The sequence below is a fragment of the Papio anubis genome, chromosome 6, assembly GCF_008728515.1.
Source record: "Papio anubis isolate 15944 chromosome 6, Panubis1.0, whole genome shotgun sequence".
In the NCBI taxonomy this organism is placed as follows: Eukaryota; Metazoa; Chordata; class Mammalia; order Primates; family Cercopithecidae; genus Papio; species Papio anubis.
In genome coordinates, this window is record NC_044981.1 from 122939755 (window position 1) to 123083933 (window position 144179).

Consider the following 144179-nt stretch of genomic DNA (forward strand, 5'->3'; position numbering starts at 1 on the left):
TGTCTCCCATTTTACCAAAGAGGAAACTGGGCTCCAGAGACATGAATGACTCACCAATGTCCATAAATCAGGAGCAGTACACTAATGTTGTTTTTCCACTACATTCCTTTTATTGTACAAATATAGTATCTGCTCCTTCGAAGAGTAGTTCTGCCTGATACGAAATTGCATATAAAAATAAAAATTTTGATTCTTTACAGAAATTCTAAGCCCAAACTTGTTTATAAAAGGACATGGGTGCCATCTCTGTTTTTATACTGTACATAATTTTTAAGTTGATGTTTCTTTTTTCTGTGTATGATTATTCACAGTGATTAATTCCATTTGGTGATTTCAGATTAAAATCTTAAGGATCGTATGGTGAAAAAAAAAATTGAAAGGAAGTGTAAGATTATCTTTCACTCAGGCTCGTGACCCACTCATTTCAAAGTGATCTATCTCTAGGCTTCAAAGCCAATCTTGGCCGGTTTTTATTTTTGCTATTGAACCAGGTCATCTGAAGTATTCCACACCAGGGATCAAAGAAAGTCACACTTCTTTTGTCAAGATGAGCTTTATGGAGCAAACCGGCCATTGAACTGCTTTTACGATCAAGAAATTATTTGTCTGCCAGGCAGTGTGATTTGTTGAGTTGAACCATATGATTTCCAGTAATTTTTTTTTCAAGATTTTCTTTTAGTCCTGAAACGTCTTGTAAATATCAACACAGGTAGCAATATACACAGCAATATAGCACTATGTTTAATCCTCACAATTAGCGTGGGACTGTTAACCCTTCCTAACAGATAAGGAAGATGAGGTTCCAAAGGCTTTTGATGTCACCAAAGTTATTCAGTTAAAATCTGGGAGAACTGGGATTCTAATAAATATACTGTGAAATCAGTCTATTCAAGTCAACTTTCATATTGTGCTCCTAACACCCTACCAGTGTACCCTCCTGGGAGAAGTGGTGATAGTTATTTATACCTGTTCCTTTGCAAAGGAAAAAAAAAACTGGAGTCATTGGCCTACACATTGAGTGAGACACAACACAAAGGACTTTGGGAGAGTTCAGTTAGCTTTCAGAATGAGATGAATGGAGTCAAATTAGAAGGGTTTTGTTGTTGTTGTTGTTGTTGTAGTATTTTGATTTTTCTGAGTTTATTCTGTCATGTGTTGAGCCTTCTCAAGTTCTTCACATGGAATCATTTGAGAATCAGTGGGGCTTACCAAGCCGGGTTACATTGTTAGAACTGGAGAACTGGAAGAATTAATTTGCATTAGGAAAGCTTTCAGGGTACACCAAAGATGTAGCTTTATCTTGGCATAATCTTATAGTGGCCTTTCCACATGCATGAATGTATTATAAGCAAACACAAAAACACTCCTCTCCTTATATTGTATTGATTCAGAGATGACGGAGGGAACTGCAAATTGCCCACCAAAATATATACTCTCCTTCGTCCATAAAATAAGCCCATGGCTACATTGCTACACTGTTCTGTGGCCTCCCATGCAGTTAGATATGGCCATGAGGTCCATTTCCCACAAATGGATGTCAGAGGAAGTGATGCCTGCCATTTTCTAGATCTGAATTTTAAAAATATGTTGTGACTTCTCTACCCTGTCTTCCTCCTACCTGCTGGCTGGTACTCAGGATGTGATGACACCTTTATTTGATCATGCAAGCATGGAAAATGCCCAGATGATTGCAAATCTGCCTCTATAGCTTAAACTGGTCACATTTTACTGGAAAGCAAAAGAGACTTCTATCTTCTTTAGAACACTGAGTTTGGGGCCATTCTGTTATAGCAATGTGACCTTTACCCTAATTAAAACAGAGGCTGACTAAAAAGTTCATGAGCCAATGACTGATATCTCCATAAAGGAAAATATAATAGCTTACATAAAGGCCAAGATTCAGAGCAGCAGTAGTATTTCCAACTTACTATCAGAATTCAAACAGAACTCAGTCCTCAAAGCTAATACAGTATATATAAAGAGGCACCCTGATTCTTTGCAGGTTTTGCATTTCTTTTCTTCCCCTAGAACTGCATCCACTTTGAAACATACAGCTCATGGTTTGTAGAATCCTCCATTCCTGGGTATGTCTTGGTCATCTGTTCTAAGACTATATGCTATACTTCGCCAGATGCTAGAAACAGCACAGTGACCCAGTCTTCAATGGAGACATTAACTAAATTGAAGGCGATGGCATAGAACATCATTTTATAATGAGGTTTCTTTTTTTTTTTTTTTTTTTTTTTTTGAGACGGAGTCTCGCTCTGTCGCCCAGGCTGGAGTGCAGTGGCTAGATCTCTGCTCACTGCAAGCTCCGCCTCCCGGGTTTACGCCATTCTCCTGCCTCAGCCTCCCGAGTAGCTGGGACTACAGGCGCCCACCACCTCGCCCGGCTAGTTTTTTGTATATTTTAGTAGAGACGGGGTTTCACCATGTTAGCCAGGATGGTCTCGATCCCCTGACCTCGTGATCCGCCCGTCTCGGCCTCCCAAAGTGCTGGGATTACAGGCTTGAGCCACCGCGCCCGGCCTATAATGAGGTTTCTTTAAATGAGTATGTGCCAGGTATTTTTTAGCGGAAGCAGAGAAATGTCCTAGAGTTATAAAAGTACTGAAGTTCTGTTACTTACGTGTAAAACCCAACAAAATCACTTCTTGTGCTCTAAGTTGCATGAGGCAAGTTAATTCAACAGTTTTCAGTCATCCACTCAGTGTTGGGCACTGTCCTGGGTGTTATAGGGGTACATGGATGAATAAAACACTGACTCTGTCTTGAAGAATTTATATATACATATTACAACTTAGCCAGAGAAGAGCCACATGTCAACCACCACATCCCAACTCTGACATCAAAACCTCATCCCTGTTGCCCTACTCTACTTTTTTGTTCTCCATAGCACTTTTTATCTTTTGACATATTATGTAATTTACTTATCATATTTATTGTTTTCTCTTCTCGCCACCACCACTAGAATTTAACCTCCAGAAGGGAACACCTCTTGTTTTGTTCACTGAGTTATCTCAAGGAGCTAAAACAGTGTCAGACAGGCAGTAGCCCCCCAATAACTATTTGTGAAATAAATGTCACCCAAAAGGGTGACGGATTCAAGCACCAGTGTCACATGACACAGACATAGGACGGATTGGGAGGAAAATTACAAACACAGAAGTCATAGAGTACAAGCAGTCATATGAACTCTCTAATTCTGCAGCTTAGATCTGAGCCATCAATAGTCTGTATGTTTCACAGCTGACATTCCAGTAGAGAGGGTTTCTCACTCCGCAATGCATTTATGTAGCAATGGAAGCTTCCTGGTTGAAGAATAAACCATGTTAGAAGGGGGTACCTGTTGAGCCTGTGACTGATGTCCTGTTTTTTGGTAAATCTAACACAAACCTGCTGAGTTACCAAAAATGAGGAGGATATGAGCCTTCAGAGCGATTCTAATCTTCTTCTCATTAATGAATTTACAAACAAACAATAAATCAAGAATGATTTTAGTTTCCATAATCTACTAATACTTGAGCAATAGTTTTTAGGCTACTATAGGACTTGTTTGAGGGAAACAGAGAACGAGTTAAGAAACATTAACTACATCCTGTTTCCTGACCCCATACTGAAAGCTACCATTTCTACCATCATGGACTATCTGGCTATTTTTTATGGAAAAAGACCCACTTCACTGTCAGGATACTGAGTGCCCCAAATTTAATGTTTGTATGAGAGAACTAGCAAAATGCTGATAGTGATGCTTTCTTTTTTATTTCATTCTAGAAACTTCAGTGATCTGCCAATATAACAAGAAAGGTAGGAGGGACTGTACTTGAAGATGTTACAATATCAGATCAAAGAAAAATGGTGACCTGTGTAAAAATAACATCAAAAGGAATGAATTTCATTTTGATTTCCAGAAATCAAGAAATAAAATATACACTGAAGTTGATTAATGATTTTCAGTGAGTTTAGCACCAGTGTTGGGTATACAGATAAAAAATAGTTTTCATCCTTTTTGCTAATACCAAACCTTAATTTTATCTTTGCTTCCTTTTTCTTGGTTTCCTATTTCAATCTCCACCATTACATTTTCCACTGTGACCATAGCAAGGAGGGCAAAGTGGCTTTATTACAAAAAATTCTGGAGGTAGATATTTCCCTTACAGGGGTAGAAGGGTATAATTTGTATGAGTAAGGAAGTTCTTGGGTTGTTTGGTGGGTTTTTTTGACTCAAAAAACAACTGAATCAACCTATTTGGGTGCAAAAAATAAGCCCCCTCCCAAGGATATGATCTGGAAGCAGATTGTAAAATAACAAGATAATCAGGTTGGACATTTAAGATCCTGTTGTCAGCACAGGAGAGAAAATAAGGGAGACATGCACAATAAGAAGATGTGAGAAGATTCTGGAAAGAGATGAGGACCACCAGTATAATGAAAGTGATAGCCAATAAGAAATATGACCACTGAGAGTGTCCTCATGATGGGAGATGCTCAATGCATTGCTACAACACTAATTTTTGACATCGAATTTGAAATTAATGTATGCTTTATTGATTAAATAAACTCACTGATGTGGTTTGGCTGTGTCCCCACTCAAACCTCACCTTGAATTGTAGTTCCCACAATGCTCACGTGGGAGGGACCCGGTGGGAGATAATTTCATCATGGGGGCAGTTACCCCCATGCTGCTGTTCTCGCGATATTGCTGAGTTCTTACAAGATCTGATGGCTTTATAAGGGGCTTTTCCCCCTTTTTCCCGGCACTTCTCCTTGCTGTCTCCATGTGCAGAAAGACCTGTTTGCTTCCCCCTCCACCATGATTGTAAGTTTCCAGAGGCCTCCCCAGCTATGCTGAACTGTGAGTCAATTAAATTTTGTTTCTTTATCAATTACCCAGTCTTGGGTATGCCTTTATTAGCAGTGTGAGAATGGACTAATATACTCACTAACTATAAATGTTTAGTAAAACAAATGCTTTACACCAATAACCTTGCGTCAGTGTTGAAATTATTTTTTTCTCTGTGTTATAGTAACACTCACTCTCTTCAAACTTTCAGAAAAGACTCTTCTAAATCCTACATCTTGAGTTTGTCGTATGTAGCAGTCATGAAAGAAGAGGAGGGGTGAGTGAAAACAGCTGCTGAGAGGGATTAGCAATGTATGAAGCAGACTATGGGATGGTCTGACCGGAAGAATATAGAAATTAGTCAGATTTCCCAGAGAGATATGATCCATCTTGGTTATGAAAGTAAGGGGTAACCCCCAAAGATTAGAGAACATATGGGTTTTCTGAGTTACAGCTGGGCGTCTCATCTGGAATTGCTATGAGCACTGGTGCATACTCACCAATGTTCTGAACCAGTCAATACCTAAGCTCTGAGCCAGAAGTATATCCTTACCATGGGGTCAAAACAGTCGCTGAATGCGCCATGGAGTTCTGTCACACAGCAATTTGGGGATGGTGGCAGCAACTCCCTTACCAGATCAGTATTGGGATACAGTTTCAGGAATTCTTCCTTGTATCTTAACTTGTATCTTGTAATTCCAGTCTTGCCCATGATTCCATGAACAATATTTCTTGTATAATCAGGTAGAGTGAATTTTGCCCTTTCCAGTTAGGAATCTTAAAAAATATCTTAACCCTGAACTTTTTGCATGAGATAAATCTCTTTTTGGTCATTAGGCATGATGGAGGCAGAAGCCCAGGTCATTGCATTTCCATTATAGGCAGAAACTGTGGAAACTGAGATTCACATATAAAATGTTTTAAACTATGCACCAGGCCGAGACAGGGAGATCACGGGGAGGCCAGGAGTTGAGATCAGCCTGGTCAACATGGCAAAGCCCTGTCTTTACCAAAAATACAAAAAATTAGCTGGGTGTGGTGGCAAGTGCCTCTAATCGCAGCTACTCGGGAGGCTGAAGAGTGAGAATAATTTGAACCTGGGAGGTGAAGGTGCAGTGAGCCAAGATCATACCACTGCACTCCACCCTGGATGACAGAGCAAGACTCTGGCAAAAAAAAAAAAAAAAATCTCTGCACCAGAGAGAAGCCTTCCCAACATGCTAATATGAGAAGAAGTCCTGTCCCAGGCTTATTTTCCACCACCAAGTTCACCATGTTTACACAGCCCACTTTAAAAAACATTATAAAATATGACCTCCTCTAAGCCATTTCAACTATGTATGCTACTTCCTACATTTTCTCACCTTTCTGCTTTTATTATAACATTTCTACAATTTCATGGTGTAAAATTGTCATATTTGGTTCCATAAGCACAATTCCCACAGTTGCTGAGCATTAATTTAATGTTTAAAGGGATTCGCTCCTCACCATGACTCCATTTATCTTCACTTCTAAATTCCTATTTTGATTGGCTGAAGTCTGTCCTCTGGTAGTTTTTACAAGAATGTTTATGGAAACGATATTTCTTGATTTCTTGTATGTTTGAAAATATTTTTCCTTGTTTTTTATTACCACACAGTGGTACAGCTGCACATAAAATATGATGATGTTCCTTTCTATTAAAACTTTGTAGACATTGCTCCACCGTCGCTAGCACTGGATGCGGTTCTAGAGAAGTCTGAATCCAAACTTCCTGTTTCTCTGCCGTAAACATCAGGTTCTTTTTTTCTTTTCTTGCCTGACAGTTCACAGGAGTGATCCAATATGATTATGTCCAATAACTTTGCTCAGGAAAGACCTGAGGTTGATCAATTAGTGTCAGTTTTTTCTCTGACATGTTCTGCTCTCAATTGTTAGAATATCTTTCATTGTTCCAAGAAAGATTTCTTTGAATTTACTGGTGGAAATTTTATCTTTTTACTGTGCATTATTTTTACACCTGCTGAGGCTTTATAGTTTTTCACATTTTCCCACTAATTCTTTGAAACTTTCTCTTTTTCCTACTTAATTCTGCTCATTTTCGTCAAACGTCTGCTGTCCTAATTGTGTTCTCAGCTGCTTCCAAAAATACTATTTTTAAGGTGATTTTATTTTTCTCTTCAATTTTTGTTTTGTTGGTGCTGAAATTGGATATGATTTTTATATTTACTGAATAAATAATACATGAATAATGTTCAAAATTTAGGCAGCAAAAGGTCTACACTCCTGAGCCCCAATTCTAGTGCCCTTCCCTCTAAATAACAAATGCTCTTCTATATCTTCCTCCATGTACAAGCAACAAAAATATTATTTTTCTTTTTTACAGAAATGGTGGCACACCCTATATATACTGTTCTGCATTTTGATTTTGTTTTATTTTAAAATATATCTTGGAGCTCTTTCCATATTAATATATAAAGAGATTATTTTCTTCTTCTTTCTTTGTTAGTTCTTTCTTTTTTCACACTTGTTGATATTCTTCTGTATTATAACTTATTCAACCTATTAGAGACAAATATTCAAGTTATTTTTATTCTTTTGTTATTATAAACTATATTGTACTAAATAACTTTGCAGGTATGTTATTTCACACATCTGCACATGTTTATTAGATAAATTCTTAAAGGTGTAATTGCTGAACTAAAAGGTATTTGCATTAGTAATTAGCATAAATATTGCCAAGTTATGATCAGTAAGAACTGTTCTAATTCACACTCCCACCAGTAGCATACCAGTTTTCTCACGCCCATGCTAAGACTATGTATTATGAAACTTTTACTCTTTGCCAATCAGATAGCTAAAAGGTATTACTTATTGTTGTGTGTATTTGCATTTCCCATATTATGTGTGAGTCAGGCACATAGTTGCACATTTAAGATTTGTATTTTCTTTTCCTTTCATTCTTATTTCTATTCCTAACCCATTTTCATTGAGTTATTGGTCTTTCACTTTCTGTATATATTATGGAAATTATACATAACAAATTTTTTTGAAAGTTTATTGCTCATCTTTTAATGTGGTTAATGATAATATTTTAAGTAGATTTTTATCCTGAATAATCTATCTTTTTATGATTATTGCGATTGATATCTTAAAATTCTTGTCACTCTAATATTATTATTTATTTCCATGTGACTGTGTTTTTTCCAATGCAATCTGTTCAGTAATGCATCTTTTCTCCAAAGATTTGAGATGCTACTCAAGTGCACTGAACTGTTTCTGGACTTTTATTTCTGTTCCATTGAGTTATCCATCCATTTGTTTGCCATTACCACACTGGTTTGATTTACAACACTGTATGATATATAATTCTTCTTATTCAGAATTTTCTCTGCTTGTTTATTTTTTATATGAAATCAAAATTCAAGTTGTTAAGATTGCTCAAAATCATCTTAGTATCTCATTGTTATTATGCAATAGCAATTAAAGTTAACACATTAATAGAATTGTTATTTCTCTTATATTGAATCTTTCAATCCAAAAATATTATGAAGTTCTCTTTGTTCAATATTATGAAGTCACTCAGGAGTGACTTAAGTTTTCCTTTATAGAGATATAGAGATACATATTATTTCTCAAATATATTCTTAGGTATAGAAATCTCTGTCCAATCATTAGAAGACCACTAAGGTAACCCAACATAGACTTTAGTAGCCACAGTCAACACAGAATACAGACTTTATAGAATTAGTTCATGAAAGTCATTCAGGAAACAAACAGCACCAACAACAAACACTGAAGAGTGAGCAGAATCTAATTTTCATAATTAAACATAATATTATTTTAAATGTCCAGTTTTTAACAAAAATTTTAGTACACAGAGACATTGGCAAGTATGGTTTATAAACAGGAGAAGAAAAATATAACCAATAGAAACTATTCCTAAAGAAATGCAGATATTATATTTACTAGATTAAGACTTAAATTCAAGTATTTTAAATAAATTTGAAGAACTAAAATAAACCAGGTTTAAAGAACTAAAGAAAAATATCAGAAGAAGTATGTCTCATCAAATAAAGAATATTCATAAAGTGATAGGAATTTTTTTTAATAAACAAATAGAAAATCTGGACCTCAAAAGTACAGCAAATAAAATAAAAGTTTACTAGAGGGCCACAACAGTGGATTTGAGCTGGTAGAAGAAAGAATGAGCAAACTTGAAGATAGCTCAGTTGAAATTACCTTACCTGAGAAACAGAAAAAGAATAAAGAAAAATGCATGGAGCCACAGAGACCTGTGGGGCACCATCCAGCATACTAATATGATTGGAGTCTCAGAATGAGCCAAGATGAAGAAAGAGATAGAAAGAATATTTAAAGAAATAATGGCAAAAAGATTCCCAAATTTAATAAAAAAGTAATTTTCACATCAGATACATTCTTCATGAACTCAAGATAGGATAAATTCTATTGAATTTACACCTGAACACACCATAATCAAACTATTGAAAGGCAAAGGTAGTGAATCTCAAAAGCAATAACAGAGAAATAACTCATCGCCTATAAAGGATTTCCAATAAGATACTAGCTGATTTCCCATGTGAAACTATGGAGACCAGTAGGCTGTAGGATGACATATTCAAAGTGCTGAAAGAAAAAGACTGCCCACAAAGAATTCTACATCTGACAAAGGTATAATTTTAAAAACAAAGAGAAATTAAAATATTCTCAGATAAAAAAAATTGTTGCTAACAAAACTTCCCTGTATCTTACTAGACAGTAAATTATATCTACATAAAGAAACGAGGGCTTAATCAAAATGTAGTAAAATTATGAATTAATAACAATACATTTCAGGAAATTTACAAATGTGGAAATTTAATAACACACTCCTCCTAAATAGCCAATGGCTCAAGGAAAAAAATCAAAGAGAAATTATAAATACTTTGAGGTTATAAAATTATAAAATACTTTGAGATGAATGAAAATAAAGACGTAACAAACCAAAATGTATGGGATATAGTTAAACTAATTTTTAGAGGCATATTTGTAAAACAAACTAAATTCAAATAAAGCAAAAGAAAAAATAAATATCAGAGGAGAATTAAATTAAATAGAGAATTTTAAAAATGAGAATGAAAATTGACTAAAGAAGTTCGTTCTTTGAAAAGATCAATGACAAAAAATTGAAAACTTTTAGATAATTATACCTACCAATTACAAAGATCAGGAATGAAAGAGGGGATATTACTACTGACTTTACCAAATTAACAAACATTATAAAGTAATAATGTGAACAATTGCATACAAAAACTTTAGATAACAGATGAAATAGACAAATTCTTAGAAAGATACAGACTACTGAAATTGAATCGAGTATAAATTAAAAATCTGAAAAGAACTATAACAAGTACAGAGATTGAATTGAATCAGTAATCAGAAACTCACACATGCACACAAAAACTCCTAGGACCAGATGGCTCCACCGGTGAATTTTACCAAATGTTTAAGGAAGAATTAACACTAATTCTTCACACATACAAAAGAATCCCTTCCAAAAAATACAAGAGAAGGGAACATTTCCCAGCTCATTTTATGAAACCAATATTATCCTGATACCAAAACCAGACAAATACACTGCAAAAAAAGTTAAAGACCAACATATCTTATTAATATAGACACAAAATTCTCAAAAAATACTAACACGGTGAATCCAAGAACATATAAAAGGATTATACATCATGGTCAAATATAATTTAACTCAAGAATGCAAGATTGTTTCAAAATACAAAAATTAGTCAATGTAATACACCATACTGACAGAAAAAGACAAAAACACATGATTGATAAGATGGCAATAATGCCCAATAGTAATTCAACACAATCAAAATTCCAGCTGCCTTTTCCATGGAAGTGGATAAGCTCATTTAAAATATATATGGAAATGCTGAATAGCCAAAACAATCTTGAGAGAAGAACTATGTTAGAGAATTCACATTTTCTGATTTCAAAACTCAGTACAATGAAACAGTAATCAAGACAGTGTGGCACTGGCATATGAGACCATGGAATAGAATTGAGAGTCAATAAACACACACACATGTACACATATACACATGCATGTGCCCCTTTACATTGATGGTCAATTGATTTTTAACAAGGGTGCTGAAATAATTGAATGGGGAAAACAATTTTCTTTTCAACAAATAATGCTGAAAATAATGCATTTCTACGGGCAAAATAATAAAGTTGGACCCCTACCCCACACCATACACAGATATTAACTCCAAATTGGTCAACAAGTTTAATGTGTATAACTAAAACTATGTAGCTAGAAGTATACAGCTCTTAGAAAAAAAGTAAGCATAAATCTTTCTGATCTTGGATCAGGCAATGGTTACTTAGATATGACACCAAAGCACAAGCAACAAAAGAAAAATTTGATAAATTGCACTTCATGAACGTTACAAACTTTTGTACCTTAGAAGGTACAACCAAGAAAGTAAAAAGACAACCCACAGAACAGGAGAAAATATCTAGTAACTGAATACTATCTAAGATGTATGAAGAACTTGCACCCAACAATAAAACGACTACACAGTTTTTTCAAATGGGCAAATTTGAATAGACATTTCTCCAAAGAATAATATACAAATGGCCAATAAACAAATGAAAAGAAGGGAAAACAAATCAAAACTACAATATTATATTGGAGGGGGGATGTAAAATAGCATTCCTGCTTTGGGAAACAGTTTTTCAGTTCCTCAAAAAGTTAAACATAGAATTACGATGAGACTCAGAAATTCTGCTCCTAGGTTTATACACAACGTATACATGTGAGAATTAAAAATATGTGCATGTAGAAACTTGTACTCAAATGGTCATAACAGCATTATTCTTAGTAGCAAAATTGTAGAAATAACCTAAATGTCTACCGACTGATGAATGGGTAAACAAATGATGACATACCCATACACCAGAAGATCATTGATTATAAAAACAAATGAAGTTCTGATACTTGCTACAACATGGATGAACTCTGAAAATATGCCAAGTGAAATAATCTAGACACAAAAAGTCACATATTCTATAATTTTAGTTATATAGAATGTTCAGAATGGGTAAATCCATGGAGATAGAAAGTAAATTAATGACTGGGGGGAATGGGGAGTGACTGCTAATGGGTATGTGTTTCTTTTAGGTGACACAAATATTCTAGAATTAAATAGTGGTACTGGTAGTATAAATCTCTGAATATACTAAAAGTCCCTGAATTGCACACTTTTAAAATGTGAGTTTTATGGTATACATATCATATCACAACAAGGAAAAAAAAACTAGTGTGCTATCCAGTAGAATTTGTATCCTGTGTATTCTGTCATCTATGCCAAAAAGTCTTCAGCAGCAGTCATCTTGTTGATAGCAGTCTTGGCCCAACTGGAGCGGCCACTGGGAAGACACCAGCTGCAACAGGAGAGGGTGGCTAGGGCTACATGCTCCATGGAGCTCACAGGAGCCAGGAACAGGTGGGAGCCTTGCTCCCTTCCAAGTTGGCGGGGCGGGAGCCCTGCCGTCCCGGGCACAGCTACAGTCACCCAGCTGTGGCAGCTGACCTGGGCATTCCTGTACTCTTGAGGACCCAGGAAAGCCCCCCCACAGGCTTGGGAGTGCCTGCTCCCACTGCCTGGCCTCTCCCTACTCCCAGCACCCACTCCAATTTCAGAGCAAAATTGGAGGCTGAGCTCCAGCACTGTCACAACCCACCCAGGTGTGCATGCTCTGAGGGTGGCACTGACATATCATCCCCTGCCACTTTGGCCACCTCCAGACTTTGGGCACTGATGAGCACAGAAGGGAGTCTGATAGGGGGCTGAGGATGGCTTGGTACAGGCCTGCAGTGCCCCTTGTCACGAACAGCTTGGATGCCATAGACAACATGTTGATGGTGGCAGGAGGAAGGCTCCTGGGTGGAAAGGGGAGGGTCTCCAGTTAAGCCCCACCTTCAAGCCTGGGAAGGCCTGAAGCATGGGAGCCTGGCTGTCAGTTCAGCGGAGTCCGTGCGAGAGTGAGAACTTAACAGTGCTTTTTCCAGGCCTGCCCATGGATGCCCATGGACCAATCAGCATGCACTTCCATCCTTCTGAAGCCCATAGAAACTCCAGACTCAGCCAGACTCAGGATGATCTGCCTGTGAATAGAAGATACTCACTCCAGGTCTCCTCTCTGCTGGGGGATGCACAGTCATCAGGATGACCTGCCTGCAGATAGGAGCTACCCACTCTGGGTCTTTGCTCCCCTGAGAGCTGCACTCGATGAGATGACCTGCCTGTGGAAAGGAGCTACCCACTTTGGGTTTCCTGAAAACTGTGCTCTTGCTCAATAAAGCACCTCTTTGCCTTGCTCACCCTCCAGTTGTCCACATACCTCATTCTTCCTGGACACAGGACAAGAACTCAGGACCTGCCAAATGGTGGAGCTGAAAAAGCTATAACACAAACAGTGCTGAAACATGCCCCTCCTTGCTCACCAAGTTGCAGGTGATGAGAAAGAGAGAAGAGCTGTGGCCCTTCTGGGAGCCCAGACAAAGAGGTTCCCCAAGCCAGGGCTGTGACACCCTCTTTGGGGCTCTGCAGTTTCTGGTGTCTCCAAGTTTCTGGGCACTACCACATTCTCCTCATCCAGATGCAGTTGCCAGCAATGGAAGCTGCTTGCAGTGCTCTGATCTAGCCACAGGATCTTATAGAGCCAGCACCTGGAGCTGCCCACCCAGCTGCAGCAGCTGGCATACCTGGGTGTGCACAGTGGCTGGATCCTGCACTCATTAGTTCATGCATCCTTTGCCACTCCATGTCTGGCTTGCCCTTGGCAGGCATGGGATCTGGGCCAGTAGCGTGAGCTGAGTGCAGCCCGCCAGGCCAAGTGGGTGGAACAAGCCCAGTGGGCTCCAGCAAAACTCGGGCAAAGGCGCCACCAGCCATAGAGGTTTCCAGCTGGAAAACTGACACCTGAAGAATCCTGCAACACTGTGACATAGTTTTCTCTTAGTCTGCATTTTATTACACTTAGCTGTCCCTCCTCATACGTTTTAGTTGAGAATTTTAGGTACGCCATAATCTTGTCGAATCTAGAACTTCCATTTTTGTTTCTCACTCTTTTTGTCATTTTCCAATTGGTTTTTGAGAAAAAGTGGAAAACAATTGATTTTTTTCCTCATATCCTAACAAATGGCTAGACTTTGTTTTTCAAACATTCTAGAGCAGAAGTTCTCAAATATTTCTATCTCAGGACCTTTGTGCTCTTAAAAATTATTGAGGACCCCAATGTGTGTTATAATATATGCTATGTCCATCATAGTGGAAATTAAAAATGAGAATGTAAAAAAACATTTGTATTACTGGCCGGGCTTGGTGGCTCATGCCTGTAATCCCAGCATTTTGAGAGGCCTAAGTGGGAGGATCACCTGAGGTCAGGAGTTTGAGACCAGACTGACCAACTTGGTAAAATCCCTCTCTACTAAAAAAAATACAAAAAAAAATTAGCCAGGCTTGGTGGTTCACACTTGTAATCCTAGCTACTCGGGAGGCTGAGGCACAAGAATCGTTTGAACCCAGGAGGTGGAGGTTGCACTGGGCCAAGATCGTGCCACTGTACTCCAGCCTGGGTGACAGAGCGAGACTCCATCTCAAAAAAAGAAAATGTGTATATATGAAAAGTGGCATTGTTTTACATTTCTACAAATATCATAAATGTCTTGTATCATAAAAGATAGCTGGATTATCATATCTGCTTCTGCATTTAGTCTGTTGTGATATCAAACATCTTGTCAAGCCACTGGAAAATTCTACCAATCATTTTTGAGAAAATGAGTGAAAGGGTAAAAAACATCCTACTATTATTATGAAAATAGTTCATGAACCTCCAAAATGGTCTCAAGGGTCCTCAGGAGTCCCAAGACCATGCTTTGGGAACTGCTGCTGTAAGCTACATTTGTTACATAATACACTTCTTTTCAAGCCCATAAAATTCCATTCTCAAAATTCAAGAAGTCTGTGTCTCCTTCTGATTCTCCATCTTATGTTTTTCCTGTCTCTAAGGATACATCATAAAAGCAGGATAAATAATCTACCAAGAGGAAAATGCTCATTGCATAATCAATTCTGCTAGCAGAAGACATTTTGTCACCTGTGCAACTGCTATGTCAGAAACAATCCTGGCATAACAAGGACTTGAGTTATCTTGAGGAATCTCCTAAAAGAAAGAGGCATTCTTTCACATTGCTTGGCTCAAGCATTCCCCACTCATCAGCTTCTGAGACAATATGCCAGACTGTCTGACATGCCTCCCTTACACAACCTCCACAAAATGTTTGGAAATGAAGAACTCTAAAAGAAAATAACATCACCGTCACTTGATCTGAAGTCTGTACGTGGCTATTAAGTATCTTACACTGTTCTGGTCTCTTTCCACCTCACCATGAATATGACCACTACCTCATCATAGCTGCTGGAAAAAAGAGAATAATTTCCCTCTTTTTGAATCATAGCTCCTCATCTGTTCCACCTTGCACTTCACTCCCAGACCTTCTTTGCCTTCAAATCCTGCCTCGGCTCTTGACTAAAGTTTCTCCTCCTACATAGCATCTATTTCAAATAATCAGCATCTACAGCTTTTCTCAAATACATCTCCTGTTTGTATGTTTTGAGTCTACCCCGCCACTATTTGCAGCTCCCTATCCTGAAACTTCCACTCTGCCCAGGTATACAGAGAAGAAAATTTTTGAAAAAGCTTTTTCCAAACATTTCTTCCCTCCAGGTTCATTTTTCTTTTTTTCATTGCTTCTCCTGCCGGGCAAAATACATTCGATCCAAAATATTTTAGATTTTCATATCTTGAAGACATCCTCTCAGAAAGCTTTTATGGTGGGGGAAGAGAGACTAGCATGAGCTGCTACCCTGCTATTATCACTAGCTGTGAGAATACAGGCTCATGGCTGGTGGTGCTATGTCTCAGCACCTAGGACAGCATCTTGCATATGGAAGGTCCTCCGCTGTATGTTTGTTGGATGGTTAAGTGAATGACTGATTGCCTTCCAGCACCAAAATTAGCCTTCCAATAAAATAATACAGCTTTCTGGCTTTTCTCTCTACCTTCCCCTACATTAGTCCTATGTGTTCTGTTTTGTTTGCTAGTTATCACTAAAAGCAATCTGATAATGATCAATATAGAATGTAGATTTCTGTGGAGGAAATATGGTAATTTTATAGTTTCATGGAGATAAAAATTTCACTTTATGAAAACAAAGTCTAATGATGAGGAAGCAGTCGCTGCAAATGGCAAAGGTAATTCTGGACAGGGAAGTTATTTCTTGTACCTCATAAATCATCGTGGAGAAAAAATACCTCATCCACCTCTAGATAAAACTGTCACAGCTTAATCTTGTGCCTGAGGAAATCTGATAGTTTACTTTTCAGTTCCATTTTCTCCTAACTCTTTTGTGGCATTCAGGTCAAAGGTTCTTCTGTGACATTTCTCTTTAAACAATATCTCTCCCCATTTTAATTTTCTTATCAGAACATCCAGGCCAGACCAAGAGCCAGGTGCTGATATTTACGATGCTAAGCTCAGTGCACATTAATAATGTATTTTTATAATTCAGAGATTTTTTTATCTTGTCATGGAATATTTTAGGTGTTGTACAGCTCAAAGTCTACCAGATTCTCTTTTGGTCTGTTTATTTACAAGAGGGAAATAAATAATGACAACTTAAATTTATATCTAGCACACATGGGCACACACAGGCTTGATTTTGATAACTGTTATGTTTACACTTGGAAGTAATGAAATGTAGTAGAAATAGTAAGGGGACCTTGAGTCAGAGACCTGAGCTTCATCTTGGGTCTATGTTAACAGCTCTGTAAACTTAGGCAATTTATTCAGCACCCCAATACTCAATCTCCTCGTTTGTAATATGAATGTAATAATAGTAATACTATCTCACAGTAATAACGAGAGGATTGAAGGAGATTTTAAAAATATGAATATGCCTTGTAAGCCCTGAAACTCCTTGTGAGTGTGTGCCACAGCACATTCGTTCTCGGCTTTGTTTCTGCTGTACCCTGAGAGGGAGGAGCTTTGTATACATAAGGAACTCCCATGTTCAGGTTTCAGGATTAGGCAGAACTACATCAGAATCCTTGCTAAGGTTTCATTTCCTCTAAAGGCTGCAGAAAATAATAACACTTAATTCATGTGTTTTAATGAAATAATGCATATAAACCATAGGGATTGTCACATAATAATAACCAATAGATATTTTGTTATGGATTTTTTCCAAGCACACTACCTACAACTGAACCCATTCTCTCCTACTCACACACAAAAAATCACCGGAAGAAATGTATGAATAATAATTCTTTGATATACCACTGAATCTATCCTGATTTATTCTTTAATCAGGTCAGTCCAAAACTTGGCAATTTATTCTTTAAAAAGTATTACTTCCAGTACATCTATTGATCAACCGTTATACAACAGAGTGTCTGCCTGTGAGCAGTCAGTGGTCCCTACACTGTATGTCATCAACTGATTAAAAAGTTGTAGGATTATTATATACCCCAAGTTTTACCTGTAGACTAAATAAAAGGAAAGCTCTGATTAAGTGGGATTTTACCACGTTTTAATATTTAAAATGGTTTAACATTAAAATATGAAAAGGCTGGGTTGCAATACCTTTAGAAAATTTTCCAAATGACTGAAACCATACCAATTAATTTATGTCATCAAAATCCTAACACAGCTGTAGGCAGGGGGAATATTTAATCAGTATGGCTTGATGATGGTTTGATGGAACAATGTGAGGTGAGAACAAAAATAGGAATATGAAAATTAGAGGAGATGAAATCTGACCTAGATATCTTTTCTGGTACACATTATGCTTCTCTAAAATTTTGAATTCTTGATTGAAACAGCCTCCACCTAAAGTCCTCCTGGTTAGAATTGTGATTATGTAGTCAAGGTGATTCCAGTGGATCAGTGGGCGGATGCTTAGCTGAATACTCATTTCCGTGATAGGACATTACGATACACACGAGAGAATCAGAAGCCAATCTCAAGATAACATAGAACATTTTAAACAGGTAATTACATCTACGCAAACATGTGTGCAGTGAAAAGTAAAAGGAGGAAAATCAAAGAACGTGTTATAAGAGAATTTTTCTACGTGCCAAATAACTGTTCTGTCTAAATTATTTTCTTTCTTTTTCCAATCAATTGTCTGTGTATCAATGAGTGGGAGTCAAAACAAATTCTCTCTCCTCTCTCTCTTTCTTTCCGTATACACATGTATACAGATGAATGTATATGTATATATACATACATATGTGTGTATGTGTGTGTACGTGCATGTGTGTGTCTTTATGAGAGGCACATTGGGGATCTGAAATTTGCTGGAGTTTATGGGACTAGACAATTGATAAGATCATCCCAAGAGAAGTTAGAGAACAGTGAGTGGGAAACAAAAAGAACAGAGGGGCAGAGCTGAGTCAAAAACTTGACTAAGTTATATAAACTAACTCTTAGTTACAGTGAATTTCTGATGCTTTACTCAGCTGTTATTTTCAAAAGTCAAAAATTTTGAATGGAGGCCAGAATTGGATCCTATTCTGAATCAACAAAACCAAACTCTTTCCATCTCCATCAAAAAATTTCCATTTTGCCAAATAAGAACATATTGAAAATGTCACCAAAATGTAACGTTCTCCTTCCATCAGCCCACTTGACACAGGGATTATCTCACTTATGGCTCACAACAACTTTTAAAGTAGGGATTAATATTATCTCCATCTTAGACACAAAGAAGCCAAAGAAAAAAGTGCCTACAGTCACACATCTCATAAGCTTTGGAGCTGAGATTTGAACCTAGACAAGTTTGTGAACACACTTGTGCTCTTAATCACTGTATCTATACCTCTTCCAAGAAGAAAGAGCTGAACAATAGGCTCCTTGGGAGTATATATACATATCCATATCAGTACTATAGCCTAAGAAAGCCTTGAAATTCATTGAAAAATTTTATTGATAGTATTATACCAACAATACATCTAAATATATACACATATATACATATATAATCACATTACTTTCTTATTACAAAGAAATAAAAGTTCCCTTTTCTTCTACTTTCTTTCCTCTCTTTTTCAGGTTGATCTATTTACCTTGATAACAAATAAAGAGCCTAATTAAAAAGGTAAGAGTGAAAAGCAACATAGGATAAAAGGAAAAGTGAGGTTAACTCAAGGATAGAAGCTGGGAGATCAGAGCTTGGCCTCTGGTCTACTGTACATGCTGTCAGGTAGCAGCACAAATGTGACTGGTTGAGTATAACGACTGGGAATATATGGAAAATCATACCAAATCAATGACTAATATTCTAAATCATCATGTGATTGTCGATTTCAGTAGCAAAAAAAAAAAAAAAAAAAAATTGGCCCAAATCTTAGAGAAAAATCAATACAATCCTGTGCCACCTAATAATGTTTCAGTCAATGATGCACCCCATATATGACAGTAGTTTCACAAGATTATAATACCGTATTTTTACTGTATATTTTCTATGTTTACATATACAAATACCTATTATTGTGTCACAATTACCTAAAGTAATCAGTACAGTAACATGTTGTATGAGTTTGTAGCTTAGGAGCAATAGGTTATACCATATAGCCTAGGTGTATAGGAGGCTATACCATTAGGTTTGTGTAAATATATGCTAGATGTTTGCACAATGATAAAATCACCTAGTGATTTATCTCTCAGAATGTATATCTGATATTAAGTGAAGCATGACTGTTTAAGAATATTTCCATAATAAGTGGAAATTAAACTAAAATTTACAGTAATGGGAGAGATTAAGAGAAACAGAGAGAAATGGGTATTGGAACTCAAAGTAGTAAGGATACTATGAGAAAAGCTATGGAACCAAATTAGTATGATATGTTCACAAGACAGAGAAACCATGCACTATAATATTGTGAGAATTGCGTTGGCTATGAGTGGAAGAGCAGTTATGAAAAGTTGGTTAGAGTTAGATCATTAATGTCAAATATTTCGATATAAATATTTTGCACTTTCTTTTGTGAGCATATGGAGGCAATGACTGATATTTAATGCAAATTGAATTGGTGTAGGGAGAAATTAGAGTGGGACTCCAGTTACAAAATAGTTGCATAATAAAGATATGAGACAGGAAAGGTCTTGAATACAGTCGTGGCAATGGATATTGGGATGGCAAGGCAGATGTAAAATTTTAAAAGCATTTGCAGGACTTCTTAACGGATTACATATGGACAAGGAAGAAATGTAAGGATTCAAAAATAACTTCAAAGCTAAAAGCCCGAGTATGAGGTGAAATATAATAGTGCCATTGGCAGAAACTATAAAGAAGAAAAGAGAATTGGATTGTGTCATAGTCCATTTTTGTAGCTATAAAAAATACCTAAATCTGGGTTATTTATAAAGAAAAGAGATTTATTTGACTGACAGTTCTGCAGGCCATACAAGAAGCATAACATCAGTATCTGTTTTGGTGAGAACCTTAGGAAGCTTGCAACCATGACAGAAGGTGAAAAGGGAGCAAGCATATCACATGGTAAGAGAGGGAGGAAGAGCCAGGAGAGGGATGCCATGCTCTTTTAAACCACCTGCATTCTTGGCATGGTGCGGTGGCTCACACCTGTAATCCCAGCACTTTGAAAGTCCAAGGCAGGCGGATCACATGAGGTCAAGAGTTCAAGACCAGCCTGGCAAACATGGGAAAACCCTGTCTCTACTAAAAATACAAAATATAAGCAAGCATGATGGTGGGCTCCTATAATACCAGCTACTTGAGAAGCTGAGGCAAGAGAATCACTTGAACCCAGGAGGCAGAGGTTGCAGTGAACTCAGATCACACCACTGCACTCCAGCCTGGATGACAGAGTGAGGTTCCATCTCAAAAAAAAAAAAAAAAAAAAGCTCTCTCATGAACTAATTGAGTTAAAACCCACTCATTGCCATGGGGACAGCACAAAGCCATTAATGAAGGATCCATTTCCATGACCCAAACACCTTCCACTAGGCCCCATCTTCAACAATGTGGATCAAATTTCAACATGAGATTTGGAGGGAACAAATGTCCAAACTATATTTAGTTAAGAAGCAGATCAAGTACTATCAACATTATAGAAGCCAATCAAGAAATATCAACATTGACATGAAAGAAAGAAATTTATCTGGAATGGCAATATGCCTAATTTAGAGGTCACAGATTGAGATTCATCTTTGAGAAACAGCTTCATAAATGTAAATATTATATTTGTATGACTTGATGAGTCATTCAAAGATAGTTATGAATTGTTTGTGACCATGATGGATTCATAGGGACCAGATTTATCCTTCTATCTTCAATAAGCAAAAATTTTGAAATATTCCAGCCCACATATCAAGACTATAATCACTCAGGAAAAGAAACAAGTTAAGTGAATTTTACATTTTACATCACTACCTACAGTTCAAAGAAGCCAAAATCATTGAAATTTATTGGGAAGAATATCAGAGAGGAGGGACAAAGATAAAGTGTCCCAAAGACCTGCAGAAGATCCCTTCAGAGAACTGTAAAGTGATATGATAGTCAACTAGGGAATGAATCAAGTCTGAGTGCTGATCTGCATATAAATGAGCAGAAACTACCCAAATCTGAAGAAAAAAACTATGGGAAAAGAGCAACATTTAGGGCTCCCACAAAACTGGGCATATTTTATATTTCCGCCATCCAAAGTAGAAAGTCACAAAGCACTGGGTAGAGTTCTTGGAAGGAGATTATCTTAGTAGCGGGACCATATTTACTTTAGAGTAATGGCTATTCAAGATCACACTTCACTTTTTCAAGAAACTTAAAAGGACGACTAAAAGCTAGTTGACCCCAAGCAAATGTTCACCAGGACAAGTTCAAAACAAACAAAAAAATCATGCAACATCCATCAACATAATATTCACAAGGTTTGATAATCAATCAAAAATTACCACACCTGAAAAAAAGGTAGGAAAATGTAACCCAGAATCAGGAGGCAAAAAGTGAAAAAAAAAAATCAACAGAAATATACATAGATGTGACACAGATAATAAAATTAATAGATCAGGAAGGACAGGAAGTTAAAATAAAACACACACACACACATATATGTATATCCACATATCCATACATATATACACACACACACATATATATGTCTATCCATCCATGTATGTTATTCCATATATTAAAGAAAGAGGAGCAAAGCATGAAAGTGATGAGGTGCAAAATGGAGATTTTTAAAAATAAAACTAAAGCTTCCAGAGGTGAAAAAATACATTTCAAATTGTTAAGACACAAAATAGGATTAACCATAAATACTGTAAAAGAAATTATTAGTAAGTTGAAAGATGTAGCAATAGAAAGTATTAAAATAAATCAAAAAATTAAAAAGCCATTAAAAAGAACTTTAATAATATGATCTTACATTGGGAAAAGCCTAAGGATTCCATCTAAAAACTATTAGAACTGATACATTTAACAAAGTTGCAGGATACAAAATCAACATAAAAAATCATTAGCATTTCTATATGCCAACAGTGAACAATGAGCAATCTGAAAAAGGTATCAAGAAAGTAATCCCATATATAATAGTTACAAATAAAATTAAATGCCTAGGAATTAACCAAAGAAATTAAGGATCTCTATAATGGAAACCATAAAACATTGACAAAAGAAATTGAAGATTATACCAAAAAAATGGAAAAATGTTCTATGTTCATAGATTGGAAGAATCAATATTGTTAAAATGTCCACACTGCCCAAAGGAATATATATATTCAATGCAATCTCTATAAAAATACCAAGGACATTCTTCACAGAAAAAAGAAAAAAACAATTCTAAAATGTTCATGGACCCAGAAAAGACCCAGAATAGCCAGTTATCCTTAGCAAAATTCACAAAACTGGAGGAATCACATTACCTGACTTCAAATTGTACTACAGAGCTATAGTAACCAAAACAGCATGGTACTAGCATAAAAAAAGACACAGACCAATGGAACAGAATGGAGGAGCCAGAAACAAATCAATTTTCCTATAGGGTACTCATTTTTGACAAAGGTGCCAAAAGCATACACTGGGGAAAAGATAGTCTCCTCAATAAATAGTGCTGGGAAAACTGGATATGCATATGCAGAAAAATGAAACTAGACCCCCATCTCTTACCATATACAGCAATAAAATCAAAATGAATAAATACTTAAGTCTAAGACCTCAAACTATGAAACTACTACAAGAAAACATTGGGGGGAAATCTCCAGGACATTGGTCTGGGCAAAAATTTCTTGAGTAATATCCCACAAGCAAAGACAACCAAAGCAAAATGGGATCACATCAAGTTAAAAAGCTTCTATACAGCAAAGGGAACAATCAACAAAGTGAAGAGACAACCCATGGGATGGTAGAAAATATCTGCAAACAACTAATATGACAGGGTATTAATAACCAGAATATACAAGAGGCTCAAACAACTATATATAGATTTCTATTTATAGAAAATTAAATCTAATAATCCAATCAAAAAATGGGCAAAAGATTTAAATGGACATTTCTCCAAAGAAGACATACAAATGGCAAACAGGCATATATGCAAAGGTCCTCAACATCATTGATCATCAGAGAAATGCAAATCAAAACTACAATGAGATGTCATCTCATCCCAGTTAAAATGGCTTATAGCCAAAGACGGGCAATAACAAATGCTGCAGAGGATGTGGAGAAAGGGAAATGGTTTGGCTGTGTCCCCACCCAAATCTCATCTTGAATTTCCATTGTGGGAGGGACCCCATGGGAGGTAACTGAATTATGGGGGGAGGTCTTCCCCTTGCTTTTCTTGTGAGAGTGAATAAGTTTCATGAGATCTGATGGTTTTATAAGACGGAGTTTTCCTACACAAGCTCTCTCATTGCCTGCTGCCATCCACGTAAGATGGGACTTGCTCCTCCTTGCCTTCCATCATGACTGTAAGGCCTTCTCAGCCATGTGGAACTATAAGTCCATTAAACCTCTTTCTTTTGTAAATTGCCCAGTCTCGGGTGTGTCTTTACCAGCAGCATGAAAACAGATTAATACAGTAAATTTGTACTGACAGTGGGGTGCTACTGAGAAGATACCAAAAATTGGAAGTGACTTTGGAACTGGGTAACAGGCAGAGGTTGAAACAGTTTGAAGGACTCAGAAGAAGACAGGAAAATGTGGGAAAGTTTTAAACTCCCTAGAGATTTGTTGAATGGCTTTGACAAAAATGCTGTTAATGATGTGGACAATGAAATCAAGGTTGAGGTAGTCTCAGATGGAGACGAACTTGTTGTGAATGGGAACAAAGGTGACTCGTTATGTTTTAGCAAAGAAACTGGTGGCATTCTGCCCCTGACCTAGAGATTTGTGGAACTTTGAACTTGAGAGAGATGAATTACGGTATCTGGTGGAAGAAATTTATAAGCAGCAAAGCATTCAAGAGGTGATGTGGGTGATGTTAAAAGTATTCCGTTTTATAAGGAAAGCAGAGCATAAAAGTTTGGAAAATTTGCAGACTGATGTGATAGAAAAGAAAATCCTTTTTTTCTGAGGAGAAATTCAAGTGGGCTGCAGAAATTTGCATAAGTAACAAGGAGCCCAATGATAATTCCCAAGACAATGGTAAAATATCTCCAGGACATTTCAGAGGTCTTCACAGCAGCCCCTCCCATCACAGGCCTAGAGGCCTAGGAGGAAAAAGTAGTTTTGCGGGCTGGGCCTGGGGTCCCCATACTGTGTGCAGCCTACAGACATGGTGCCTTGCATCCCAGCAGCTCCAGTTGTGGCTGAAAGGAGCCAATGTAGAGCTCAGGCTGTTATTTCAGAGGGTGCAAACCCCAAGCTTTGGCAGCTTCCACATGGTGTTGAGCCTTCAAGTTCACAGAAGTCAAGAACTGGGGTTTGGGATCCTTTGCCTAGATTTCAGAGGATGTGTGGAAACACCTGGATGTCCAGGCAGAAGTTTGCTCCAGGGGTGGGGCTCTCATGGACAACCTCTGCTAGGGCAGGGCAAAGGGAAATTTGGGGTCAGAGCTCCCACACAGAGTCCCTACTGGTGCACCAACCAGTGGAACTGTGAGAAGAGGGCCACCATCCTCCAAACCCCAGAATGGTAGATCCACCTAGAGCTTGCACTGTGCACCTGGAAAAGCCACAGACACTCAACACCAGCCCATGAAAGCAGCTGGGAGGGAGGCTTTACACTGTAAAGCCACAGGGGCAGAGCTGCTCAAAACCATGGGAACCCACCTCTTGCATCAGTGTGACCTGGATGTGAGACATGCAGTTAAAGGAGATCATTTTGGAGCTTTAAGATTTGACTGCCCTGTTGGATTTTGGACTTTCATGGGGTCTGTAACCCCTTTGTTTCGGCCAATTTCACCCATTTGAAATGACTATATTTACCCAATGCCTGTACCCCCATTGCATCTAGGAAACAACTGACTTGCATTTGATTTTACAGGCTCATAGGCAGAAAGGACTTGCCTTGTCTCAGATGAGACTCTGGAATATAGACTTTTGAGTTAATGTTGAAATGAGTTAAGACTTTGAGAGCCTGTTGGGAAGGCATGATTGGTTTTGAAATGTGAGGACAAGAGATTTGGAGGGGTCAGGGGTGGAATGATATGGTTTGGCTGTGTCCCCACCCAAATCTCATCTTGAATTCCCATATGTTGTGGGAGGCACCCAGTGGGAGGTAAGTGAATCATGGGGGCAGGTCTTTCCTGTGCTGTTTTGTGTAGTGAATAAGTCTCACAGGACCTGATGGTTTTATAAAAAGGAGTTTCCCTGCACAAGCTTTCTGCCTGCCACCATCTACATAAGACGAGATTTGCTCTTCCTTGCCTTCCGCCATAATTTTGAGGCCTCCCCAGCCATATGGAACTGTAAGCCCATTAAACTTCTTGTTTTGTAAGTTGCCCAGTCTCAGGTATGTCTTTATCAGCAGCGTGAAAATGGACTAATACAGGAACCCTCATACACTGTTGATGGGTATGTAAATTTCTACAACCACTATGGAAAACATTTTGGAGGTTCCTCAGAAAACTAAAAGTTGAGCTATTATATCATCCAGCAATTCCACTGCTAGATATATACCCAAAAGAAAATAAATCAATATATCAAAGAGATATCTGCACTCCCATGTTTGTTGCAGCACTGTTCACAATAGCCAAGATTTGGAAGCAACCTAAGTGTCCATCGATAGATGAATGGATAAAGAAAATATGGTACATATACAGGAGCACTGTTCAGCCATAAAAATCAATAAGATTTAATTATTTGCAACAACGTGGATGGAACTGGAGATCACTATGTTAAGTGAAATAAGCCAGGCACAGAAAGACAAATATTGTATGTTCTCATTTATTTGTGAGATCTAAAAATCAGAAACAATTGGACATAGAGAGTAGATGGATGGTTACCAGAGGCTGGGAAAGGTTGGGTTAGGGGCTGTGTGGGGAGGTGGGGATAGCTAACGGGTACCAAAAAAAAAAAAAAAATAGAAAGAATGAATAAAACTCACTCTTCAATAACACAACAGAGTGACTATAGTCAATAATAATTTAATTGTACATTTAAAAGCAAAAGAGTATAATTGGATTGTTTGTAACACAAAGCATAAATGCTTGAAGGGATTCTCCATGATTTGCTTATTAGGCATTGCATACCTACATCAAAACATCTTATGGACCCCATAAATATATATATCTACAATGTATCCAAAAAAAATAAAAATATTTTTTAAAGTGCTGTAGTAACTTAGGGACAATGTCAAGCAGATGAACGTACATATAAATAGTGTACTAGAAACAGAGGTGGAATCTTTGAAAGCTATTTTAAGAACTAATGACCAAAATTTTTTCAAAGTTGATAACTATACAAATCCAAGAATCAACGAACACCAAGAAGAAATATGAAAATGACTATACCAAAGAAATTTATAATCAAATTGCCAAAAAAAAAACCAAAAAAAAGTGATTAAGAGAAAATCCTAAGAGCAGCCAGAGAAGAAGAGACACATTACATACAGAGGAACAAATGTAATAATGACAACAGACTTCTCACAAAAACAACACTGCCAAGGGCACAATGGAGTGATAATATTAAAATATTCAAAGGGGAAAAATAAGCTGTCAATATAGAATCCCATATCTAGCAAGTACATTATCCAAAATTAACAACAAAATAAAAGCTTTTTGGCCAGGCACAGTGGCTCACGTGTGTAATTCCAGCATTTTGGGAGTCCAAGGCAGGCTGATCACTTGAGGTCAGGAATTCGAGACCAGCCTGACCAACATGGTAAAACCCCATAATCCCAGCATTTTGGGAGGCCTAGGCAGGTGGATCACCTGAGGGCACGAGTTTGAGACCAACCTGACCAACATGACGAAACCCCATCTCTACTAAAAATACGAAAATTACCCAGGCCTGGTGGCACACACCTGTAATCCCAGCTACTGTGAAGGCTGAGGCAAGAGAATCGCTTGAACCCAAAAGGCAGAGGTTGCAGTGAGCCGAAATCACGCCACTGTACTCTACTCCAGCCTGGGTGACAGAGCGAGACTCTGTCTCAAAAAAATGAAAAGGCATTTTTTCCACACAAGCAAAAGGACATAATTAATTTCCAGAAGTATAGTAAAGATATATGTTTTAGTTATTCAGGCAGAAATATATCTAATGAGCCAAATCTGGATATTTACAAAATTCATGAAAATAATCAATCCAATAGAAGAGAGCAAAAGTAGAAAAAGGGACAAACAGTAAAATGGATTAAGTCCAATTATCTTGATAAACACATGAAATAATATGGTCCAAATATGCCAATTGAAAGGCAAATGTGTCAGATAGGATTTAAAGAGCAAGACTCAACCATATGCTGTTTATAAAAGCCTACTTTAGTATACACATGTAAGTTAAAATTAAAAGCGGGGAAAAGGTATACTACACAATACAAACACTAATCAAAAGAAAATTGAATGGCTAAATTAGTACCAAACAAAAATTTCAGAACAAAGGAATCAACTAGGAATAAAGAGAAATAATTTATAATAATGAAGGGAACATGATAATCTTAAATTTTGAACAGAGTTTCTAAATACAAAAAAGAACCAAATTTAAAGAAAAATAGGCAAATTCACAAGTATCATTGTGAGATCAATATTTTGTTCCCAATAATCAATAGAAGAAGTAAACAAAAACTCAGTAATAATTGAAGAGACTAGAAAAGCATTATAGAACTACTTAGCTTACAGGATATTTATACACATGCCACCAAATAGGAGAACACATATTCTTTTCATGTGCAAATGGAAAATTCACAATATATGTTTGGGTCCATAAGGCAATTATCGATATATTTAACATATTTGAAGTTATGCCAATTAAATTCTCTGACCACAATGGAATTACAAAAGTCAATAATAGAAATATAACTGGAAGAAACCTGCAAACATATGGTAATATAAAAATAAATGCTTCTAAATACCTCATGAGCCAATACAAATATCATAAGAGAAATGTGAATATATCTTGATCTCAGTGCAAATTAAAAATACATGCAACATTTTGTGGGATGTAGATAAAGCAACAGCATTCATTCTCAGCAGAGAGAAATTTATAGCATTAGAAGCTTATATTAGAAGAGATGAGATTTCTCAAATCAGAGAGTTTAGCTTCTATTGTAAGAAACCAGAAAAAGAAAAATAAATTTATACAAAAGAAAGCAGAAGAAAGGAAATGATTAAAAATAAAAGAAAAAAAAATAAAATATAGGAAAATGATAGAAAAAGTAAACAAAACCAAAGAAATAAAAAACTGGTTCTTTGAAAATATCAATAAAATTAATAGCCCTCGAGCAATGCAAATCAGGGGAAAAAATGACACAAACTACCCTTATCATAAAAGAAGAAAAAGATATTACTACAGATCCAACAAACATGGAAATGGAATTAAAAGAATAATATGAACAATATCAAACCAATCAATTTGCAAAAGTTCTTAAAAGACACAAACTACCAAAGCACAGTTGAGAAAATAATCAGTAACTGTGTAGCCTTATTATCTTTTAAAGAAATTGAACTGTTAGTTCATAACATTTCAGAAAATAAAACACTGGACCCAGGTGATTTAACTGTGGAATTGTGCAAAACATTTAGAGAAGAATTAATACCAATTCTGTGCAAACTTCCAGAAAACAAAAGAGGAAAGTTTCATTTTGTGAGGCCAGTATTATTCTGTCACCAATATAGTAACATGTTCAAATAAAGAAAACATCAGACTACCCTCCCTAGTGAACACAGATGAAAAATCTTTAACAATATTTTATTAAATGTAATCCAAGGGCATATATAGAAAATAAAACTATATAATCATCTCAATAGACGCAGAAAAAGCATTTGATAAAATTCAACATCCATTTATGATTTACAAGCTATCTGTAAATTACTACTCAAGTTAATAAATGGCATCTATGAAAAACCTTCACTTAAATCATACTCAATAGCAAAAAGATGAATGGTTTTTTCCTATTACCAGGAACAGGTCAAAGGTATTTGTCCTCACCACATCTGTTCAACATTCACTATTGGAAGTCTTAACCAATGAGACAAAGTCAGAAAATGAAATAAACAGTCTACAAATTGGAAAGAAAGACACAAGATTACCTTTATTCACAAATGACCGAATTGTTTCTGCAGAAAACCTTCAATATTTTATTTTTAAAAATCCCCTAGAACAAATAGCTAATTTATTAAGGCTGTGTGGCATAAAATCAACACACAAAAATCACTTGTATTCCTATGTACTGACAACCAGCAATTACAAAATGAAATTTTAAAAATTACTATTTACTACTATAGTGCCCATCATCATGAATATTTAGAAAATTTATTTACCAAAATACATGGAAACATATGTATGCTGAAACTTGTAATTGCTAAAGGAAAATTTTCAAGGCCTAAATAAATGCAGAGATATAATATACTCATGGATTGGAAAACTTGAGATTGTTTAGATGTCAGTTCTCTTCAAACTGTTCAGTAGAATCAATGCAGAATATTTTGTAGAAAATGGTAAGCCAATTCCAAAATTTATATAAGAGAATGAAATTGGAGACTCACACTACCTAACTTCAAGTCTTACTATAAGGCTACAGGAAGTAAGAGACTGTGGTGTTGACTAATGCTAGACATATAGACCAGTGAGACTAAATTAAAGTCTGGAAGTAGATCTATAGGGTCAATTGGTTTTTCACAAAAGTGCCAAGGTAACTCAATGTGAGAAAGAAGAATCTTTATGATAGTTGTCTATCCATACAAGAACAGACATAAACACAATCACAACAATTTCAATATTTAACCCATATCATTAAAAAATCAACTCAAAAGGGATAATAAGCCTAAATGTAAGAGCTAAAATGATAAAACTCCTAGAAAATATATAAGAAAATATTTGTGACCTTGTGGTAGACAAAAATTTCATATAAGATACAAAAAGCATGAAGCATAAAAAGAAAACAAATTGATAAATAGGGATTCATCAACATAAAATATTTATTCCTTCAAAGATACCACTAAGGTACACACCAAGGGGATTTCAGCCAACATGGCCATCAAGACACAGCCAGGAGAAATATCTACCACCAAGAGACCAGGACATTAGGATGACTGGAACGCTCCAAGCAGATCTTCAAAAGGAAGGCATTGAGAGTAGACAGAGGGAGGATGCAGATGCTAGACTGAAAAGGAAGGAAGCTGGGAACTCTGCACAGGGCTACCAAGCACCAGGACTCATTCTCAACCCCCGCACAGTGACTCCTGGGAAGGGGTGAATTGAACAGGTGAGATGTGTCCTGCTTTCACTGCGGACATCCAGAATCCTGGAAGCAGGAGACTCCATGGACACTTGAGCTGGCAGAGTGAGATGCTGAAAGCGGAAGTAGGGGCAGGACTCCAGCCTGTGCAGAGCACAGAGTTATCGACGCAGGAATGTCTGCAGTGGAGCACAATCAAGGATGCCCATCTCCCAAGGTTCACCATGCTCTTCTAGGAGACTTGAGCCTTGTCTTTACTGCTGGACTTGGGCAGAGCAAGGTGGTCTTGCCTGTGAGATGAGGGCAGCCTCTAATCCGAGCACATCCCTCTCTGTTGGCCTCTTCTAGGGTCCCAGCATGGCCATGCCAACTTGCAGTACAGCCTCAGATGCTGAAACAGGGTGCTTTCCCAGGAGCCCTCATCACAGCTCCTTCACCAGTAGACCATGCCTGACCATTGGAGAGCTACAGCAGAGTGGCCCCTGCCACGTACACCAACCTACTTGCACCCTCTCCCAAATGCAGCCTCCCCTGCACCATTTTGCTGGTGCACACTCACCCATGGCAAATTCCCAGTGCTTTCCCAGTGTGTGTGTACAGGGGGATTTTACCTACCCTCTCCTGCTGGTATACATGTGCACACATACCCCACAGTGCCACTGTTGCCAGCATAAGCACACCCCACCATCCCCATCCACTGACATGAGGGCACCCAGCTGAGTCATCACTGCCAGTGTAAATGTGTGCATATATACCAGCAACGCTGCTCCCCCATGCCATTACGGCCACCACTGCAAACATACTCATGGATGCCAGCAACTTTGCCTGCCCCATGCTGACACCACCACTGCTGCCATCATGCACATGAACACCATCAGCCCTGCCACCACTGCTGATGTGAACACATGCACAGAAACCAGCAACCTCATATCTGCCAGTGCCCCACCCTACCTTTCTACCACCACCACCAGCATGAGTACATGCAGGAATGCCACAACCTCACTCCCACCGACACTCCACCTGAGCAGGTGCAGGTGCATTCTGCTGTGCTGCCACATGAAAACAATTATGGATCCCATTCCCACTGCCCTGATGAAGCACTTTGGTTGGCACCACCCATCAAAGTGTTGTGGCAAGCAGAGAGTGAACACATTGGCCCCTCCAGCACAGCAGTTTCCTAGTCTTGAGGGACCAGAGAACAAAGCTGAAAGTACTAGCCCCCAACCCCAGAGTTAGAATATGCAGCCCAGGAGTGTTGACCTGAGCCTTGGCCCCCTAAAATCTTCCAGAAACAAACCCAGTTGACTGAACTCACCTTATAACACAATCAGACTCCCAAAGGCATTAAAGAAGATAAAAGAAAAAAAAAAAACATAGAAAGTACAGAAACCTCAAAGATTGAAGGAAAAATAGCCCACACAGATGAGAAAGAATCAGCAGAAGAACTCTGGCAACTCAAAAAGTCAGCGTGTATTTTCACCTCCAAATGACCACACTAGTTCTCCTGCAATGGTTCTTAACTAGCCTGAAATGGCTGAAATGGTAGACATAGAATTCAGAATACAGACAGAAACAAAGATCATTGAGATTCAGAAGAAAGTCAAAACCCAATCAAAGAAATCTAAGAAATATAATGAAATGGTACAGAAGATGGAAGATGAAATGGCCACTTTAAGAAAAATCCAAACTGATCTTATAGAGCTGAAAAACTCACTTCAAGAATTTCAGAATACAATTACAAGTATTAACAGCTAACTTGACCAAGCTAAGGAAAGAATTTCAGAGTTTGAATACTGGTTCTCTGAAATAAGTCAGACAAAAATTTTAAAAAAAGAATAAAGAAGAATGAGCAAGGCCTTCAAGAAATATGAGATTCTACCAAATCTACAACTCACTAGTGTCCTTAAAAGACAGGACAAGAAAGAAAGCAACTTGGAAAACATATTTGAGGATGTTGTCCATGAAAATTTCCCCTCCCTCACTAGAGGGGTCAACATTTAAATTCAGGAAAAGCAGAGAACCCCTGCAAGATACTATACAAGATGACCATCCTCAAGATATATAGTTGTCAGGTTCTCCAAGGTCAGAATGAAAGAAAAACTGTCAAAGGCAGCTAGAGAGAAGGAGCAGGTCACCTATAAAGAGATTCATATCAGGCTAATAGCAGAACTTTCAGCAGAAACCCTACAAGCCAGAAGAGATTGGGGGGCTGTACTTGGCATTCTTAAAGAAAAAACTGACAATCAAGATTTCCATTTCCCACCAAACTAAGCTTCATAAGTGAAGGAGAAATAACCTCCTTTTCAGACAAGCAAATGCTCAGGGAATTTGTCACCACCAGACCTGCCTTACAAGAGGTACTTAAGGCAGTGATAAATATGGAAAGAAAAAGTTGTTACTGGTCACAAAAACACACTTAAGTACATAGACCACTGACACTACAAAGAAACCACACAATCGAGTCTGCATAATAATCAGGTAACAACACGACGACAGCACCAAATCTGTACATATCAATATTAACCTTGAATGTAAATGGTCTCCATGCCTCAATTAAAAGGCAGAGTGGCAAGTTGAATAAAGAAACAAAACCAATTGTATGCTGTCTTCAAGGAACCCATTTCACTTGCAATGACACCCACAGGCTGAAAGTAAAGGGATGAAAAAAAAAAAAATCTACCAAGCAAACAGAAGACAGAGAAAAGCAGGGGTTGCTATTCTAACTTCAAGAAAAATGGACTTTAAACCAACAATGATCAAATAGAACAAAGAAGGACACTACATAATGGTAAAGGATTCAATTCAACAAGAAGACCTAACTATGCTAAATATATATGCACCCAAGACAGGAGCACCCACATTCATAAAACGAATTCTTAGAGATCTACAAAGAGTCTTAGATAATCACACAATAATAGTATGAGACTGCAACACCCCACTGACAGTATTAAACACATCAATGAGGCAGAAAACTAACAAAGATATTCAGGATCTGAACTCAACACTTGATCAAATGAACCTGATAGACATCTACAGAATTCTCCACCCCAAAACAAAAGAATATACATTCTTCTTATCTGCACATGGTGCATACTATAAAATCAGCCACACAACTGGCCATAAAACAATCCTCAGCAAATTCAAAAACCTGGATTTATATCAACTATTAATACATTCCTGGACCCTAGTACAATAAAAATAGAAATCAGTTTCTCAGTGAAAATCACAAACCATACAATTCAATGAAAATTTAAAAACTTGCTCGTTAGCTTGAAAGAATTTGTTGATTTCTTCCTTAATTTAGTGTATGACCTTTTGGGTAAACAACAAAAACAAAAATTAACAAGTTAATATCACACCTGGAGGACCTAAAAAAACAAGAACAAACCTAACCAAAAGCTAGCAGAAGAAAAGAAATAACTAAAAACAGACCTGAACTAAAAGAAATTAAGATACAAAAAATAATAATAATAAATACAATAGGTGGCCAAGATGGCCCACTAGAAGCAGCTAGTGTGCACAGCTCTCACAGAGAGGAATGGAAGGGCAAATAAATATAGCACCTTCAACTGAAACATGCACTGGGACTAATCAAAGAAACAACTTGACCCTGGAAGAACAAAGAAAAGCAAGGTAGGACAACGGTCCACCCTGGAGCAACACAGAGCCAGGGGAACCTCCGCTGCCCAGGGAAGTGGTTAGTGAATGTGCAACACCAGGAACCCATGCTTCTCCCACAGATCGTTGCAACCCTTGGGTCAGGAGATCCCCTCATAACCTCACTCCACAAGGGCCTTCAGTCTAACACACAGAGCTATGTGAAACCTTGGTAGAGCTGCCACTCAGGTACATGTGGACACCTGAGAGCCTTGGATACCCAGGCTTCCTAGCAAAAGTAGCTGCAACTCTGGCAAAGCAGAAGGTTAGACTTCCATATCCCTAGGAAAGGGACTGAATCCAGGGGGCTGAGCAGCGATGTTCTATAGGCCCCACTTCCATGACACTTCACAGTTTGGGTGGCTTACCTTTCTAGTCTTCGGGCTTTGGAAAGTCCAAGCCAACTGGTGGTAGAAGTGCTCCTCCAGCACAGCATAGCCGCTCTACAAAAACATGGCCAGACTGCTTTTTAAAGCGGGTTCCCCATCCCATTCCTCCTCACTGGGTGGGACCTCCCAACCAGGCCCTCTAGGCACTCCCACATGTGTTCTCTGGCTGACAGAGATTTGAAATCTCTCTGGGATGTAGCTTTCAGAGCAAGGGGCAGGCCTCCATTTTTCCTGTTGGCCCAACTTAGCTGTCCCAGCCTTCAGGCTTTGGAAAACTCAAGCCAACCAGGGATGGAAGCATTCCCCCAGCAAAGCACAGCTGCTCTACAAAAACATGGCCAGACTTCTTTTTAAAGTGGGTGCTTGACCTTGTTTCTCCTCACTGGACAGTACTTCCCAACCAAGGTCTATAGTCACCGCCACTGGCACTTTCTGGCTAACAGAGATTTGAAACTTCTCTGAGACAGAGCTTTCAGAGAAAGGGGTGGGCCACCATTTTTGCTGTGAGGGTAACTTAGCTGTTCCAGCCTTTGGCATTTGGAGAGTACAACCCAACCAAGAGTGGAAGCAGTTCCCCCAGCACAGCATAACTGTTCTATGAATACAAGGCCAGTCTACTTTTTTAAGCAGGTTCCTGATCCTGTTCCTCCTCGCTGGGTGGGACCTCAGAACCGGGGTCTCCAGCCACTTCCTACAGGTGCATTCAGGCCAGCAACAAGTCTGTACCTCCCTGGGATGGAGTTCTAAGAGGGAGGCGCAGGCCAACATCTTGGTTATCTTGCAGCCTTCACTGTTGATACCTCCAAGTACTGGAAAATCCGAGGTGACTAGAGACTGAAGTGGGCTTCCAGCATACTGCAGGAATCGCTGTCGAAAAATGGCCAGGCTGTTCCCATAACTGTTCCCATATCTCCTCACCAACCAGGTCCTCCAGGACTGAGCCTACATCCACCCCCTGGCAGAGCTATGGAGCCAGTAGAAGCTCTGAAACTCGAGGTTGCAGTGAGCTGAGATCGTGCAGAAGAAGCTCTGCAACTCGGTGGACAGAGCCCACAAGGGCAACTAAAACCCACTCTGCCACTGCCTCTGTAGTAGAACTGCTGGCTACCCTTGGACTAACAATGGAGCAAAGACCCTAAGTGCCTTACACATCTAAAACAAACTGTAGTCGACCCAAAGAGAGAAGGCCAGTCCATCTCCTATGGGTCCCACCCTGCTCATTACCAGACAGGGAAACCCTGGCTTGGGCCCACAGTATAGACCATCTATCCTGGGCAGATTGTACTGAGCGATTACTCACCTGCATTCTCTGGGGTGGAGCCCCCAGGAGACAAGCAAAAGACCTCTGCTGCCTTCAAGTTGAGGAAGAAACATAAACACTTGAGATCACCTCAGAGCTGCAGTGGACAGCTCAGGAGTGCAAAGCTGCGATCTACAGCCAGCACTCAAGTGGAAGAAGAACCCACACTTTCAGAGCATTGAGGGGGCATATGACTGCAACTGTGAAGAAACATAGGGGAGTCACACAACTGAGCAAGTCTCCCAGCTTCAACACCAAAAATACCTCCCTAACATATCTACCTCTGAAACCATAGAAAATAAGTCAGCTTCAAGTAAAGACCCTGCACAAAGCCTCGGCCCTGTGAAAACATCCCAAAAATGTATTCAATCAACACTGCAGTTAAAGGAACACCCACAGAAAGAGATGAGAAAGAACCAATGGAAGAACTCTGGTAATTCAAATGGCTGGAGTGTTGTATGTCCTCCAAATAACTGCACCAGTTCTCTTTATTAACCAGGTTGAGCTGGCTCGGATGACAGAAATAGAATTCAGAATATGGATAGGGACAAAGACCATTGAGATTCCAGACAATGGCAAAACCCAATCCAAGAAGACTAAAAAGCATAATAAAATGAAACAGGATCTGAAGGATGAAATAGTTGGTATGGAAAAGAACCTAATGGGTTGGACAGGGCCAAATAACACAATACAAGAATTTCACAATGCAGTCACAACTATTAACAGCAAAAATGGCCAGGCATGGTGGCTCACACTTTAATCCCAGCACTTTGGGGGGCCAAGGTGGGTGGATCACCTGAGGTCAGGGGTTCAAGACCAGCCTGGCCAACATGGTGAAACCCTGTCTCTGCTAAAAATACAAAAAATCAGCCGGGCATGGTGGCAGACACCTATAACCCCAGCTACTTGGGAGGCTGGCTCAGGACAATCACTTGAACCCAGGAGGCGGAGGTTGCAGTGAGCTGAGACTGCACTACTGCACTCCAGTCTGGGCAACAAGGAAAGACTCACTCTCAAAACACACACACACACACGCACACACACACAGAGAGAGAGAGAGAGAGCAAAATTAACTGAGCTGAAGATGAAGAAAGACGAATCTCAGAATTTGAAGACTGGCTCTCTGAAATAAGACAGTCTGTCAAAAGTAAAGAAAAAAAAAGAAATGAACAAAACATCTGAGTAGTATATAGTATGGGATTATGTAAATAGACCAAACCTATGAATCATTGTCATCTTTGAAAGGGATGGAGAGAAAACAAACAACATGAAAAACATATTTCAGGATATCACCCATGAAAACTTCTCCAACCTTGCAGGAGAGGCCAGCAGTCAAATTCAGGAAATACAGAGAACTGCTACAAGATTCTACACAAGAAGATCATCCCTAAGACACATAATCATCAGATTTTCCAAGGTAGAAAGGAAGGAAAGAATGTTAAAAGCAACTAGAGACAAAGGGCAGGTCACCTACAAAGGGAACACCATCAGGCTAAGAGTGGACATCTTGGCTGAAATTGTGCAAGCCAGAAGAGATTGGGGGTATATATTCAACATTTTTAAAGAAAAATAGTCTTCAACCAAGAATTTAATATCCAACCAAACTAAGCTTCCTAAGCAAAAGAGAAATAAGACCCATTTTGGGATCAGCAAATATTGAGGGAGTTCGTTACCACCAGACCTGCCTTACAAGAGATCTTGAAAAGAGCACTAAAAATAGAAAGGAAAACCTGTTACCAGCCAATGCAAAAACACACTTAAGTATGCAGAAAAGTAACGCTGTAAAGCAACCATACAAACAAGCCAGCATGCTAACCAGCTAACAATACAATGACAGCATCAAATTCACACATATTAATACTAACCTTGAATTTAAATGGGCTAAATGCCCCTTCCCTGCAGAATGTACAAAAATCTACTCAAGATAGAGTAAAGACTTAAATGTATAACCCAAAACAATAAAAACCCTGGAAGACAACCTAGGCAATACCATGCTGGACATAGGAACAGGCAAAGATTTCATGACAATGACGCCAAAAGTCATCTCAACAAAAGTAAAAATTGAGGTCTAATGTCCAGCATCTATAAGTAACATAAAACAAATTTACAAGAGAAAAGCAAACAGCCCCATTAAAAGGTAGGCAGAGGACATGAAAAAGAGGCAGAGGACATTGTTAGCTGGTTAGCATGCTGGCTTGTTTGTAAGGTTGCTTTATAGCGTTACTTTTCTGCATACTTAAGTGTGTTTTTGTATTGGCTGGTAAAAGTTTTTCCTTTCTATTTCAAAGGAAGACATACATGTGGCCAACAAGCATATGAAAAAAGTCTAGTATCACTAATCATTAGAGAAATGTAAAGCACACAATGAAGTACCATCTTAACATCAGTCAGAGTGTCTCTTAGTACAAAGTCAAAAAATAACAGATGCTGGTGTGGTTGCAGAGGAAAGAGTACACTTATACACTATTGGTGGGAGTGTAAATTAGTTCAACCATTGTAGAAAGTAATATAGTGATTATTTAAAAAGCTAAAAGCAGAACTAACAATCCCATTACTGGCTATATATCCAGAGGAATATAAATCATTGTACCATAAAGACGCATGCATGTGAATGTTAATTGCACCACTATTCACAATGACAAAGACATAGACTCGATCTAAATGCCCATCAATGACAGATTGGATTTAAAAAATGTGGTACATATACTACATACACACCACGGAATACTATGAAGTCATAAAAAAGAGCAAGAGCATGTCCCTTGCAGGAATATGGATGGCCCTGGAGGCTATCATCCTTAGCTCACTAATGCAGGAAGAGAAAACCAAATACTGCATGTTCTCACGTATAAGTGGGAACCAAATGATGAGCAATTATGAATGCAAAGAAGGGGACAACAGACACTAGAGTCCACTTTAGGGTGGAGGGAGACAGGAGGGAGAGGAGCATCACCTGGGTGATTAAATAATCTGTACAAGTAATCCCCATGATATGAGTTCACCTGTGTAACAAACCTTTATGTGTACCCCCAAAACCTAAAATAAAAGTTTAAAAAAAAAACCCATACAATAGATCAACAAATTTAGAAGCTAGATTTTTGAAAGAATAAACAAGAATAATAGACCACTAACTAGACTAATAAAGAAAAATAGAGAGGCAATCCAAATAAACACACACAGAAGTGACAAAGGGAACATTACCACTGACCCCACAGAAATACATAAAACCATCAGAAGCTGCTATGAACACATCTATGCACACAAACTAGGAAGCCTAGAAGAAATGGATAAATTCCTGGAAACATACAACCTCCCAAGATTGAACAAGGAGGAAACTGAATCCCTGAAGAAACCAATAATGACTTCAAAATTGAATCATTAATAAAAAGCTTACCAACTAAAAAAAAAAATCCAGGACGCAGATGCATTCACAGCCAAATCCTACAAGATGTATAAAGAAGAGTTGGTACCATTCCTACTGAAACTATTTAAAAATTAAAGAGGAGGGACTTCTCCCTAATTCATCTTATGAGGCCCATCATCATACCAAAACCTGGCAGAAACACAATTAAAAAAAAGAAAACTTCAGGCCAAGATCCTGGATGAGTATAGATGCAAAAACCTCAGCAAAATATTAGCAAACCAAATCCAGCAGAAGACCAAAAAACTAATCCACCATAATCAAGTAGGTTTCATCCCTGGGATGCAAGGTTGGTTCAACATATGCAAATCAGTAAATGTGATTCACTGCATAAGCAGAACTATAAACAAAAACCACATGATTATCTCAATACATGCAGAAAAGGCTTTTGATAAAATTCATCATCTCTTCATGTTAAAAACCCTCAACAATAGGCATTGAAAAAACATACCTACAAATAAGAAGAGACATTCATCTATGACAGACTCACACCCACCATCCTACTGAATTGTCAAAGGTTAGAAGCATTCCCTTTGAGAACCAGCACAAAACAAGAATGCTCACTCTCAGCACTCCCATTCACCATAATACTGAAAGTCCTAGCTGGAGCAATCGGGCAAGAAAAAGAAATAAAAGGCATCCAAACACGAAGAGTGGAAGTCCAAATATCTCTGTTTGCAGACAATATGATCCTATACCTAAAACACCCCATAGTCTCTGCCTAAGAGCTCTGAGATCTGATAAAGAACCTCAGCGAAGTTTTAGAACACAAAATCGATGTACAAAAACCAGTAGCAATGCTGTACACCAAGAATACCCAAGCTGAGAGCCAAATCAAGAATGCAATGTCTTCACAATAGCCACAAAAAGAATAAAATACCGAGGAATCCAGCTAACCAGGGAAGTGAAACATCTCTACAACATAACTCAGACTATTACAAAGCACTGTTCAAAGAAATCATAGATGACACAAACAAATGAAAAAACATTCCTTGTCCATGGATAGGAAGAATCAGTACCATTAAAATGCCCATATTGCCCCAAGCAATCGACAGATTCAATGCTATTTTTACCAAACTACCAATGACATTATTCAGAGAACTAGAAAAAAAACTATTTTAAAATTAATATGGAACAAAAACAACAAAAAAGACCCAAATAGCCAAGGCAAACTTAAGCAAAAGGAACAAAGCTGGAGGCATAACATTACCCAACTTCAAACTACACTACAGGGCTACAATAACCAAAACAGCATGCTGCCGTCCAAAAACAGGCACTTAGACCAGTGAAACAGAATAGAGAGCCCAGAAATAAGGACACATATCTATGTCCATCTCATCTCTGACAAAGTTGACAAAAATAAGCAATGGGGAAAAACTCCCTATTCAATAAATGGTGCTGAGATAACTACCTAGCCAGTTGCAGAAGACTGAAACTGGACCCCTTTCTTATGCTATATACAAAAATCAACTCAAGATGGATTAATAACTTAAATGTAAAACCTAAAACTATAAAAATTCTGGAAGATAACCTAGGGGATCTATTCCGTACTTAGGCCTAGGCAAAGATTTTGTGACAAAAACGCCAAAAGCAATTGCAACAAAAACAAAAATTGACAAAAGAGACCTAATTAAACTTAACAGCTTCTGCAAAACAAAAGGAACTATTGCCAGAGTAAACAGACAATCTACAGAATGGGAGAAAATATTTGAAAACTATGCATTCCACAAAGACCTAATGTCCAGCATCTATAAGGAACTAAAACAAATTTACAAGCAAAAAAAAAAAACCTCAAAAACTCCATTAAAAACTGAGCAAAGGACATGAACATATACTTTTCAAAAGAAGACATACGTATGGTCAACAAGGATATGACAAAATGCTCAACATCACTAATAATCAGAGAACTGAAAATCAAAACCACGATGAGATTTCATCTCACACCAGTTGGAATGGCTCTTACTAAAAAATAAAAAAGTAATAGATTTTGGCAAGGTTGCAGAGAAAAAGGATGACTTATATACTACTAATGCGAATTGTAAATTAGTTCAGTCATTGTGGAAAGCAATTTGTTGATTTTTCAAAGAACTTAAAAGAGAATTGTCATTCAACCCAGCAATCTCATTATTAGGTATATCAAAGAGATATAAATAATTCTGTCATAAAAACATGTACATGCATATGTCCATCACAGCACTATTCACAGTAGCAAAGACATAGAGTCAACCTAGATGCCCGTCAGTAGTAGACTGGATAAAGAAAATGTGGTACAAATGCACCATTGAAGACTACACAGCCATGAAAAAGAATAATATTATGTCCTTTGCAGCAACATAGATTGGAGGCCATTATCCTGGGCAAACTAACACAGGAACAGAAAACCAAATATTACATGTTCTCACTTATAAGTGGGAGCTAAACCTTGCATACACATGTACACAAAAAAGGAACAACAGACAGTGGAACCTACTGGAGCGTAGAGGGTGGGAGGAGGGTGAAGATAAAAAAATTACCTATCAGGTATTATGCTGATTAACTGGGTGACAAAATTGTACACCAAACCCCCGTGATATGCAATTTACCTGTAAAACAAACCTGCTCATGTACCCCAGAACCTAAGTTAAAAATAAAAATAAAAAAAGATATCATTAAAAATAGAAATGGACAAGCCACCATCTGGGAGAAAATATTTTCAAAACATGTACTTCAGAAATGACATATCAAGTATATATTTAAAAATTATGCAACTAAATAATAAAATGAACAATCTACTTAGAAAATAGACAAAAATTTGAACAGACACATCCCAAAAAATTATATAAATTGAAAATATGCATATGAACTGATGCTCAACATCAGTAGCCATTAGAAAAATGCAGATTAATGCTATCATGAAATACCACTAAGAACCCACAAGAATGACTAAAATAGACCAACAAGGTGGTAAGGATGTAGAGTAACTAAAGCTCAGAAATTGCTGGTGTGAATGCAAAATGGTACATACACTTTGTAAAATATTTAGTCATTTCTTATGATATAAAATATATGCTTATTATATACACCAACAATACCTCTCTCCCGGGTACTGTCACCCAAAAGAAATGAAAATATATTTCTTACTTGTTTATAATATCTTTATTTGTTGTAGGCCAAACTACAAATACTCCAGTGCCCATTAGCAAGTGAACGCATTAACAAATTTGGTACATCACACAACGGAATACTATTCATAAACAAATTACCACTCAGAAACATATTACTGCTATATTCATGATGTGCATAAATATCTAAAACATTACGCTAAATTTAAAAAGCTAAACCTAAAACACTAAATGCTGTATGATTCCACTTACATGAAATTCTAGAACAAGTCAAACTCTAGACACAGATAAATGATAAGTGTCTATAAGGGGTTAGATTTGTGGGAAGGAGATTGAGTGGAAAGAGGCAGAGGAAACCAAAGCGTTGGGAGTACTCTACATCGTAACTCTGGTTGGTGAGGGTTAAATGGCTGCATGCATTGAAGTACATGTTGTACACTTAAAAATGGTAAATTGTAGGCTGGGCGCGGTGGCTCACTCTTGTAATTCCAGCACTTTGGGAGGCCAAGGTGGGTGGATCACGAGGTCAGGAGATCGAGACCATCCTGCTAACACGGTGAAACCCTGTCTCTATTTAAAATAGAAAAAATTAGCCGGGCATGGTGGCAGGCACCTGTAGGCTCAGCTACTTGGGAGGCTGAGGCAGGAGAATAGCGTGAACCCGGGAGGTGGCGCCTGCAGTGAGCCGAGATGGCACCACTGCATTCCAGCCTGGGCAACAGAGCTAGACTCCATTTCAAAAAAAAAAAAAATTATCTATCTTTTCTTCTTCTCTTCCCTCTCTCCTTCCTTTCTTTCTCTTTTTTGGGTGACAAAATTGTGCACCAAACCCTCATGATATACAAGTTACCTGTAAAACAAACCTGCTCATGTACCTCAGAACCTAAGTTAAAAATTAAAAATAAAATTTTAAAAAAAAGATATCATTAAGAATAGAAATGGACAAGCCACCATCTGGGAGAAAATATTTTCAAAACATGTACCTCACAAATGACGTATCAAGTATATATTAAAAAATTATACAACTAAACAATAAGAAAATAAACAATCTACTTAGAAAAAAAGGTAAACTGTATTGTATATACATCATGCAACAATGAAACTGAAAGATAAAGGGAGTAATAGATGTCTAAGGAGCATGACTTGAAGAAGGTCTACAATTAAAATTACCTAGAAGAAAGGGGACAAGAACTCACCAAAGGAAAAAGATGGATCAGAAATGCAGGAATGAAGACAGGAATGCCACTTGGGCTAAAGTTGAGCTAATACAGAATAGCAGTTTTCAAGAGGTACTTCACCACCACCCACTAAGAGGTATTTTAGAAATTTTTGGTTGACAGCAATACTGGAAGACGTTTTTACATTTCGTGTTGGGGAAGTAGGAAAGGATGCTAGACATCTTGCAGTATATCAGACAGTCCCACATGTAGAAGAATTGTTTTGCAGCAAAACAAACTTTTGAATGACTCATGGACATTCACTCACGTAAAAAGATCTGTTTAAAATGACTTTAGTCTAGGACCTAACTTATTCATAAACATCCAAATATTTTTACATGTTATTAAATATACCAAATTTTCCAGAAATGCAACTATTATGTCGTTCTTTAGTTTGCTTGGTTTGAATCTTTACCAAACTTGTTTAAAAGTCAAAAAATTGACATTTCTTATAATAGTGCTGTTCATGGTATTTGAATCACGTTTGTATCAATCTGCATTTGTATCATATTAATGATGATTCTATGCATTGATGCATATTATTTTATCATAAATTACTTTAATCCATTTGTATATAGTTAAAGCATTATGCTGAGTTATTAAAACTGTGTGAGTAGGACAATTATATCACCAATGCATTTATTTCAACATGATAGGGCAGCATTCTAAGAATTAGTTTTAAAGTGGGGTGAGGGTTTGGTAGGATCAAGAATAATTATTCTAGAAGACAGGATTGTTAAAAGAGTTAAATTTTTAAGACATAGAGAAGAATAAGGACTTAGTAGATTTCCCCAAGTTTTGCTGATTTGAAGTTAGTCAAACTTTTAAGGAATGAGCAGGCATTGAGAGATGGAGAAATAGGGTATTTAAAATATGCACTTCAAAGTGTGGACAGTAAAAGAGGAAATAAACAGAATTGTTAGAATACGCATCAGAATCAGATGAAGGATTATCAAGTTTTGTGAACTTGTGCATTGTTGAAGTGAAGGCAAAGGGAGGTATTCATGTAGAGTGGAGAACTAGAGATTTTTTTAAAAGCCAGAGAAAGTGCCAGATAAAAATGAGAAGACATCTTTCTTGAGCTAAAAGGAATGGAAAAAGCTCTTCAGGTTGAAGATTTATCCCTGTGGTGATCATCGGGGCAGGCTGTCCATGTACATGTTGACAGAAGAGGTGACCTACTCTGTGAGATCATGTGCTTTGAGTACCATTGCCCCCAAATATCTTAGTCATTTATAGTGGTGCCTGATGCCCCGCAATCATAAATGTGTCCTTTGGCAGGTGGATTTGTTCTCCTATTAAACAAATATTAAAAGCTCTTAAACTGAGAAAAATACTGAGTCTTTTTAAAGATTTTTACAATCCTGTGTTTATCAGGTCTTCTCTGAGTTCAGATTTTGAATAAGGATTGTAGCAGTGGTACACAGACCTAGAGCTTCAGAAATAGAGTGGGGAAATCTTGAGGGCAAAAAAGGACACAAACTCCAAAGTCAATCGTCAGTGATCCCACCAATTAGTGTGAAAAAGCTGGAGAGGGGCAGCTCTTCTGGCAAAGTCTAAAGTATTGCCCTGCCTCTTATTAACTGTGTGACTCTGGGCAAGTTATTCACCTCTCTGGGCAGGGTACTGAGGGAGTGCCGAGATGGGAGCTGGAAGTTGTTATTAAGGTGAAGATGAGGTATCACATGTCAGATGTTCTTATTAAGATATGAGATCATTTACCAGTTGCATTGAGGGCTTGAAAACAGAGAATGCCTGGAATGGCTCCTGGAAGTCTCAGAAAGAAATGACTAGCACAGTCAGCAAGCAGATGTGACCACTCAGGTGTAATTGGAGTCCTTGATGGTGTAGATGGCCAGGGCTACATGGCTCTCCATCTTCCTTGAAGTTTTCTCCATGAAGCAAAAAGAAAAGCAGATAGTAGAGGTGTGATAGGTGCAGAAAACACAGTAAAAATTTGGTAGATCTTAGGAATCAATGGTGAAGGCCCACATGAAGGCGAGAAAGGCAGTGGGAACTGTCAGAAAGACACTGGACTGGGCCTCAAAGACAAATTGTAGACTCATATCTACAGCCTCTTGCCAAGAGAGCTGCAGATGTAGTTTAAGTCGTATTATAGTTGGGGGCTGTGCTTGGTGGTTCACGCCTGTAATCCCAGCACTTTGGGAGGTTGAGGGGGGCAGATTGCTTGAGCTCAGGAATTCAAGATCAACCTGGGCAATATGTGGAGACCCCACCCCTACAAAAAATACAAAAATTAGCCTAAAGTGGTGGTGCATACCTCTAGTTCCAGCTACTTTGGGGAGCTAAGGCAGGAGATTCACCTGAGCCCAGGAGGTTGAGGCCACCATAAGCCAATACCATGCCACTGCACTCCAGCTTGGATGACAGAGTGAAACCCTCTCTCTCAAAAAACAAACAAGCAAACAAAAATAAAAACAAAACAAAACAAAACAGCAATAGGTTGTAAGTTTAAATTCCTGCTCTGTCTCTTATTAACTGCATGACTCTGGGAAAGTTACTTACCTCTCTGGGCTTCAGTTTCTTTACCTATTAAATTGAAATGATACAAATATAAATACACTATGCTCCATGATGCAGGGCATGTAAGATTCCAAAAAGTACTGAGTACTGCAAACACTCTCTATTCGATTTTTTTTTTTAAGTTTCAGCTAAAAGTTTCACTTCTTCTGATTTCTACAGCACTTTTCATCTTCCCACATTTAACAAAATGCCCCACAGCCTTTTTTCCGAAAGGGTGTGTATATGGTTATGTCTATCTGTCTGTCTATCTTATCTCTTTAAGAAGTCTGCCAGATTTTGGAGAGTAGAAGAATATATATTAGATTCCTTGTATATCCCTTTCAGCTTCTAGAATGCACTTACCATAGCACTCGACAAATATATATTAGATAAATGTGGTTTACAGTCCCGATACAAAACTTCCCTATGCTCTGTATCAATTACACAGCTTAGGAAGATGCAGGTGTGGAATAATTTATCTAGGGTTTGGGTGTTTTTGTTTGTTTCCAGTTGGTCTGTGACTATACATAGATTCAATCATAATGAAGCTGACAAAGGAGAGATGACATTTTGGAAACAGAAAAGGAATTTTGGATATTACAGCTCAACATTTGTCACCTCCCTGGCTGATAGCAGCGCACGTTCTTTCCCTTTGGCTAAATTTGGATCCAACGCCGGCTAAGTGCACTAAGCAAGCCAGAACTGCATTGTACCTCTATTTTGTGACATATGAGCTCCCTGCTTTAATCTCCCCTCTACTGTATAAAAGAGGATCTGAGGCTGTTAGACTTCAATCCGGTGATTCATGCAGCTGGCACACAATAGATTCCACCTCTCTTCTCACTGCTGCACAATATCAAGCTAAACAAAATGTCTTAGAAAGCTTTGGTACATGTAGTTAGCCTGTCACAGATCCCTCCTCCCACCCCCAATGCCCCCCCCCCCCACCCCCCACACACTCCTTTTTTCCTTCTACTAAGCAAAAGAGTCCGAATGCCCAGCACCTGCCTTTTTACTGACATTTCCACAAAGGTAAAGGAATGAACCTTTTGTCAATTCCAACCAAACGATCTGTTTTGAAACAATGAGATGAAAAGCCTGGGCCCCTCTCCTTGCTACTGGATTACAGTGCAGAGGATTAAAATAAAGGACACTTGATTTTATTGATTTAATGAGGGATGGAGGCTTTTGCCGGAGCATCCCTCGTGGCAAAGGAACAAGTCTTGTTGGCAGGTACCTCCACTGAGGCACTTCTTCTCCATTTGTTTGGTTTTTCAGTGGTGCTTGTTTATGGGTTTGGCTGTTAGAATGACCCACAGTGTTCCTTGCCATGCTGCATGAAGCAGTCAAATGCCTGCAGTGATTTCAGTGTGTGTCTCTAGACAGGGAGAAAGCGGAAAGCAGGAGAGATGCGGATGGGAGGGTACACAGTTCTGCAGGATAAAGAGCTGCTGGAAGAGGTGACAGGGAAAGCATAGCTTTGAAAAAAGAAGGAGAGTCAAAGGAAGCAGACTGGAAAAGAAATAGCACTTCTACCTGCGAAAGAGATCATCTGCAGAGCCTATTATTTCTCAGCAGCATCTACTTCAGCTAGTTTCTAAACCCCCCTTCTGTCCACACCATTCTGTTCCCATCCCCATCCTTCCCCCCTCCCCTTCCATTACCCAAGTTTGAATAGTGAGGAAACTAAGGGGGTTCAGACACCATGTTTGCTGTGGATGGGGCTGGGCACAGCCAGATAATCTTTTTGCTTTTGTTCTCTTCTTTGGGGTTTCTTGTGACATTATTATTAACATTTTCATATGGTAATTTTTGCATTATGTTTCTTCTTTTATATTTGCCCTATTTTTTTCCATACAGCCTGACTTCATTGTCTACTGAGCCGTGTGAAAGGGACATTGCCAGTCACCTGCTGACCAAATCTAAGCAGTGATCTACTTTTAATACCGAAATGTACTGCATGTTTCTTAATAGACATGTGTACAGTCAGGATTCCTGTTAATATGAGCATATGTCCCTATACACTGTGTACATTTATTGAAATGTATTTATGTCCACCCATGTCCACCCATAGATTAAACACCCCCAGTTCCCTCTGGTGATACTGTCTCTCTGACTGCTAGCTTAAAGAGAAATAGTTCCTAAGAGCATATGGTTTCCAAAACACAGCCCTTCCCCCTCCCTTTCAGCGTACACAAAATGAACGGCCACCCCTCCCCCACAGCGTCTCTGCTCTCTGCTGCAAGAGCCTGAAACCAGGGGCAAAATCATTAGTTCCCAATTACCTTAAGCCATGCAAGCTAACCTCTCTCAAGGGCTGTTGGTAAAATATTCACACAGTTCCACTGTCTAGACAGTTATGAAATATAGGTGTAGGGCTCGGCCACTGCAGAACACCAATGCATCTCAAATGAAGCGCTTTTATTAAAGAAGTATAATCACCAGGATAACTAATTACATCAATGCCACATAGTTAATTAAACCCATTATAGTTACTATTCCCATGGAGAGGAGGTCAAATGAAGCGACCATCTTTTTGATTCTACTATGCTCACAAAAGAAGAAATTAAGTAAAACACAACACAGACCTCTTCATTTTGTGTCTGTTTTTTAACATTTAATAACTACCTAGTGTGTCGTCCAAGATCTTCAAGTATAATCCATAGCCAAAGACTGCTGGGCTATTCAAAAGACCACCTTGTAACTTACCTGAACTTCCATTAAATGATTACCAACTGTTTGTTTATCTTAGAAACATGATGGAAGGTAGCGCTTATGTTTCAGTGTACTCTGGCTTCATGGCTAATAAGGGGGAGGTAGCCACGTGTACCCCTCTAGGCCCTACCAGAGACTATGAGAGTGACCCACTAAGGTTAGGTATTAAAGCTCATTAACCAGCCGGAGACACACAGATTGCGTATCCTGAAGTTTTAGCAACAACAAAATCTTGCTCTGACACCCAAATATAAAGGATAATTCAGATATAAACATGGAGAAGGAGAGAATTCAAGAACTCTATTGCATAATGACATTGTCTTCCAGAGGAAGAATGTGGACAGACACACACACACACACACATCTCTCAAATACTAATCTTTAGAAAATAAACCAAGATATTTTGATTTTTCTTGTCTGAAAATTCACCAGGTCATTATATCACTGTCACACCTTCTTCTCAAAGCAGTTCATTGTACAGAGAGAGGATTTGCATTCACTTCTCCTGATTAACAAAGAAAACTTTGTATAAAAGGGCTATGCACTGAGACGTGCAAATGTGGCCAGTCTGACCCCCTGCAGGAGAAGGCAGACAAGCAGTAGGGAGAAGAGGTAGATGAGGAACGAGAAAGAATGCTTTGATCCCAGTACAGCACACACAATATAGCAGGCGGCACACTCCCAGCAAGCTCTGACCCTAAGCAGGCTGAAGTTTGGCATGGAGTCAAAGAGTGGAAAGCAATATAATGAGTATAGTTTCGTGCAATCATGAACAACAGAAGGCTGCACAATCGCTGTTCTTGGTGGGCTTGTTGTGACGGTGGTTGTTGTGATTGTTGCTCATGTTATTATCGTTATTGTCATTATTTTCCAACTCAGGAAATTATAATATTGCTTCAACTGCAAGATAAGCCTAATTATTTTAATATAGACTGTAAGCAAAAGGCAGCACAAAAAAAAAAAAAAAATCACACAGGCCCCATGAAAAATAAAGGGTCAGGTGTTAAATCCTTTATTTGTCCAGTGGTTTAAGCTGATATATGAAGCATTTAGTTTAGATGTAAAGCGATCTTTTCTTTACCATCCATAACCCTCACCTCCACCTCGAAAGCTGCTTCTCAGACTTTTTTGTTCTTCTCATGGAGCCACCATGCTACCAGTCACCCAGAGAGAAACACCAGGCGGAGGTGTCATTTTTTTTAACTTTGTCTCCTTTTTCCCTTTTGTCAAATCAGTGGCCAAGTCCAGGAAATTCCTCGCCATCATCCACTTCCCTACAAACCCTTTTCCATTACCATCTGCCTCAGATCTTCTTTCTCTGTCCTTCCTGCTTCCCCTTACCCTCCCCTTTCAATCCCTGTTGCTCAACCCACCCAACAGATCTTTCTTCTAAAGTATTGTCCCCATCTGGTTGCTCTTTGCCTCAAAAATAGGCATTGATTCCCCAGAATTGCCCTATTGAGTAATTTGTAAATTCCTCACTTTGGCGTTCAGGTTGTCTCCACTCTGCCTCTGCTGTGTGTCCAGGTTTACCTCGCAGGGCTTCCCTAGTGGGGACCTGAGCTCCCTTCTGATCATGTCGCACACTCCAGTGACTCCAGACCTCTGCTTCTTACATGCACCTCACTGACAGTTCTTCCCTCCCTCATCCGGTCCTTCTTGAACTCCTGCACATCTTTTAATGTTCACCATATATATATATATTTTGAGAGACAAGATCTTGCTCTGTCACCTAGGCTGAAGTGCAGTGACATGATCATAGCTCACTGCAACCTTGAACTCCTGGCCTCAAGCAATCCTCACACCTCAGCCTCCCAAGATGCTGGGACTACAGCCATGAGCCACAGTGCCCTGCTCAGTGTCATCTTAATACCTTCTACCAGGAAGCCTTTTCTGATGTGCCTAAGCTACAGATACCTTTATCACTTTGATTTCCCAGAACATGTTTTTTTACATGTACTTTATGACCAGTATCATAATATGCCTATAATAATCAAAAGTATTGATCATATCATTTCTTCAGATTTTAAATTATAAAAATTCAAAAATTATATCGTACTGATCTTTGTATGAGGTTAATTAAATATCCATCTACTGGGATCAAATTAAAAGGTCATTTTACAAAATTATGGCATCTTAAATACAGGGTAATTATCCATCTACTTGGAAAAGTTTTGTACTATCATAGTTCAAGTGAGTGAAAGAAATGAACATTCTCAGACACTTCTGTCTCCATTGTTGTGTGATCTAAAGAAAGTGAGCTTCATTCTTATAGTTGATTTATGAGAGAAGCAGGTTGGACAAACCAACCCTATAAATTATCCAAAATGTATTCTGACCCAATAAAACATGTTATAATTTGAAAGTATTTGTTGATAAGTTATGTTATTATAAATTTTGTGATTTGTACCTTGATGTCCCAGCAGGTACAAATACCTACCTTGTAACTATAGAATGGTTAATGCTACTCCCCTGCCCTGATCTGTGCCTTTGCAATGTTCATCGTGGACTAGATTTGACAACCTAAAATTATTTTACTGAACTTTCACACACCAAGGTAATTGACTGGGTATACAGTAATCCCCTCAACCTTTATGTGCATTTTGCTTTTCGTGGTTTTCAGTTACCTAAAGTACAAAAAGATATTTTGAGAGAGAGAGAGATACCACATTCACACAACTTTCATTACAATATATTGTTATAACTGTTCTATTTTATTATTACTTATTGTTGCTAATCTCTTACTGTGCCTAATTTGTAAATTATCATCATAAGTATATATGTATAAGAAAAAGCATGCCTGGCACCGTGGCTCACGCCTGTAATTCCAACACTTTGGGAGACCGAGTGGGGGTGGATCACCTGAGGTCAGGAGTTCAAGACCAGCCTGGCCAACATGGTGAAACCCCCATCTCTACAAAAAATACAAAAAAATTAGCCAGGTGTGGTGGTGTGTGCCTGTAATCCCAGCTGCTCAGGAGGCTGAGTCAAGAGAATTGCTTGAACCCAAAAGGCAGAGACTGCAGTTAGCTCAGATCGTGCCACTGTACTGTAGCCTGGGCAACAGAGCAAAGCCCTGTCTCAAAAAAAAAGGGTGGGGGGGGGGAGAAAGAAAGAAAGAGAGAGAGAGAGAGAGAGAGAAAGAGAGAAAGAGAGAAAGGAAGGAAGGAAGGAAGGAAGGAAGGAAGGAAGGGAGGGAGGGAGGGAGGGAAGGAGGGAGGGAGAGACAAAGCAAAAACAGAGTGTATACTCTCCAAATACTCAGGTATACACTTAGGGTCCTGGGAAGTATCTCACAGGATAAGGATGGGACTAATGTATTAATTATGTGAAGTGCTGAATAGCAGAGGAAAGATAGAAAAAGATAGGACTCGAAAGATCTGAGTTCTAGTCCTGGTTCTGCATACTCACAGGTTGGATGAATTACTTAACGTCTAAATTAGTATCTAAGAGACTTCACCCATGAACACACACACACACGCACACACGCACAAAGCCATACTGCTGTACTTTCTGAGTTTTAAAGAGAAAATAGAAGAATAGCCTTAAATGTATTAAAGCAACCAAATTGAAACTATGATTTAAATATGATTATTCACAACTATAAACTGTATAAAATTGTAATTATTTGGGGGAAGAATAAAATTTTCTACTCATTTGATGTTATAATGCAGTATGATTAAATCAAATAAAGTAGACACAATAAAATTAGAAAGAAAGAACCACAATACAAACTTGGAATAATACAAAACAAAACAAAACAAAACAAAACACACAATATAAAATGTAATAAAACTTAGAACAATAACCAAGTCACCACTACCACTTGTATAAAACTACAGAGGCACATGGAGTAATGACAAAATAAACCAGGGTTAACATTCTGGATGATACATAATTATAGTAATGCAAATGCAAGCAATTCTGAGCCAACATGAAAAATCATTGTTTTTCAACATTTTTGTGCCTGCGGAAAGATTTTGTTTTACTGCTTATGAAAGGCAGTTTTGGGGCTGAAGTTTATGTTAATTTATTTTATTCTTTAAAAATGGACTTTAATTCCCATTGAATAAACAGTGTATAAACTACTAAAATGCCATAAACTCCAAGTCAAGAAGCTTAGAGCTTTGACTCTGTCTCAGGTTTAAATGAGCCCTGGCTAGTTCATGGTTTACCAGTAAACTCTTCTCCATGGGTATAGAATATGAACTGCTATAATACCATCTTCATCCAAAAAGACTAACCAGAAAGAAACAAAAATATAGAATTTATGCTCTGTGTTGAAGAAAGAAGAAAAAAAAGGAAAAGAAAGTAGAAGAAAGGGAAGGAGAGGGAGAAGGAAGGAGGGAGGGGAGAGAAAAAGAGAAAGGAAGGAAGGAGAGAGGGAAGAGAAGAAAAGATAGACAAAATTTTTTTTTTTTTTTTTGAAATGGAGTCTTGCTCTGTTGCCCAGGTTGGAGTGCAGTGGTGCAATCTCTGCTCGCTACAAGCTCTGCCTCCCGGGTTCACACCATTCTCCTGCCTCAGCCTCCCAAGTAGCTGGGACTACAGGCGCCCGCGACCACGCCCGGCTAACTTTTTGTATTTTTAGTAAAGACAGGGTTTCACCGTGTTAGCCAGGATGGTCTCGATCTCCTGACCTTGTGATCTACTTGGCCTCCCAAAGTGCTGAGATTACAGGCATGAGCCACTGTACCCAGCTGACAAAAAAAAATGTTTGGAAGATGAGCAGTTAACAAGCCTGGAGAACACAAGTGATTTCCCTAATTTCTTTCAGGATCTTGACAACCCATTTCTCTTCTGTACCTGGGTTCTTGGCATCTTACTTTTATTATAGTTTCACTAGGGACAACCTTTGTCTCTTCTGTACCTGGATTCTTGGCATCTTACTTTTATTATAGTTTCACTAGGGACATGATTCATGATCATGAATAAAAAGAAGTTGGAACCCTAAGCCCAATAGTAATGAAAGGTTTCCTGTAAATGTCCAAACAAATGTATCAGGACTGTGCAGGAATACACCAATGATGTTTCAATATACTTAAGGCATCAATACTACAGACACATACCCGTTTTCCTGCCTAAGATCTTCCACTGGTTTTCCATTTTTTACAAGATACATGATCCATAAGGCTGTCCAAAAACCATGTAACTCTACAAAATCTTCTGCAACAGCACACACAATATTCTACGAAATACCAAAGGACTTACAGTTTCCTGTGTGTGTTCACCAGAGAACAGAGGACAAAAGTAAAGGATGCACTCTTGCCTGAGAGGTGTCACAGGGTGTGACCTATCCTCTGCTAAGCCTCCCCTGACCTCCTGGAAGAGTGAACACTCTCCTCACCAGAAAACCTCTGACCCATAGCTTTCTTATCTTTCAGCGCTTATCTAACAATCTTAGATCTCTCGTTTATGTAGGTGCCTTCTCTGCTAAACTGGAATCATTTCTGAAATAAGAAACTCTAACAATGTGTCTGATACATGTTCATAATAATAATAATGAATACATGCATCAAGAATTCAGAAGAATTGTGTTATTGCGAAGATTGTATTGAGCTACAAAAATAATTCCTTCCATTTGTAAAACATCCATTGCTTAAGCGGTACGTTCACAAATCTTATACTTTACCATTAGGTCTGTCAAGATACTTTTAACTTCAACTTCAGGTTAAGAAAAGTGTTAATAGACTAGATTAACTAATGTGATTAACTAATTAGAATAACTAGTTGAGAGTTTCAGAAGTTAATTAACTTCTCTAGGCTTCAGTTTTTCTACTTATATAAACAAAAATATTTCATGTAAGTCTCTTTGAAGTCCCTCTAGCTCTATAGCAAGCAGCCAAATGGAAAAGTATAAGCAGCCAAAATTGCATTGTTGTATTAGTAAATGAAATAAGGATCAGATAAACTTACAGAATGAGAACTGTCATCATCTGTAGGAGTTGTTGGTTTTTTCTGCAAATCCTACGGATGACAAGAAAGAAAAACAGAGAGTTTAGAGAGGAAAGAGGAACCACGAAGAAAGACCAAGTAGTTGCAAATAATACCAAAAATAAAAACTAAATTTAAAAAATTGAGAATGAATAAGCTTAATTTATACTACCTAGGAATCTCTCTCTTTTTTTTTTTCTGGAGACATAGTTTCACCCTGTCACCCAGGCTGGAGTGCAGTGGCGCAATCTCGGCTCACTGCAACCTCTGCCTCCTGGGTTCAAGCGATTCTCCTGCCTCAGCCTCCCAAGTAGCTGGGATTAGAGGCATGCGCCACCACGCCCAGCTAATTTTTGTATTTTTAGTAGAGACAGGGTTTTGCTGTGTTGGCCAGGCTGGTTTTGAACTCCTGACATCAAGTGATCCGTCCACCTCTGCCTCCCAAAGTGCTGGGATTACAGGCGTGAGCCACTGCACCCGGCCTAGGAATCTTTTTTCACAACAAACATATAGGACACTTTTTTATTCAAGCACATGGAATTAAAAAAAAATAATAATCTATCATGCAACAAGCCACAAAAAAGCTTCAATACTCCCCCTAAAATCAGTATAATATAGACTTATAGCTCTGATCACAACACAATAAGATCAGAAATCAAAACTAAGATTTAGAAATTCCATGATCTATGTTGCTGGAAACAATAAAACATATTATTTAAAAATGAGGGGGTTTTTTGGTTAAAGAGAAAGACATAAGAAAAATTGTGAAATATTTACAGTTTAATAACAATAAAAGCTTAAAGGTCAAATTTTGGAAGTAAATTAGTACTAATGAAATTTTTTATTTTAGAGACATTTATCAGAAACTGAGATTTACATAAATAAGTTAAGTGATTGATTACTCAAAGCAACAATAAAACAGTAACCAAGTAAACCAAAGAAACAAGAACCAAATAATAAAAGATAATAGAGGGATTTCCAGTTAAAAATGGGGGATTAGATGTGTGCCTTTGAATTTACCCCCCACAGAAACCCCATAAAACAATGGTAAAAGGATATTTCAAAGCATAAACTTATAAGGACAAAGAGAACAGAGAATGGGAGAATAGCAATAAAACTTCAGAAGATGATAAAAAAGAATGAGTATTAAATGACTTCGTGAACTAAGAAAGTGAATCCGAAACTGGCAGCAGAAATCTGGGAAATTATTCTAATGCTTTGGCAAAATCTTCCCAAGGTCCAGATAGTTTTAGCACCATATGGCTCTGAAAGTGGGGATAAGGTGAAACCAAACAAAACCAAAGAGGACTGGTTAAAACTGTTTATGAAATCTATCTTCAGATTCCCTCCTCCAGTCTGTGTGACTTCTACTCCATGCAACAATAGAACTGGAAGCTTATTCTCCAGACATAGGAAAACAGAGATTCTCTGACCTGGGGGACATCAAGCCTAGTGGAAAAAAGAAATGGCATACTCAGGATAGGGGGATTAAGTGCAAGTTTGCATACTGAACTTTGAGATCCCTCAGTTACCAGAGTGCTAATAGCTAGCCTCATGCTATCTAGGTTGGAGATCAGAAGATCATTATCTGGAAATACTGATAAACCAGAGAGGGAAGCCCTGAAGATAATGGCATTACAGGCTCTGAGCAGCCTAGCCAGCATAGGCTATAGGGAAGCCCACAGTTGGCAAGTCCCAACCATGAGCACAGAGCTTCTAATTCACTTTTCAAACCTCCACTCTAAACTATGACTAGGTACTGGGAATGGAAAATATAAGAAGCAAGTTGGAGGAAAAGAGATGAAACTATGATTAATATTTTTAGAAAGATGAAAGAAAATATTACATCCATGAATCAAGAATAAGATGCCGTTACAAAGGAACAATCAGAAAACATGATAAAGACCTTAGATATTAAACTTACAATGGTTAATATTAAAAACACAATGGAAGATCTTAAATATACTGTTAAGAAAATGGAAAAGACAAAGAGCAAACAGACAAAGGGATGGAGAATAGGAGAGACAGTATTCTGAAATTAGAAGATTAATCACCAAATATCAGCTAAATTTATTTCAACAACTGCAAAGACCCATATATATCTAAAACGATATTGGCAGGGAAAGGAAAATCATTGTACCTCGTGATAACTAGGCAGCAGCCGATGCTACTGGAAAAGCATACAGAACCCAGGAACAGTGCCATGTTTGTAGGAACTAGCTATTTGATATAGGTGGACCACTAACTTAGTCAGAAAAGGAAATATACAAATATTGTATATTTTTCAATTTTTGAATATTATAATTAATAAGAAATGGGAAATGGGAAGACATGTTAATTTGAATCATATGAAATTGTGGATATTTGACTGTTTTGACCAACATAATGTCTGTTTCATGAACTTCAAATTAATGCATGAAATGATTAATGTTTGCCTATGAAAAAAGGAGAACAGATGCAGAAATGGATTAAGGTATATGGCTAAACAAAAGAAAAGTCTTGTGGATGTACAATAAGCTCTGAACTGGGAAGAAGAATAATTCAGTTCTATGCACCAATAGGTGACGATGATGCAAGGTTTGTAGACCGGCTTACAAAGTCATAACAGATGGAAAAATTACCACGATGGAGCTCAAAGTAGTTATGTTAAGAAACTCAGCAAAAATCTGAAAGAAAGAAGACAGGCGAGATAAGATATGAGAAAGCTGTCTTGGAAGAGAAAGAAATATTTAAAAGATGAATACTTATAGCTATGAGAAAGTGTAAAATTAGGTTCAGAGAACAAAAATAATCAAAGCATAAGACTTTGAGGACAAAATGAAAGTTAAAACAATTTTTAATAATTCTTTGGGATGTTCCCAAAACAGAAGAAAAAGACTGACTGCCATCCTTTCCTCAAAGAGATAGTGCTAACAGTGAAAATAAGGCACATGTCCAACACTTTTTTACACCTCCTACCACCACTGCCATTATACTCATCATCGTGTCAGACACATACTAAGTTCACAAAATGTGGTTAATAGAACCTAGTGGGAGGGGTGATCTTAAATGATTTAATTTTTCCCCTTAAAAGGGATTTTCCTTTGGATTGCACAGTTTCTTAAACTCCAGATTTAGAAAAAGACATAGATTTCATCTATTTTTCTGGATAAGGGTCATTATTCCTGCCCTCTTCAACAGACACTTGCAACAGTGAGAATAAAGCCCATAAATTACATATATTAGACTTGACCATGATGTGATATATCTTCTACTTATAATTTAGGTGATCTTATATAATGTGCTAGACAGTTATGTTATCATTATTTACAGAACCTTGAATGCAGCAGTAATCATCAATCTAAATGCTTATGCATTATTTTTAAGGGAGAAGCACAGTGATCTATTAATATTTCAGGTTAATGTACATTGAGTGGGATGAAGGGTTTAAACCAGGAGATAGAAATAGAGATTTCTCTGCAGCTTCAACAACTATCTCCTGAGCACTTTTCTACTCCCCACCCTTCCTTGGGCCACTCTTTCTCTACTTCGGTGATCCAGTAAGTTAACTTCCTCAAATATCCATTCACAGTTAATCCTTTGAAATTTTCATGAATGAAGTAAAAGGTGTAGTAAATTACTGAAGACATTAATTAGGCAAGCAGCATGAAATGTTTGCACATCATCTCTCAAATAAAGACTAAATAGTTGTTCTTGACATGATCCACACCTAAACTCAACTTCATTTTCTGTTTCAATAGGTTTTAATATTTAACTTGCTCAAATTGTGATTTGTCGATATAAATAAGAAACTTGTTTACTCTCCCTAACTGAAAGAGGAAACCCAAATACTCAATTATGTTCTATAGTAAGAATCTATGAATCATTGCATAATAATTGAGGCAGGTGTCTTCGATCAATCTCAGAGTTGCTGACCATTTGTAGCACGAGACCAAAATGAAAAACTAGGTCTCTAGCAGCTCTCTGAGTCATCTTAGTGGGTAAACAGGGTTATCTTGATTGAACTCACAGAGTATCTGACCTACCCGAATGTCAACATGTGTTGAAAACCACTCCTCAGCCATGACAGAAAATGCAGGTGCTTCATAAAACCTGTTGACTGAATCAAATGAGTCTACCAATTGATATTATTTACACCATTTTTGCTCTCCTTAACCGCACAGACTCTTCCACGCCCTTCCTAATCTTTCAGATAAATAATGATGCCCCAAAATAATGTTAATTCTCTGAATATCTGCCATAAACATATTACCTAAAATACAAATGAATTTATGGTTTCTTATTACTTGAGGATTTTCCTGTGCCATTTCTTCTTACATTTGTACAGATTTTCTTTTCTGTGTACAAATGAAATAATTAGGTTCTAGATCTACATCTTTGCAAATTACAAAATGGTTTTCTAGCTGCTTTCAGAGCCAGAAAAACAAGTTAGGGAACAAGACTTTAATAAGTAGAAAAAAAATTAAATATATTTTTAAAGGTTTTCAATTAAGCTGTCATTAATGAATGAGTATTTAAGATACGATTTATGGGGTGAATACACACACACACGCACATACACAAACGCAGGATTTGCTAATTACTAGCTGTATGATCCTTATCCTTGGCAGTATACTGAATCTCTCTAAACCTTAGTTTCCTGGTTTATAAAATAAAGATAATAACAATTATTTTATGAGGTTGTAGTGAAGTTTAAACAAAAGAATGGACATAAAGGTATTTTTTCATATTAAAGTCCTATATAAATGAAATTAGTGTTTGTATGCACTACCTACTCTGAGTCAAAGGCAAATCTTTGAGTTTGGAAAGAATATAAGAGGAATGTAAGGTATATTCTCTTTACACAACAAACTTAATATTCATTTGGGGAAGAGGAAATAATTAGAAAAAGAATTGAGATTGCAGAAAACTAAGTTGTGTGACCCAGGTTATGTGTGCAGTAACAATTCTAAGAAGGAAGGGTTTAAAATGGGCTGGAAATTATGACCATTTTCTTTCCAAATGGAACAGGCTAAGCTTTGCCTGAACAAAGCAGCAAAGATATCTAACAGCTGCTTGCCACTCTCTGTTGCTTAAAATATCAGAGGAGTATGAGGTTTAGGCAGCTCTGAGTCATCTTCCTCCTAACTTGGTATTTATTCAGGACATAGCTCTAACCCTGATGACAACAGCATTCCTGACCTATGAGCTGCTCAAAATGCTAAGATGGTCCTGAAGGTGAAATGGACACCTCCTCCCCGTGCAGTCAGCTGCCATTCCCACTTGTGCTTCTGCAGCCTCCTCATTTTGTCACAGTGTTTGTTCTAAATGAAAAAGCTCTGGACAGCTGAAGAAGAGGAACTGAAGCCAAATGAGAAATATCCTAGATTCTCTTCTTATGACAATGCTCAAGACTCACAGCTGAGGCAACTGTAGAAAGAACTGGAGCTTGGGCTTAGACCATGTGACTTTGGTAGCTTGTATACCATGAATGAAGCCCAATCAATTCAATTCAATTGTTCAAACTCTATGCAGGTCTGTTTTGATCAAAGTCCTGTAACTGTTAGATATACAAAACTTATTAAGGGAGAATAATGAAAGATATGGAGTGATAAGACAATTTTACATATATTTTACGTGTTCTCATCTCATCCAGTGGTATCTGTAAATGGGCTATGTAATCAACATTTTTGCAGATGAGGAGGATAAGGCCCAGATGGGTTGGATAACTTGTCCAAGGTCACACAATTTATAAACTGCAGAGGGAAAATCCAGTCCTAGAAAATCCTGGCTCTAAAGCCTGTGCTCTTTACACTTACATTGTCAGAGGGAGAAATCTGAACACACACAGAAGTATTTTTTTAAGAGGAGGGCTCTGGATACAGAATATTTTCACAATTCTAGACGATGGGGTATTTTCACAATAGGTGAATTGTGGAGGAGTAGGCTGGAAGGAGGTTGAGGCCATATGTTGGAGAACTATGCGAAAGATCACCACTTTGCACTCAATTATGTAAACACTGAGGAGTCACCAGGGGCTGACCAAGTATGAGGGAGTTCTGGGTATGGACAATGAGGGGTTACCCTGTCTATAAAAAATTTTAAAGCTCTAATAAAATCCAGTCATTCTGATTCTAATCATCACTTCCTGCCGACATTTCTAAACAATGAAGTGATAAAATACTCCTCCTCAAAAAAAAAAAAAAAAAAAATCATTTCTGGTCTTAGTTTTAAACAATTGCTGCCATTAGCATCGAGTTTTAATAATACATTGCATGGTTTGAATTAGCACATTTTTATTTTTTGTCCTTTATTAAACATTGTGTTCAACATAGAAGTTAATTCAGCAAATTCCCAGTTAAACAATTGTTCCCCAAGCGTACCCCACTCAGCTACAATCATTTAGGATAAATGGGGAAACGTTGGCAATTGCCTTGGACAGACATAGCTGTGATTCTGAGTCAGAGAAACAGAACTTGAGTTACTGTGGGATCACTTGGAGTTTCCTATTTTCATTTAAATGCAAGTATAACATTTTTTATTTGATAGGTGCAAATTTTAATTCATATATAAAATACCCCAAACTTGCACAGTCTTTAGAATCAAAATCACTTCTTTTCATTTGTTGTTTTAAAACAGAAGATTTAAAAATTATATTGATTACTAATTACTATATGAAAGTAATTTCATCACAAAGTGGGGGGTGTTATACAAATGGTCCAGTCAAGGTGTCAAAAATGCTAGGAATGCCACTGGAAGTCACTGAATGTTTTTGATGGGAGGGGTCACGAAAGAATGGTTAAGATGAATCATAAAAGACATCGTCATTATAGCAATCTAGGTTATGTATATATCTAGTTACCAATATGTTTTCCTAGAGAAGAAAAAAAACGTGGAGTATAAGTTGTCAAAAGCAATAAAAAGTATTAAGTGGTGGAGCGTATTCTGGCAGAGGTCCTTTAGGCTGCTGCATTTTCATGGTAGAATATCAATCCTACCTCCAGCTGGTCAGTCCTTGAAAGCAGGCAGTTCTCATTTTTAACTGCCAGCAGAGAACACGACCACTTCAGGGAGTCAGTAGAGAATGATTCAATTTGGAAATTTCTGTCACCCAATATCTTGGGAAATGTCAATTAAGAAAATCATTATTTAGGTTTTTTTGTTAAGGACACATGGTTGTCATAACCTGTATTGTTGTTTACAATATTCAGTGCACTTCCCTATGGGAGGATTGCACATCCCTTTCTACAGAAGACTGGCCTGGCCTGATGACTGGTTTGCTTCAGTCAGCAGACGTGATGACTGTTCTGGGCCAAAGTTTTAAGAGCTACTATGTGGTTTGCTATGTCCTTTCCCTCAGTCTCTGTGATCACGAAAGCATGAAGCCTCTATTCACCCAGGGTTCCTTAATAACTACAATGAGCACAGTCCTTTTTTAACCCATTATGAACATGTTGCCTGAACAAAAATTAAATATTGTAGTTTTAAGCAATTGATATTTTCTGGCACAAACTAGCCCTACCTAATTGATAGAGTAGTCCTTCCATTTGGGCAGATACTCTCAAATCTATTCCCAAATTCAGATGCACTAGAGGAAATTATTTCATAGAACTCCTGTGTAAATATCAGTAGAATTGCTTTTACTGAACTACATTTGATGTGAAGATTGTTCATATTGAAAGACACTGTAAACGCACCTTCATGAAACTCAAGCTGGTCCACGCTTAAGAATGTTGTCATGAACGAGAGGTATTATGCAGTCATAACTTGATGAACATCCTCAAGAGGTCTTTGCCTGTATTTTGCATTAAGAATTGTTACAGTTCTCCTGAACAGTGTGAACTATTTCTGTCACCTAAACACTATCTATTGTGTACCTGATCACCTACCTAATCTATTTCAGGTTAGTTGCCAGGAAGCTTAGGTCCAAATTTTTGGCAAGTGTGCAAGTGTTTGCAAGATCTGTTTTCAATTTAGTCTTAATTTTAACTCTATTTTATGAATCTGGTTTCGTGTTCCTTTCTTAACAATTTTTAACTGATATGTTGTATTTAATCTCATTAATCTTTTCAAATCCTTTAAAAAACAAGATGTGGATATAAATAAATATTACAGAGAATATCATTGCCATGTGACTGACTGTTTCTAAACATGTGAATGTCCTCAATCTACGTCAAGTCGCCAAAATTGCTCCTAAGAAATATCACAATTTAGAAGACACTCCCTTTAAGCCTGAGCCCTGAATAGCTCATGGCCATGTCAAATTGAAGAGGTTCTTATTTGAGAAAAAAGTTCTGCCGGCTGCATTTGCTTTAGTAGTTTTTGTTTGCTTGTTTGTTTCCAGAAAACCTTCAGGGTTCTAATTTTTTTAGCTAATTAATATAATTCTTATACTTAATTGAGCTCTCCTTCCTACTGAGTAAACTAGGCACTATTAAATTCCATAAAGCAATGGAAGACATATTCCTAGGCTTCTGAAATTTTTCATAGGCTAGCTGGGGAGGTCAGTAACTAAAGCAACAAACAAAAGCAATTCAGAAGACACAAAATTTTTCTGGGCCAACTATGGACCCAGGGGCTGGGGAAACTTAGAATAAAGGGGTGGAATAAAGGGATGGTTAGTGTAAGAATAGAATTAATTGGAGGAGGCTTTCTGAAGGAGGTAAAAGTTGAGCCATGGCCATTCATCACTATTCCCTCAAAGCTTCCCTTATCACTTTCCTCTCCTGCCTCCCTTAAACATTAAAAAAAAAAAAAAAAAAAATCCAGCAATTAAAATGCCTGACTCAGGGAGACTAAGAGCTCAACCTTATCCCATACCAAGGAGCTATCTGAAGTTGGGCCTCAGGACCCCTAAGGCTTCATGCTGGCTTAGGTGCAGATCTGCCATTTGTTGACAGACTCTTTCCCAGCACCAAGTATGTTGGGGTCACTGGGAAAGAGGAAACTTATGAATAAATTTGAAAAGGGGTCTGGAAATGTAGATGAATGCCAAAGGAGTCCTTTGTGAATAAAATTAAGCAGTCATTGCCATAGAGGACAAATGTTTTAACTGACTCTGGTCCACACAGCCTCCTAAGGCTTCCTCCAGGAGGCAGAGGCATGGGTCTGTACTAAATGGCTTAATTTTCTTAATCAACTATTTCATTGTGGGTTTTAAATTTTATTCCCATGCCTATTTTTTTTTCCATTTTGCCATAATACAGCCCTAAGTACCGTGGCAAACATTTGACAGTTTGCTCAGCAGGTGCTGGGCTCTGCAGAGCTTGCCTAGCTCTACCTTTTATTAATTGGGTTTCAAAATGTGTTCTTGTGTGAACAGAAGCTAAGATGGGACTATTGTACCTGTCAACAGGAAGCTGGGTGAAATAAAATATTTGGAATGTGTTTTAAAATAACTCATTGTGTGCTTGATTGGTAGAGAGTGTAAAAGACAAATATTCTTTAATGTTGAAATAAATAATCATGCAATCAAAATGGCAATAAAATTAAAGAAATGATGGGTTTGTTCAATGTTCTTCAGTATTTGATTACAATAGCATTCTCTTTGTGCCCAATAGATTATGCAATGGTTAGATATTTCTTAAAAACCATTTTAATAAAAAATCTAGAGACCTGGGGATGTAGTAACTACTTTGAAAACCAACAAGTAGGCCTCTGTAAATACGTCTGGATGTTTCCAATTTAATTTTTATCTCCATTTAGAAGTTTTTTTTTTCTTTATCAAGAAAAGCTCTAGATCCGAAATTTCACATTCCAGCTTTAAAAAGCTCTGCCTAGCCTTGGCCGTCTGAGGAATATAATTTTGTTTTGGTAAAGCAGAAGGATCTTTGTGATTCTTTTCCTTTTTTAATATGTGTGCTTCAAATTAAATTAACTTTAATGACATACATTCTAACACTCTCATTTAGGGCAGGGGATCAAAGGGAGGTGAAGAGCGAGCAGTAAAAGTCGACCAAAAGCTCGGAAATATGTCAGGCCCTCTCTTGTCATTATCATTGTCATTTCCATCATTAGCTCTACTCAGCTATAAAATAGTGAATGGTGTCTGTCTTCTCCCGAGGGACTGGGTAGGCAGTTCCCCTAAAAAGGGTTGTGTTATGAAGTTTAAGTATGGTGAAAACAGAGATGAAGCCATAACAATCTTAAGGTGAAAGGCTGAAGAGATAAAGAAATCTTTATGTTTGTTTCCAATTAAAGAAATAACATATTGTTATTGTAAAAGTCTTGAAGAGTCGTGAAAACGAGGAAGATGTAAAAAACAAAAAGCCCCTGAAATTCTACTCCAAGAAATGACCACCGATCGGTCTATTCCCTCGTGAACTTTCTTACATGCCTCCTGCACACACACACCCCCTCCACACACACACACTCTTACACAAACACACACATATACTTTTTTTAAAAACAAAGATGTAATTATATCAAGCTATACACACAGCTTGCTTTTGCATAATTGTCATTATAAACAAGGACAAGATTTTTGTTTGATGGATAAAACTGCCACATCCTTTTAATGTCTGCCCAGTATTTCTCCAAAGGGATGGAAAATAATTTTTAATCCAATTCTTATTGACAAATTTTCATGATGTTTCTAATATATCGCTATTACAATTACTTGGGTGAATATTTCTGGAGAATAAATGTCTAAAAACAGAACTATGGAGGGAAAAGTTTAAAACTTTGCTACATAGTTCCAAGTTACTGTGCAAAAAGTTGTAACAATTTACACCCTTATCAGCAATGTATGAGAAAATACCCTATTCCACATATTTTTAAGCTTTGCTAATCTGAAAGATAAAAGTGTATCTCATTATTATTTAAATTTACATTTTTAGCTGCATTGAGGTAATTTATACATTTACTTGGAATTTTTCCAATACTAAGTAACCTCACAGAGGAATACAGTACAGCTTTGTATTTATTAAGTCCTCCTTCATGATTGTCAGGAAAGTTATTTTATTTTTCTGGTAGATGTCTTGCAAATAGCTTATTAAATTTTGATGTGCTATATGCTTTTATTACTGATGAATTGGGATTGTTAAAAATTATATTACCAAGTGATTTTGCAAATCTAAACCTATTGGCATTTAAATTTATTTTATATCTAGCCACTTCCGTGAATTCTATTAGTTTTAGTACTAAAAGTTTCAGTTTGTTTTTTGTTTTGTTCTTAGGTAGACTATCATAATGCTGCAGGTAATAAATTTTGCCCTTATTTTCCAATAAATATGATGTAATCACAATGGTCATTCTCATCTAATTTTGGAATTCAGTGAGAAACTGTCTAGTTTTTCACTGCTTATGATAGTGTTTTATTTTATCATCTGTTTTGGGCCTTAGACCACTTTGAGAATCTAAACAAATCTTTCTTTCTCTCAAAGCACATGTGCTGCACAAACAAGCAAAATGTTAGTATATTTTTAGTTGATTCATACACCCCTTGAGACCGATGAACACACTCACACAAAACATACCACAGGACAGACTCAACTGACATAACTGAAGTTGCTTCAACAGAACTGGCCAAAAAGAACATTTCCAAGTAGGTGAAGGGTGTCAACTTCATGCAGCAAGCATTTGTCCAGTTCTCTTTCATTAGGGGTTCTAGTTACCCAACAGAAGGGACAGCTTTCCAGTGCAATTAAAAACAGACATTCTGCAAGGCAATGGCTGTAAACTCTCCTTGAATTACTCTGTCTATCCAGAAAGAGAGGCAGATAAGTAAACAGAACAACATGAAAGTGATATTAAAGATGTGTGTGTTCTGGATGAGAGCATACCTGGATACTGTCTTTCATCAACTGCAAGATGTTTAACAGAGAATGTGTCTTTTGGAGTAAGACTTAAAAAATGATATTGAAGACACAAAGACGTTCAGAAAAAAAAAGCAAAGGTAGTTTGGGCTGATGTATTTTTAGAATGATAGGTAGTCCCTTGAGCTTGGAACACAGAAAAAGTGCAAGATTTTTGGTGCACTGTTGGAAATGACTTTGTTTTTATGGTATCCTCAGCCAAAATAACATAGTGTTACAAATCTTGCAAAATAAAGATTCCTCAGAAACCTCACAAATTGCATAACTCTTCAACTATTCTGTTTCAGGGTAGGAACCTCGTAGATATTCTCAGTATTACCATTGACTTACCACTTTAATCCTTTTGTTTCTTTCTTATTTAATTGATCCAGAATATGGACTGCTGAAAATGCCTGATAGCTCTCTCTGTCTGGTACCAATTTCAGAAACTTCTGGAGGAATGCACAGTGGAAGTTGTTAGCAGTAGCTGGAAATTTGGTGTGAAAAAGCCAGGTTTGGGGAGATTTACCAATAAATATCAATTATCTACTTTACATCCATACACAGGAAAGTACATGTCTCTTGGGAATATTCACTCATCTTCTATTTACCACAGTTAAGATTCTTGGATGGTTTGTCCATGAACTGCATGCCTCTTTTCCCATTGTTTCTACCAATTCATTCTCTTTCTCGTCTGGGTCCCTTCTATATTAAGATTTCCTCCATGCTTTTCCCCCCATCTTCACTATTTCTAAGCAATCTTTAGGACTAGTCATCAGATCAGTTTGCACACCAAAAGTCTTCCATATTTTGTTTGTCCTCCACTCTCAATTGAATCAGAATATGGAGGGTGGGGTTTGGCAGAGAGGGGTTTATGGCAGACATCAGTACTTTTTAAAGTACTCAAAAACGAATCTCATGAACAGCCACCACTGAGAATCACTGGAACCAACAGCATCCCTCATTAAATCCTCATTGTAGCCCTTTCTACTTCTTTCCCTTGTTCTGCCACTTGTTTCCAAATATGCTTTGAGTCTCCCTTTTTCTAGTAAACAGTCAATAGTCGCATTCTGCTGTAGAAATGACCACCATTACACCAGATTTTCTTATAATTATGAATGACCATGAGTTTTCACAATTAAGATGCTGAAAGCATACGTGAAAAAGAAAAACATCTCCAATGGAAATACAGTTTCCTGTGATTTTTTTCCCCTCCTTTATCTCCCCAGTGTAAAATTACTGAATTCTATTTGTGCCTTGTCCATTCACCATTTGTTACTTCACCCTAATTTATGAATTCATGTGATGGGCAACATATTTAGATAGTATGATTACAATGGCACTGATACAGGAATTTTGATGCTCAAAGCATATTCAGGAAAGAAAATGTAACAATAATGCTGAGGAATTCCTAAAAGAATTTCTCAGGCCTTTAGAAAATGCTTATGTGTAAAATATTTCCTAAAGTATTCCATCTTATAATTGCTAAGATACTCTACTGTGAATGCAAACCACATCTATTTGATTATTTTCTTCTCCTCGTGTCCTTAGTTGTATCTATATCCTTTCAATCAGTGTTGCTTTAGTAAACTCTTTGTTAGTATTTGTCGAACTATCCTTAGAAACAGCTACCTTCCATTGTGTTATTATTGTAGTCATATCCTTAAAGTGTATTTATAATACATTTTTCACAGATGATCCTAAAACAAGCTGTAATTAAGTATATAATTATAGTATATATAGTAGAAGGATTATTTTTAAAAAATAAATGCCAAGTAGCTTGTAAGGCCTCTGGAGAATTCTGAAATACACAAAACAAAAGCCATCATAAACTTGCTCTTTTTTTTTTTTTTTTGTCCAGACTGGCTCTTTTTAGTTCTTCTGTCTCCTGATTCCACATTCACTAAGTGTCACACAGTAGATGACAACTGGATTCATGATACGTGTGGTGGTAGAGTCAATCCTTTTTTTTTGGACTGAGTTTTGCTCTTGTTGCCCAGGCTGGAGTGCAATGGCATGATCTTGGCTCACCGCAACATTCAGCTCCCAGGTTCAAGCAATTCTCCTGCCTTAACCTCTCGAGTAGCTGGGATTACAGGCATGTGCCACCATGCCTGGCTAACTTTTTGTATTTTTAATAGAGACGGGGTTTCTCCAGGTTGGTCAGGCTGTCTTGAGCTCTTGACATCAGGTGATCTGCCCGCCTCGGCCTCCCAAAGTGTTGGGATTACAGACGTGAGCCACTGCACCTGGCCTGAGTCAAACTTGTATGTGTTGACTTTATCAGGCTATCTTTCTCTTAGTAGATTAATAATTTCATGGAATAAGTTTCAGTTAAGTGATAGTGCTTTAAAGGCAATATGTTTCCCAAAACCAAAATGTCATATTTACACTTTAAAGTAACTTAAAGCAATTAAATATTATAGTCAGTCAGAAACAATTTTTCTAATCTCAATTGATATCATGCCTACAAATAGTATAAATTTATTTCCATGCAAAAGCTCTTCAATCCTATACTAAAAACTAAAACCTGAGCTCTATTTTTGGCTTAGCACTAATTTCCTGCTGTAAGTCTTTCAGTTTCCACATTTATGAAACCAGCAAACTAGAGAAAAATAAACAGTTGTGTCCTTGAAGCCTAAGGACCTCAGGAATTAACGAGTTAATAATTTACACACTGCACATGTTCCTTAGGGGGAAATAGCCTTCATAACACACCGCAAGTATAAAGTTAAAATAACTAAGGATGATAGAAGCAGTGAACTCCATTTATTTTGTGATGTGTATGGCATTTTGATTCTACAAATTCTGCCTTAACATATGGTAGCATTTAGCCAATACTCCTAATAATATTTATAAGTAGATTGAGAATTAGCTCACAAATACAATTCAGGAAGTTTATTCTGGTGATTTGTTTTTCATGTTCTGTGAAATGAATTGTATTAGAGGTCAGAGAAAGGGCCTTAAAGGGGCACTTCTTTAATATTTTCAGTGAAGTTGAAATATCGCAATGAGATACACACAACTGGCATCTCCTCTGGGAGTGAAATGCTGTCACTTTCTGCCCAGTTAGCCAAATGGTTGCATAATACGCAAAGATGGAAAAAGAGCAAATGGTCTCTCTGTTTACTGTTTTTCATTTTTAGCCATGGAAAAGAGGTAAACAAACTACTGTATGTGAGGACAAAGCAGAAATCGGAACCTAACTCCATAGCTGACTAAATCTGTTCTCACAGATCATTGCCACACAAATGCAGTTCCTACCAGGTGTACTTAATTTGATCCTGCAAACCCTTAAACATTTTAGTGATTTAAAAAGAAGAGAAGAAAGAAAAATAACTATTATCAGTCAAGCTGAAGGCAGTCAGCTCTCAAGGTTGATATCAACTCCCCAAACACATCACCAAATACCTTCATATCTCAATTTTCTCCTCCACAACTCACCCCTCATATTCCAGCTACCTCACCCACCCCTCCCCCGACACACAGAGAGAGAGAGAGAGAGAGAGAGAGAGAGAAGCAGATGGAACCACATGACTATCCCAACAATATTGGAGTAAATTAACAACTTAGAAAAGGTTAAAGAGGAACCATTTGGGCTGAATAATTTTTTTTAAAGAAATACAAATTCACATATACTTTTCTAGGACACTTTCCTAAGTCTTTGCAAAACTTCTATTTTAAAAAGGAATGAAAGTACTTCATATTAAGGGTTTTTAAAAGTTAGTAATCATTTGAACATGTTTTTAATTACAAAATGCAATTAAAGTTTATTTGTGACCTACTAAAGAAGCTTCCTGAATCAGAAAAAGAGAATGAAAATGCTTGTTAAGGAGTCTATGCCTTAGACATCAGAGCATTCTAGGATTTTAAGATGGAGAATTCTCTTACAAGGGAAAGACTGTTATATTAGGTGTGACTATGTCAGAAAAACATTAAATTTTTCATTTTCTCCCGAAGGGGAAACATTTTAATTCAAGTGACTAAATTTTTTTTTTTTTTTTCACTCAGCAAGAGATTCCTCAGTCCTCCCACACTTGTAAAGATTTTGAGATTTTTACTTCTCTCTCTATGGCAATAAGTTGTCTATCTCTAATTTTCACCTAGCTTACTTTTTTCTTTTCCAGTGAAGTTTGGCTTAACTCCCCTTTTTAGAATGTGTAAACAAATACATCGATTATTATCAAACCTATTTTAACTAAAAATAGCTAAGTTCATATTAAAATAAAACATATACACCACAATACTTATGTGTCAATTCTTAGAGCATTCATTTTCCTGACAACTATACATTTTCTTTACACTATAGACACCTGAGGATGTATGCTACGATATGTATTTTGCATGCCTAAAAGCACCCATATTATAATGAGTGTGTTCATTCTACTTTCCCCAGAGAATAAAAGCACCTAGAACATTAGTGGTGGAGTTATCAGATATCAAAGAATTTCCCCATGAAAAGAGTCTGGTGTCATCTGAAAGCAAATCATTTGTGTCCTTCCACTACATAAGCAAATAAGGCCTCTGGGCAAGAGAAATAGTTTTCCTGACATCCAGACGGTAAAGCTCATTCACTTCATAAAGCATGTTTCTCCTATTTTCACAAAATTTTAAGAATGCTAGCTATGTGCTTCCCAGACCATAGCAGATTAGAAACTGCAAAAGGAAAAGAGATAGAACTGAGTAATAGAGTAGGCACCCCAAGAATGGCAAGGATTAATAGCTAACAGAAAAACTACTAAAAGAAGACAAATAAAATATAGTAATTTGAGATAATATAAAGATTTATTGAAAAGGTGAACTGCTTCAAACTTTTAATGGGCCACAAGTGCATTGGTACATTTATATTTATAGTTATACCTGAGTCATAAAAATAGTTATGTTTAATATACCATTTAAGGTGTTTAAGAAAGCAGAGAAATTTCAAGTATAATTATGTTTCCAATAAAAATAATTCAATTTTTTTAAAGGTTTGAAGTTCAAAAATATAACTTTCAGATATTTAGGAAGTTTAGTTTTGCAGTACACCTTCTTTTCTTGCAATCATAGAATTAAATGAGGTATTGGCATAATGTAGCTTTAAAGTCTGACTATTTTTGTTGAAGTAAAATATTATCAAGAGTTCAAGTGAAAGACTAGGAGAAGTTTTATCTAGAAGAGACTAAGCCTGTTGTCACATTGAAAATGTTTTCCTGGTCACCAGATAAATGCAGTGAATAAGAACAGATTTGGTCAACTGTCCTGATTTCATTGTGTTTTACTAAATTAACAACGTTCACACTGAGAGGATAAGAGCTGAGTGAACCCCTAAGTTACGGGGGTTAGGTAAGATGAGAGGATGCCTTGCTGCCACATTTATTTCCTTGTTTGTCGAGATCTTGCATTTTTCTAGTCCCAGGAGATTCTTAGTTTTAAAAGCCTATGACACATTTTAGACAATTCACTCATACATAAATGCATGCATGCCCATATAGAAGTGTAAACCATTTCTGGTCTCATATTTTTGCAAGGGGCAGAGAAGGAGGAGATTGAGCTGGATAGTAGTGTCTAGGTTAGATATTTTAGGAAGCATGCAAAACTGGTTAAATATGAGTTTTCTTAACCATAGCAATCTGAAAAAAAAGATTTAGCTAGCTCATGAACCCAATCCATAGTCAACATTCACTAGCTGTTTAATTTGGCCATGTTTCTCTCAGATGAGACACCTGGGCTGCTGATCACCATTATCCCATTATCTCACCATTATCCCATATTGTGTGTATTTAATCCCATCATGTTTTGTGGCAGAGTGGCAAACTAATATCACAAAATACCAGTAACACAATAACACTTAATGTCTATTGCTCAAATGAGGGGAATATTCAGTGCAGGTTGGATCACACTGGCCAAGCTGATGACTTAGATCTGATCCAGATGTCTGAAGTCATTTATAGCCAATTCTCTAGTCTGGCCAATTAGTCTTAACATTGAAGCAATTGACTTACCTGATGACAGTCTGAATCAACAGATAGTTTATGACCTGAACTTCTGTAATTATTTTAATAGCTTTTTCATACCCTTTTTATTCTATTTATCATAATAGGAGCATTCAAAAGGAGAACCTTCACTAAAGGAAAGAGATGTGAAGTTTTTAAAGAAATATTTTATTAAAGGAATCAGAGACTTGCCCTTTGAAGAACGTCTATATTGAAAAACGTCCACATGCTTCCAAAAGGAAGCACATTAGTTTGGAAATCTTTTGGACTCATTTTCACCATTTCGAAGTATTACTATCTCTTAAATTACAACTTGTTTATTGCTTGTACTAAGAAGACCTTCAAACATCTCAAAGATTAATTTCCTCTTCATTATCTTGCTATTATTAACAATGGGAACTGAAAGAGAAGTTGTTCCTATAATCCTGAATTTTTCCTCACTAATAGGCCAAGGATTCTTGACTTTGAGAGGCCAGTCTGCAGCAGAAATGGTGCCAGCCCGTGGGCACTCTGCGTTCATTCACCCCCTACTACAGGAGGGTCTCTCAGAATCACCAACATTGATGACAGGCAAATGTCACGACCACACAGTGGTGGTCTAAGAAAAAACATGGGATAAGGCAAGTTTTTGTGAAGAAAACGGAATAAATAAGTTGTTTTAGTTCACTTAGCTAACTAAAGAAACTCTGACTCAATATTAAACTGCTATACTTTCAACATACCATTGAGAAAACCAAAGAAAATATTGCCTGGGGAGATACATGTTCAAACCTTCTCGTCTGCAGCTGCTATCAATTATTCTGCCCCAATGTGACCAGAAATCTCAGTTTTCAATAGAGAAATATGAGTTGTAAAAGAATCCTTATTGGCCACCCCTACATTCCCCTCCCCACCCCCACCTCTTGATTCTGTTTTGCTTTTCAAACCTTTGAGTGTCCACATACTTTGTATCCTAGCCCACTGGGAAGTTAGAAAAGCAAACTTAGTTAGTTTTAGGGCACAGGAGAGGTTTTGTGGCTTTCAGAGATTCTCCGTTGGATTACAAAAGCTCATAAAAGGGTACCTTCACCCTAAATGTTATATAAACAGAGTTCTGACGGTGTGTGTGATTTACACTCTTACTGAAGATCTTGAATCTTCTTTTTCTCCATGCCGGAAGATATAGAACAGTTAACCTGATCATTTTTTAAGAGATGTGTGCAAATCATTGAGGCTGGGATCCCGTTTGTCAACCAAATTGTCAGGAAATAATTTATTACTGACAAGAACAAAGTGTGCAGCTGGATACCCCAAACAACGGCATGCTAAATGAGCCAGAGACTTGTTATAAATATCTTCCCCAGGACTGCATTTCCTATAGTCTAAAATTATTCTAGAAGCAGCATGGTATAATGGAAAAAAGAATAGTCCTGGGCCTCGGGATGTTGGGGTTTTCTCTTAGCTGTTCCAACAACTAGCTTTGTTATCAAGTTATTCCACGTCCTGCTTTTTGTAAAATAAAATAAAATGATGAATGTGTATGCTCGATGAATTCTGAATTTCCTTCAAGCTCTAAAATTCTATATTGACAACATTGATATTTTACACAGGGAATGTTGCCATTCAAATGCTATACAAATTAATCTATGCTCACACAAAAGATAGGGAAACAGAATTTTTTTAAAGAAGCAAATAAAGGGCTGTTTTAAAGTAGCGTTTTTGATTTCTGCATGCATTATATAATCAGGAAATTATTCTTTTGGTGCAGATAGTACGGTAAATTCAAGAAGTGAAAAGAAGTTAATAACAAGAAGAGACAAAATAATTAGGAATTAAGACTTCACTTTGGCCGAGAGCAGTGGCTCACGTCTGTAATCCCAGCACTTTGGGAAGCTGAGGCGGGCGGATCACCTGAGGTCAAGAGTTCGAGACCAGCCTGACCAACATGGAGAAACCCTGTCTCTAATAAAAAAAATACAAAAATTAGCTGGGCATGGCGGCACATGCCTGTAATCCCAGCTACTTGGGAGGCTGAGGCAGGAGAATCGCTTGAACCCAGGAAGCAGAGGTTGTGGTGAGCCAAGCTCATGCCATTGTATTCCAGCCTGGGCAATAAGAGCGAAACTCCATCTCAAAAAAAAAAAAAAAAAAAAAAAAAAAAAGACTTCACTTTACAAAACAGATTCTTAAAAATGAAATGGTAATAAACTAAATCTCTCTTCTTTAAATCTCCCAGCCTTTTGCTTTCATTATATTTCTCCTTGTTTCACAGTTTTCTGTGTCTCTGTCTTCTCTTCTAGAACATAAGCTGCTGTATGGCAGAAGACCTACTTTATTCGTGTTCAGCCCTTCACAGTGCTTTGCCTAGAAAGGCACTCAATAAATATGTATTAAATTAAATTATGTTTTTAATATATTGGATGAATATGGTAAATACTTAGCTGAAGTAATCAATCCAACTCAATTTAGCTTTTTGTAAATTCGAATTTTAGATAAATCCCTAAATTCCCTTCCCTTATAAATGACATGGAGGATTATGGTGTCATGTAGAATCTGTGAAAAATCTAACCAGTAAGAAAAGAGTGTTCTTATCTTGAAAGAAAGAAAACTATCAAATTGTAAGTATGTAGTTTTATTCTGATCTATTAGAATTTCTCTATCACTCATTCATTTATTTATTCATTCATCATATATTTAATGGGTATCAGATATGTCCTACCTTTGTTTATACCAATATAAATAAGATATAGTTCTTTCTCTCAAGAGTAGAGTATTTATGGTCTACAGAGAAAAAGCGTCAATTACAGTACGGTGGGATAATTGTGGTGATACTGATATGCATACAATGCATCGTAGCATGTAACAAGGACACCTGAATGAATGTTGAGGATCATTGGAAGCTTCTCAGAAGAGGAGTTGGCTAAGCTGAATAGCACAGGCCAAATTTAGGTCAGTCAGGGCAAGGGCCTAAAACCTGTAGAAAAAGCCATTGGAATTTTACATTTATTTAAGAAACTTTATATATCACTTATAATATGCCAGGCAGGCATTCTTCTACTTAAAAATAGTAACTCTTCTAATACAGGAATCATAAGAGGAAATGATTATTATTCCCATTTTACAGATTAGGAATCCTAGGCACAGAGAGGATAAGTAACTTCAAAGATCAAATAGCTAACAGGTGGCAGTACTGGGATTTGAACCCAGACATTCTCAGGTAAGAGTTTATGCTCTTAGCATTCCTGATTATATGCTGCTGCTCTAAGGCCAGAGGCTAGAGAGCCTGGCTCCTCTCCCCTCACCTCTTCCCCATTTATTCCCTATCTCAGCATTCTATGTGTTTGATTTTGCAACACTTTGCTTATCTGCGTCCTTGCATGCTATCTCATGCTGTCTGTCTTCCTTATTACATTCCAAGCATTGCACGAACAAGGACTCTGAGAACTCATTGAGGGGTTTTAAGCAGGAGAGTCATGCAGTCATATTTGTACTCTAGAAAGAGCACTCTGAAGTAGAGGAAAATGATGTCATTTTCAGTATAATATCTATGATTTATCTGATGTTAAACTGGAGGTTTCCGCCCCAGCACATGCCAGAGTGTGTAGATAGACCAAGAAGCAAAAATGTTTCATAGTGAGTGACTGAGGTCTTTTAGATGACACTTAAATGCCTCAACCACATCAAAGGTATAAAAGGGCCTATCATTGGAGATTAGAAGATAATTTTTGGAAAGGAGAGGATTTATCTGAAGAGGCCTTTGCTCTGAGTCACAATCACCCTATCTCGGCTCCAAGGGAGTGGGAGACACCCCTAACCTCCAGCCCATAAACTCAAAGAAGAATTTTCTGGAGAGAGCAATAGCAGGTGCTGGACCCTCAACTCATGCCTGTGAATAACAGCTTCAATAGGACTACTCCAAGAACTTAATGTTTGTCCTCTGCAGTTTAGGTTGGTGTCTGAATCCCACCTGAAAACCTACAAGACACGAGATAAGCTGATTAACTTTTCTGACAGGATGCAAAGAAAAGAGGCTGTGCTGAGAAGGGGTGGCAGGTTTGGAGTCCTTGAAATCCAGAATGTGTGAGTGTGGAGCAAGGACCTGGATGAGGCTGTGCATGAGATGCACACACAGAGCTGAACCAGCCAAGGCTGCCCCAGGTCCTTCTAAGAGGAATGCCCAGGGAATCACTCACACCTTGACAGAAGCCCGAGGTTTTGCTGACTGCACAGGGCCTAAGGAATCAGCCTAAGCAGGAAAGCACAGGTGATAGACCCTCGCTGATCTGGGGGCAGACAGGAGGAGGGGGTTTCCGAGAATGAAAGCATCCGTGGTAGAATGAGCCTGCTTCACCTACCTGCCAAGTCCAGAGAGAAAGTGATGCCAGCCACCAGGTGAGTGCCAGGCAAGTGAGAACTCCCCCGCCACCCTTACAGATTAGAATGTGACAATGTCTTGAGACTTAAAGTAATACCTTTACTTCTTCTTTATGATCTGAATGTGACCAGAGAATTTCATGGAGACTACCATTCATTACAAAGGGAAGAGCTTCCCCAATCGAATCCATTTAAAGGGATAGTGAGGGACAAAAATAAAGATGCCCTATGATTACATTAGTTAATCATACTAGAGATACACCCAAGGTATCCTGCCCCAACCCTGTCAAAAGCCAAAGCCACGACCTATAATATAAGAGCTTCAGAAGCTCCAGCCACCCCTCAAATTGCCCGGGAAATCCCAGGTGTCACTCTAAGGTATTCGTAAAGCATTTTAAGTTGGCGCGTTTCCTACAGCAAATTGCCCCATTCAACCAGGGGCCTTGAAGCCTCAGCGTTCTCTCCCAGTCTCAGCCTGAGGGCCTGACACAGCAGCCTTCTCCAAGAGGTTATTACGAAGGACTGAGGACACTCACACCACTTTCTGGCCCATGCACAAGGAACAGGACTTAAGTCACACATTGCTGGACCTGCAAACCCACGCCAGGCCTGCCTGCATCTTCAACCTCACCTCTTGCCACGTTGTTTCCAACTTTGTTCCCACAATACAACTACTAATATTACTCACAGTTGCTTCAACAATGGAGAATTTTAGCTCCTTTACACTTGATCCTCCTGTACCCTTGGCCATTTGCATTGCTGCTCCTATATCTAGAACCCTCTCTGCTCCAACCTGCCTTTTATCTGGAAGTGAGTGTGCGATTATGAGCATGACTCCTGCAAAACAGGCTGGCTCCGAATCAGACTTCCTCTATTAAGTATTTTTCTGACCTTAGGTGAGAGACTTAATCTTTGTAACCTCAACTTCCTTATCTGTACAATGAGGATAGTAATATTATTTATCCCATTAGGTTGTGCTGAGGATTCAATGACATGAACAAAAAATATTTAGCCTATGGCCTGGCATGTTTAAGTACTCAATAAACATTTCTTGAACAAATTAAATAACTGGGCAAGTGGGCCCTGGTCTATCGGGTTTCCTCACAATGGAAAGCTATTCCCTCTACCATCTGCCTGGAAAATTCTTACTGACCTGCAAAACCTGGACCAAGTGACTGGGTTCATTATTGAAAATGCATAAACTCATTATACTGACATCTTGATTTCCAAGATGCATTAAGTGAGAAAACTGCAAATTGGCACCTCTGTGAAAGAAAATTATCACAGTAACTTTTGTGTTTCAGAAAGAAGGGGAAATAACATGTAATAAGTATGTGTGTGCATTTATTGTTTAAGACTGTAATTCAATGTGAACCAAACCACTAGGTGACTCAGTTAAATTTATTTAAAAATCCATTTTACCAGAAAGAGAGGAGGAGAAAGACAGGGAAAACAGAATTTGCTTTGCGCCAAGCACCAAATTAAACACTTCATATCCATGAACTGTTGTGATCTTCACAGTCCTGCAAGGCAGTTACCATTTTGCAAATGAGAAAACTGGAGGTCAAGGGTCAAGCAGCTAGTAAGTATAGAGCTGGAATTCAAACTCCCCTAGGAGTTGCAAGCCCTTCATCCTTTCAGTCACACAGTGTGGCCTCTGTATAGTACCAAGTTTGGTGCTTGACACAGAATGGATATGCCCGACTTCTACTTCATCATTATACTTATTGATAAAAACATTCAACAGTATCACCCAGTACAGAGTCTTGTTGCAAACCAATAGAGACCCGCTGAAACCGGACACAAATTGTTTTATGGTGGTTCTTGGATACAAGTCTTCAGCCAGTTATGAATTCACATAAACTCACCATATTTTATTTCCATGTATTTCTATATGTATAACCCAACACTTCATTAAATTCTGCACTGAAGGCTATAAAAATGCAATGAATTTATTTTGGCATGAATTGTTTTAATAAGTCAATGCTGATTTCTAATTATTACTACTTTCTATGTTCAATACACGCAGTCATGAAAACAAGCTGATAAGCTTAGTATAATTTTCTTAAAAGTTTTTAGAAAATTGTCTTAAGGTCACTAGCTTCTTTTTATTTCCCGCAGTCTACTTAAAAAAAAAAAAAAACTGTAACAACACTAACTTATATCTATTTTTCTAGGGCAAGGGGGAGACATTTCCCATTTTCCATAGCTTTCCATATTTTGGAGAACAAAACAGATTTTGCAAACCAAATATACAAAATTTCTATGCTATAAAAATGAAATTTTCTGTTTAGATACTTAACACGAGTTAAAGAAAATGAATGTTTTCCTACCATCAGGTTACCAATCTTGGGCTTCAGTCCCATCATACTGGTGATGTTTGTCTGCTCCTTTCAAATATGAAGATCCTGGATAGAGAAGATATAAATACAGTCAATAATTATACATTCTCTGTGATATATTTTTAAGGTAACACTATCTGTGCCAGGACCAGGTCTCCATTACTCTACTTTTTCTGAATATTGCTTTTAAAATCATTTTTGTGTTAATCAGTATTTTTCACAAGCCTCAGATCATTTCTAGCTTTATACTTGTTAAGAGCTTTGAGGTACATTTGTTGTCATTGTTATTGGTCTGTGATAATGTGTCCCTCCTCCCATCTTATTTATACACCCTTTTGAACTCTGGCATCAAGGACGAGTGAAGTCATACAAGTGAAAATATTTCTGTAAGCCAATGTTATTAGAGCCTTAAATTTAAGTGACATGGTCCGATTGGTGGAAGAACTTAGGGTTTGAAAATATTATAAAACATCGTAACATTAGCACATCCTTCTCTGCTTCCCTTTCTCCTGTTTTTCATTCCCTGTAATTCATGAATGATGACACTAAGAATTAATCTTCTAAACAGAGCCTATCAACAGAAATATTACAGTGGGAAGAGGGTATCTCTGTTTCTATAACCTAGACACTCACTCATCAGATGCTTGTAGACAGGGTCACTTTTATAATTGTCAGCTGGGAAGTCGGCATGCCTTTTTCAGAGGTGGACTAATTTGTTTTGAAAACCAGATTTTGGACGAGTCAAACTATAGGGCAGAAGCGAATCATTTGCAGGGCTGGGAAGATTATTTGCTCCCCTGGGACCACTTTTATCTGCTTGTCCTACATCTTCTTGAGTGTCATATGGGATTCAGTTCATCATCCTTCTCTTGTGAAGAATCTATGTTGAAATTTGTATAAAGGGAGATCAGTAGGAATTCAGTTGCTTTAAACCCAGAAAGCCATCGATTTGCTTATTTAATCTTGTTCAAATCAGTGTTTTTTTGAAAACAAAACTAATAGTAAAAAGAGTTTCAAGAGGATATTTTTCCTAGACCAGATTTAAATGAAAAAAACCTCTTTTTTATTATTCTTAAGAGACAATCCTCTTTGCTATATTGCATCCAAGAAGCCACAATTTCTTCCTCGGCTAAGACATCATCATATCTGCTTTGACTTGTCTTACAACAAAGCAAGTATTTGCAAAAGGATTAAGAGTATTCAAGACATTGTAAGAAGCGTGAGCAGCTCTCCTATCATGGGCATTGACTTTAACACCCAGTTCCCTGGGCTGTGCTATTATAAGTGGTGCCTTTTTCAAAGCCCTTTTCCATATCCATGCACAGGTGGAGAGGGAGTTAGGGTCTACTGTCATTTCCATTTCCTGCTCCCTGTGAAGCCTCTCTTTCTATCCTTTAGTCTCAGATTAAAATAGAAGACTCCCAAGCAGTAAAAAAGCTCATTAGCAGAAAAAATTTCTATTTCCAAGACAGAATCTGTTTATTTCATGAGAGAAGAAATTGATGGTAGTTAATGTCTAATGGAGAAAATTGTCCTTTGGACTGGACTACATCAGGGCTACTATAGGAATGAATCATACATTGGACTCCGATTTTTTTGTATCTGCATACCTTTACAATGTGTTGCCTTTTCCTGACTAAGCAGATTGCTCAATGTTAACAATGTGAAGGAATGAAAACCAGAAATCTATCCAACGACAACAAGTGCCTTGTAGCAAGTTTGTATTACCAATGCCCAACAATGGGTACTGCCTGGCTAGCACATAGTATATTTGTAAAATTAATTCCTTTTTTGATTTATTTTGTTTCTTCAGACAAGAAATGAGGGGGCATTGACAAGACCTCTTGAAAAGTAAGGCACCAAGAAAATAAGAACACCTCTGCCACTTAAACTCAAAAAAAAGCAAAATAGGCCAAAACAAACAAACTTGAATTCCCCAATGGCTCACAGCCTTGCAAATCTAGTGCTAGCTCTCTCACACATTACATAATTTTAAAGAATTTGTATAACTTCCTCGAGACTTTCTTTTTCCATGTATAAAATTAAAAGGTTAATCTAAAATATCTTAAAGCTCCTTCTCAGTTCAAGCATACCATGTATCCAAAGCAACTCCCATAAATATCTTGAAAAGTATTGTCCAAGCGTAATTTTTATGGGAACTCTCTCCCTTTGAAGAGAATACATGTAGGAGGCCAACAATTTCAGGGTATCATACATTTCAGGATACTATACTTCTCACCTCATGGGCTCAATAATCTTTTCTACTATTCCATTTATATGCCTGTCCTCCCCTTCTTAGCATTTGGTTCTTTTTATGAACGAATTAAAGAGTTCAGAGGGGTAAAGTGACCTGTCCAAAGTCACACAAAGTACCTAGGGATGAGGTCTAGATTTTTGTTTTGTTTTCTTTCCCAAGTTTCTCTTTGTGTTAAATGTGACCTTATTAAATGGTGTCATATTTATCACCATGACAGGACTTTTTGGGTTCCTGCTGGGCACACAGTAAGTTACCAGACCCCATGGGAACTTATGTGGCTCACAAAAGGCATGACTCCCACACATGAGCTTTCAATCTAAAATAATCCCATCTGTTTGACCTTTTGAGTACAGTATGTAAACATCTGTCCTTCACTAAGTAAATAATATCACTATCATTCAATTTAAATAGTCTTTACAGATAAAGAAACAGAGACTCAAAAGAAGTTAATTAATTTCTCCAAGACCATATGTCTAGAAATTACAAAGACTAGCACTAGACTGCAAGGTCTTCTTTCTTTTTGTTCAATTGATTTTGACCTAAACCATTTTACTTCTGAGCTGCATGGTACAGGGGAAAAAAAATCAAAATCCTGTACAACTCAAAACCTTTTCTCTTATACATTAAAAATAGACTTCCCAAGTCTCAGAGATCATAGCAGAGCCATTTTAAATCTAGCACAGTGAGTATCACAATCTCTCCTGGAAGAAACAAACAGTGGACTTCTATCATTAACCGAGCATCTTCTAAGGTTAGGCAAAGAAAAAGCTAGGATTCCTGGGGATCATAAGACAGGGTAAGCCATGAGCCCCGCCCTCCCTTTGGAGAGGCAATGCATATGGACTCTTAAAAAGACATCTTGTAGTGTAAGGTAGTAAGTGAATAGAAAGCGGCACTTCTCCAGATTCACTAACGCTCATATTTATTAAGTATTTTCTATATGTAAGTTACTGAGTGTTACAATGACTGCTAAAATTCTTTTAACAGTGTTGAGTAATCCCTAAGAGAAAACTGAAGAAAGAACCAAACCGAGGCGAGTAGATCACTTGAGGTCAGGAGTTCAAGACCAGCCTGGCCAACATGGCGAAACCCTGTCTCTACTAAAAAAAAAAAATTAGCTGGGCGTGGTGGTGGGAGCCTGTAATCCCAGCTAGTCAGGAGGCTGAGGCAGTAGAATTGCTTGAGCCCAGGAGGTGGAGGTTGCAGTGAGCCGAGATCACACCACTGCACTACAGCCTGGGCAACAGAACGAGAGTCTGTCTCAAAAAAAAAAAAAAAAAAAAAATTCTTAACGAAGGAGCATTCTTGACAATGGAGTATTATACAGTGTTCCATGGGTCTGTGCATGCACGTGTGCATTTGTTCCCTCTTCTCACTATCGCTGCTGTTAATTAAATTAATTATCCTGTCAAGGATACCAATATAGTAGCAGAATTACCCAAACAGTATCTCATTATAGATGAAAAGGACCTTATTAGATTCTGCTATGGTTTGAATGTGTCCTCCAAATTTTATCTATTGGAAACTTAAGCCTGAAATTTATTACGCTGATTGAAGGTGGAGACTTTGGGATGTATTGAGGACTAGATGAGGTCAACAGAGTGGGCCCCCCCATGATGGGACTGGTGGCTTTATAAGAAGAGAGACCTGAACTGACACACGCACTTTTGTTCTCTAGCCATATGATGCCTTTACACAGCAAGAAGACCCTCCCAAAATGTGGCCACCTGATCTTGGACTTTCTGGGCTCCAGAATCATGAGCTAAATAAACCTCTATTCTTTATAAATTACCCAGTCTGTGGTGTTCAGCTACAGCAACAGAAAATGGACTATGACAGATACTTAGTCCACATTTCTGCCTTTCCTTCATACAGAATTATTTCCCTAACATCCCTCACATAAGTGCTGAGCCTCTGTTTGCATATTTCTATTGGAAGGAGGTTACTCTTTCTTGAGCTACCACATTCCACTTGAGAAACTAACTCTAACTACTAAAATATTTTTCCTTATGTATTAGTATTCTAAATTTTAGGACATGTGCCATGACAACCCTAGGATTCAGATGTGTCTCTCAAGCCAGTGGAAGTAGTAGAGTCAGGCTAATCCATGGAAGAGAGATTCAGGAAACAAAGGTTTGACTCAAAGACAATAAGATGGTGTCAGAGGGTGGGGCCTATTTGAATATACCACATTGACAGTTTTTCATATATTCCTCCAGCCCCCAGGCACTCAATACTGAGTCCTTTGACACAACATGTACACTGAAGAGAAGAAACAATAACACAAATCTCTACATAAGATGTTAGGATCACAGGTTAATCCTAATCTACTGTATACAGCTTATATTGGGGTTTAGACACAAGTCGACTACAGGCAGCATATCAGGGCTAGAATTCTTTTTTGAGCAGAGAGCAGGAGTAGCCTACAACTGGATTGGGAAAGAAGGAAGCACATCATGAAGTGGCTCTAGGTTTTTAATCAATCAGTGACCTCAACCAATGATATTGCCACAGTGAATCAGAACGAGAGAGAAGACACATGCTGGACAGAATGCAGAAAGTAGCTGAGAAGCCTCTTCCAAACATGAAACTTTGTCTGGAGGATTCTCAAAGCTATCTGAAATGAATCTGAGAAGATGAGACATTCTCGGTGAGCGCAATGAAGCCTTTCAGCCCATGGGTGAACAGGTGAAGGAAGGAAGGAAGGAAGGAAGGAAGAAGCGAAGGAAGGAAGGAAGGAAGGAAGGAAGGAAGGAAGGAAGGAAGGAAGGAAAGAAAGGAGGGAGGGAGGAGGGGAGAGTGAGTGAGAGAGAGAGAGAAGGAAGGAAGGAAGGAAGGAAGGAAGGAAGGAAGGAAGGAAGGAAGGAAGGAAGGAAGGAAGGAAGGAAGGAAGGAAGGAAAGGAAAGAAAAGAAAAGAAAAGAAAAGAAAAGAAAAAGGAGGGGAGGGGAGAGGAGAAGAGAAGAGAAGAAGACATAAATATCAAATCAAAGACCACCTCCCTAAATTTTCCATCCACTGAGCTAGGTGCTGTCTTTTAAAGAAAATAGTCTTTGTGGGCTGCTTCTACTTCCCTAGAGTAGCTCCTCAGAAGTTGGAAAGCACGTATTAAGGATGCCCCTGAATCTTCATCTTGACCTCAAGTAGCCTAGTGTCCAATTTCCTCCCCAGCCTATTCTTCATCCTCTGGGAAGTCTAGTTTCTCAATGTTTCCAACATTGTAGATGTTCTTTGGCTTCTAGTAAAAATAATTCCTATACCATGTCACTCTCCTGAGATTTCAGGACTCCTACATACTGAAACAGCCCTCATTTTCCCAAGATTTGACAAGGAACATCATCTCATCATTACCCTCAAGAGCCCCTGAAGGGCGGGGGGCAAGGTACCCAAAAGCCCAATATGCCATGTGAATTAATGCTCTGGAGCCCAGCTTATTGCCATCCTAACGTAAATGTTATAATAAAATATTAAACTGTATATATAATTGATGCTTACTTTATAGTAATTCAGGGTCTAGGTTGTTTCAATAAAATTCATTATTTACAATTTTCTACTAGAATTGATTTCTTTGTTGATATCTCCCTTAATTGTTCAAACCGTATAACACTTTTTCCTAGGCAGCATTTAAATAATTACAATATTCCTCTTGATTTAGAGTTAGTATCTAGGTTTCTGATAGACAGTGTTATAAATACTCTTTTTTGCATAATGAAAACTGTCTACATCTATGTTATTCAGAGATATTTATAGACAGATATATTTAGTCTAAGTCATGTTCTACCCATTATAGTAAGAACCTAAGTTCTAGTTCTTGCATATCTGATTCTACTACCAATTGTTCAGGGCTCCAGAAGACTATGGTCTATGTTTATAATAAAGGGCATATGCAAGTAGAGTACATTTTATCCATTAAATTTATCTAAGTTATCACAATTTAAAATATTAACATAATTTACATTGAAAAGCAATATAAAGGTTGGAAAGTATACTCTCAGTGTCCCTGCCTTTGTAGTGCAGGAGGGGGCAGGTAAATTGACATAACTTGGAAACTTTGCCAAGTCATTCACTCAGTGGAGGGAAAAACCCATGAGAGGATTCTCTTGGTTCCTCACTGCAGTAATATGTAAACCTCCTTGCAAAAGAAGACAAGCAAAGGAGGCCTATTTCTCTCCATTCAGGAGTATATGCAATTCCAAAATATAAAGGAAATTCATACTTACTGATCTAAGTTCTTTTCCACCATTCACAAGCCATCTGAAGAGCTGAACTTTTTAGAACTGTTATTTACTTATGTTGTAGATAATGTAATAATGAATAAAGACTAAGAATCATACGATCTCACCCAAAAGAAACACGTGTTTTAGGCAAGACATTAAATTTTCTGGCCCTTGTTCAACTACAAGTCAACTGGGAGATTAATCATTGTAAAACAAAAAAAAAAAAAGGAAAAATGTTTCTTAATAATTTTGTATATTTGGGTATGGAGAAGATAAAATTATTAGTTTATTGTTTTGCTAATTAAAAGTTATAAAATAAAACCAAGTAATTTAAACATATGAAAGAGTATATTTAAGCCATTTGATTTCTTTTCTCGGTATTTTTTTTTATTTCTGATGAATAACGCTACCCCTAAAGCATTAATCACATGTTACCCTTTATTTAATAAGTACACTGAACCATGTGACATCTATTGCTGTCCTTTTTTAGTTTTTAAATATGCACTGTTAATTGGCTTTTTGCATTACAATTATTCATAACATCTTTAAGGGCAAATACCATTTCTCACACTACTTTCTATCTTTCCAGAACACCTAAAATACTATCTTCAAAAATTATTCATTTGCTTGGCCGGGCGCAGGTCTGTGATCCCAGCACTTTGGGAGGCCAATGCGGGTGAATCACCTGAGGCCAGGAGTTTAAGATCAGCCTGGAAAACATGGTGAAACCCCATCTCTACTAAAAATACAAAAAATAAAAAAATAAAACTGGGCATGGTGGCACATGCCTGTAATACCAACTACTTGGGAGGCTGAGGCATGAGAATCCTTTGAAACCTGGGAGGCACAGGTTGCAGTGAACCAAGATGATGCCACTGCACTCCAGCCTGGGCAACACAGCAAGATTCTGTCTCAAAAAGAAAAAATCATTCATTCACTTATTCATTGAACAGTCTATGTGTTCACCATGTGCCAGGAGCTGGGGATATAGTTCTTGCCCTCAGAAAGCTTGAAATAACTGACCCCTGAAACAGACAGAAGGGGCCCTAGCCCAGATCACCTGAAACAGGGGACAGGGGACACAGATGAAGGTTGAGGAAGTCTATGTAAAGGAGGTGATGCTGGTTTCTTTTCTGGAAAAACAAATAAGTAGGAATTCTCAATGGAAGGCAGGTGGGCAACTGGTTCACAGGGGGCTTTATACATAGTAAGCACTTGATAAATAATTATCTCCTTGTTCTGGAATAAGTGGTATTGACTTGAAATGAGTGACCTTTCAACCCTAAGAATCTTTGGGTCTCTGACTTTTTTAAGTCATTAAAGGCCTATTTATTAAGTCAATGCTTCAGGCTTTCTCGTCACCAAAGACCATGTTTCTTCACTAACAGAACAGAAAACAGGACTGCTTTTTAAGAAAAGGAAATAACACCCTCAGGCTTGATGTCCATATGTCCATTCTAAAAGTAATATACACTAATTTGGGCATTTTTGAAAAATGAAGAAAAAGGAAAGGAAAAAAAATCACACATCCCACTACTAATAATCATTGTTAATAAAAATGGTGCATTTCTTTCCAGTCTTTTTTTATTTTGCAAAGTTTTTGATTTATTATTTTTACATAGTTGCAATGGTATTAATTAACAGTGCATATTTTAAAAGTTAAACCCACAGTACTAGATGTCACACAGCACAATGTGCTGAATTGTTAATTAAATGGTAGCACATTATTACTTTAGGAATTGCTTCTTTCATGGGAAACCAAAAGTAAGCTTTTATATTAACATTATGACAAAGCATCATTATAAGTATCAGTTTTATTGGCCCCATATGCCATGGAGATTTCATAAGATGTACAAAATGTAATCAATCATTCTGTTGTTAGAAATATAGGTTATTTCCAGGATTTCAAGGTTCTAACTAATTCTGCAATGGGCATGTTTATATACAATGATTTTTCCTCCTATATTTTGTATTCATTTTAGGATCAAGTCTTAGAATTAGAATGAACGGATCAAATGGTAGAATGTTTCAAAGGCTTATAATACATATTGCCAAATTGCTTTTCAGAAAGAATATCAATTTTCACTTCTACCACCCATGATAGTTTTTTGACTGTTAACAGCAGTAAATATTGTCATTAAAATCTTTGTTGATTTGATAGTTTAAGAAAATTGTCCAAATTTGCATTTATTTGATTATTACAGAAGTTAGACATTTTTCCCCTTTGTTACTTTCTTGTATTTATTTGAGGGCCTAAAGTTGAATTGACATTAGGTCAAAATCAATAGCTTAGGTCACCTCCATATAGACCAGCATGAAGGCTTCTGAGTTTCTGCAATTGCTACATCGCCACTCCACATGAAAACTAAAATTATCTCTTTGACCACAAATTTGCAATAAGAATACTTCTCAGAGGTTACACTATGTTTCAAGAGAACTCTAGGTCAGGTGTCCCAGGACTTGAGCCCATTTTCACTAGAACCTGTCACGGTTTTCTGCACTTCCACATCCATAAGAGGCATCTCTTTGTGCTGTTTTACAACAGATGTGTTTTCTGATAGACTCCATGCTCCATGAAAGCCAGAACTTGGAAGTTCACTATGGTATCCTCATTGCACACTGCAGAGCTCGAGAGACAGCACCTCCTTCCTCTATTTGTCAGACTTGGTGTGATGCAAAAGAAGAGACATTCTGGAGTACATCAGAGGAGCATCTTCTGAGAGAAAAGCGTTCTGAATCCTGCCTCCCCCACGGCCATACCCTAGAACAGCTTCTATTCCATTTCCACTGCTTGGGAGCACTTTTGTCCTTCCTCAAAGACATATTTTGGAGCACTGAATGCTTGTCTCTATTTATCTGTAAATACAATTTGACCCTCATAATCATTAGGCACAAAGCAGTAATCGCTGTGCTACTGCTCCAGGCATAGGATAATTAGCAAAGAGAAATTCCTCCATCCGTATGCCCTGTGATTTCATCTAACTTCTGGGTTTTGTCTAACTGTTCAGCATCTTAGTTTGTATCCTAAATTCATCAAAATTCATATATAATACATTATTTTGATCTCAGATTTATGTAGAACATACTACTTGGGGAAAGTGCATTCAGTGCAGCAAAAGAGTTTATTCCAGTTTTTTGGGTTCTTTGTTTTGTTTTATTTTTTGGAGACAGAGCCTTGTTCTGTTGCCCAGGCTGGAGTGCAGCGACACAATCTCGGCTCACTGCAACTTCTGCCTCCTGAGTTCAAGCAATTCTCCTGCCTCAGCCTCCCAAGTAGGTGGGATTAGAGGCACCTGCCACCAGTCTTGGCTAATTTTTGTATTTTTAGTAGACGAGGTTTCACCATTTTTGTTGGCCAGGCTGGTCTTGAACCCCTGACCTCAAGAGATCCGCCTGCCTCAGCCTCCCAAAGTGTTGGTGCTACAGAGCCACCACGCCCAGTCTATTCCAGTTTTGATAAATACTGCCTCACTCTGTGTTTCTGGTGGACCGCTCTGTGAACTATTCATGTCTCAAGGATTCGACTAGTATTTATTCAGATTTTGTGCATGCCTTTTACTGGATTAGTTGCTCTCACATGCTATTCTATTCCATTTTTACAAAAACCATATTAGGTAAATATAATTTTCCCATTTATTTTAAATGTGATTTAATGACGTATGCAACTTCATCCATGCCAGAATGTAAACCTAGATCTCTTTATCTTCAGTCCAATGCTTTTTTGTAAGTAGGCATGGCCTGTCCCATGTATCTTTGCATTGTAATACCCCTTCACTGTTTGCCATTGCATGCTGTGTATGCTATGGAATATTCATCACAGCATTTATCACACTGAAATTGTTGAATTGCTTGCTTTTCTCCCCCCATAGGCTATAAGTCTATTGAGGGCAAGAATCATGTTCTATTTGATATTATATCCCCAGAGCCCAACAGACTGCCTAGAATTAGTGGGTATTCAATAATATTGTTAATTATTGCATAATTAAATCAGTAAGCCAATTGATAAACTGATGGAGATGGACTGTTTGGGTTATATGCTGCTGTGTTTTGCACATGAAAAAGTCTAAGAACAACTTACAGTTTGCTTTTTGTTAAACTAAGTAAAATGTATTTTAAATTGAGTGTTCATTATATTGTATCTCCAAACTCTGTTATCCTACTTGGCCTTTGCTAGCTCCATTCTCCAACAAGTTGTAGAAAATTGCTACAAGTACCCTATTTCTGTTTTACTTTTTGTTTTTTATTGCTGTATGTGAACTATCACCACAAACAACTCATTTATCTCTATAGAATAGAATACAAGCAACAGAATTTTTCATCTTTCCTCCATCTTGCTTTCCCTGTACTCTCAAATATAAATTGGAAAAGAATTCTAAAACCTCACTGACACTTTAAATACTCAACTAAATTTTACTCAATAATCTCTTATCCAAGTGAATTTCCAGCACCTACTAAAATGGCTTCAGCGACAGGAAACTCTCTTCCTCCTGATGGACCTTGTTCGAAATTTAGACTTCTCTAAATAGGAACTGGAAATGAATGAAATGTGCTAATTGGTAGAAGTGTGAATTGGTACAAACTTAAAAATATAAATCACGAAACTTTAAAGTGTGCATACATTTCTAGCAGGTAATCCTAACAATCTGTCTAAGTGACCAGAGATATACACCACGATCTATGTTTAAGGATATTCTTTGTAGTGTCATTTATAATAATAAAAAAGAAAGAAAATTGAAAATCACCTGTTCGCCCAACTATACAAAATTTTTACTAAATGATGGTTCACATGTATAACAGGGTACAGTGGGATCATTGAAAATGATGCTCTATATACTAGCTAATGAAATGAAGAAACAGTCATTGGTAAGTGAAAAAGTCGAGTTACGGAACAGTTATAAAAATATCTATATAACAGAAAATAATCTGCTTCCTTTTATAAAATGTATATTTGCATGCACAGAAAACAAAGTCTGGAAAAATAGAGAAAAATGTTGATAGTCATTTCCTTTTTAAAATTTTTGAGCAGTGGATTATGAGTAGTATATTTTCTTTATACTTTACTCTTTCCTTGCAGATTTTCTAAAAGAAACATTTGTTACTTCTATAATCAGAAGAAAAGCAAGTTTAGTGTAGGTCTTTTCTTGAACCAAAATTTCTTTATTTTTTAAATAACTTCAGCATATTTGTACATGACAATATATAAAAGAAAAAACTCCTTCCTACGCAGGAAATTAGTTTAAACATTTGAAGCAACTGCATGCCTCTCTCCCTGCCTGACGCCTTCTCTTATCGGCTGAGCATCTATGGTTTCTCCCACTCTAGCTCTCCTACAATACCTTCTCTGCACAGCAGCTAGAGTGATCTTATGCAACAGAACCATCATTTCCCTGCTCAGAACTTTCCAAGGTGTTCTCCTCATGCTCAGAGCAAAAGCCAGGCCTACTAGGCTGCCTGTCTGATCTTATTTCCTGCCACTGTTAATTGCTTACTCCACTTTGGCCTCGAAATTGTCTGGCTCCCATGTTCCCATCTCAGGACCTTTTCACTTGCTAGTCCTTCTACCTGGAATTTCTCTCCCTCAGATAATCTGTGTCTTGACCCCTCCCTGCATTTGGGTCCACTCAAATGTCACCTCCCTGGCTTCCCTGAACACTGTCTCAAAACCAGCATTCCTGTGCCTCTCAATCTCCCCACCCTGCCTTATTTTTCCTCCTAGCACTAATTACTACAAGATTGTTGTCCGTTTTATTTGTCTTACTACTTATGGCCTGTCATCCCAACCAGAATGTGAGTTCCATAAATGCTAGGGTGTCCATGTTTTTTCACTGCGATAGTCCTCATTGCCTAAAGAAGACCAAGACCATGCATAGGTTTAAATCAAGGAAGGAAATGGTTTTAAGTTTTCTCTCCCAGCTGCTGGAAGTCCAAGCTCCCCAACCTGAAATCAAGGTCATGTGTCCAGGAAAGACCACCATGCTCCAGGTATGTTCTGGCCATGAGGAGCAGCGTCCCCTTCCTGCTTCCCTCTCCTCCTCCTCATCCCTCATGCAGTTCTCTAATATGCCTCTACATTCAAATGACATCTCTAGCAGCCACACCGCACTTCTCACTCACACTGAGCATCTAATGAGCACACTGCTGAGAATCAGGTAGGCGCCAAAGCTTCCAATTAATATTTATTTGCTCTATCTACAAATGAAGAGACCTGAACTTACATACACTATATTAAGGGAAAACTTCCACACCAAAAGTTTTCCTTCTAGAAAAGTATTTGAAAAAAATTTTTTCTGAGGTCAAAAATGCTTAAAATGAAAGAATGAGAAAGAGAGAACTGAATAACACCTGAAGCCTGTGGGAGCTTCAAGTCCTGGCCCCAGTGACAGATTCAACAATGAACAACTTGTTTGTGCACCGTCTTGGCAAAAACACACAGCTGGCGAAGGCATGACTCAGAGAACAAGGAACAGGACATGCAACAGTTATTCAGGCAGATCCACCCAGGCAGGCAGACGAGCACCCAAGTCTCTAGAACTTTGTGGAACAAACAGGTAGATGGACATGAGGCCACGATATAAAACAAAATATGCACTAATTATATGACAAACTAAAATAAGTTTGAGTCCACGAGTGAATTGTAATAGAAGGGGGAAAAACCTCAGTGATAGAATCTGTGGCTCTGTCTTTCATAAGATCTTAAATGTCTCCATTTAAGAAAACTAAATCAGATACCAACATAATATGAACATGAAAATGTATTCATTTCACAATCATCTGTGAGACTACACCATTAAAAATGGAGTTGTTAAGACTATTACTAATGGAATTTTTGTTAAGAAGTTTCATTTTGAACAAAATGCAACTGTCTTTTTCTCAAAATCTATTATGTCATTCAAGGTCATGGTGCTGACTTGGCTCTAATAAAGTCTATCAATAAAGACCAACCAGGCTGGGGAAGGAAAGTAGTATTGAGACGTAGATAAAGGGGAGACTTTTATTTTTATCCCACTAATGTAATTTTTAAAATTGTGTTAAAATACACACAACATAAAATTTACCATCATAACCATTTTAAATGTTCAGCTTAGTAGTGTGCAACACACACTGTTGTTCAATCTCCAAAACTTTTATCTTGAAAACCTGAAATCCATTAAATAATAACTTCTCCATAAGCTCTTGTGTGGCTAGAATTCTTAACAATTAGAATATAGTGCTAGGCTGGGCACGGTGGCTCATGCCTGTAATCCCAGCATTTTAGGAGGCCAAGACGGGTAGATCACCTGAGGTCAAGAGTTCAAGACCAGCCTGTCCAACATGGTGAAACCCCATCTCTACTAATAATACAAAAAATTAGCTGGGTGTGGTGGCGGGCGCCTGTAATCCCAGCTACTCGGGAGGCTGAGGCAGGAGAATTGCTTAAACCCAGGAGGCAGAGGTCGCAGTGGGCCGAGATCACACCATTGCACTCCAACCCGGGCAACAAGAGCAAAACTCCATCTCAAAGAAAAAAAAAAAAATAGAATATAGTCCTAAAATTAAAAAGTATAAAAGGAAAATCTTGAATTCATATGTGAAAGAAGATTGTGTTTAATTCATACATGCATGGAAAATTCAACCCTTGAAATAATAACATGATCTTTTTTTTTTTTTTTTTTGAGATGGAGTCTTGCTCTGTCGCCCAGGCTGGAGTGCAGTGGCGCAATCTCAGCTCACTGCAAGCTCCGCCTCCCGGGTTCACGCCATTCTCCTGCCTCAGCCTCCCAAGTAGCTGGGACTACAGGCGCCCGCCACCAAGTCCCGCTAATTTTTTTGTATTTTTAGTAGACATAGGGTTTCACCATGTTAGCCAGGATGGTCTCTATCTCTTGACCTCATGATCCGCCAGCCTCAGCCTCCCAAAGTGCTGAGATTACAGGTGTGAGCCACCACACCCAGCCATAATAACATGATCTTAATAAGACTGGTCAAAATCTAGAAAGAAGACAAACCAATTTTTTTGAAAGTTTGTTCCACAAATGTATCTATCTGCTAGAAGTTATTTGGATAACTAACAAATATTTAAAGTACAGACTCATAAGTAGATTAAATACTAAGTTGTTCCATTCTTCAAAATGCAATGCCAAATTCATCTCCCTGTTACTCACTAACAATTTCCATTGACTACAATTACTCATAAATATTTGAATAAAAACCTATTACTAGTGGTAACTTGAAGAACCATGGTCAAAGTCTCCTCTCAGCCATGCACACATAGCCACTGAAAGGACATTTTTATATTAGAGGACACTGTTGACTAATCCTTCCAAGGAACTTGGCTTGGGAGTCTACAGTTCACCAATAAACCTGGATTCAAACATCTACCTATGGGTTTTCCCTTAATATCCAGTTTCCCTGGAACTTACCCAAACACTGAATCATCACTTTTTATTGTATCATCTCTGCCAAACTCTGTATTCACAGTGATACCACCTTGTTGAAGTGGGGGAGGAAGTAGTACATCTAAATATATCCCTAGAATTCAGCCATTTTCTTACCTATTCACATGTCATTTTGGTACTGAAATCCATGGCTAGGTCCATGTTACTGGTGAAAATACACTTTTCACTGCCCCCTTGTCCTGTCACTTGAAAAGAGCACTTGGATAAAAAAATACTTTCGTGTTTCCTCTGTGACGGACTGGGAGAAGGAGTGGTGGGGGAACCAATTAAAATCCATTAACAGTTGCCTAAGCTTTTATACCTAAGAGAGAATCATACACAACATCTCAATCTAATTAACAATGTCTCTCTACCAAAATTAAATAATAAAATTTTTCTTAAACAGAAAGTAAAAACCTGCATGTTCTCTCTTGCAAGTGGGAGCTAAGCACTGGGTATGCATAAACATATAGAGTAGAATGACAGACCCTAGACATTCCAACAGGAGGGAGGACGGGACAGAGGAAGGGATGAAATGCTACTTATTGGGTACAACATATACTATTTGGGTGATGGATACAAAAATAAAAGTAAAAATTATAAACCGTGCTGCCCTCACTCAAAAAGAAATCCTTAAACTTCCTGTGAACTCAGTTAATCCCAGGAGCTCTTAATTTGCAATTAGCAAATATAAAATAGCACTTCACATTTATATAGGGCTTTAGACTTTTCACAGTGCTATCCTGAACATTATCTCGTTTTGATCTTCAGAACTATTCAGGGTGGTAAATATTGTTATTTCCATGTTACAGATGAAGAAATTAAGATGCAGACTATTTGAGTAAACTGTGCCTAGATTACACATGAAGCAGCACGTGTGAAGGCAGGATTTTAAGCCCAGGTCTTCCAGTAACAATTTCAAGCGCTTATCACAATACTAGTCTTTCTTTGCAGGTTCGTTCATTAAATGTTCGTTTTTGGCAAATTCTAACACCATTTATAACCAGTAGGAAAAAAACATATAGACTTTTTTTCCTTAGGCTAAATCACCCCATTCATATGCAGACATCAGATTTATAAAATGATTGGTGCAGACTAAAGGCACGAAATCTATTATTCCATTCATACTTCTCCTTTTGTTCCCCCTTATATAGGTTGTCCACACAGCTGATTTATGCAGATGTTACGATTTTCTAATCTCTGTATATTTGAAATTAGTTTAAAATGTCAAAGAGTTTTGGTATTTTAGGTTTTACACTTCATGTATTTCTCCTTGTGTGTTATGATTTCTGCCAAGCACCAAATTTAGCAGCGTCTCAGAGCTTTTTCTAGCCTGTCCCAAACAAGAAGCACTAGAAATTACTGAAGACAAGTTGGCCTTGTGAAATTTCCAAACTAGTTTCTAAACCAACGAAATTGAGTGAGATAAATTTAGAACACTTGGGAGCTTTGAAAGTCTATTTGGATAAATTTCAGTTACTGCCAATGTGAAAGCGTGTCCTAGAAACGGGAAGGGTGATCAAAGTCTCACCTCTGAGTAACATTCAGCCATCATAAAATGCAAAAGGGCAAATTTTGCTTTGTTGGGAAAGGAGAACACATTCTTTATTCAGAGACCAAAACACTTTCAGATGGGTTGGTAAGAGGATTTTTGCTTTTATTGTCATTGTTACAGTTTTTATTATTTTATTGGACTTAAAAAATATATATATTTCCCTGGGGTTTTTTATCTAGACTCACAATCAAATCAATTTTTAAAATTATTCTTCTTATGGTAAGTAACTGTTTTGTGGATTACAGGTGGAATAAAAAATTTACTGTACTGAATCATTAATGGTAGTGAATTCATTCCAAGGTGATCGATAAAGCACTATATCTGTGGCCCATTAATCAAAGGCAGGAAATCTTTTCAATGAAGAAAAGTGTTTACAGTATGCCAGAAATGCCATGTTTATTTCTGGAAAGCAAAATGTCCATATGCTAAGAATTTATGCCATTTGGTCCAATATGAATTCTAGGAATTTCTTGTAATACATTAGTCCTAAATTCAGACAATGACATATATTCCCAAGATGTTTATAATGACATTATTTATAAGAGTGACAAATTGCACATAACCAAATTTGCCAATAAAAGGAAATATTTCAGTAAAGTATGCTATATTCACACAATGAAATATTATGTAGCAATTAAGTAGCATTATGAAGGCTTTAAAAAGTTCCACGGATATACTTTGGAACAGAAAGACTTGAGTTTGAATTCTGATTCTAATATTTTATCCAACTGTATAAAACCAATTTCACCTTTTTAATTGGTAATGAAGATGTAGAAAGATACATTAATTTAGAAATAATATACATAAAAGATGGTACAAAGTCTGGTACGTTGCAAACAGTCAAGTATAATTACTATAAAATATTAAGAGGGAAAGATGAAAATGCAAAGCTGTTTACGTATTATAATGTACCTATGTAAAAATACATATGAATATTGGATAAAGACTGGAAGGGGCCAGGCGTGGTGGCTCATGCCTGTAATCCCCAGCACTTTGGGAGGCCGAGGTGGGTGGATCACGAGGTCAGGAGATCAAGACCATCCTGGCCAACATGGTGAAACCCCATCTCTACTAAAAATACAAAAAAAATTACCTGGGTGTGGTGGCACATGCCTGTAGTCCCAGCTACTCGGGAGGCAGGAGAATCACTTGGACCCAGGAGGCGGAGGTTGTGGTAAGCTGAGGTCGCACCACTGCACTCTAGCCTGGCTGACAGAGCAAAACTTTGTCTCGAAAAAAACAAAACAAAACAAAAAAGACTGGAAGGAAATACTAAAAAATCAGAAGGACAAAAGAGATTGTCTCCAGAAAGAAAATCTATATATTATACAAGTGTATGTGTAAGCTTTTCTGTATTTTTCCAGATATTTTCTAGGTAATATTAATTTCTTTATAATAAGAATAAAGAGATATTATTGCCATTTAAAGAAATATGTCTATTCAGGGGAAGATAGCATGAGTGATACGGTCATCTAGGAGAGGGAGAATAAATATACTAGGGAAATGTATCCTAGATTGTCTGGCAAAACTGAAAAATCACCTGAAGTTATTGGCATTGAATTTAAAATGAGATGACTGGGTGCTTTCCTCATGCCTGTAGAGAAAGCTGCCTGCATAGTTGACAAGAGAGTTGGATGATAACTGGGCTGGTTTATCAGAACAGTACAAGGGAGAAAGAAGTGAGAAAATTGATGGTGAAAGGTGAAAAGTAAGAATATAAAGGAGTAATGGAGAGTGAAAAGAGGTGGACTACAGGCCCTAGTAAGTCCTTAGTAGTATTGCTGAAGTAAAAATATTAGAGAAAGTAAGAAGGAAGACAGGGGCTAGAAGTTGGAGGGTAGGTTGCTTGAAATGGTGATTATGGAATGGTTAAAGGTGTTAGTACGACAAGGTCTGCGGTATTAACATGGAAGTGAGTTATTCAGATTGGAAGGTGGACAAGTAACTGACAGGCCAGAAGTTGAAGCCTTAAGATCTTTGTGGCCTTAAGATCACAAGGAATTATGATGGGTCCAGTGCTAGAGAGAATATAGGAATGAGATAAAACCCTCAAGGAAAATGTGAGTGTGAACAGGGGTTCTACAGGTGAATGTAACAAAGAAGGGCAGCAGATAGTATATTGAACAACTTGAGATTCAAATGTGTGATCTGGGGAGAAACCATAATTTGAAAGTTGAAGTGAGGAGTAAGAACATTTCTCCCACTACAGAGTGGTACAAGGGTGAAGAAAAGAGCTACCCCACAGAAAGTTGCAGAGAAATTATGATCCTGGCTTTCAAGTCCTAACTCAATTTAGTATCTCAAGCTGACTTAGAAACTGATAACGAACTGAGCTAAAATGGCACCCTCTTGTCTGTTTTGAAAAAGAGGAAAGAAATTGCAACAAAATGGTGTTTGAAAACCACTCCAAAATTATGAGTGAATATCTTAGTGTGCTGACAAGCCACAGTATATCACAAACGGAAATGAAAGGTTCAAAAGTTAGCAATCATTTATTAAACAAGTCAGAGGCTATAAGAAATATCTTTCTAGGAAAGAACTCAGGGAAGGAAATAGGGAAAACATTAATATCTCCATTAATAATGAAATCATAGCAATGGAAGCCAGATTAATGGTACAGGGCTGGTAGAATCCTAAGTTCCCAAGAAGTCAAGACAATACTCTGAATGAAGACAATGCTTTGGTTGTAGTGTTTCTTCTACTTTTCCTAATCCCAATCATTCCTTTCTATGCCAAAGAGAAGGAGCTATGTGATATTCTAGAGCTGGGTGATATCATAGAATTTTCCACAATGATGGAAATGTTCTATATATGTACTATCTAACATGATATCCACTAGCTACACATGAATATTGTGCCCCTGAAATTTGGCTAATATGACTAAGGAAATGAATTTTAAATTGTATTTAATTTAAATTAACTGAATTTTAAATAGTGCTATGATTTGAATGTCTCCTCCAAAACTCATATTGAAATTTAATTGCCAAGGTAAATATATTGGGAGGTGGAACCTTTAAGAGGGGATTAAGGACACTGCCTTCATGAATGGATTAACACTGCCATTATGGGAGTGCATTAGTTCTCGCCGGAGTGGGCTCCTGATAAAAAGTTGACTTTGATCGGAGTTCTCTGTCCGCCTCACAAGCGCACTCTCTGACCGTATCATGCCCTTCCACCATGTTACAATGCAGCAGGAAGGCCCTTCTTGGACGTCTTGGCCTCCAGAACTGTAAGAAATAAATTTCCTTTTCTTTACAAATTACCCAGTCTGTGGTATTCAGTTATAGCACTAGAAAACAGACTAAGACAAATTGCTGCAAATTGTCTACCATATTGTACAGCATAGTTCTAGGGCTTTTTAGCAAGACAGGATAGGAAGCAAGTTGATGGATGAGGAGAAGTCAGAAAATTCTAGGCAAATAGAGGTAGGCCTTCCAAACTTGCCTTCTAATTCAGGCTTATGTGTTGGCCGTATTAGTTCTGGAACTCCAGGCCTCCAGAGTACTCAGCTACCAGGAAACTGTTTTTATTCCGGCTCACCCTCCTACAAGAGCCCTATCAATATATGCTTATTAAATAGGCATTTTTGCATCTCAATCTGTTTAACCCAACAAAGCTATTATATGAGCTTATTTTAAATTAAGTTACTGCAAAACAAGAAGTCCAAAATGAAGCAAACAGTTAAATAATTTCATAGGAAGATTATTTATATTACAAACTAACAAATTAGTTATAGGAGTTATTAGAAAAACACTATAATTTGACCAGTGGTGGTGGAAAGTCATTTTTAATGATGGAAATGGGAAAAAAATACAGGTTGTTTTAATGGGAGTTTATTTGATTTTCCTTTTGCATAAATGGATTTTATGTACTGAAAAAGTAGCTAATTTTGATAGATATGCCTGGAATTAGTTTTCCAACTGATGGCTATTGGAGCCAGCTTTCTCATTCTAATTTCTTTTCTGAAACTTCCAATTGAAGATAACATCAATATTTATGTGAACTGGGAAAAAGAAACGAGGCACAAGGTACATAAAACTGATTAATGTAAACTGGAGAGGAAAATCCTAAAATCAAACCTAATGATCCATCAAACAACAGCCACTCGTCTTCTTAACAATGTGAATGCTATCAATTTAAAGTAACAACTTAAATCACATAAGATATCAGAAGACAGCAAGTATGTTATGTTTAAGAAATAAAGTATAAAAAGCTTATTAAAATCAAAGAGCAAGAGAATGATAGTGAACCCTCAGAACAAAACTGCAGAATGAAAACATCATTCTCCAATTAACTCAATACCTTAGAGAGTATATTGTGTGCCTGTGTGCCATATTTAAATTAGCTTTACTTGTAAAATCACTATATGCCACAATTCAAAATGCAGCTGAGAAATCACTCTTTTTGCAGTACAGATGATAACCTAATTCCAACTATTTTTATCTACTTTGTAATTCAAGTGATGCATGCTATATATTATTTCCCTAAGAGTCAAAATTATATTTAGAATTAAAATTGGTTTTATGTAGTTCAAGTTATTGCACCCGAAAGCAATGAGTCATGCACCAGAAGTACACAGATTTGAGAGGCAAATATGGAACCATTAACTGCTCAGCAAGAGCTTGCTCAGCCCCTTAGCTCAAAGAATAAGCTTTAAAAATACTGTACAGTGAATGTGGATTGGAACAACAAGGTCACCTCTATTGCTTTTCAAAAGTGCCATGGACTCTTAGTCTTCTATCTTAAGGCCATGGGACAGAATCAAGATTGAAGAAAGCTTCAAACAGCTTGCTGTTATGTTCTTCATATGTAAAGGTAATGCTACTAACCCACCTTCCAGGCACACTTATTGTTTCTTAGAGTGAAGGCAGATATTCAATGGTCCTTGCCTACATTTTCACCCTATTACCTCATAACCATAATGAAGAGGGAGAGAGAGAGAGAGAGTGATAGAGAGAGAGGAGGATATCTGGTTCAGGCAGATTTGCATATTTTTTCACCCATAACTCTGGTCCCATTACATTGCTTTAACTAGCTGCACCAACCACCCAGACATCAAACATAGCAGTGATGCTATGCCTTTCACATGGCTCACTTTTCGCTATCCACACTTACACTTCTGGAATGGAAGAGATGGTGGAGGATTCACATTCACCAGGCATCTACTCTGGGCCATGTATTGTGCTCATTTCTTTTTATAGATCCCTCATTTAATCCCCACAAAACTCCTGTGAGAAATAGCCACTTTACAAATGTAAAAATAGAAGTCTAAGCAACTAAAAATTTTTTCCAAGGTCACACAACTGTTAGGAAAAGGAGCCAGGATTTGAATGCAGGCTAGTATGATTATAAAGCCCTTGCTTTGTCATTCACGTCATTCACAGCTCATTATACATATCAAACAATTTATTACTGAGTGCAGCTCTCTCTCTCTCTCTCTCTCTGTGTGTGTGTATATATTTATATACACACACACACACACATACATGTATACACATGTATTTTCATATACATATATACACATAATCATTTACATATGTATATACATACTGGCAAATGTATTACTGACAGTGAGGTCTCTGGAGCCCTTTTTGGAAACAAATTTCTGTGAAAATTGTATCAAGAGCTTTGTAAACTAAAAGGGCCCCATAAAATCACATGGAGAATTCAAAACATTTAATCTCTTACCCTTAGTTCCAAAATGTCTTTACTTTCAGCTATGCCACAACCCTAGATAAGATGTCTCAATGTTTAAGCATTAAAATCAAAAAACAAAATGCTTAGTTATTGTCAATCTATGAAAGCTGAAAAAAGAAAACCAACAAAATTACACTTAATATAACTGAAAGTTGTATTTAACATCATGAAGATGGAGCTAAAAACAGCCCCTCGAAAGGGGTAAAGCTGAGAAATTCTACTTCCAATTGTGACAGAGCACCTTGTTTGACTAACTCTCCTGTCTGGAACAGATCAATTCTCCTATTTGAAAGAAAAAAAATAGATAAAATGACAAAAAAAAATTGAAGGCATCAGAGATTCATGAAGACATTGAGATTGAAGAGAACAATATTTTAGAGAGAAAGGCAGTGCACAAAGGTGAGCATGAGCTTCTCTGCTACGTTTCTTCTTAAAACATTTGCCTAATAGTGACTGTCATGAAGCTGAGAAACCAAGCAGAAAATGATAGCCTAGAGGTTCAAGCAAATTCAAAAGCTGTAGAGACAAAAGTGGACTATGAGGCTACTGTGCTGGTCAAAATGAAGGGTTAAGATTCTGGAAAAAAATGCAATCACAGGAAAAAGAGTTCAACATTTCAACCTTATGCACTGAATTTTCTCTCTTAGCATTTAAAAATAATAAGCTGTATAAGGTGAAAATCAGAGAAGCCAAGCGAAAATCCATAGCTAAGAGGCTAAAATTATAATTGGGGATTTATGGAATAGTATTACATTACGAAGTCAAAAATTGAAGAATAGTGCATGCCAAGAAGAGGCCTTGGAATATGCATCAGATTTTTAGTTGAAACTAATGAAGAAATAGATCCAAGAGTAAGGGCAAAATGGAAATAGACTAGCACAAAAGGACTCATACATGACCTGGAGTCATCTCAGTTCTTCATTGGATCAAAATCGTATTCCTTTCCTCTAATTACATGGTAAAAGTAAAGCAAATCCTCTTTGGAAGTAAAGAAAAGAATATAGATACATGAAATCTGGTATTCAATCTAAAATTACAAGATATACCAGAAGACAGGCCCAAATGGCCAAAATCTAAAGCAAATAGGCAGACAATAGAAACAATCACATTGCTAACAAAAATAAAATTTGAGTTAATCAGATATCGATTTTTAAAAAATTGTGGTTACTATATTTAAGAAAATAGATAAGAAGATGGAAAATGCATCAAATAACCAGAATTATAAAAACGAATCACATGAAAATGGTATAAGTAAAAAAAAAAAAAAAAAAAACTGAAATTGATAATGAATTTAATAAATTTTATAGTAAATTAGGTGCAACAGATAATGAAATAGTAAACTAGAAATTGCAGTGGTAAAATATAGCACAGCAAGGAAAAGGATGAAAAATACAGAAAAAAAAGAGCATATGAGACATGAAAAGGTCTGACATGTCTGTAATTGGAATTTTAGAAGGAGAATACAAACAGAATGGGGCAAAAGCAATATTTGAGAAAATATTTGCCAAAATAACATAATATTTCAACTCATAGATCCAAGAAGGCCCAAGTGGGACATAGGCAAAGAATATCCAAAATTAGGCATGTAATATTCAAACTACTAAACACTGGGGACAAAGAAGATCTTAAAAGGAGTCAAAGAAAAACACACATTATGTGAAATGAGCAAAAATAAATGAAAATGAGCAATAATAAAACTGACTTTTAAACAGAAATTAAGTGGGAAAAAAAGAATTAACAACTTTAAAATGCTGAAAGATGATAAGTACCAACCTAGAATTCTATACCAGCAAAACTGAAGGCCATATTTTCAGGAAAAAAATCAGCAATTCATCGCCAGCAGACCCACATGAAAAGAACATTTTCCTGGCAGAAAAAAAGTAATCTTAATAAGAAGTAGAAAATGCAGACAGAAATGAAGATCAATGAAAAAAGTACATAAGCCTTTTGTACTTTCTAAGATAACCACTAAAGTGATTATTTAAGAAGCATAACTAAAATAAGAATAACTAATGAATAGAGGGGGAAGTACAATCAGAAAATTGTTGATTAGTACAAAAAAATAAGAAAAGTGGGAAAAAATATAAATGGGACAGATGAATTAGAAATAAAAAGCTGACCCTTTAAACCCAAATTTATCAAACTACACAAAGTGTAAGCAAACGTAAAACTACAATTGAAATGCAAAGATTATCTGAAGAGATTTTCTTTAAAATCTCAATGGTACACTACTTACAAAAGACATACTCTGAGTATAAGCATACAAAATATTGAATATAAAAAGATGAAAAAAACACCATGAACACATTGACCAAAATAAAATTGACATTACTATTACTAGTCAAAGCATACCTTAAGGAAAAAATTGCTAAAGATAAAGACATGTCATTAAAATAAAATTTTAAATCCACCAAAAAGATATAATTCCAAATGCATTTAAATTCAAAATACATGAAGCAAATATTAGTAGTATGAGAAACAAAAAATAGAAAAATCCACAAAATATTTGGACAATTCAGTATATCTCTTTTAGTACATGGTAGAACAAGATAAATACACAGAGGAAGAAAAAAGAGATACAGAAGCTTTGAATAACAAACTTGGCCTAATTTACCTATATAAAATTCTATTCCCAACAATTTTAGAATATACTTTTTTTTTCAAATCCACATGGAACATCTGCCAAAGTGTCCAGCCCAAATGCTGTGAAATTTTAAAACTCTCCAAACATTTTAGAGGATATAAATTATACACAGTAGTGTATATTTACTGACTGGAGTAAAATTAAACTAGGAATCAGTAATAAAGGAAGAATTAAAACATTTTATAATGCTTTAAGATTCATCAATACTTCTCTAAAATAATGTAAAACAATTAAAAAGGAAATTAGAAAATACTTTGAATTGAATTATAATTAAGAAAAGGGAATATATCAAAACCTGAGATGCAGCTAAAGCAGTCCTTGTAGACTTACAACAATAAATGGCATGTCTTGGAAAAGAAGAAAGGCAAGCAATCCATGATCCAAATGTTCATTTGAAAAAGTAGAAAAAGAATAGCAAATTTAATCTAAAGAAAGTATGAGTAGGCCGGGCGCGGTGGCTCATGCCTGTAATCCCAGCACTTTGGAAGGCTGAGGTGGGCGGATCATGAGGTCAGGAGATTGAGACCATCCTGGCTAACATGGTGAAACCCCATCTCTACTAAAAATACAAAAAATTAGCCAGGCGTGGTGGTGGGCGCCTGTAGTCCCAGCTACTTGGGAGGCTGAGGCAGGAGAATGGCGTGAACCCGGGGGGCGGAGCTTGCAGTGAGCCGAGATCACGCCACTGCACTCCAGCCTGGGGGACAGAGCGAGACTCCGTCTCAAAAAAAAAAAAAGAAAGAAAGAAAGAAAGTAAGTATGAATAAAGAAACTATAAGGATAAAACTACAAATTAAAAAAAATATAAAACAAAGTATAATTATAATAAAGAAAATCAATAATACCCAAGGTTATTTCATCAAAAAGATAAACTTCAGCAGGACTGAACCAAAAACAAACAAATAGTGATGATACTAAATACCAAATTTCAGGAATAAAAGGAAAACACCATTACGTACCTCAATGACGTTAAAAATAACAAGGATATTATGGACAACTTAATGTCCATACATTTGAATAATTAGGTAAAAACTTTAAATCCTTTAAAATACACAGTTTATCAAATCTGACACATAAAAGAAAGAGAAAAATCTGAGTAGTTTATTAAATAACATAAATCCATAATTTAAAATCTTTAAAGAAAATTCAAGGTGCAGATATCTTTACCATAGAATTATTTCCAACATTTAAGAAAAAAAAAAAATCTTACTCAAACTCATGAAGTAAACAGAAAAAAAGGAGAATATTTCTCAACTAGTTTTATTAGTTTTGCATAACCTGAACATCATCTGGCAAGGACATTAAAACAGGAAAAATTATAGGCCAATTTCTCTCATGAATATGGGTGCAAAAAATCTGAAGCAAAATACTGGCAAACAAATCCAGCTATATATAAAAAGATTTCTAAGTCACTACAAGGTTTTTATTCCAGAATGCAATTTTTTTTAGGTATTTAAAAATCAATCAACGTTGTTCACACACTAACAGAATGAAGGAGAAAAAAATGTGACCAGTTCAACTGACACAATTCTATTGATAAAATTGAACATGTTCAAGACAGAAATACAGCAAATCAGGAATAGAATACAATATCTCTTAATCTCATAAAGTATGTTTCCAAAATTCCTAATGCAAAAAAAAAAAAAAAAATGTATTTAGCTAAATATTGAATTGTATGATTTGGGCATAAGAATAAGAAAAAGAATGTCTACTGACAAATTTTGTAAGTTATGTAACTGTGGTTCCTAGCTACACAATAAAGTGAGAAAAATGAATAAAATTTATATAGATTGAAAAGAAAGATTAAAAATTATCACTATTCATGGTGATATGATTGTGCATTTAGAAAATCCAAAAGAATCAACAGTAAACTATTAAAATTACTACGTAATTTTAACCAGGCTGCCAGATGTTATGCAACATAAAAAAATATTTGTATATATGAGCAAGCATAATTATAAAATGAAATTTTAAATTGATACTATTTACAATAGCATTAAAACATCAAATACTTAGAAATTAATCTATAGTAATATGTAAAAGTCTTTACATTACAAGTAGTATAGCATTACTGAGGAAAATCAATAAATCTTAAATAAATGAAGGGATATACCTTGTTTGAGATACCATTAAATATTGTAACAATGTCAGTTTTCCCCAAGTTAACTTATACAGGTAATAAAAACTCAGCCAAAATCCTAGTAGGATTTGTGTGTGTGTGTGTCTGTAAATCAACAAGCTGATTCTAAAATTAATGAAAATGCAAGAAGCAAGGATAGCTAAGATGATCTTGAAAAAGAAAGAAATGGAAGAATTGAAGCTACTATATATTGAGATTTATTATAAAACTCCTGTAATTAAGACAGTAAACAGTTAGGTCTTGGGACAAGGATAGACATTAAACCCATGAATCAGAATAAATAGTCTAAAACCAGAGCTGATTATGGCAATGATGCCTCTGAAGTGGACTTGAAGAAAGGATAATCTTTTCAAAAATTGGTGCTGGTTTTTCTACCCATATGAGACTAAATAATAATCTCTATAGAAAATATTTTATATTGGCTATATTGTCTAATTGTCATTATTCTGTAGACAAAAATCAATTCTGGGCAATTATAAACCTAAATTTCATTTTAAAATAATAAATATTTTAGAACTAAGCATAAGATATATTTATAATCTTGGGTGAGTCAAATTTTTTTAAACATGACATGAGTAGTACTAAGTATTATATAAAGGAAAAGATTGATAAATTGGACTTTATTAAAATTAAGAACTTCTGTGCATTGAAAGTTATTTGATTAATGAAAACGTAACCACAGAAAAGGAGAAGATATATGCAATACATATAATATATTCAACAAAAGATTATCATCTAGACAGATACATATGTACGTACATACTCAGACATATGTATGTGTGTATATATACACCATTTCCCCCCAACGGAACAGCAAGGAAAAACAGAAAACCTAATCGTCTTCCTCCCTACATATACAAGAGATGAATACATATGAGTGCCAAAAGATATACACAAGGGTGTTCATAGCTGCATTCTTCATAGTAGCCAAAAATGGAAATAACCCAAATGTTAGTCAATGTTGGAATGTACAAATAATAGAATACTACACCACAGTGAAAATGAAAGAAATACTCTTGTGTGCAACAACATGGATGAATCTCAGAAGTATAATATTGAACAAAAAAAGGCAGGCACAAAAGACTACATACTATCTTATTCCATGTATATAAAATTCAAAATTAGGCCAAAAAAATGTAGTCGTGGAAGTCAGAAGAGTAGATATTCTTGATGAAGTAAGACTGGTAGAATGACAAGGAAGTTTCTGGGGGTACAGAAGCTTCTTTTTCTTGATTTACGTAGTGTTTGCATAAACATATTCACTGTAAGAATGTTTTGAGCTGTTCACTTATGATTTATAATGTGGTGAATAAATATGCTTCACTAAAAAGCATACTTTTATAAAAACTACTTACATATCAACATATATGTGCATACCTTCATACACAAATAAAGCTTATGGGGTTATATTGAAGTAATTTAACTGTTATTCACATTAGTAGTTGATTAACTGTAGTCATCAATGGCTATTGTAAGAATGATAATATCTTCACAAGGAGGGGCTTTTCTATTCAACCCCACTACCTGTCCTTATCTAAGAACTTTATGTATTTCATTTGTTCCTTACCCTAGAACTCTGAAGTAAATACCACTGTTTTCCCCACATTGGAGGTAAGTAAGAGTAAATAGAAGTATGGAGAATTTAAGTAATTCACCCAAGATCACAGTCACAAAATAGTACAACTAGGATTCAAGTAGCAATAAAAAAAAAAAAATTATTCAGTCAACTTTTATGTGGCAAGTCCCTGTCTTTTGCAAAGAATTTCTTGCTGAAGAAGCGTGCCTAGATCAATAATACTCCATAATAACCAGTAATTGAAGGGTTATGGTTGTTGACCTTTAGATAAGTTAAAAGCAACAAGTATTTACTGGGTTTATATTAAGCACCAAGGCTTGTACCAGATCCCAAAGGCTCAAAACTAAATAAGATACCATCTTTATCTTCAAACAGCTCACAGATCCAGTAGAGAAAACATATATATATATATATGTTGTTTTCTATTTCCTCCAAGTAGTATACACACACACAGATAAATCAAAGTTCAAAATGGCACTTTTAAAACATTGCTGTCCTTTTTTTTGAAACTCCTTCCATTGAGAGGTGGGGTATATGCCTCATACCTTGAATCTGGATGGGCTTGAGACCACCTCAGCCGTTTGAGCAAAGTGAAGCCAAGTCATAAAACGCAAAGCAGCTTCTGTCTAGTTCTTTTGGCATGCTTACTTTCTTGGGGTGCTCCCTCTCAGAACCCAGCTCCCATGCTGAGAAGTCCAAGTCACATGTAGGTGCTCTTGTTGACCATCTCTGCTGAATCCAGTCTTTAACTCATCCCAGCCCAAGAATCAAGGATGTGAGTAAGAAAACTATAACACAAGAGATCCTACAGCCCATCTATTCCAGTCCTCAACCATTCAAGTACCCCCCAAACATCTGAGCCTCCCTCCTTCTCCAGACATCACAGAGCAGAGCCAAGTCATTCCTGCTGTGTCATGTACAAATTCCAGAACTTCAGAGTCCATGGGTATAATAAACAGTTGTTTTCTATTTCCTCCAAGTGGTTTGTTTATGTCCCTGAGGGTGATTTGTTACGCAACAATAGATAACTGGAAGAGTCAGTTTCTCAATGTTTATTCCTCATACATCTGTGTCACAAGTACCTGGGGTGCCTGTAAAAACAATGGATTTCTGGGTCCCTCCTCATTGCTTTTGAATCAAAATTTCTGGGAATGCATTCCAAGAATTTGAATATCATCCAACATCTGGGCAATTCTCACATTCAATAAGTTTGAGTGTCTCTGCCCTAAGCCAAGCACATGGTTAGCCACAGTGACAGTGGCTCACACATTTATTGATCTTTAAGACCATCAGGAATTCTCAAACATCAGTGTGCCTAAAAAGAAAAAACACATGATTCACGTCTTAAATATGAAAAGCTAAATCTGTAGGGAGTCTACAGACCTGTAGACAATTTGTATCATAATATATTACAGGGTCGTGAAAGAGGTACGCACAGGTTGTTGAACAAAAGAGTGGTTATGTTTGTCCCATTGGGTCAGGAAAATCCTCAGAAAGCATGTGACATGATATTGAGTCCTAAAGGAGGTGTATTTGTTTGTTCTTCAAGAGACAAAGACCCAGAAAATATAAGATGCAGACTTGGTAGAAGCAAGTGTGAAACAGCCTGATGTTTCAGAGTATACATGCCCCCAGGAGAAGACATTAGAAAAGTGAGGTCATGGAGACAGTTTGCACTGTTGCCTGAAGGCAATAAGAAATCTTGGAAGGTTGAAAATTAGGGAAACTGTGATCAAATCTGCATGTCTCAAACCCTTTCTTTGCAGTGACTATGTGAAGCAAAGAATTAGGCAAAAAAATAAGAACACTATTGTAACAGCTCAGGCAAGAAAAAACTAAACTAGGGGTGGAAGCTTATTAAGAAATAGTGAAATGATACATGTCAAAGAAGAAAGTCCACAAGATTTGGTCTCTGATTGAATGAGGAAAGCCAAGTTAAAATCTATAATGATTTCTAGGTTTCTGCCATAAATTTAAAAAAAACAAAAAAAAAGGAGATATCAATCCCCTTCCTCCAGGGACTATGAGCCCAAAATAAAGAAACCAGGTAAATGTACTCTACATTTATTCTACAGAAAAAAATTGAAATTAGGAAAAGAAGTACATTTCTGAATTTGGATGACTCCATTTAACCATTCATCCAACTGATGCATTCCTGTTGTGCAAAGGGGGATGATCCTTGAGCCGTTTTTAAAATCGCACGAGAAAGATATGATGAAATACATATTGTCCTTAATGGGGCTGTCCACTCAGATAACTAAAGACAGGATATGTGTGATAACAAAATCTTAAATCTGTGAAAGTAATTGCTTCTGACATCGCCGACTAGGCAGCAGGCTACCCAAACAGTGCTGTTCAGTCACAAATTCTAAGCCTAATGAAGTGAGAAGAACACTATGTAGATACAAATTAAAATCTACTTACCAAGAACAGTCAGTATTTTTTTTTTTTTTTTTGTAGACTTTCCTGTTTTACGTGAAGAAGAAAATATCTGTTGGGAATAATCACCCTTTTATGTTTTAAGTCAACACAATAGATCTGTTACTAACCACAAGAAATGGCCATTCAGTAATTCTAATCTGTTATTGAAACCTTTGGCTCCTATAGGACTATTTTTAGATCCTTTTAATGATTACTGTTAAGCAGGTAAAACACAGTTGTGAGAGAAAAAGATTCTGCTTAAAATAATGACTGTTTATCCTATTGTGTTTACTTTTTACCTTTTTCTCCAGCACATTCAAAATTTTTGAAAGCTCAATTTTCCTGTCAACCAAAGGACAACTGATATTGTATATTTGAGAAGAGTTGAAACTCTAGAATGGGGATTTCATGTAACTGAATTGTAATGAAGTATGATGTAAATAACTAAAGATTGTGAAAAATCCCATGAATTCCCTTTCCAATGACCATATGTTTTGTTTCTGGTGTGAATTGTTTGTGAGTAACCTTGTTAACTCGGAATAAAATAGACAAAAAACCTCTAATAATATATGACTCAACTCAAAATATGGCTCACATTCTTTTATATCACCTCTGAGTGAAATAGAAGTTGAAATGCATCTTCTGTAATATAGAACCTTCAATAAGAAAACAAGGCATTATTAAACATATTATAGCAATAAGTCATCTATCATTCAATGACCAATTATTCTTTGGCAGCTCTAATTTAGATTTCTGCAGCTCAGGTAAGTCTCTCTGACTGTGAGAAATCAGATGAAAAGTCTTACAAACAATTCTACTTGCGTTAAAGCAAGTAAGGAAGCTCCTGTATAACTACTTTCCAAAATGTGAATGCAACACTATATGTGCAATATGTGTTTCAAATATAAATTTGATCATTGTATTACAAGTGAGAAAGATAACAAGATACGAGAAGGAAAAAAATGGGATAGGAACCAGATGGCTTGGATATGAATCGTTGCTTCACTGTTTCCTGGGTTCTGAGTTACTCTGAGAAAGTCAATTACCCTCTCTGATATCAGTTGTGTCATTCTTAGAATGAGAAAATAATGCCTACCTAAATAATATGTATGAAAATTAAATGAAATGGTGACATAAATGCATCTGGTATTAAATCGGCTCTTCACAAATGTTAGTATCAATATGAGACCCTGGGCTGGGCATGGTGGCTCACACCTGTAATCCCAGCACTTTGGGAGGCCAAGGCAGGTGGATCACTTGAGGTCAGGAGTTCGAGACCAGCCTGACCAACATGGTGAAACCCCATCTTCACTTTATATATATATATATGTGTGTGTGTGTGTGTGTGTGTGTGTGTATAAGCTGGGCATGGTGGCAGGCACCTGTAATCTCAGCTACTAGGGAGGATGAAGCAGGAGAATCACTTGAACCCAGGAGTGGAGATTGCAGTGAGCCGGGATCATACCATTGCACTCCAACCTGTGCAACAAGAGTGAAACTCCATCTCAAAAAAATAGAGAGCCTGATGGGATGTTGGAACAGAAGAAGTACATGAGGTAAAATTTAAGGAAATTTGAATAATATGTGGAATGTAGTTAATAATAACATATCAGTATTGACTCACTGATTTTGACAAGCATACCATGTTAATGTAAGATGCTAATAATACAGTAAATAACTGGGTGCAAGGCTTATGGGAACCCTCTACACTATCTTCGCAAACTTTCTGTAAATCTAAGACTATTCTAAAATTTTTTTAATTATATTAAAAGTTTTTAAAAGCTAATACCCATCCCTTCTCTTTTCCTTTTCAATGTTAACCCCCAAAGTTTAGATTTTCTTCAAAGTCACTGGTAGTGTTACTAGTTCAAGTCTACATTTAGTTCAATTCTACAGAGAAAATATGTCACATATTGCTCTCCGTGAAGGCTGAATGGTATGGTGTCTGCCATTTCTCCTAGTATGTTAAGAAACTTAGGGAATTAAAAATATGAACCAGTCATAAGCATTTATTAATATTTGATGAAGGATGCTTTTTTTGTCCCTCCAAAAAGCCTAAAAATGGACTTGGAATCTCATACAGTCTTTCTAGTTAGAGTGATGACAAAAAAGAAACATCTGAATTGTGGCAGCCACAGGGCTGCTATAGATCTTGGCCCTGGAGGTTGTCCTCTCTTCAACCCCCTTCCTTGCTTCTACTGCACCCTGCAGATACTGCCGTCAAAATGTTGATTGTGTGGGTGCATAGCTCAATTTCATTCAGGATCTTATTGATAACTATGAAGCTGCAAAGACAGAGATAGGCTAGAAGTGCATATTGTCCCTTAAACAAATTACCAAGATACATGAAGTGCTCATGTTAACTGGAAAGACAAAACCTATGAATGTTGATTTAAGAACTCTATGCCTATGTGCATTCAAGTACTTTTTTTTACTACTGTCAAAAGTCCTTACAATGCATAGAATCAAAATTTTAAGAAAACCTACCAGACACAGAGACTTTAAAAAAATCTTCCAGTGTTATTTACATTCTATGACTTTCCAACAAACATTAAAAAGGAAGGTCTTAGTCTGATCATCTCCAAAGAAGAACTGTTCTGTGTAACTGGCTTGAAAGTGGAATAATTTCAAAAGAAACAACAGGAACTAACAAATATTTATTGACTGCCTGCTATGTCCTTGGCATTCTTCTTGGCATGAGAATGTAAAGCAAGAAAAGCTATGATTTCTTCTTTCAATAAATTTGCAGTCCATTTGGACAGGTAGAATAAATAGGGCAAATAAAACCAGAGAAGAATTATTGAGTTCTTCCTACTTCTCATTATACAAAGGGCATGGTGTGCATTTTCCCCTTTAACATAACACGCAACTTCCAACAGTCTGGAAAAGTATTATTCTACCCATTTTGCACATTAGGAAACTGAGGTTCACAGATGTGAAGATAATGACGCCGAGTCTAACAGTTACTAAATTAAGACCTAGATTCAAACCCAAGCCTGTGATACCAAAGCCCAGGTGCTTATTAAGCACTGCACTATGGTACTCCAGTTTTTAAAGTTAAATTCAAGCACTCCTTTGCAAACATCTAATAGTTCTGCCTGAAGCCAAAATAAAAATATAGGCATTTTCTGTGGCATATCTCAGTAGCAATGACAATATACTCAAGGAGAAAAACATGAACTAACTACAGCCTTGTTAGCCAATACTTTGAAAGTGACCTGGTGATGAACGTCAGTTCTGCAACATATGTGCTATAGCAGTCTTCTAGCCACCAACCCAGTGAGCTGGTAACAAGAGCCCAGCAGACTTAAAACTGCTGTGGCATTCAAGCTCCTCAACTATTCTGCACATTCCTGAAGCGTTACCATGATAAAGTGTTCACTGATGCACAGATAACAGCAAAGCCAGCAAGGGGGGAAACATGACTTTTAGAACAACATTTCAAGGTCAAATGTTACCCAACCGTGCAGGACCATATTCAATTCTTGGATTATAAAAGTGCAGACCCAGTTTCTCAAGGTCTCTGGGATAAAGTTCAAATTAGGTTGTTTAAGAGAGGGCCCTTATCAGTTTTATGAGCAACTTTCTCCAGAATTTAGCTAGCTCACTTGACAGCATAAGGCAAGAGGAATTTTCCAGCAACAGACCCAGGCACCAAACAGTGACAAGAGCTGTGCTCTGTTCTGATACAAATTTAACATTTATCCCAGGAAGCTCTTCTCCAAGGAGTTTGAAGTATACAATTTTCTCTAAGACTCCTTCAAACCTATTGGAAAATCCCCCTGAAGTGCCTCACCAAATTTCATCCTCTCTGACCCTTAATATAAAATAAAGAGGGCACTGGTTGGTACTCCCTAAAGGAACTACGCCCAAAGTAATGAATGGGTGTGGCCTAACAGTATTTATGAAGACTTTATACATGCTCTTCAACAACTGAACTTCTGCTGGACTGGAGCCAATCTGGACATGTTACCAATTTTGGCATCTTCTTGCCAGGAGTCTGTACTCTGATAGTGCAATGAGTTAACAAATTGAGACATTAATTTAGGTTTTGTTTATCCCTGCATTTTTTTTTGTTCCTACCTACCACCACCCGATTCCAAAAAAAAAAAAAAAAAAAAAAAAGGCAGCCAGGCGCTCTGTGCTGCTGGTCTCAAAGGAGATTTTTATTACAGACATTTCCTGAAAACATTCCTGTCCTCTTCTTGTTCCTGTCTCCTTCCTGATTTTGCACAGAAAACCTGGATTCCTTGTGGGGATTAAGCTATGGTTCATGGAGAGGCAAGAAAATAAGGGGATACTTTGGGCAGGAAAGGTAGGAAGCCACAGTGGGAAGCTGGATGTTTTCCTGGGAAGGGAAAAAAATGGAAGGCCCCATTGGTGGTGAGGGTACATGTCTCACTTTCTTGCAGTATTTTGAAAGGTAGCAAAAAATTTGGAAAGATATGGCTATGCGGTGAATCCAGAAAGCTAGATCCTAGGAACTGGAGCTCCCAGCTCAGGCAAACGCCTACTTGGTATTGGGACAACGGAGCCATCCACATTTGAAGACCTGTTGGGCATGGACCACGAGGTTATCAACAGCAACCCAATTTTTCAGGCAGCATTTTAGTTTTTATTGATGACCCTAGCATACTCAATGACTGAGATAGAATCTACTGTTCAATTGGCAGGAGATTTAATTTGATTTAGAAACACATGACTGTTCTCCCATACCTGAGTTCCCTCCAGTTCTAACAATAATTTGAGCTTCAATATTCTTATGGTTCTACTCTGTGACTCTTCCCCCACACTACCTCTGCCTTTCTGAATGCCCCCACAACTCCTCTCTCTCCCCACTACCCACACACAATCACACATAGATATGCCTATACCATTCTTGCTTGTGGTTAATAGAGGAATTTTTAATTTCCAATGAAAGAGAATTGTCACTCATAACTTTGATATAAAAACCATAAAGATTTATCTTCACTTAAATATGCAACTAGAAATGCCAAATAATTTGCCAATTCATTACCTTTTGAAGTATCCTAGAAAATTTTAGTTAAAATTAAGTGAAACTTTTACCAAAAGGAACATTTGAATTTTGCTTTATTGAGCTATTACACTAATATAGTCTCTTCTTTAAAGTTTCTGTAGTGATATGTTTGATTCAAAGTAATATTCCAATTGTTTTATCATTAGCTTGAAGCAAAGGAAAATGAAAAGCATGACAAGGCATAAAATTGGCCTTAGCAATATCTAAGCTTGGTTCAGCCGTGACCATTATACTCAATGCTCTTACAGTGTGAGCAAAACAGCCATAAAATCGGTTTATTGTTTTTAATTTTACGACCCATGATTTATTTTGTTTAACTTTAGTGACAGCCTGCGATCCCAGTAAGTGTCTTCAGTTAGGAAATGCAAGCAGGAAATCAAGGCCCAGAAGTCATTAGTTGTAGCATGGACTCATCTCATTTATCTTCCTGTATAACTACCAGAGTGTGATCTATGTGATTCCTATTACACAAATTAACAATGGCAATTTTGAAATAAGAATCGTTTAAAGAATGAAACAGATCTTATGTTGTTAGCTTAAACCTCCCTGGCACTCTAGCTATAGACCCTGGACAGCTAGAACCTATATTCTATATTTTAAATTCAAGCCCTCCCCAAAGCACAATTTTCAAATAAAGACGTAAGACACAATTCCTACAAATTTTGTAGTCAGGAAGACCTGATCTTTAATAGCTGTATATCCTTAAATCACTCCATTCAACACATTAAACAACAACTTCCTCATCCAAAAAATGGGAATAATAATATTAGCTGTATCATCGTATTGTTATGAAGAATAAATGAGACAATGCTTGCAAACTATTCAGCAAAGTATCAGATACAAAGCCCCTCAGTAAGTGAATGAATGAATCCTTTGATAATGTCAAATTAATGGGTCTTTTCTTAAAAAAAAAAAAAAAAAAAAAAAAAGACATTCCCTTTTCACATTTCAGTGCTGGTATTTCTTGGCATCATTTAAGATTGTGACCCAAACTTTTCCAGTATATTATCCTGAATTTGTTCTAAGTAAGTAAAGAAGAAGTGTATAGGTATCATTTATTAATCTTTATGTCCCATATTACTTCTCTACCAGTGTAAAACAAATCACTACAATGCTTAATGGCTTAAAACAACAATATTAATCTGATCCATTTTTATGGTTCCTCTGGGTCAGGAGTTTAAAAATGGCTCATTTGGGTGGTTATGTATCAAACTTTCTTACAAGGTTGGAGTCAGAGGTCATCTGGGGCTGCAGTCACCCAAAGGAAATTGAGAAATTATTTTCAATGTGGTCTACATGATTGTCAAGTTGGTGCTGGGAAGTCTTCTCCATGTGGGCCTCTCCACAGGGATGCTTGAGTGCCTTTACATAGCACCAGCTGGCTTTCCTCAGAGCTGCAGTGCCTTTTATGACCAACCTCATAAGATACACATCATCATTTCATTAAATTACATGGTCACAATTTATTGGCCACACAGGCTGATACTGATTCAGTGTAGAAGGGGACTGAATACCGAAGATGCTGATTGTTAGGGGCCCCCTTGCAGGCTAACTGCCATAGCCCATTTTCTGATGCCCAATGATATGCATGCACACACACACACACACACACACACACACACACACACCCCACTTAACCCCAGTCCATGGCCACCAAAATTCTAACCCCATTACAGCATTAACTCATGCTCAAAGTCCAGGATATTGATGTTTAGATGAGGTCCAGGTACAGATGAGAATCGTCAGGTGTGTAGTTCTTCAAATAATTCTCAAGTATGGTTCCTCTTAATCTAAAAATCTATGAAATAAAGAGACACATTATCTGCCCCAAACACACCAAATATGAAATGATGGGACAGGCATAGGGTAACCATTATAGACACTCTCATTTAAACAGAGTGAAACAGGAAACACACAGAAGTCATTGATCCATAGCAGTTCTGAAATAAAAGCTGGGCACATGCTGCCAACTTCTTGATTACGGCTCAGCCCTACTTCTGCCTGAAAATGATTTCCCATGATTGTTGGCTCATCCCTCTAGGCTCTCTATTTTTGTTACATCATCATCCCAATTTAAGAGCACCAAATTCTGTATTAGTTATCTATTGTTGTGTAACAAATCGCCCAAAACTTAGAGGCTTAAAACAATAATTATTTATCAACTCTCATGGTTTCTGTAGTTCATTAATTCCAGAGTAGCTTGATTAGGTAGCCCCTATTCAGGAGCATCCATAACGTTGTAATCAAGTGTTGACTAGGGTTATAGGAACCTGAAAGCTTGACCAGGTCTGGAGGATCTATTTCTAAGGTAGCTCAAACATATGGCTGGTAAGTACATTCTTCTCCATGTGGACCTCTACACAAGACTGCTTCAAAATATGGTGCTGGCTCTTCCCAGACTGAGTAATCTAAGAAAGCAAGGTGGAAGTTGCAGTGTAATTTATAAGTTTGCCTTGGAAGTTACCATCTTATTGCATTTTGTATTGCTATAACAGAATACCTGAGGCCAAGTAGTTTATAAAGAATGTGAGTTTATTTGTTTAGTAGTTCTGCAGGCTGTATAAGAAGCATGGCAATGGCATCTGCTCAGCTTCTGGTGAGGTCTTTTGTGCTATGTCAAAACATCATGGAGGAGGTCAAAGGGGAAGGGGGCATGTGTGAAGAGGGGATCAAACCTTGCTTTATAACAATCTGCTCTCTCAGGAACTAATCCATTCCTGTAAGAACTAATGCAGTCTCACGAGATCAAGAACTTACTACCTCAAGAATAGCACCAAGCCATTAATAAGGAATCCACCCCCTTGATTCAAACACCTCTCACCAGGCCCCACCTCCCAACACTGCCACATTAGAAATCAAATTTCAATATGAATTTTGATAAGGACAAAAAAAACTATAGTAGTTACACATTATTATTTCCACTATGTGTAATTTGTCACACAAGCCAGCCTTCATTCACTTGAAAGGGACTACAGAAGGGTATAAACACTGATGATCACTGGAAGCTGACTACCACTACACCTTCCCCAATGAGAAAACTTACTAAGCCTTTTCCCTAAGTCAAATATAACTATACACTTACATCTTACAAATAGGTGTATTACTAACAAATAAAATGTCTGCATACAACTCCTAAGAACTTTATGCCAGGAAAGGAATTTTTGCTCCTCAACACATTAAGGCATGGAATAAGGGTCAGCTACAAGGTCTATGTCCCAGGGAAGGCTAGTCACCCAGCCAAAAGTCACAAAGCTGACATCAACTTGGAAATTCATCAAGGGTCTGACCATTAGCCCTTAAGGTAAAGAAACTAAATTTGTCAACCCATGAAGAAATGATTCACATTTCAGGGATGGATTTATGTTAATAAAGCTCACAGAGAATAATGTATAGAAAACCACATTGCCAATTCATTTATTTAAAACGTGGCCTAAAATACTAATGGAATGGTTATGTGTGTGTGCTGAGTATGTTCCACCCATAGATATATCTACATTAGGAGTAAAAGTATTCCTTGAAGAAATGGTATCATTTGTTGAGCATGGAATTACATAAAGCAAGAGGATTTAGTTAGGCTGACTGTCATTAAGGTCTGAGAGCTGTATGCTTTCATCTCTGCTCATGGGGCTAGACCTGCAATTAACTCAATCATAGGTCAGGTGGTCCTGAACGTGCATGGATGAAGAGTACTGCTGCTTATCCCTGTTCCTCAACCTTTTCAGTGTCAGTTTCCATGGCTGACTGCCATTATAGTCTTTCTTTATATCTATTACCTTTTGTCATATTCCTGGCAAATCTATAGATATTCAGTCACTTGGAGACAAGGGAAATCACAGGATTTTTGTTTTGGCTTTTTTTCCCCACACCCCAGCATACCTGAAAAGAATGACACATTACCACCAATAACTTGGGTAAATGATAGTAGTGAATCTAGGTAGGGGTGTGATGGGGTGGTTAAAAAGCAAGATGATTCCATTATGATAGTGGTTAGGAAAAAGCTCACCACTGCCACCATTTTAAGAATTACACTGTAGGGTAAATTTGCATATTTCTAATGGGATTCATTAAATGTGTTTACATTTTAATTCTCAGAGTTATTTTCCTATGTTCAAGGTTTAATGGGGTATATCATTTTTGCCTCCAAACCCTGCCTACGCACCCCAACTCTTGGCTTGAGCTCAGAAATAGACACGTATTTTCTTCCATTGGACTGGATTATGTAATGGTTGGGTGTGCTGGTTTAGAGGCAGAAATCAGTGAATTGGCCCTGTCTCAGAAGCTTCTGCTTCTCCATTTCACTGACTGACATATATAACCACTCTCACCCAGGGGTCTTCTGTGAGCTCGTTCCTCTCGTCTATAACTACTTTGTGGTCTTTGGAACTACTTTATTTTATGGCTGCCTTTTCTGCTAAAATGCAGACAGCCACAATCCTCCCTCCAGTTTCTAATCAGAATTTGAAGCCATCTAATTCTCTGTTTTCTGGAATTCCGATTCATCACACTTGGCATCTCTTCCTGCTTCCCAGTTGAAAGTCAAGCATAAGCTTTCCTTGGCCTTATACATTTATGAGAGTTCTGGTATCTCTCAAACATTCAATGTAATTTGCATTAACAATGTGAAATTTCAGTAAATTTGCCTTAACACTTTCCTCTCCCTCTTTCTCTTTTTAAAAATTTTTAAATGTGTGATCTTTAAAATAAATGTATATATCACTCAGTCACCAGTTAGTCCCTCCACCTTTCTAATTGCATTGATATTTTTTCCTCCAAAATAACACTCTCCTATTTTAAAAAGCAATGAAAATAACAGTTTACAATTGCAGCTCATCTTTGAATAACATGGGTTTGAACTGTGTGGGTACACTTATATGTAGATTTTCTCCCACCTCTGCCACTCCTGAGACAGCAAGGCCAACCCCTCCTCATCCTCCTCTTTGTCAGCAAACTCATTGTAATGACAAGAGGGAAGACTTTTATGATGATTCACTTCCACTTAATGAATCTATGTTTTCTATTCCTTATGATTTCCTTAACAATATGTAATTTTCACCTGCTTTCTTTATTGTAAGAATAGAGTATATAATGCACACAACATACAAAATATGTGTTAATTAACTCTTTACGTTTTGGTAGGCTTCTAGTCAACAGTAGGCCATTAGTAGTTAAGTTACAGGGAATGCAAAAGTTATATGTGGACTTTCAACTGCACAAGCTGGGGGTTCAATGCCTCTAACTCCCATTGTTCAAGGGTCAATGGTATATAAAGACCAAGGCCACCAAATTTTTTTGTTTGTTTGTTTTTTGTTTTTTGTGGGTTTTTTGTTTGTTTGTTTTTAGAGATAGAGTCTCACTCTGTCGCCCAGGCTGGAATGCAGTGGCGCCATCTCGGCTCACTGCAAGCTCCGCCTCCCGGGTTCACACCATTCTCCTGCCTCAGCCTCTCCAGTACCTGGGACTACAGGCGCCCACCACCACACCTGGCTAATTTTGTATTTTAGTAGAGACGCAGTTTCACCATGTTAGCCAGGATGCTCTTGATCTCCTGACCTTGTGATCCGCCCGCCTCAGCCTCCCAAAGTGCTGGGATTACAGGCATGAGCCACCGTGCCCAGCCTGCCACCAAAATTTTTTATGCAAATTATATACCTTGATCTAACATCCAATAATAGGAAACTCAGAATTTTAAACTACTATGTTTTATTTCATTAGGAAATGTCCATCGTGGCTACTTATTTATGTATTTTTTTTAAGTCTTCCAAAATTTAAGGCATATTTCAAGGCAGCTCCACTGAAATACTAAATTATCCTCTTGTTGCCAGTATAAAGTGAGGTGCTTAGCTCAAGAGACTGCTCAGGAAGTACATATGCATATCGTCAAGTAGCATAATAAGAGCATTCACCAGGCGATGTGATATGGCTTGGCTGTGTCCCCACCCAAATCTCATCTTAAGTTGTAGTTCCCATAATCCCCACATGTCCTGGGAGGGACCCAGTGGGAAATAATTGAATCATGGGGGCAGTTACTCCCATGCTGTTCTCGTGATAGTGAGTTCTCACAAGATCTGATGGTTTTATAAGGGGCTTTTCCCCCTTTTTCTCAGCACTTCTCCTGCCATCATGTAAAGAAGGATGTGTTTGTTTCCCCTTCTGCCATGGTTGTAAGTTCCCTGAGGCCTCCCCAGCCATGCAGAACTGTGAGTCAATTAAACCTCTTTCCTTTGTAAATTGCCCAGTCTTGGGCAGTCCTTTAAGGCAGTGTGAGGCCGAACTAATACAGGATGTTAATACCATTTTGAGTAAATGTGTAGAGTTCCCACTGAATCTTCATGCAGTTACCATCCACACAATTGTAAGAATCTCTCAGGCAGAAATTAGCTGTGTGTTCACCCTTCCCCACTCCCTAAGCTGCTAATATGGCCTCAGCACAATCTAATGTGGCAGCTCATCACTAGTATCACAACCAGCAAGGTCAATGCTAGTTGTTCAAAAACAGATTTGATATCAAGACCTGATGTACACTGACTCAGCGGAAATTTCCCAAGGACTAGAAAAATACTCCACAGTACCACCAGTTGTCAAGAATGGTGGTGTCTTTCATGTTAAATGACATATAAAAAGTCCATAAAGCAATAAAATGTTAAAATTCAGCCAACCCATTTCACAGACCTCACAGTCCACTATTATGAGAAAGTCTCATCTTGGCAGTCTGAGGCTGATGTTTCATGATGGACTTTGTCTAAATGCTGGATTTGGTTTATTCTCAGCCACATTCAAATGTCCAGTTTGCACAAAGTTCAAATTACAAAAATGTTCAGTCTGCATTTATTAATACAAGATCTCAGCTTGTGACTTTGCCTTCAATACCATCACCAAATCTCTTTTGTTTTTTTCATGGGATTTCCAGGAGGATCAGGGATTCCAGAGTGCTCAGGATAATTGTACTGCTGTTTGCCTCTGAGAAAGCACTTGATGGTAGCTGCCCAGAGCAGTCTGGGGGAAGAGTTGTGTCCTTGGTGATGGTGGAGAGGGAAACTGTGTGTGGCGGGGGAGGGGGGGATGTGGTATGTGTATGTGATGTGTGTGTATGTGTGCATCTCTGTGTGTTGAGGTGAGTGTATGTGGCTTCTTGTTCCCAAACCCCCTAGCTGTCTCACATCTACCCCTTGAGCCAGTGACTTGGATGGAGCTGCCACTGCTCATTTCTCTTCCTATGCTCCAGACCAGCCCCCCATGTCCAGATGGGGAGGAATGAAATGCCATTTCTCTAACCCACTATATTTTCTTTCCCTTGCCTCCCTCTCAGGTGGCCCTGCATTCTTCCCCATCATCAAATTGCCTGCTACTTACTCCTTTAGCCCAAGAATAAAAGCACCCAAACATATCAATAAATATAATCAATAGGACTCAGTAGGGGAGTAACCCAATACCAGATGCATAAGTCTAGGTTCTAGCCCAGTTAGGACCTTGTGTGACACCAATCTCTCCATTAACAAGGTAATTTAATTCTTCAGTAAACAATCTTAAGCTCTGAACATGTATTCAGCAATGAACTAGAAACTGGGGAGGCAATCATAAATAAGATAAATGAGAGGTGTCTGTAGGGACTTTATTTTAAAGGGAGATACACACAAGGAATAGGCAAGTTCAATGTCATGCTATGTGCACCCGGCTGGAGGAGAGAGGGTTCTGATGGAGGCAATGGGAGAGAAAACTCTAACAGGGGCTTCAGCAAAGGCTTCACTGAGAAGGGGGTTTCTAGGTAGAAATCTGATCAGCCCACAAATGTAGGAGACAGATTCAGAGAGCAGGCCCAGCATGTGTGTTAAGGACCTGGAACACTAAAAAGCCTAAAGAAATTATAGTAAATCCAGGTAATACAGTGTAAGGGGAGAGTGCAACAGATTAAACCTAGAAAAGAAAAAAGGAACTAGGTTGTTTTTTCTCAAAACATTGTTCAAAGACCACCTAAAACACAATGACCCACTATAATCTTGTTGTTGTTGTTGTTGTTGTTGTTAAAAAAAAAATGTTTTTTACTACTATCTAGATTCATTCCCTTTGAAGCAGGGGCACAGGAATCTTTCTTTTTAACAAACTATCTAGCTGGCACTTATCAGAGTGCAGTTTGAGAACCATTGGACTAAATCAAACAAGGCCAGATGAGCCACTTTCAAGAGTTTGGGCTTAATCCAGAAATGAATGAGAAGCCATGTTGTGTAATGCAGTGGCATGATTAAGATGTGTGTTTTTGATAGCTCACTATAATGGCAACCTGGAAAATGGGCAAGTTGAGCAATAGAGAGATCTCTCAATTTTTAGCTGAGATCATTAGATTGATGTCCAAGATTTCTGCATAAATATAAGGATTATAAAATTAGGTACTAACTGAAAACCTAACCAGATACATTCTCAATTTATGTCAGCCTGCTTCAGGGTGACCAACTGTCCCATTTGCCCAGAGCTGAAGGATTTCCTAGGATGTGGAACTTCAGTGCTGAAAGTAAAAAAGTCCCAGGCCAACTGAGATGAGCTGGTCATGCTATCATTGCCAAAATAATCAGTCAAGTTACATACAGTTCTCAATGTAGCACTTTTTTAAAATTATGAGATTAAAAGAATTTTTTTGAAACTAAAAAATAATTAAAATAAACAGAGTTAAAGCAACCCTTTGTAGTTTTAAAAAATAATCCCAAGCACACTGTTACTTGATGCAAATTTAAAATAAAAACAAAAATTCTGGCAGTGCCTTTTAATTTGTAAGAACAGAGGCTCTCAAGCATGGTGTTGCAATCAGTAGAGGGGCATGTTGCAAGGAAATTGTTTTTTACTAGTCATAATTAAAGGACTGAGTTTGTAAATGATTTACTTTTAAAAATACAGAAAATCAAGGTTAGCTCACTTGCATTCCATTATACTTTCTTTAGCAGGAAAGAGAGTGGCGGAGTTATGGAAAACCTGTCTAGAATAACCAAAAGCCCAAGTTGGCTCAGAGATTTGCACTGGACGGAAAGATAGCCATAATTTCTATATGGAGAAAAACAGATTGAGAAATACTTGAATGGTAACTTTACAAGTTGTTGCACCATTTCCACATTCTAAAAGGGAGAGAAAGAAGAGGAGAGAGAGAAAAGTTTGAAATACTTTAAATGCCCCGTTGTTATACCAGGACAGTTTTTTGTCCATGTTAGCACTACAGATATTGGGTGGTACCAGGATACAGCAATTTAAATTTCAATACTTTGGTACTTATCTTACTAAGTAATGCAAATATATAAAGCAATATATAAAGCTAGTACATCAAACCTATGATTTCATGAATACTGTTGCTTAAGATAAGGTTAAGTATAAAAATAAGTCAATTTTTAAAATATCTAGTAAGTAATAGTGTAGGTGGTAGACAGCAAAAATGTGTGAAAGTGGTATGGGAATGACTCAAAAACGAGAAATAAGTGTCTAAGTGGAAGCAGACCGAAATCCTATGTCTTTAACTTTTCAAGGTGAAGAGCAACAAAACTTTCACATTTCAAAGTTGAGTCCCTCGATGTGTTGGACACATAGAATGTTCAGCTCTATTTCACACCTCATATATTTCTACCACTTTAAGTTTTTATCTGAGTTGGATATTTTCAAAGCAACTGTTCAATTATAAAAAGAAAAGGGCAAAACACAAGAAAGCAAGATAATTAAACAACAGAAAATTTTCATTGTGATTTTAGCATCAATCAAATCACAAGAAATCTGATTTTTCAGCAACTGTGTGTCACGATCATAACATAATAGCAGCTCAAATTTTCAACTTGGTTACATCAGTGGATATCACACATCTAGGTAGGACAAGAAACTTTAAGTCAAGACAAAAAAAAATGTCAGGATAGAAAATCATGAAGCAGTTAAAGTGCTTTAACTATTATATATACAGCTTATCTCTTTTATGAGTATTAAAACACAGAATGTGTTTGGGTAATAAGATGTGTGGATTTGTTAACAACCATGATTTAAAATCATTCCTGATGTTTCTCCAACTATCTTGCAAGTTTTTCCAAAACTCTATTGCAAAACTCCATAATGGAAAAAATAAGCTTTAAAATTTCAGCTGTCAGGTTACATTTTCTCTCCTTTACAATCTAATTATTTATCATGAGAGTACATTTTCAGTTGAACTCTCTGCTTTATGATTTTATGGTTGAATAAGTATAATTCTCTTGGATTTTAGCAAAATATGCCAACTGGACTTCTATGCTCAAAAACATATTTTCTTAAGTTAACAGAATTTTTTTCTCCTGGAGAAGGTACCATATCTTAAAACAAATAAAATAAAACATAAGGCATTACAATTTAGCCCTCAGTTTGTTCTCTAACTGCTTCTGCATGCTATTATCAGTTTCAGAAATCACGTTTTCTTGGTTTATAGAAAGTCAGCAGTTGAACGACGATTCTGAAATCCTTACTAGTCAATTTACTTCTAATAAAGTAAAAACCTTCGTATTGTTGCATACGGATTCTAATTTTTCAAAGTAATTTCTCAAATTTCAGAGTTCTTACGGGGTTACAATGCTTTGCTGTCAGATAATCACAGAGAAAGCTCTAAAAGTGTCCTTGGGTGTCAGGTTTTACACAGACATCTGTACCATAAATAAGACCTCTGAAAAATATTCTTATTTCCAGTAACTAAAATTGTCTTCTTCTGGAAGAGCATAGCATGGCACAGTAATAGCGTTGTAGAAAAGCAGATACTGTGGTTTGAATTCCATCTCTTCCATTTACTCACCGTTGACCTTGGGCTATTTACTTAACCTCTCATTTTCCTCATCTGTAAAATAAGGATTATAATAGTACCTGCCTCATAAGGTTGTTATGAGGATTAAAGAGTCAATGCATATAAAGTGCTTTGAAAAGTATCTATCACAGTTTACTCAGTAAATTAGCTTTTATCATAATCACTAGCCCATCACTCACCAACCGTGTACAAGCTCCCACAGACATATCTGGAATCACAATTTTCAAAGCCCCATTTCCTTAAAAACAAACCGGAAAATGCTACCAGGCGGTTTTCATTGGCAACCCATGGGCACCAATAGTATGATGACTGGCCTAGATGACTCGGGACTCTTTCCTAACTTTGACTTTAAATTAACATAGGGGGTGTTATAGGAGAGTGAAAAGGTTTTCTCTGGTTTTAACGTCCTAAACCTAACCACTCTTAGACTCACATCGCCCATATTGATTTATTAAATGGGATTAGTTATCTTTAAGGGGAAGAGGGAGAGATACTCAGAAGGTCTCGGAAACCAGAAGGAAGATTACAAAAACCAAGACTGCCTTCATTACTCAGGAACAAGCCACATTAGCCAAGCTCTTGGAGACATGTACATGAAAACCCAAAGGGACTGAAAGCCTTGAAATATTAGAAAACTTATTTATATAACCCACAACATCAATAAGCTGAGGATGATGTCTTAAAAGACCTCATTTCAATGTATGTAGCTATGGATTGCACACTTCTTGGTGAGTCATTATTTTTTAGTAAATGGAGATAAAAATAGCTAATTTTGAAGATAACTATGCAAGAGCAAACAACCTACATCAGTTCCTATTTTTATACTGAATTTAGAGAAGACATATGGAAGTGTATTTAAATAAAATAATATTTAAAAATACAATTTCAGATGGTATTACTAGACTTTTACTAAAGTCTCATCAGTTCTAAGAATATATTTAGCAGTTTGTGCTATGATGTGAATTGTTCCCACAAATATCTACTTCTCTATTTTGTATTTATTTCCACTCAAAGATTGCCATACTCCTCAGAACCTTACAATTACAATAATAAGGATCTCCAAATGGTTTTACGATAGACAGGGTCCAAGATGGGTCTATACTATACTGCATTCTAAGGATAGCAGAACGTATATTATAACAAGTTATCATGGCTTTTTGCCCCTTTTGTGGAGAGTACAGTAAAGAAAGAAAATACTCTTTGCACACTAATGACCTTTGAAATGAGGACTGTTGCTCCAACAGACTTCCTACCATGTGAAAAGTTTAAATAGAGAAAAAAAATGTTCTGATACATTCCACATTGACACAACAATAGAAATAAAAATAATTCTATCCTGTCAGGGCATCTCGGTCCCCAGCCTTTGATTCAGTTTAAACCTAGTCTTGATGCCAAGAGATTTCAGGCTTTGGTGGAAGGGAAGAGAATCAGAGCCCATCATTGGCTCTGGGCAATCTTGGAAGAGGCCCAAAATATTCAACTGGATCTAGGATTGGAATATAGGATCATGCAGCCAATGTTCTTGTTTAAAAGCAACTTTTCACGATTTAATTCTATAAACTCCCTTCTTATATTTCAGAAAAACTCCAGATCATGAGGCATTAGTACTAGCTAGCTATCAGCTGACATTCCCATCACAACAATGTGTCACCTACAGTTTCCTCCAGAAAATGAAGACATTAAAGCTGCAATGATACTTGTCAATTATCCAGAGAAAGCAGACCAAAACTGTGCTTTGTCCTCAATTAGCTAAATAATTCAAAGTAAAGGCTCACTTTCACCTGAAGTAGTGGGGATAATTAGAGCCTAAAATAGGTTTGGCTTCAATTATCTAGATAATCTACTTGTGTGTTTATTTAGCCCAAAATTAGAAGCTTAAAAATGAATCAACTTTCAAGCAAAAGCTAAATGACTTTGAAAACTCACAGGAGACTTTGACTTTAAAATGACTTCTTTGGGTAGACTACTTAAAAATGTACTTAATAAACATCGTTCTTATTTATTTTAGATTTGCACTTCGAAACTTTTAAATATTAATAAATTCAAAAGCACCTTTATGACCTGTATACCACTAATCCGCTTCCTTGACCTAGGATTAGGAATTGTATAATTTTTTACTCTCTCTCCCACAGTGTTGCTATCCACATTACTTTCATTCTCAGAGAAGTACTAAGAAAAGTCTGTGATGAGGACTGGGAGACTATTTTGTCTGTATATTAGACTCACCTGGGAAGCTAAGACTCAGCCCACAGTGAATACCAATTAAATCAAAGTCTCTACAACTGAGACCAAGGCATTCTGTTTATAAAGGATGTTTATAAAACTCCCCAAGTGAATCTAATATACAGCCACAGTCTGAGACCCACTCTTTTAGGAGTTGGATAATTTTTCTCCAAAATAGCCTGGAAAAGACAGATCAGAACTGTCCCATTTTTCTCCTCATCCTCACTCTTAGTTTTTCCCCATTGGTCGGTTTATCCCATAGTGTGTGCTTAACTGAATTCAGTTACTCTGGGTGTAGAAATATCAGGTCCCATATCATTTCAATCTTTTTCATTTATTTATTCAATTAATAAATATTTTCTAAATGTCTACTATATAAGTCTAGGCTATATAAGAATTTTCTAAAACATAAGCCCTTCCCTGAGGGATCTCATAGCATAATAGGGAAGATGGTCAGAAACAAATTTAATGACAGTATTGGGTGATAAGTGCTGAAATTGGGGTACAGAGGTAGCATAAAGAACTATTTTTTCATTGTAAGCATCAGGGCATCTTTACAGAAAAATTGCATTTGAGTTGATCAGGAAAGAGAAGCCAGTGCCTTAAGCTAGCAGAGGGGAGAGTGGAGTGGTATTCCAGGCAGAGAGGAAATCTTTGCAAAGCCATGGAAGCATGAACAAATCAGATGCATCCCAGGAACCCTGACTAGCTTTGTGTGGCTGGAGGCCAGTGAGGTGTGTGTGTCTCTGTGTCTGTGTATGTGTGTTGAGGGGGAAGGTGGGGATCGTGACATAGGAGGCTGGAGAAGAAAGCAGAAGAGGACTCCATGTATCTAAGATGAATTGGGCCTGGAATTAGCCCATAAGGTTACCATGTAAATTTATTGCATGTTTTACAAACCCTTGAGACCATTAAGAAGTTGGATTATTGTTGACTGTCTATCATTCTGATGAGTATTTTGGAATACTTTTCATTTTTAAACTAATTGTTATGTGTATGTTAAATTATGCCATTATCGTGAAGAGCAAAGATGTGATACCTGACAGTTAGAAATCAGGTAATTCTTCTGAATTTAAATGTTCAAAAATCACCTCCTTTTGGAGTCTGGTCATTGGGTGAACTGACTGTAGTCTCCAATCAAAAGTTAGTCTCTTAAATCACATAGCACACACTGAGAAGACATAGATAATATTCTCAACATAAAGGATGGGTACGCATCGGTGGTTATTTAAAGTTCCCTGTATGGGATACATGAGAGCTCAGCTTACTGATTTTCTTTTTTTTTTTTGAGATGGAGTCTCGCTCTGTCACCCAGGCTGGAGTGCAACGGTGCGGTCTCAGCTCACTGCAACCTCTGCCTCCCAGGTTCAAGCGATTCCCCTACCTCAGCCTCCCGAGTAGCTGGGATTACAGGCATGTGCCATCATGCCCGGCTAATTTTTGTATTTTTCATAGGGACGGGGTTTCACCATGTTGGCCAGGCTTGTCTCGAACTTCTGACCTCGCGATCCGCCTGCCTCGGCCTCCGAAAGTGCTGGGATTATAGGCGTGAGCCACCGCGCACAGCCACTCATGATCTTATTTCAGTCTAGACTAACCTTATCCATCTTCTCATGTAAAAATGCCATTCTGCTCAAATGTCTGTTCCTCCAGCAAATGTCCTCATTCCTGGTCTATCACACATCCTGATAATCAGCCAGCATCCATTTATCTGTGTCTCTTTCTGTCTCTTACAGGAGTAATAGATGCATGTGTTTTATTCTTCATTTAAGGAAGGATCTGTTTCTACTTTTTAAAAACACTCTTTATTAAGAGCTCAGTGCCATTCATAAATATCATCTTACTTAATCCTAACAATGGTAGCTACTATAACTTAGAGGCTATTATCCAAATTTCCACATAAGGAAATTAGCTCAAAAGGTTAAATGACTTCCTCAAGATTATACAACTAGCAAGTTGTATCCTAAACATCAAAGTCCGATTTTGAAACAAACTCTCAACCCAACTACCATGCATTTCTCATTTCTATCACTAAGAGAAAGACTCCACCACCAAGTTTATAACGAATAGGTACACAATAAGTATGTGTTTAATAAATAGCTTCTATCTTGCTTTTGCTATATTTCTGTGGCTACAGGTTTACATTTGAGTAAACACACTCATACACTGTGTAGATGTATATATACACTGCACAATTTTCAATGTATGTGTTCCAAATGTTCAATTGTAAGTCAATTGTTTGAGATGCAAAACACATTTTCTACAATGTCACAAAGAGAGGGAATGATATTACATATACCACTGAAGGCCTGCTAAATACAAAAAGTGTCACAAAACAAGTAGCCACCAAATATGCAATGTTTTATTTGAGCATATATTCCTAGTATGGTTTTCTGCTGAGCCAGGAGCCCATACCTTCCATTGTCTAACTACCCCAGCCTATGAGAATGTGAGGATAAGAACCTTCCCAGGTGTGTAAATGCTCCAGATATATTACAGACCATGACTGCATGTTGACAGGGACCATAAATACATGTGACATGATGAGTACGATGAATGACACCTGTCATGTAAGCTCAAAGAGAGCAGAGATTCTTCTTTTGTTCATTTATGTATCCCAAATCTCTAGAACAGGGCCTGAGACTTAATAAGTGTCACTTAGTAGGCACTTAATAATAAATATTTTTAAATAATAAAAATGAAAACTTTATGGACCTTGTTAGCAGCTTCTCCCCTTTTACATTACCAGAAAAAAAAGGCAGTACCTAAAACACTAGATGTGGTAATTTCCAAATGAAGTCTCAAAAATCTGAGTGCAGTGACATGTACCTGTAGTCCCAGCTACTTGAGAGGCTGAGACAGGAGGATCACTTGAGCCCAGGAGTTCAAAGCCAGCCTAGGCAACAAAGCGAGACCTAAGAGTATTCAGACCCATTCACAGGCAGGCATAATCTTGACTCAACTGTTTAAGGAAAACTGAATAAATGACAAAATTATAAAAGAGATCTATTAAAGTGGCTTCAAGAATGGAACATTGGACCCAGATAACAAAAGGCTTTTAAAATGACATGATTTGGTCTAGTTGAGAGCTGACCTAGAACATGTATTGAATCTGTGAGTCATTTTGACACAGAGGTGGCTGACCATGTGAGCCTTGTCTCCACTGGGAACAGAACACAGAGCTCTAAACTGAAGTTACCAGATGGAAATGGAAAAGATGGATTTAAGTTAAATAGAAGGATATATTTTGAGGTAGAGTGTATAGCCTTCCAGAGATTTAGGTTACCAAGCTAAATTGTGGAATTTGAAGAATAGCAGAAATGCTCTTTTTGAATTGCTTAAACATCACACAACTAGAAGCAGGGGCTGGAGGCAGTGATTTTTCAGGTCATTCACTAGCCCGTAAAGCTAGGAATAAGGCCAAGTTGCAATGAAATCTCAAGCAGTTTTGTTCTTGTTTCTCTGGAATTAATATGTTAAATAAGTGAAAACTTGCATGTATGTGGTGTCTTATCAATGTAAAGATCTGAAATAATTTATCAAAGGAAAAAGCAGTATTTCACTTGAGTTCCTGGAGTAACAGGAAGTGAAAATACATAAAAACCAATTGCCAGATTGAAAAGCCATTCCCCTAAACTCTAGTAAATCCTAAGTACTACTTATGATGAGAATGTTCTTGCAGTTCTCCAAAATGGTGTATTATTTACCTACTAAAGAAAAATTAACTGAACATGAAAATAGATTTCCAATTAAAGAACTCCAGCTTACTCATGGTTTTGTATCTCATTGTTTGTTACTCTATGGCTGTAAAAAAAATTAGTATAAAATACAGCAATGTAATCAAAACAGACCCCTAACACACTTTTCTACGCAGGGGTTATGCAATGGGGTTTGGCAGTTGTGGAAAATCACAGTGAACAAAACTGTTCTCTCCAGTGCTTTTGAATTACAGTAAATGTAGGGAAATTAGCATAATAAAAAGAACACTGGATTGGAATCAAAGGTCTTGGGTTCAAGAACACACAAGCAGTGTCACCTTGAGGAAATCACAGCTTCCCTACACCTCATTTTTTTTAAATTATACTTTAAGTTCTAGCGTACATGTGCACAAGGTGCAGGTTTGTTACATAAGTACACATGTGCCATGTTGGTGTGCTGCACACATTAACTCATCATTTACGTTAGGTTATATATTACGTTACGTTACATTTACATTAGGTATACCTCCTAATACTATCCCTCCCCCCTCCCCCCATCCCACGACAGGCCCCAGTGTGTGATGTTCCTCACCCTGTGCCCAAGTGTTCTCATTGTTCAATTCCCACCTTTGAGTGAGAACATGTGTACATCTCATTTTTAAAAATATGCAAAATGAATATAATACTAACTCTATTAAAAAGTTATTGCAGGCCAGGCGCAGTGGCTCACGCCTGTAATCCCAGCACTTTGGGAGGCCGAGGTGGGCAGATCACGAGGTCAGGAGATCCAGACCATCCTGGCTAACATGGTGAAACCCCCATGTCTACTAAAAATACAAAAAAAGAAAAATAGCCGGGTGTGGTGGTGGGCACCTGTAGTCCCAGCTACTTGAGAGGCTGAGGCAGAAGAATGGCATGAACCCAGGGGGCAGAGCTTGCAGTGAGCCAAGATTGCACCACTGCACTCCAGCCTGGGTGACAGAACGAGACTCCATCTCAAAAAAAAAAAAAAGTTATTGCAGGCGGGGTGTGGTGGCGCATGCCTGTGATACCTGTACTTTGGGAGGCCGAGGCTGGCAGATCATGAGGTCAAGAGATCGAGACCATCCTAGCCAACATGGTGAAACCCTGTATCTACCAAAGATACAAAAATAAGCTGGGCATGATGATGGGCACCTGCAATCCCAGCTACTTGGGAGGCTGAGGCAGGAGAATCGCTTGAAACCGGGAGGTGGAGATTGCAGTGAGCTGAGATCACGCCAATGTACTCCAGCCTGGGCGACAGAGTGAGACTCCGTCTCAAAAAAAGTTACTGCAATAACCTTTAAATTCATGTGTGCACATACCTAGCAGAGACCAGGGTACTCAATGTTGTGTGAGTGTTGTCATCAACTCATTTTTTTACTTTGTCTTAAATATCACGACCTCCTCTAATAGCAAAAGCAGAGAAGAGTGATAAGCAATCTTCAGGGACTTTGTAGAAGTTTATAGTAATCGGGTTGGGGAAAGAATCAATTTAATGACCAAATATATATATAACCAAGTGCATGGGTCCCAGGTTTCATGTCTGTATCCAGTGCCCTATAAACCACTGACCATCCATCTGATCCGAGGTAATTTGGGACCCAGGGCACATTAGCTTGCTAATTCTACCCCTAGAAACAGCCCTAAGCTGATTACAACCAAGGTAGCCTCCAATTCTCCAGCCTTCTGGTGTAACCCTTTAATATCCAAGAAAAGTGACCCAAGCCCCATTCCTGGTGCTGCATAAATCCCGGTGCCCTCTTTAACATGTCAGGATTTCTAAGGCATGGGATGAGGTCTGCACTCATGTTTTCCATCATTGTCCATTAAAATTTCTGCTCTCAACTCAATTGCCTGTTCACTGCTTCCCATCTCTTCTTGACAAAGCTGCTGTTTCCTCTCTGGTCTGATTCTCCGTGACATGGGCACTTACTGAAAGTTGGGGGAATAATGGGAATAATTACAGCACAGAGCTGAAACATCTGCATGGCTTTAAATCCAGATGTTTCTTTTCCCTGAAACTTGTCTCCCCTCAGTGAATAGAAATTTCTCACCAACTATATAAATTTACATTCTAGACTACAGCCAGGTTGCAGGGAACCATTCTTTCCAACTCTCCTTAGACTTTCTTCTTCTCTTCTCTTTTCCACAGCTACCACCAGAGAAGCTCTAAATTCCTGTGGTATTAGAGAACTTTGAGTCCCTTTTTCATGCTCCCCCATCTAGACTGACACCAGGACCTTTAGCCCACTATTCATAGTACAATTAAGGTATTTTTTGCAGCGGAGGAAATTGTTCTCCCTAAGGAGTACAGTTTAAACAGAAGAAAGCTTTGCAAAAAGAAAAAAAAAAAGAAAGAAAGAAAAAAAAGAACACACACGCACAGAAACACATACACACACATACACACACACACACACACACTTCTTCCTACTTCATAGCATTTTGGGTAATATACTGTCCTATTATCACATATAGATAGAAGCCACTACACTAGGAGCCTCTGCCAAGGGAAAACATCCCTGGCAAGAAGATGGAATAGAAAGATTATAGACAAATGTTTTCTTTAGCTTTCATTTTTTTGCAGAGGGAGAATTGTCTTCAAGGTTTTCCATTATCTCCAATACATGTTAACATTTGACGTTATGAAGAGCCCACAACCTAAGCCCAACCTTGGCAGTAGTGATAAAATGGAGAGCTAGAGATCTCTGAAAAAGGAAGGAGTCAACAAGTATCTTCCAAAGAGTGAGGTCCTGCTTTGCCAGGCAGCTTTTGAATAATCCAGATAAGTCTTTGCAAACCCAAAGTCGATTGGTTTTAAACTCCCCATGTCCGGAAGCCAACATGAAGAAGGCAAAAATAAGGAAAGCTATAGAAAACTTCAGCTATTTCTTATGCCATCTGGAGTTCCAATATGGGAAAAAGGTAATATTCTACTTAAGTATGGGAGTTGCTATAGTGGCCTTCATGAAATATCCCTAAACCTGACCAGGTATTCGCTGAAAAAATCTGATCACTCTCTCAGCCCTGGAAACCCGGCCACTTCTTTTCACTTCCACCGTTACCTTTCTAGTCAGTTGCTACGAACTTTCTCCCAGAGTTCTGCAATCATCTTTTATCTAATCTAACCACATTCAAACTGGCGCCCCTCCCATTTGTTTTCCAAACTGTAGCCTGTGTTATCTTTCTAAATTTTAACTATGATAATATAATGTCAGCCCCACCGCCACCTCCCTGCTAACAACTAAAACAGCTTGCTTAAAAACTTCAGTGACAGCCGGGTGCAGTGGCTCAGGCCTTTAATCCCAGCACTTTGGGAGGCCGAGGCGGGTGGATCACGAGGTCAGGAGATCGTGACCATCCTGGCCAACATGGTGAAACCCCATCTCTACTAAAAATACAAAAATTAGCCAAGTGTGGTGGTGCGCACCTACGTACTACTCAGCTACTCTGGTGGCTGAGGCGGAAGAATCACTTGAACCCAGGAGGCAGAGGTTGCAGTGAGCCGAGGTCACTTATTGACTCTTACTCTTTCTAAAGATGATAATAGAGATATCACTTTCTCAGGGAAACCTTCTCTCTATCCTCCTTGAAGGATCAGATGCTTCTAGCATCACAGTGGCAATTTCACTTTCATATAGGTATTTATTTCATAAATTTCTGACCTTCTATTAGACTGTAAACCTTATGTAGATGAAGACAATGTCTGACTTTTTTTTTACCATTATATTCCCATATCAAATGAAGAAGTGATTGAGTGAATCCGCTTATTAATCAACAGACATGTTTTATGTACCTGAAAAATTAAGAAATATCCTAATTGTTTAATCACTTTTCAAATATCCATAATTTATGAAGCTCTTTATCATGAATAGAGGAGTGCTTTGAGTATAAAGATTAGTTATGATTTGGTTTTTTACTATTATCATCATTATCATAACTGGTTTATTGTCAGTATAATTGCCTTTGTAGCTCAGCACTTTATAACTATTATGACATTCTTTAATTATTTAGATTTTATATTTCCATTATTTATAAAATGTTTTCATGAAAACCAAATCCCATTGAAAAGAGAGCATACAAAGACTCCAGAAGTACCATACTGTGGCTGGAGGATAATTTTAAAACTAAAGGTTACCTGTAGATTTATGGTAGTATTTCCAGAAGGTACAGGCCATTTGAAAAACTAAGGCCTTGAGAAAGATCAAAGCAACATTTATAGCCACTTAAGGAGTAACATTTTCTAATGATAAACTCATCATATTAGACTTGAATGGGACCCTAGAGGTCATTTACCCACATTTCTTATTTTGCACATAATAAAGCTAAGATTGGACTTCCATGAGGTCTTAGAGCCAAGGCAAGCCCTGGATCTATTTTTATGCAGCTCCTCTAAGACTATCATATTTCAAATTAACTGCAAACCTATCAAAATTGAGGGTCCTAGCTATTCATAGCCCACTGTCATGGAGCCAGTTGGGATGTAAATAACCTTCCAGGTTTTAGGACTTGAATTCCGTATAGATGGACACTCATCTTTGCCATTTAATGCCTGTCTATATTTAGAAACTGGCTTTGTTATGTAATTCTATACGTGAAGATAAAGATACTTCAAGGTCATTTATATAAGTCACTTTCTCAAAGAAGGCTTCCACCTTAAATTAGAAATGTTCTGCCACTATGAAAAGGGTGAATTCCACTGTCACCCCAAGGTCAGTTTCTGTATCTGCTGTTTTCATCCACATCCAGATGCAGAACTCAATACCTATTTGATCTCACCCAAAAGAAGGTATTCACTCTAATGTTAATAAGCAACGCAGCCTTTATTGAAAATACGTAGGGGAGGAACAAAGGGCATTAATTCTCAGTTATCTCTGCAAACAACTCGAAAACCTTATCAGAAATTTCTATTCTTTTAAGTCCCTGCTCAGGCAAGCTGCTCCAGAGGTTTTGATTTTTTTTCTCTCTCTCTTTTCCTTTGTAAAGAATACAACCTAATTTCTCCCCTGCCCCTTTCCACATTTTCCCTTTCCTCAAGAACATCTTGCCAGGCGCGGTGGCTCATGCCTGTAATCCCAACACTTTGGGAGGCCAAGGCAGGCAGATCACTTGAGGTCAGGAGTTGGAGACCAGCCTGGCCAAACTGGAGAAACCCCATCTCCACTAAAAAATACAAAAATTAGCCGGACGTGGTGGCACGCGCCTGTGATCCCAGCTACTAGGGAGGCTGAGGTGAGAGAATCACTTGAACCCAGGAGGCGGAGGTTGCAGCGAAATTGTGCCACTGCACCCCAGCCTGGGCAACAGAGTGAGACTCAGCAAAAAACAAACAAACAAACAAACAAACACAGAAAACAAAAAACAAAAAAAAACAAAGTGGCCGGGCGCGGTAGCTCACGCATGTAATCCCAACACTTTGGGAGGCCAAGGCGGGCGGATCACAAGGTCAGGAGATCGAGACCATCCTGTCTAATACGGTGAAACCCCATCTCTACTAAAAATACAAAAAATTAGCCAGGCGTGGTGGCGGGCGCCTGTAGTCCCAGCTACATGGGAGGCTGAGGCAGGAGAATGGCCTGAACCCGGGAGGCCGAGCTTGCAATGAGCAGAGGTGGTGCCACTGCACTCCAGCCTGGGCAGCAGAGCGAGACTCCGTCTCAAAAAAAGAAAAAAAAGAAACAGAGAGAGAGAGAGATCTATTCCTTTCCGACTTATTCTGTATTTTTTTCAGAGCAATGCATCTCTATCTTAACTACTATCTTTAAACTTTCATATCCAACTCATCAAAGAATTTTACAAAACAAAGGGACTTCTGGTTAAAGGTAACCACTTTTTAAAAAGCCATTTAGGGCCGGGCGTGGTGGCTCACATCCGTAATCCCAGCACTTTGGTAGGCTAAGGCGGGTGGATCACCTGGCTCAGGGGTTGGAGACCAGCCTGGCCAACATGGTGAAACCCCATCTCTACGAAAAATACAAAAATTAGCCGGGAGTGGTGCCGTGCTCCTGTAATTCCAGCTACTCGGGAGAATCGCTTGAACCCAGGAGGCGGAGGTTGCAGTGAAATCGCTTCATTGCACTCCAGCCTGGGCAACAAGAGTAAGACTCCGTCTCAAAAAATAATAATAATAATAATAATAAATAAAATAAATACATAAAAAGCCATTTAGATATTTTGTTGCTTGAGTGTATGTTTGTTTGTTTGTTGTTGTTGTTGTTGTTCTTTTGCCAAACACACACCTAATTCTCCCCTGGAGGAATACTGGCAATTGAAATACTCCCCATAGCAGTAAAAAGAAACTTTCCTATAGTGATCTGAGCTGATTCCTCCCAGGGCATGTTATTATCGTAAGGAGGTTTCCTAAGGTATTTTTGTTTTTAATGAATGTTGTAAAAATTTTAAAAATTCTTTAGAGGCAGAATAAAGCATAACAAAATATCTCCAATTTTTTCCTGTCCTTTGAATTCCTAGGAATTGGTGCCCACTGGGGGAAAAAATTCAGTGAGCCTCATAATTGAAATATGAAAAAAGCGATGGCTTTTCCTTCAGAAACCTCATTCTTAGAAAATGATCATAAAAGTTCAAAGTGGAGGCCAGGCAAGGTGGCTCATGCCTGTAATCCTAGCACTTTGGGAGGCCGAGGTGGGCGGATCACCTAGGTCAAGAGTTTGAGACCAGTCTGGCCAACATGATGAAACCCCATCTCTACTAAAAATACGAAAATTAGCCAGGGGTGGTAGCTCATGCCTGTAATCCCAGCTACTCAGGAGGCTTAGGCAGGAGAATTGCTTGAACCCAGGGGGTGGAGGTTGCAGTGAGCCAAGATTGTGCCATTGCACTTCAGCCTGGACAACAAAGCAAGACTCCCGCTAAAAAAAAAAAAAAAAAGAAAGAAAAGAGAAAAAGGAAAAAAGTTCAAAATGGAAATACTTGTGCCTGGAATACAGAGACAAATTTGTTTCTGATTTCTTGTTTTGTTTTGTTTTGTTTTGTTTTGTTTTGTTTGAGAAGGAGTCTCACACTGTCACCCAGACTGGAGTGCAATGGCACGATCCCAGCTCACCACACCTACGCCTCCCGGGTTCACGCAATTCTCCTGCTTCGGCCTCCCAAGTAGCTGGGATTACAGGTGCACACCACTACACCCAGCTAATTTTTTGTATTTTTAGTAGAGACGAGGTTTTACTGTGTTGACCAGACGGATTTGGAACTTCTGACCTCATGCCCGCCTCAGCCTCCCAAAGTGCTGGGATTATAGGCATGATCCACTGCACCTGGCCTATTTCTGATTTATTTAAGATATTTTTCCCTTAATGAAATGATTAGACCGGGTACGGTGGCTCAGATCCCAGCACTTTGGGAGACTGAGGCAAGTGGATCACTTGAGGTCAGGAGTTCGAGACCAGTCTGGCCAACATAGTGAAACTCCATCTCTACTAAAAATACAAAAAATTAGCCAGGTGTGGTGGTGTGCATCTGTAATCCCAGCTACTTGGGAGGCTGAGGCAGGGGAATCGGGTGAACCTGAGAGGCAGAGGTTGCGGTAAGCTGAGATCGTGCCATTGTACTCCAGCCCTGGCAACAGTGCGAGACTGTCTCAAAAAAAAGAGAAATGATTAACCAATTATCTTATACTCCTCTTTGCAAGTGGCACAGACACCAGCCGCCTTCATCCCGTAACTTGATGACTATCAGATCCCCAAACCCTGGTGACACCATATATCAGGCCATCCAGAGAGTTCATGATAAAACTCGGAGGGAAAAAATATTTTCAAGCAAATGGTCTGCTGGCAATCACTGCAGTGAAAGAACCTTCTCTCATAAGTGTTCATGCGACAAGAGTAACAAGAAAAACAGATGATATCTACAAAAAGAGAAATTGTTTTTCATGCTTCTTCTGAAGAATTTTTGAATTGTAAACATTTTTGTTAAAAACAAAGTTACCTCTGGAACTCCTTTCATGCGATGTAAACAGTGCCGTCAATATTACTGTTTTCAAAAGCAAAGGGTAGGTCTCTTTAAAAACTGGGAAAAAAAATAAGTTAGATAACAAAAATTCACAAGTCCTATTTTGTGCCACTCTTTTTCAAAATGTTTTCCAATATAATATTTTATTAGACAAGAAAATAAACAAATATTAATAATTTATGAAGATAAAAATAAGAGACCAGGTGCAGTGGCTCACGCCTGTAATCCCAGCACTTTGGGAGGCCAAGGCGGGGAGATCACAAGATCAGGAGATCGAGACCATCCTGACTAACATGGGGAAACCCTGTCTCTACCAAAAATACAAAAACAAAATTAGCCAGGTGTGGTGGCGGGTGCCTGTAGTCCCAGCTATTCGGGAGGCTGAGGTAGGAAAATGGCTTGCGGTGATCTTGTCACTGCACTCCAGCCTGGGCAACAGAGTGAGCAACAGAGCGAGACTCCATCTCAAAAAAAAAAAAAAAAAAAGACCTGTTTATACTTTACCTTCTTGTAGTTTAGAATTTGATATTGGAATATTTACATGTGTGTCCAAATATTTTAGAAAACTTGAAGATTATCGAGATTTTAAATTAAAAAATTTTGTTTGCTTCTGTTGATATTACTTCTATTATGGTACTTACATATAAATGAATCAAGTTTTCTTCTTTTTCTATGTAGAAAAGTAATTTTAAAATTTTATTTTGAGACCAACCTGGGCCACATAGCAAGGCCCCGTAACTATGATTTTTTAAACTTCTGTTTACTTATTTCTTAAAAATGTATAAGATTAAAAAGTGTGATTTTAAACATTGAAAAATTTGAAATTCCAAATAAATTAAGTAAACATATCTTATTTCTTTATTCCAAGTAAATTAAGTAAATACATTTTACTTATAAATCTCCAAAATAATAATATTTTGCATATTTTAAAAACCTTTGTTTCAGTGGTTTCTTACAGCATGACATTATTTCACAGTACCAAAAAACCTGAACGGGCCAAATTTGTTGATCAAGCAGAATAGCTCATTTGAAATGAGTCCTAAAGGCTTCAATATTCTATCCTCTGTAGCAACATAGAGTCATTCCTATTTAATTAGGTAAGCCAATGTATTTGCCAAACAATTAAGAACACAATTTAATTTGGGGTTTGGTAAACATCTAGGGATTCATTCTTTATGACCTCCACACTGAGTTTACTTTGTAAAGCAGTATAAAACTAATCACTTAGAACTATAAAATGTAAGACCTTTTTTAAAAAAAGATGTGTCTGGTCTTATGCATTATATGTACCTTCCATGTTGATGATGACTCTGTTTTACTGTCTTTTAAAACTACGGTTTGAGTGAATTAGCTAAATTACAGCAGCAATGGCCGGGAGTAACCGACAAGCCCTGAGTGGCCATGCGGAGGGAGGTGGAGGAGATGCTAGGCAACCCTTGCACACAGCTGTCAGCACGTCCCAGCCGTCACTAATCTGTAACCCACCTGCTGACCCAGTACTGGGATTTTCCTCAGGAGAAACAATCATCATGTGATTTGAATCAAACTATTTAAAATATGTGTTGTTTTAAACCAGGGAGAGAGCAGGAAACCAACTCACCACAAACAATCCACTGCACTAGACTCATTTTGAGAGAAGATGTTTATGTAAACCCCCAGGTCAAGATGCTAACTCCTAGTGAATTAACCTGCGATGTCACCTAGCCCCTCATATTGATTAGTCATTATTTTTACCCAGCGAAATGAGAATATGGGTCCAGAGGCCATGCACTTTCATACCCTGAGAAAAAGTCAAGTGTCCTCTTATCCTCAAATGCTTCCCAGACTACTATTAGCATCAGAGCATTGTGAAAAAGAGATGTTTTCAAATGACAACTGAAATGGACATTTCAAATTGGCTCATGTCTCTGAACCAGATAACAGAGTTAGAACAACAATCCGTGAAGGTGCATTTTAAATTTAAGTGCCAGATAGCTTGAAAATGCTATTAGATAGTTAAACACCACAAGTATAGATTCTAATATACCATCCTGAATGAATGGACATATTTTATTTCTTTGTTTTTTTCTACTGAGTTTAAGACTGATGGGGTAGGTGAAAACAAGCCTTTCAGAAATAAAGACTAATATGTTTAGAGAAGAAAGTCTTCCAGTACCTTATTAACACATTGCCATATACCCCTAGATGATCAGTTTGTATTTTGAAGTGCTTGGTGTCACTCTTAAAGTTTTGCAACTCAACTTTAGAAATGTCACCTATTTTGTGTACTGATCATATATATTAATCTAGTATACTTCCAAGGAAACTTAATGCTATCAAAAAAAGAGGGTTTAAATGTTTGGCTTTACTTTCAAACATGGTTTGGTTAGGCTATAGCAAACATAATCTAGGATACAGAATGTGTCCTATAGTACCATACCATTATACCTTCATGTAGCATCATTATCAGATCTATGAGCAATTCCTCATCGTCTACAGTCATACACATAGAGCTGGCACCTACAGAGCTATGGGCTTTATATTTCTACATACACACACTGGAATGTGAATATTACCTGTATTTGTGTGTACAGAAATTCCTCATTCACCCAAATTGTCTTTGTGAAACAGGCTTGTCTATTTAAAATAGAGTCAAGAGCCCAAACATATGCCACTAGACAGCAAGTTACATAAGTTTAGGGACTTTGCCTTACTGTCCATTGCTGTATTTTTTTAACCCAGAATAGTGTCTGGTATGTGATAGGAAATTGCCAAATATTTGTTTAATGAATGACTGTTATATTGCATATGCACAAAAGGTCATGCAATTTGCTCAGAGGAGAGTTCCCCAGGCCCAAATCTGGAGACTGCTTGTCTTATGCAAGATTCTAACAAGTTTAGTTATCTTGTTTCCTAGGCCACCAAAAATAAAAAGCAGCAAATTACAGGGACATGGGGGAGTACTGCTAGAATCAGTCATACTCAACATAATGAAAAATGCAAGCTAACATTCTATAAACTGGAAAAGAGAGAAAAACTATAAAATTTAGCTACAAGTCCTCAAAGAAAACACAAAAAAGTTTGTTTATATAACATTTGATTACCTCAGTGTTCCAGTATACATATAATGTCTGTATATTTCCAAACAAAACTTCTGTTTACTTTTGACATGCTTCTCAATGTTCTATAAATGGAATCATATTGTACAAAGTCTTCTGAGACTGGTTTTTATTATTCAAAATTATCTTTGAGATCAGTCTGTTTTGATGTGTCTACTTTGTTCTTTTTTTCTACTTATAGACCATCATTTATCCATTCAAATACTGATACACATTTAGATTATTTCCAAATATTTGCTATTTCAACCAATGTTTCAATGAACATTCCTAAATATACATGCTGCATGTATGTGGTACAAGCACTATATATGGATACACCTGTATATGAATGTACCTATATATGGTGCAACAGATTCTCTAAGGTTTCTACTCACAAGTGGAATGGCTGGATTATAGAAAGTGCACATCTTCAGCTTTACTAGGTATTACCAGGTTAATTCTCTAAATGGTTGTACAACTTTTTACACTCATACTAGTAGTAGAGTTCAGATAATTCCACATTCTTGTCAAATTTTTTTAATTATCCAATTTTTAATTTTATCCATTTTGTGGGTATGGCATAGCATCTCGTTGTGGTTTTTTTAATTTTCCAGGTTGTTAGTGAGATTGGACATCTCTTTGTATACATATTAGCCACTTTCTTTTCTCTTTGTGACAGGCCTCTTGATGTATGTTGAGTACTTTTATATTGAGTAGTTAAGCTCACTTTTATTGATATATAGGAGGTCTTTATTGCATATTAATCCTTGGTGATTAATATTGTTTTTCTAAACTGTGCCCTTTCTTTTCACATTCTATGATAACATTTCTAAACGGGAGGTTTTAGTTTTTCTAAAATACAATTTATCATATGCATACCTTCATGGTATACAACTTTTGTGTCCTGTTTAAGAAATCATTACTTACTTAAGGCTGGGCGCGATGGCTCATGCCTGTAATCCCATCACTTTGGGAGGCCGAGGCAGGCGGA

At 37.5% G+C, this 144179-nt stretch overlaps 1 long non-coding RNA gene across 1 annotated transcript; it reads right to left on the reverse strand.

The window, feature by feature from the left end:
- Nucleotides 1-53718: 53718 nt before the first annotated feature.
- On the reverse strand, nt 53719-111646 carry LOC101020778. The gene is made up of 3 exons (XR_002521743.2): nt 108608-111646; nt 79452-79526; nt 53719-55049 (listed from the first exon to the last, which is right to left on the reverse strand). It is a non-coding gene; the product is annotated as an uncharacterized LOC101020778 (long non-coding RNA).
- Between the last annotated feature and the right edge of the window lie 32533 nt (nt 111647-144179).